At 46.9% G+C, this 144,179-nt stretch overlaps 1 protein-coding gene across 2 annotated transcripts; it reads left to right on the top strand.

The window, feature by feature from the left end:
* Positions 1 to 29,694: 29,694 nt before the first annotated feature.
* LOC137304319 (C-type lectin domain family 10 member A-like) lies at positions 29,695 to 108,074 on the top strand. Of its 2 annotated transcripts, none has more exons than XM_067972868.1 (11): positions 29,695 to 30,076; positions 48,919 to 49,011; positions 51,384 to 51,428; positions 75,845 to 75,961; positions 83,373 to 83,444; positions 89,034 to 89,102; positions 91,443 to 91,517; positions 93,732 to 93,806; positions 100,921 to 101,072; positions 103,994 to 104,106; positions 107,054 to 108,074. In XM_067972868.1, exons 2-11 carry the CDS (start codon positions 48,945 to 48,947, stop codon positions 107,196 to 107,198), a joined length of 930 nt encoding a protein of 309 aa, XP_067828969.1. In that variant the 5' UTR covers positions 29,695 to 30,076; positions 48,919 to 48,944; the 3' UTR covers positions 107,199 to 108,074. The 2 variants fall into 2 exon arrangements, with proteins under 2 accessions (XP_067828969.1, XP_067828970.1); XM_067972869.1 differs by lacking the exon at positions 29,695 to 30,076 and adding an exon at positions 30,364 to 30,652.
* The last annotated feature ends 36,105 nt before the right edge of the window (positions 108,075 to 144,179 follow it).

Here is a 144,179-nt window from a genome sequence, read left to right as displayed (position 1 = left end):
TCCCTCCCTCTCTGTCTCTCTCCCTGTGTGTCTCTCTCACTCTCCCTCTCTGTCTCTCCCTCTGTCTCTCTCCCTCTCTCCTTCTCTGTCTCTCTCTCCCTCTGACTCTCTCCCTGTGTGTCTCTCTCACTCTCCCTCTCTGTCTCTCCCTCTGTCTCTCTCCCTCTCTCCTTCTCTGTCTCTCTCTCCCTCTGACTCTCTCCCTGTGTGTCTCTCTCACTCTCCCTCTCTGTCTCTCTCCTTGCCTCTCTCTCTCTCCCTCCCAGTCTCTCTTTCTCTCTCTCCCTCTTTCTTTCCCTCCTTTGGCAGAGATGGGACCTTTCTGCCTTTGATTGTCTCAGTGCTGAAGTTAGAACTCCACATTTTAACCCTTTCTACGCACATCTCCTATTAACTTGTCTCATTAATCAGGTGGTTACTTCATATTGGCCTGGAATTTGCTGGAGTGGGCCATCTCACAGCGTGCCCGGTTAGTTAGACTTTTTCCTGCACCCTTCAGCTCAGAAATGTTTTGCCGTGTAACCTGCAGGAAGTGCGAGCAGATAACGGTACGGTGAGGGAAATGGGGATCCGGGAACTTGGTGAAAAACAGGACCCACAGTCTAACTCCTTAAACAATGAGATTAAAGGATTGAGAAATAAACAGAGGAAGGACTGAGGAGGGTGAATTAAATCAGGTACAGAGAGAGAAATAGAGAGAGAAGGACTGAGAGAGAGAGAAAAGACACAGAAAGAAAAAGTAAGAAAAAAATGTAAAAAATTAAAATTTGACATTTTTAAAATCTCCACCAACAATTCACTACCTGAAGGAATGAGACTGCACACTTTTAATTGTTCACTTTTTGTGAGCCAAAGTGTTTGATTGGCGTCATTAACAACTCTCACGTCGTTAAAAGGGTACTTATGCTGTTAATTACTAGACTTAACTTTCTGCAACGAGTTTAATGGACAATTAATGTGCGAATCCAGCAACTTCATGAAACTCACGGGGAGGTTGAGGGTGAGATGCTGTTTTCGTGAGGTTAATGGCAGAGTGGTGAAACCCGTCCAGCAACTTGTGGCGATTCGCAACTCACGGTCAGAGTCTTCCTGGCCACACGGCTCTGGCCGATTCCCACGCTGCTACTTTTTCAACAAATTCCAGCCCATTGTCAAAAGTCCACAGGTCACTACCTTAGAATTGCTGTACACATGTAGCTATTTTATGATAGTACAATTTAACAAACAAAGGTTAAAAGCTAACGTTACTACAATATTAAAGGAAAAGCAGTATTGTATTAGCACACCAAGTCAGTCTGATTAACCCTTTCCTTACAAGATGCTAGGACCCTGGTTAGCACATTCAAGGTCCCTGACGGGCATCCTGGACACTTGGAAATCAATGGATTCCAGTCTGGCAGCTGACACACTTTCGGGGAGATCGGGGGCGGGAGATTGTTACCCGAAATTCATTTCCCCTCCAACACTCTTTCTTCACCCAAAGAATGGGCCCGATTCTCTCCCTATGGGTCTCCCTCCACCCTTCCTACTTCATATTGATGACCTTCACTCAGGATCCAGTCCTGTCCAATCCCTCAGTGCTCGCACCCTTCAGTACACTCACACTCTCACCTCTCCGCTAAAATCCCCTCGTCTACCGTCCCCCGAGTTTCTCCCCAGATATCCTCCCTTCTTCTTTCTTTGTTGCCTCAGTCATTGTATTGAGTAACTCCTCATCCTCAGTGATTTCAACCTCTATTTCATCTCCCCTTGCCCTTCTGCCCTCCCGAAACCTCGCCCTGCATTTAAACTCTCCCACCCATATTCAAGGCTTGCCCCTCTACCTTGCCAAGTCCAAGGGGTGCACATTTGTACCTACTTGTGTTGGCGTCACTTTACATCGCCAGATCTGGCCAGACCATGTCCAGTTTTACCAGGCCTCACTCTTCTCTGCTGAAACCGTCCACTGAATAATCCCGGAGAACAATGATAATTCCCTGGCATCTTTACTCCACTACCATCTTAAACCCTTCACCCTTTCTCTTTCCACCCTTACTTCTAAAAACAAGTGCGAGGGGCTGATGGATTTCTTTGCCACCAAGACAGGGAAGGTCTGTTCAGCTACCTCTGCTGCTTCACCCCCTCTCCCATTGAGCCAAACATCCTCCCAGTCCCCCAGCCCTAAACCGCCTTCTTGCATTAGTTTCTCCGATATCTTCCTCATACTGTCTCCAAGCTAATCTCATCCATGACACTTAACTCCTGCTCCATCGATCCTGTTCCCACTAAACTGCTAACAACCCAACTTTTCTTCCTAGCCCCAAGCTAGCTGACATTCTAAGTGGTTCCCTCTCCTCAGATACTGTCCCCCCTCCCTTTCAAAATCACTATTATTTCCCCCTCCTCAAGGAAACCATCCTCGACCCTCCCTTCCTGTTTCATCGCCAATCTCCAATTCCCCTTCAAGGTCATTGACTGTGTTGTTGCCTCTCAGATCAATGCACCCTCAACTCCCTGTTTGAATTCCTCCAATCAGCTACCAGCCTCACCCACAGCAACAACATGGCCCTAACCAAAGTCACGAATAATATTTTTTGTGACTATGACCCTGTAACCTCCTCCAGCCCTACAACTTCCACCCAAGCTCTCCGATCCCTGACTTTGGGCTCATGTGCATCCATCCCCTTTCACCTCACCATTGGCGGACCGTACTTCCAGCTGCATAGGCCCCAAACCCTGTAATTCCCTCCCTATACCTTGCTGGCTTACCATCTCCCTCTCTTCCTTTAAGATCCACCTTAAAACCCATCTCTTTTAGTCACCTCTCCTACTCTTCCCTTCTTTGGCTCCGTTTCCATTTTTCCTTATGCCTCTTTGGTCATTTCTCTACATTAAAGGCACTATATAAAATGCAAGTTGCTGTCATTTGAATGGTTGAATCACTAAATCTGAGCCTCTACTGTGCTCCTCCTTCTTCTAGTCTTGCAAGTCCAACCAACACCTCCCATCTCTTAGGTTTGATAGCTCCACCTTCCGCCAATCTTCAGCCACTGACATTGTTGCCCTCATTGCCTCTTCCGATCTCAGCCAATGCTCTTGAATCTCCCCTATTGCTGCGGAAAAGGCAGCTTCATCTTTCATCACAAAACAATGCTTTTCTGCTCAACTCTCCTACCTCTGCTACTCCTGCCCCACTTCTGGGCAGGATACAAGAATAAACTTGTTGTCTGACTGACGATCCTTCTCTCATGGAGTCGCATCCGTGAATATTAAAATAAGTTAGGGAGGAGATATCAGAGGCACTATTACATATATATAAAAATTCACTAGAAAAGGGAATAGTGCCAGAGGACTGGTGGGCAGCTAATGTGATTACTATATTTAAAAAGGGAAATAGAACAAGTCCAGGGAACCATAGATCAATTAGCTTAACGCCGGTGGTAGGAAAGATAATGGAATCTTTACTCAAAGATGTAATAGAAAAACATCTAGAAACTGAAAATATAATAAAGAACAGTCAGCATGGATTTCAGAAGGGAAAGAAGTTCATGCTTGACCAACCTCACTGAATTCTTTGAAGTAGTAACAGAAAGAGTAGACAAGGGTAATGTAGTAGATGTAATATATTTGGATTTTCAAAAAGCCTTCGGTAAGGCACTGCAGTGTAGACTCATGACTAAAGTCAAAGCATGTGGAGTCAGGAAAGGCTGAACAGGCTGGGGCTCTTTTCTCTGGAAAAGAGAAGGCTGATGGAGATTTATAAGATAATTAAAGGATTTGGGGGTAGCATTATTGGTTAAAGAATCAATTCCAATTGTGAGAAGGGATGAAATGCTAAATGGATCATCAATCGAGGCCATATGGGTTGAGCAAAGAAATAAAAAAAGGGGCAGTCACACTACTAGGAGTGTACTATAGACCCCCGAATAGCGAAAGGGAGATAGAAGAACAAATATGTAGGCAAATTTCTGAGTGCAAAAATAAGAGGCCAATAATAGTAGGGGACTTCAACTACCCTAACATCAACTGGGATTCAAACAATGAGAGGGGCACAGAGGGCGCAAAATTCTTGATTGGTGTCCAGGAGAACTTTTTTAGCCAGTACGTGACAAGCCCAACAAGAGGGGATGCAATTCTAGATTTAGTCCTGGGAAATGAAGATGGGCAAGTGGGTGAAGTGACAGTGGGTGATCGTATTGGGGATAGTGACCACAATTCAGTTAGTTTTAGCATTATTATGGAAAAGGACAGAGTTAAATCAGGAGTAAACGTTTTAAATTGGGGGAAGGCAAATTTTACAGAACTAAGAGGTGACTTGGCAGAAGTGGACTGGTCACAACTACTTGAGGAGAAATCAGTGGCAAGCCAGTGGGAGGCACTAAAAAGTGAAATTCTACGGGTACAATGCAGACACGTCCCCTCAAAGAAAAAGGGTGGCACTGCCAAATTTAGAGCCCCCTGGTTGTCTAGAAGTATACGGGGCAAGATAAAGCAGAAAAAGAAAGCTTATGACTGTCACAGCAAACTAAATACTGCAGAAAGCCAAGAGGAGTATAGAAAGTATAGGGATGACGTAAAAAAGGAAATAAGGAAAGCAAAGAGAGGGCATGAAAAAAATATTAGCTAGTAAGATTAAAGAAAACCCAAAGATGTTTTATCAGTACATTAAGAACAAGAGGATAGCTAAGGAAAAGGTGGGACCTATCAGGGATGATAAGGGTAACTTGTGTGTAGAAGCAGAGGATGTGGGTGGGGTTTTAAATGAATATTTTGTCTCCGTATTCACAAGGGAAAGGGATGATCCGGACATAGTAGTTAAAGAGGAGAGGTGTGAAATATTGGATAAGGTAAACATTACGAGAGAGGAAGTACTAGAGGGACTGGAATCCTTGAAAGTTGATAAGTCACCAGGGCCGGATGGATTGTTTCCTTGGCTATTGAAGGAAGCCAGGGAGGAAATAGTGGATGCTCTGAGGATCATTTTCCAATCCTCACTGGGTACAGGGGAGATACCGGAGGACTGGAAGACTGCAAACGTAGTACCATTGTTTAAAAAGGGTACGAGGGAAAGGCTGAACAATTATAGGCCTGTCAGTCCTACCTCGGTAGTGGGCAAACTATTAGAATCAATACTGAGAGATAGGATAAACTGTCACTTGGAAAGGCCTGGTTTAATCAGGGATAGTCTACATGGATTTGTTCAGGGAAGGTCATGCCTTACAAATCTGATTGAATTCCGTGAGGAAGTGACAAGGAGGATTGATGAGGGTAGTGTAGTGGATGTTGTCTACATGGATTTTAGTAAGGCATTTGACAAGGTCCCACATGGCAGACTGGTCAGAAAGGTAAAAGCCCATGGGATACAGGGAAATGTGGCGAATTGAATCCAAAATTGGCTCAGTAACAGGAAACAAAGGGTAAAAGTTGATGGATGTCTTTGCAAATGGAAATCCATTTCCAGTGGTGTGTCACAGGGCTCAGTGTTGGGTCCCTTGCTGTTTCTGGTATATATTAATGATTTGGCCTTGAATGTCGGGGGCATGATTGGCAAATTTGCAGACGACACAAAAATTGGCCATGTAGTTGATAGTGAAGAGGATAGCTGTAGACTCCAAGAAGATATCAATGGGTTGGTGGAGTGGGCGGAAAAGTGGCAAATGGAGTTCAACCCGGAGAAGTGTGAGGTAATGCACTTAGGGAGGGCAAACAGTAAAAGGGAATACGCAGTAAACGGGAATATATTGAGAGGGGTAGAGGAAGTGAGAGACCTTGGAGTGCATGTGCACAGGTCCCTGAAGGTGGCAGTACAGGTAGATAAAGTTGTGAAGAAGGCATACGGAATGCTCTCCGTTATTAGCCGAGGTATAGAATACAAAAGCAGGGATGTAACGATGGAACTGTATAAAATGCTGGTAAGGCCACAGCTGCAGTTCTGGTCACCACATTACAGGAAGGATGTAATTGCTCTGGAGAGAGTGCGGAGAAGATTTACAAGAATGTTGCCAGGGCTTGAAAATTGCAGCTATGAGGAGAGATTGGATAGGCTGGGGTTGTTTTCCTTGGAGCAGAGGAGGCTGAGGGGTGACTTGATTGAGGTGTACAAAATTATGAGGGGCCCAGATAGAGTAGACAGGAAGTACCGGTTTCCCCTAGCGGAGAGTTCAAGAACTAGAGGACATAGATTTAAGCTGATTGGCGGAAAGATTAGAGGGGACATGAGGAAAAACTTTTTTACCCAGAGGGCGGTGGGTGTATGGAATTCACTGCCCGAATTGGTGGTAGAGGCAGGGACCCTCAACTCTTTTAAAAAGTATCTGGACCTGCACCTAAAGTGCTGTAAGCTGCAGGGCTACGGACCGGGTGCTGGAAGGTGGGATTAGAATGGCTGTTCTGCGAGCCGGTGCAGACATGATGGGCCGAATGGCCCCCTTCTTTGCTGTATCTTTTCTATAGCTCTATGGTTCTATGATAGGGTAGACATAGAGAAAATGTTTCCACTTGTGGGGGAGTCCAAATATAAAATAGTCACTAATAAATCCAATAGAGAATTCAGGAGAAACCTCTTGACCCAGAGAGTGGTGAGAATGTGGAACTCGCTATCACAAGGAGTAGTTGAGGCGAATGGCATAGATGCATTTAAGGGGAAGCTAGATAAACACATGAGGGAGAAAGGAATAGAAGAATATCCTGATAGGATTAGATGAAGTAGGGAGGGAGGAGGCTCGTGTGGAGCATAAACACCAGCATAGACCAATTGGGCCGAATGGCCTGTTTCTGTGCTGTAGTTTCAATGTAACTCGCTTCCAACCATTGTGTTTATCAAATCCTTTTATCTTTCTATTTTCTCAATCTTACTATGAACCTTTGACAATTTCCTCTCTTCCTCCTAAGCTTCAAATATGGCAAATTAGATGCTCTTCTTTGATGCTGGGTCGTCAAATGGAGACAGATCATTTCCTACTCTGTTCCATTCTGTGGGTCTCCTTACCTCCTTCAATGTTGTGTTTTTCCTACAATCGACAAGTTTCTTGTCTTCTAACCACTATTCTTGGATTACCTGGTCTACTATTCTACACTATTGACTTTGGTCATATCCAGTACTCTAGGCCTTAGATCTTCACACAATGGTTCTCAATTTAAAAAAATAAGAGTCAGAAAGATCATCATGTCTCTAACCCAAAGAGCTCCTGTACCTCTAACACAAGGGTCTAGGTGTTCTGAGCTTGGTGTTTGAGTCCAACTTCATAAAGGCGCAATAGCAGGAAATACGTTGGCGGATGTATTTTGCTAACTCGCGTGTGTATATTGTCTGGCACTGAGCCCAGGGAACAGGAAATGGTGGTGTGGAGGGGGAGAGGCAGAGACATGAAAGCACACACCCCCAGCAAGTCAGTGCCCCACCCTGCCCAGATCTGGTGGAGAATCCAGGACAACGTTTACATATCTATAATATATTAAAAAATCTTACACATTTCCTGTCTACAAAATCTTTCTTCCTGTTGTCATATTTTTGTTGGACTTTCGTCTCACATTTTCCATTATAAATATATGTGTCCATTTTTATAATGGAAAATGCCTATGTAAACTTGTCACTCTGTAATTACAGCCTCCTGCCCTTAGTGATGCTGCAATGCCTCAGTTTTGCATCTGCCAGCTCCAAACAAATCCCAAATTATTGTAAAATTTTGCTGCTTGACTATAAATAATAATATCAAATCAAAGTATTGTATAAAAACAAGGACATGAATGTGTTACTTTAAAGTAGAGACTGAATTATATCTACACATCCAGGTCCATTTATCCCCTTCCATACAATCCCATTTCCCCGTGGTTTTGACTCCTAATGTGCAATGTCACGGGAGATTGATTAGTGTAGTAAGTTGAATGGTGCGCTGTTTTATAAGGACAAAGTGTTGTACCATATAATGCTGCATGTATTATTCTGCCAGGATAGAACTCTTTGTGGGAAGCTCAGTTGAGAGTCTGCAGATATTCTGGCCCTGGTATGTTTTGTTCCTACTGTAGATTCCAGGTGATTGGCTTTGTGTCTTTATCGTTTTTGCAAGTATTTTCAGTAAATTTGCATGTGACATCGGAAGCGTGACGGACAGGAAGTGTGACTGACAGGAAATGTGACGGGCCGGAAGTGTATGTCAATATAAAGATCTTATAGTAGCTAGTGATTTAAATCCGTTAAATGTGTATCTCACCTGGAATGAAAACTAAAGTTTTATTTCCATTTCAGTCACGCAGATGTTCACTGAACTGAGGATGTCCCAGGCTGACCTCAAGACTGAACTTTCCCAGATGAGCTATGACAGTAGGTGCTGAATAATTCCCAGACAGTATGAATAATTGAAATGTAACCATCACAGAGTCAATCAATGGACGTGTTTTGATAGCCGTAGGATGGAAAATGTTTGAGGTGCCTCTGTGTTCCGCAAGAATTCATTAAGAACCTTTGTTAGGACAGGGCTTGAAACAAACATTGGCCTACAAATTGTTTTTCAGGCACTACACGGCCTAATAAGGCCCCAAAATGGCGGGCAGGAAGTACAGGCACTTTTCTGCTTGAAGTGCACCACCCGCCATATTGGATAAGGACAGACAAGAGGCGTCCTGTACCCATTTGCAAATAAACAGTCTAACACCAGCTTGAGGTCCCCTCTCCAAGATTGCTTTGACCCTGAGGCAGCTGACGCCATTGCCCAGGCCTAGGACCAGCAAAAAACAGGTAAGTAACTTACCTGAATGTGGAGCAGGGAGGAGCAAGAGTCTCCTCCCGACCCCACATTAAAGGACCCTCCAGATCACTGGCACTCCCGCCCCCCCCCCCCCCTCTCCTCCCCTCCCCTCCCAGACCTCCCCCACTCCCCCACATCCCGACTCTGGGACCACTCCTCTCCTCTCTTCATCGGGGCGCTGTAGCGCCAAATTGGCTCGATGACAATGAGGTCTGAGGCCCAATATTGGAGGCACCTCGGAACTCCCAAATTTCTAGGCCATTGTGTTAAAACAGCGCACGGGAAAATGTCAACCCCGAAGCGTAGATAACAATCGCAAAGCTGTGCCCAAACCCAGAGACAAGCAGGTCGTGTCTCTAGTGCAGTGGGGAGTCCAGGGTTCATTATCCCTTCTAACAAATGGTAGCCCGGATTTCTCGATTGCGGTCTTGAGAGCTCCAATTGACCCCCAGTATCCACAGCCTTTTGGGGGACAGAGTTCCAGATTTCCACTACCCTTTGTGTGAAAAAGTGCTTCCTGATATCATCCCTGCCTCTAATTTTATGCCCCCTTGTTCTGGACGCACCCCCACCAGAGGAAACAATTTCTCTTCATTTATACCCTGTCAAATCATTTTATATCAAACAGCTCAATCAGATCACCCGTCAATTTTCAATACTCGAGGGAATACAAGGCAGCGTCTACACGAATCCAGCTGTGGGCCCGGAATTTCCATCTGGGCCAAGGGGCAATCGTGATGGATCTTTGGTATCAGGGGCTGGAAAACGGGATGAAATCTGATTCTGGTGGGATTACATCCCATTTCTCCTTTCCTGCCATTGTGCAACTGGGGAGGGCCATGGGTGTGTCATGGGGAGTTCCTGGGATACCCCAGAAATTCTGCCCCTTTACGCCCTTGAAAGGCCATCTGAGAGCTGGCATTAGTCCATCTTTGGGATGAGACGTTAAACCGAGGCCCCGTCTGCCCTCTCAGGAGGATGTAAAAAACCCCATGGCACTATTCGAAGAAGAGCAGGGGAGTTCTCCCCGGTGTTCTGGCCAATATTTATCCCTAAGCCAACACCAATGAAACAGATTATCTGGTCATTATCACATTACTGTTTGTGGGATCTTGCTGTGCACAAATTGGCTGCTGCGTTTCCTACATTACAACAGTAGCTACACTTCAAAAGTACCTCATTGGCTGTAAAGCACTTTGGGATGTCCCGAGTTTGTGAAAGGCGCTATATAAATGCAAGTTCTTTCTTTCGTTTAGACCCTTGAAGTCTTTTGAAAGGCCCCAAACCTTACCTAGACAAAGGTATTGGAACCCAGAGTGGCCAAGATCGGGGCCAGCAGAGCTGAAACTTCCCTGCAGGAGCTGACACTCTGCCCCAATCATGCCAATGACCCCATCCCCGCAATATGGGACAGGGTCAGTGGGCAGGAATGTAGGCTGATGGGAGATTCATGTGCTCTCCCACTGGCGGATCTCCCCTCCCTCACCCGGCTAATTTCTGGCCCCGTTTATCCATCACCATTTTAAAAATGCCATTAGATCATGAGCGTGAAGATGATTGGGCATTTGACTAGAGTCTGGTGCCAACCCCCCTCGCTAAGAAACCTTAAGGACATGGTCCAGGGAAAGTCAGATATCTGCTGGGTTCAGAACTAAATCCTTTGCTTCTCTTTCAGTTACGAAGAGGTTCAGCGAATTACGAATCTCACAGAGTGACTGGAAAATGCAGCTCGACCAATTGAAGAATGACTGTGAGTGGCAATGTGTCTCCAACGCAAACTATTCACATGGCTGATATGGTCCTGTATAAAACCCTGAGTCCAACCACCTGCCGAATCCACACTCTGGGGGGGCTGGGGAGGGAATAAAGCCCAACCAGAGCCTGCCCCTGTGCTGGGAGGAGCATGCCCATAATGCTCTCTTCAGTGGAAAATCGTGAGTACTGTGCCCATGATTGATGGGTGATCCTGGGGACCGTGCCCATGATTGATGGGAGATCCTGGGGACTGTGCCCATGATTGATGGGAGATCCTGGGGACTGTGCCCATGATTGATGGGAGATCCTGGGGACTGTGCCCATGATTGATGGGTGATCCTGGGACCGTGCCCATGATTGATGGGTGATCCTGGGGACTGTGCCCATGATTGATGGGTGATCCTGGGGACCGTGCCCATGATTGATGTGTGATCCTGGGGACTGTGCCCATGATTGATGGGAGATCCTGGGGACTGTGCCCATGATTGATGGGAGATCCTGGGGACTGTGCCCATGATTGATGGGTGATCCTGGGACCGTGCCCATGATTGATGGGTGATCCTGGGGACTGTGCCCATGATTGATGGGTGATCCTGGGGACCGTGCCCATGATTGATGGGTGATCCTGGGGACTGTGCCCATGATTAATGGGTGATCCTGGGGACTATGCCCATGATTAATGGGTGATCCCATGGTGGATTAATGATTCTGGGCACCATGGGTGATCCTGGGGACCATGCCCATGATTGATGGGTGATCCAGGGGACCGTGCCCATGATTGATGGGTGACCCTGGGGACTGTGCCCATGATTGATGGGTGATCCTGGGACCGTGCCCATGATTGATGGGTGATCCTGGGGACCGTGCCCATGATTGATGGGTGATCCTGGGGACCGTGCCCATGATTGATGGGTGACCCTGGGGACTGTGCCCATGATTGATGGGTGATCCTGGGGACTGTGCCCATGATTGATGGGTGATCCTGGGACCGTGCCCATGATTGATGTGTGATCCTGGGGACTGTGCCCATGATTAATGGGTGATCCTGGGGACCGTGCCCATGATTGATGTGTGATCCTGGGGACTGTGCCCATGATTGATGGGTGATCCTGGGGACTGTGCCCATGATTGATGGGTGATCCTGGGGACTGTGCCCATGATTGATGTGTGATCCTGGGGACCGTGCCCATGATTGATGGGTGATCCTGGGGACTGTGCCCATGATTGATGGGTGGTCCTGGGACCGTGCCCATGATTGATGTGTGATCCTGGGGACTGTGCCCATGATTGATGGGTGATCCTGGGGACTATGCCCATGATTGATGGGTGATCCTGGGGACTGTGCCCATAATTGATGGGTGATCCTGGGAACTGTGCCCATGATTAATGGGTGATCCTGGGGACTATACCCATGATTAATGGGTGATCCTGGGGACTATGCCCACTCACCCAGCCTGTCTATATCCCCTTGCAGGTTTTTTATGTCCTCCTCACTCTCTACTTTCCCTCCCATCTTTGTATCATCTGCAAATTTTGATATGTTGCACTCGGTCCCCTCCTCCAAATCGTTAATATAGATTGTAAAGAGTTGGGGACCCAGCACCGACCCCTGTGGAACACCACTGGTTACTGGTTGCCAGTCCGAAAATGAACCATTTATCCCAACTCTCTGCTTCCTGTTTGATAACCAATCCTCCACCCATGCCAGAATATTACCCCCAATCCCGTGATTTTTTAGATTATTACTTAAGATAAAAAATCACGGGATTGGGGGTAATATTCTGGCATGGGTGGAGGATTGGTTATCAAACAGGAAGCAGAGAGTTGGGATAAATGGTTCATTTTCGGACTGGCAACCAGTAACCAGTGGTGTTCCACAGGGGTCGGTGCTGGGTCCCCAACTCTTTACAATCTATATTAACGATTTGGAGGAGGGGACCGAGTGCAACATATCAAAATTTGCAGATGATACAAAGATGGGAGGGAAAGTAGAGAGTGAGGAGGACATAAAAAACCTGCAAGGGGATATAGACAGGCTGGGTGAGTGGGCGGAGATTTGGCAGATGCAATATAATATTGGAAAATGTGAGGTTATGCACTTTGGCAGGAAAAATCAGAGAGCAAGTTATTTTCTTAATGGCGAGAGACTGGAAAGTACTGCAGTACAAAGGGATCTGGGGGTCCTAGTGCAAGAAAATCAAAAAGTTGGTATGCAGGTGCAGCAGGTGATCAAGAAAGCCAACGGAATGTTGGCTTTTATTGCTTGGGGGATAGAATATAAAAACAGGGAGGTATTGCTGCAGTTATATAAGGTATTGGTGAGACCGCACCTGGAATACTGCATACAGTTTTGGTCTCCATACTTAAGAAAAGACATACTTGCTCTCGAGGCAGTACAAAGAAGGTTCACTCGGTTAATCCCGGGGATGAGGGGGCGCACATATGAGGAGAGGTTGAGTAGATTGGGACTCTACTCATTGGAGTTCAGAAGAATGAGAGGCGATCTTATTGAAACATATAAGATTGTGAGGGGTCTTGATCGGGTGGATGCAGTAAGGATGTTCCCAAAGATGGGTGAAACTAGAACTAGGGGGCATAATCTTAGAATAAGGGGCTGCTCTTTCAAAACTGAGATGAGGAGAAACTTCTTCACTCAGAGGGTGGTAGGTCTGTGGAATATGCTGCCCCAGGAAGCTGTGGAAGCTACATCATTAGATAAATTTAAAACAGAAATAGACAGTTTCCTCGAAGTAAAGGGAATTAGGGGTTATGGGGAGCGGGCAGGAAATTGGACATGAAGCTGAGTTCGGATCGGTCAATGCCCTGTGGGTGGCGGAGAGGGCCCAGGGGCTATGTGGCCGGGTCCTGCTCCGACTTCTTGTGTTCTTTAGATTTGTGGTTGGGATCAGATCAGCCATGATCTTATTAAATGGCGGAGCAGGCTCGAGGGGCCGATTGGCCTACTCCTGCTCCAATTTCTTATGTTCTTATGTTCTTATCCCATGGTGGATTAATGATTCTGGGCACCGTGCCTGTGATTTCCCAATATGTGTTCCCAATGGGCAAGACTCCTTGTCTGAAAAATTGGCACCACGGGTAAGAACATCAGTGGTTGGTCACAATGTGCTGTACTCTTTGCATGTTAGTACGATGGCAGCCACTGGAGAAGATCGGGCACATGGGTCCAAGGCTTACACTGCGCCCAAGGACCTCACATGGTCCAATTCGGGCGGAGAGAACAGAGGGGCTGGGGACCATCGTCGACTCGTTCCATTCAGCTGTATTTGAATGAGGTGCCCGGATGAGCAGTGCTCCAGACGCACAGTGCCCATTTGGAGTGGGCGCGGAAGGGAAGGGTGGCAGACCAGACCAGGTCAGGTCAAGCAGTCGTAGAGGGACATGGCATTTCTTGCCTGGTGCCCCCCTGACCCCCTCTCCCCCCTGCAGCCCAGTGCCTGGGAAAGTGGCCGGTGCACAGACCATCATTGGCACAAATGTGCCAGGAGCACCAGTAAATTATACAGAAGGTCTCACCTCACATTAGGTGGTGAGATTAGTCCATGTGGGCACAGACACATGCAGTGACCAGTGGCTTGGAGCTCAGGCAAGATTATCAGCCATATGGTTCCATTTGGCTATTTAAGATCTTAAGGAAACATAGAATAGGACAAGGCTTTCTGCCCTCATGGCCGTGAGCAATCCACTGTATCATGGACTCCACCCAACCCATTTAATCTGCTGAGGAAGGTTCTGCAAAGTTCCTCCCTGCCTCCAAATTAATTCCAGAATTGTACTTAAGAACATAAGAAATAGGAGCAGGAGTAGGCCATTAACCCCCTCGAGCCTGCTCCAGCATTCAGTCAGATCATGGCTGATCTTTGACCTCAATTCCACTTTCCCGCCCGATCCCCATATCCCTTGATTCTCTTAGAGTCCAAAAATCGATCGATCTCAGCCTAGCATATATTCAATGAATGAGCATCCACAGCCCTCTGGGGTAGAGAATTCCAAATATTCACGACCCTCTGAGTGAAGAAATTCCTCCTCATCTCAGTCCTAAATGGCCGACCCCTTATCCTGAGAGTATGCCCCCTAGTTCTAGACTCTCCAGCCAGGGGAAACGATCTCTCAGCATCTACCCAGTCAAGCCCTCTCAGAATCTTATGTTTCAATGAGATCACCTCTCATTCTTCTGAACTCCAGAGAGTCTAGGCCCATTCTACTCAATCTCTCCTCAAAGGACAACCCACCCATCCCAGGAATCAATCTAGTGAACTTTCATTGCACCGCCTCTAAGGCAAATATATCCTTCCTTAGATAAGGAGACCAAAACTGCACACAGTACTCCAGGTGTGGTCTCACCAAAGCCCTGTACAATTGCAGCAAGACTTCCTTACTCTTGTACTCCAATCCCATTGCAATAAAGGCCAAAATACAATTTGCCTTCCTAATTGCTTGGTGTACCTGCATGTTAACTTTCTGTGTTTCATGTACTAGGACACCCAAATCCCTCTGAACACCAACATTTAATAGTTTCTCATCATTTAAAAAATATTCCGTTTTTCTATTTTTCCTACCAAAGTGAATAACCTCACATTTCCCCACATTATACTCCATCTGCCATCTTCTGTTTATATCCCTTTGTGTCCCCCTCACAGCTTACTTTCCCACCTAGCTTTGTATCATCAGCAAACTTGGATACATTACACTCGGTCCCTTCATCTAAATCAGTGATGGCCAACCTTTTGCAAAGGAGTGCTACATTGTGAAACCACAATGTGCGGGCGTGCCACTTGCAATATTGTCATGAATAATACTAACTTTTTAAACTTGGCAATCTTAGCTGAATAAACAAATAATAATAATAATTCCAACAATTGTTATAGGGCCAATATAGGCCTAATTATGTAATGGTCACGAGACCTACAAATTAAACTTGGCAATCTGTGGCTTCTGAACCTGATTGCTCCTGACGATATTGTTGATATTTTGAACATGCCAGCTGCAGAAGATTATTGAGGTGGGTTATCTCTCAGTCTGGAGTGGTAGATATTTTTGATGAAACTCACAGTAGAAAAAGTCTGCTCACAAATGTAGGTTGAGGTAAATCTACACGTATAACGCAGAGCAAATTCATGCAAACTAGGAAAGTTATTCTGTGGTACTAACTTCCAAAACAACTTCAAGTCTTGATGTATTGGTGAATCGCACAATTCTTTGAATTTGGCATGCAGCCCGCAATGATTTTTCATTTCTAAAATTTCCATCTGCAGGTCTGGTGGATAACTTTCTATCTCGATATCTGAGAGGGCGAGTGGGTTGGTGAAAAGTATCACAATTTTTTTTTATCATCACTGAAATCTTGAAACCGTAATTCAAATGAATCCACTAGTAAAGAAACAGTGTTCCTGTATCTCTCAAAATTAATGTGGGAATCGCTGTCATTGTTCTCAGAGTTTAACTCCAGCAGACATTTGAAATGATCAAGATTTTTCCGACTGAAAGCACTTACAAACAGTTTGCCTTGAATGTTGACAGAATTAAACAGCGATGGGGAAAGGCAGTCCTTCTCCTGCAAACTTTTGTTGAGATTGTTAAGGCGTTTGGTAATATCAGTGAGAAAGGCAAGGTTGCTGAGCCGGTCTTTATCTTCGTGTAAACTGCTCTCCTCAACAAGTTCGCCATTTTCTGTTAAAAACTTTCTCTTTTAGTTTCCAAAGCCTGTCCCTTTGACAACCAACGTACTTGGAAATATGGAAGTAATTCCTTGGCATCGTGTGAATCATCATCAAATAAGTCGGGGTTTAACGCACGAATTTTGATTACACAGGATCAAGAAGGTGCAAGAAGTTCATGGCTTCGGCCACAGAGGGTCTCTTGGTGAATGATGCAATGATACTTGAATAACTTGCATTGCAAAACCTTTTCAAGCCGAGCAACACAACCATTTCTTTTGCCCCATCAGAGCAAACACTGTCTACTTTTGACCAGTTCAACTCCTTCTCTTCAACACATTTCTTCAGATCTGTAAGTATGTCCTCTCCTGTGGTGGAAATGAGAGGACGCAAAGATAGAAGTTCTTCACATGGAAGTTCTCATTTATACACCTGACAAAAAATACTAAGCTGCACCATATCAGTCGGATCACATCTTACATCCATCACTCGCGAGAAATAATTACAAGCGGAAACATGAGCTTTAATTTGTTCTGTCACGAACATTTCATCAATTCTTCTCATGATGATGTTCTGGGAAAGTACAATTTCATTTACCATTGATTGTATTTTGGGATCACCAGCACATGCAGCAAAAGTTTGCAAACACTCTTTACCGAGCTCTTCTCCTTCAATGTGAGGTCACTTCTTCCTGCAGAGCGGGAGAGAAATCTCATATGATTCTCTCACCATAGACACCGATTCCTCTCTTTTTCTAACAAAGAACCCCTGATGTGCTGCCTTTTTCTTAGAAATAAAATCTGGGCGTACAGTTGAACCACCTGGATATTTTAAGTTGACATGCTGCTCTTCAAAATGCCTTTCCAAATTAAATTTTTTTTTGGGACAGCCACAGTGGCATCACACATCAAACAAATTGGCTTCGACGTTTTTGTTCTTCCCAAGCAGTAATAGTCTCTCTCATAGCCATGTCTTAGAATCATAGAAAGGTTATAGCATGAAAGGAGGCCATTCGGCCCATCGAGTTCATGCCGGCTCTATGCAAGAGCAATCCAGCTAGTCCCACTCCCCCGCCCTATCCCTGTAGCTCTGCAAAATTTTTACTTTCAAGTACTTATCCAGTTCCATTTTGAAGGCCATGATTGAATCTGCCTCCACCACCCCCTCAGGCAGTGAATTCCAGATCCTAACCACTCGCTGTGTAAAAAAGTTTTTCCTCATGTCACCTTTGGTTCTTTTGCCAATCACCTTAAATCTGTGTCCTCTGGTTCTTGACCCTTCCACCAATGGGAACAGTTTCTCTCTATCTACTCTGTGTAGACCCTTCATGATTTTAAACACCTCTATCAAATCTCCTCTCAACCTTCTCTGTTCCAAGAAGAACAACCCCAGCTTCTCCAGTCTACCCACACAACTAAAGTCCCTCATCCCTGGAATCATTCCAGTAAATCTCTTCTGCACCTTCTCTAAGTCTTCTTCATACTTTCATTTGGATGTGCTCGGTTACTCAGAGATATTTTTAGGATGGAAATTAAACAGAAACTATACATACAATGAACTAAGAAAACAGTGCAAAACTGACACCACCACTCCCTCACTCAGAAAAGTCAACTGCTGCGGCCGTGTGGCGAGGGCTTTGTGAGAGAGAGGGTGACGTGAGTCCCGAGCCCACGCTCCTGCTCACCCGCGCAGCGCATTAAATAAAGCCAAGGGGCACTCACCGCACGTGATGGAGCCCGATCCGAGCCCGGGCCTCGGCCTCGGCGCTGGGTAATGCCACCCTGATTCACACACTGCCCGCACTCGACCGACCGACCTGACCCGACCCGACCGACACAGAGAGGCAGAGCGCGCAGCTCGCAACCCTTTCCCCAGGAGCCCGAGTCTCCAGCGGCCACTCCTGTTGGCGAGTCACTCTCCGGAGCGGGGCCTGTCACTCGTGGCACATGTGCCTGGGCTTGGCCACCACTGATCTAAGTCATTAATATAGATTGTAAATAGCTGAGGCCCCAGCACTGATCCTTGCGGCACCCCACTAGTTACAGCCTGCCAACCTGAGAATGACCCGTTTATCCCTACTCTCTGTTTTCTGTCCGTTAACCAATCCTCTATCCATGCTAATATATTAACCCCAACCCCATGAGCCCTGATCTTGTGTGGCACCTTATCGAATGCCTTTTGAAAATCCAAATATACTACATCTAATGGTTCCCCTTTATCTATCCTGCTAGTTACATCCTCAAAATACTCTAATAGATTTGTCAAACATAATTTCCCTTTCATAAAACCATGTTGACTCTGCCTAATCATATTATGATTTGCTAAGTGCCCTGTTACTTAATAATAAGTCCTTAATAATAGATTCTAATATTTTCCCTGCTACTGATGTCAGGCTAACTGGTACCTCCTTGACTAAGTTACCTAATACACATTGCAGCAACTCTTAACTGGCAGGGACGTATGCCGAGCAAGTCACTCAGTTGTACTAGGGGTGGGCAATAAATGCCGGCCTTGCCAGTGACACCCACAACCCGGGAATCAATAATAAAGAAGTAATCATCATTATATATGGACTGCAGCGAACCCAACATTGTGTGGTTAATAGCCTTACATGACGATGATCCCCAAACAGCAAGCTGGGAGTTGAATATTACCTTGAAGTATAGGAGTTTACAGCACAGACGGACAATATTCAGGCATCTATCAACATAGTTCCCGTTTAATTAAGTGCAGATGTGGGGAAGCTGCCGAGATGTGTTTATCAGATAACTGAAGAATCTGGGCATGTTTGCAAAGTTTATCTTGCTAATTAACTATAAATGGGCAGAAGATCTAGCTTTATCTATGATAAGCCACACTGCTTAAATTTCTGTGTTTTGTTTTCAAAGTACATGACGGAGAAAGCGATCAACAGAAAGGAGTAAAAATTGGCAGGAGGGAAATGAACAAAGGTGCAGAGAAAACTAAAGAAGATTACAGATGATTCCCTGAAGACCTTCTCCAAGAGGAGATCAAATTGTTTTAATGCATCCATTACTCTTCCACCTGATCAGAGAGGTTGGATATCTTGATACTAACATCATCCAATCTATAGACTTCATGCAGGATCCTCACTCAAATATATAAACAGCAATGGCTAGCTTCACCAACAGGAACTCTCACCATGGAAACCGAATTTTACTGTGTGCTGTGTTAAATAGAACCCAAAGCTATACGACTATAATTTGAACCTGGAATCATAGAATCATAGAAAATTTACAGTGCAGATGGAGGCCATTCGGCCCATCGTGTCCGCGACGGCTGAGAAACGAGCCACCCGGCCTAATCCCACTTTCCCGCATTTGGTCCATAGCCCTGCAGGTCACGGCTCTTCAGGTGCACATCCAGGTACCTGAGTATCGTACGTAAATTAAACCTACCTAAGGCTCTACTATAATTTGAACCCGAGTTTCGTATGTAAGTTAAACCTACCTAAGGTTTTACGACTGTAATTTGAACCCGAGTATCATATGTAAGTTAAACCTACCTAAGACTTTACGACTGTAAGTTGAGTCCAGCGATGTGACTCTGAATCTAAAGTGATGTTATGTTTCTGATAGCTGACTGCTGTGTGGCCCTTTGTGTGTGCAGAAGTAGTGAATTAAAATGATGCTGCTAGTCCATTGGTCTGTGTCCGTGCAGTCCTTTCTGCGAGACTGGGAGCGTGAAATGGTGTCAACTTTTATAGTGGCAGGTGTGAGAGGCAATCGTGGGACCCACATCCCCATACACTGACTTTCTCAGTGGGAAAGGGTCTCACTATGATGTCCAGCTGGTATGTATTCAGAACCAACTCATAAGACACCTGAAAGCTTACTATCCTGTCCGGGGACTTACTACGATTTACTTACCTTTAACACAGTCCATCAATGGGCTTACAGCTGAAAGACCTGTTTGGAATTAGTTACCTCCTGCAGCAGTGGCTAACCACCCCTGTCAGGATCCTGAGGAGCCTGCTGACCACTGATATAGAATCATACAGCATAGGAGAAGGCCATTCGGCCCATCATACCTGTGCTGGCTCTTCGAAAGAGCTATTCAATTAGTCCCATTCTCCTGCTCTTTCCCCATAGCCCTGTAAATTTCTCCTCTTCAAGTATTTATCCAATTCTCTTTTGAAAGTTATTATTGAATCTGCTTCCACCGCCCTTTCAGGCAGTGAATTCCAGATCATCACAACTCACTGCATAAAACAAAGATCTCCTCATCTCCCCCCCTGAAGCCATCAGGAGTGTAACTGAGCAGATCACTGGTAATGTGAAGTTACTTTTCAGGTGCTGTTAGGAATGGTTTTTTGTTTTATACAGACAAAGGCTTCAGTCCTGAGCCTGTATTAATAATGAGTTCAAACACGGGGTCAAAACCGTTTGAAGGTTTATTAAGGATTAAATGAACAGGAATACGGCCAACACCAAGATCACATCAGATGCGACCACAGAAGAATGCACGTTTACAGTCAGCTGAACTCAACCTTCCAGATCTCCTTCCCTTTCCTCTTCTCGCTTCACGATTAGTGGTTGTGTGGTCAGGTGCTGCATTTAAACTGCAATCTCTGTGGAGGTGTCGGTTCGGTTCGAATCCCACTGCTGCCCGAATTTCTGGCAATGCTTATAGCTGGCACAGACACAATGGGCCGAATGGCCTCCTTCTGTACTGTAAGTTCATAGAGTCATAGAGTTATACAGCACGGATAGAGGCCCTTCGGCCCATCGTGTCCGCGCCGGCCATCAGCCCTGTCTACAGTAATCCCATATTCCAGCATTTGGTCCGTAGCCTTGTATGCTATGGCATTTCAAGTGCTCATCCAAATGTTTCTTGAATGTTGTGAGGGTTCCTGCCTCCACAACCCTTTCAGGCAGTGAGTTCCAGACTCCAACCACCCTCTGGGTGAAAAAGTTCTTTCTCAAATCCCCTCTAAACCTCCCGCCTTTTACCTTGAATCTATGTCCCCTTGTTATAGAACCCTCAATTCCTTTGATTCTATGATCCTCACATTACAATAACATAGGAATTGTTGGACGATAAAAAGACCACAGTCCATCTAGTTCACCTTCTATCATCCTGGTGGTCCCATGATACAACGATAATGGAATTGTTGACTAATCAGAGCAATCAATCTCAATCAATGAGTCTCCAATAGACCCAGACATGAGATGAGGAAACCCCCAGTGATGGAAAGCTTTGGGAAACGTAGGTCCAGAGTCACCTGTTCCTCCCGAGCCTGTGACACTCACCACACGTCATGTCAGTTATCAGAATGGCCTCCCTTTTAAACTCAGCCTAAAGGCCGTTACATCACCGCCTCCATGGCCGTCACTCATGGTTTTACATTAGATATTCGTAGCCCAACATAGCAAAGACTCAAAAAGGCTCCACAGCACGATCTCAGGATATAACATAAACTACCTTATCTATTTACTAGTACAGAAAAGAATAAACATGTAGATGTAATCCATGAGAAATTTAGAACTAACCAAGGCTACTTTATATGGTGACGGTTACAGTCTGACCGATTTGTCGACATTCTACAGATATCGCCAACCAGCTCCATTTGAAGGTTTTTTTTAATTGTAAGATTTTAACTACAGAACTAATAAAATAAAAGCAATATAAGTTATTCTTTCACATAAAATGGATTTCTTAACTATTTCTCAATCTTAATCTCTAACAGTATGCTGATGGGTATGAGGCAGCTTCCCAATATCGCCCCTCGCTCATCGCACCTCTCCTCACTGTGTGTGATAGATCAATACCATCCACAGGATGCACTGCAGCAACTCACCAAGGCTTCTTCGACAGCACCTCCCAAACCCGTGACCTCCACCACCTAGAAGGACAAGGGCAGCAGGTACATGGGAACAACACCACCTGCACGTTCCCCTCCGAGTCGCACACCATCCCGACTTGGAAATATATCGCCGTTCCTTCATCGTCGCTGGGTCAAAATCCTGGAACTCCCTTCCTAACAGCACTGTGGGAGAACCGTCACCACACGGACTGCAGCGGTTCAAGAAGGCGGCTCACCACCACCTTCTCAAGGGCAATTAGGGATGGGCAATAAATGCTAGCCTTGCCAGCGATGCCCACATCCCATGAACGAATAAAAAAAAAGCTCGATTTTAAAATTTTCAGCCTTGTTTTCAAATCCCTCCATGGCCTCGCCCCCTCCCTATCTCTGTAACCTCCTCCAGCCCTACAACCTTTTGAGATCTCTGCACTCTTCCAATTCTTGCCTCTAGCTCATATTTAATCCTATTTTCATCGCTCCACCATTGGCGGCCGTGCCTTCAGATGCCTCGGCCCTAAGCTCTGGAATTCCCTCCTGAAACCTCTCCCCCTCTCTCTCCTCCCTTAAGGTGCTCATTAAAACCTACCTCTTCAACCAAGTTTTTGGTCGCCTGTCCTAACATCTCCTGGTGGCTTGGAGCTAAGTTTTGTTTGATAATGGCTCCTGTGAAGCACCTTGGGACGTTTTACTGCACTAAAGGTGCAAGTTGTTCTTATTGTTGTTGTAGATGCACACTAAATGTGAGATTTTTGATCATGTCAAAGTGTTGCTTGTGGTGAGTGAGAGGATTCATAGTCTGACAGCAATAGTACGACTCCTTACAGCAATAGGACTGTTTCGCCATGTAAAGCACAATGTATTATCAGGGCTACTGATTCACAGACAGGGAATAAGTCACATTCTGTTTGTACTAAATGATACACTGAGATTTTTCAGGATTGAATTTCACAACTTTGTCCATTATTCTGTGAGAATTGTAAGTGAGTGGGCGTGATTAGTAAAATATTCCTGTACTTATATTTTTAATGTCTCTCTCTTCTCCCTTGTGGGTGTGAGATCCACAGTACGGTGTTTGCAGGCTCCATATCCCGTGTGTGTGTATGGAGCTCTCCTCCATAACAACTGGCCTCTCCTGACGGTTGCCTTGCACAGACTCCAAGGAGCAAAGTGACCTTTAGTGCTCAGGTGGGGTCCTCCATTAAACAGCAAGACCCTGAAGTCTGGATCTCTTTCCTCATCAACCAGACTGTTTAAGGGAGCAACAGACACGTGAGTAGATATCGGCAGTAGATCCCAATTCACAGCAAGTTACATTCTGCCATCCACCCTCGGGAAACCCCTGGGAGTACGAGGGAATCACGAGTGAGTGTCCCTGAAAAGCAGACACAACTCAGCCCAAAGATCTTGTCCGTTGCTCTTCAGTTCCTTTTGAGGGAACCACTGTTTTATTTCTGTTTTTCATTTCCTTTTGCCCGAGTTCTGTGATAACATTGAGGATATGGTGGGACACTCATGTGACAAGAGAGGATGCAGAGGCTATTTGTGGACTCTTAGTCTCACATCCGAAGGTTTTAAAAGTGTCATTGTGGGTGTTGATAAGGTTCGGGTTTCTGGGTAGAAAATCATTTTGGGTTGTATTGCAAAAAAGGGTGTTATCATATCGGGGGGGAGTATAACAGAGGGGAGTATAACAGAGGGGGGTATAACAGAGGGGGGTATAAAGGGGGAGTATAACGGGGGGAGTATAAAGGGGGAGTATAACGGGGGAGTATAAAGGGGAAGTATAACGGGGGGAGTATAACGGGGGGGAGTATAAAGGGGGAGTATAACGGGGAGAGTATAACGGGGGGAGTATAACAGAGGGGAGTATAACGGGGGGAGTATAACGGGGGGAGTATAACGGGGGGAGTATAAAGGGGGAGTATAACGGGGGGAGTATAAAGGGGGGAGTATAAAGGGGGAGTATAACGGAGGGGGGAGTATAACGGGGGGAGGATAATGGGGGAATATAACGGGGGAGTATAAAGGGGGGAGATTTAATGGGGACGAAGTGTAACGGGGGGAGTATAACGGGGGGTGTAACAGGGGGAGTATAAAGGGGGAGTAAAGCGGGCGAGGATAATGGGGGAGTAAAACGGGGGAGTATAACGGGGGGGAGTATAACAGGGGGGAGTATATCGGGGGGGAGTATAACAGTGGGAGTATAACGGGGGGGAGCATATCGGGGGGAGTATAACGGGGGGAGTATATCGGGGGGTGTATAACGGGGGGTGTATAACAGACCGGGTGTGTAACGGAGGGGGTGTATAACGGAGGGGGTGTATAACGGAGGGAGTGTATAACGGAGGGGGTGTATAACGGAGGGAGTGTATAACGGAGGGGGTGTATAACGGAGGGGGTGTATAACGGAGGGAGTGTATAACGGACAGGGTGTATAACGGAGGGGGTGTATAACGGAGGGGGTGTATAACGGAGGGAGTGTATAACGGAGGGGGTGTATAACGGAGGGGGTGTATAACGGAGGGGGTGTATAACGGAGGGGGTGTATAACGGAGGGGGTGTATAACGGAGGGGGTGTATAACGGACAGGGTGTATAACGGAGGGGGTGTATAACGGAGGGGGTGTATAACGGAGGGGGTGTGTAATGGAGGGGGTGTATAACGGAGAGGGTGTATAACGGAGGGGGTGTATAACGGAGGGGGGGTGTAATGGAGGGGGTGTATAACGGAGGGGGTGTATAACAGACCGGGTGTGTAACGGAGGGAGTCTGGGGTATTAGTGGGTACAGAGAGTGCACAGTCTGGGGTATTAGTGGGTACAGAGAGTGCACAGTCTGGGATATTAGTGGGGTACAGAGAGTGCACAGTCTGGGTTTTCGCGGGGCTGTTCATTCTGTAATGTGTAATAAGACTGCAGCCTTGCCCTTCATATCAGCTTGTTTGCTGTGACGATGGCTTGTCCTTCCTTCCTTTGGATGCTGGAGCCTGTGGTCTGGGGCCAGCTGGTGTGAATCATTGTACCGATTGCTGCTCTCCTCCTCACTCGTCCCTCGCTCAGCCTTGTTCCACGAAACTCGCTGGGTCATTTTTCTCCGTGTGGTTTCTGTACTTTCCATCTGTGATCAGGGGCCTCTGCTATTGGCCAGCAGCTCGTCTGTGACATTGGTTTCTACAGGCAGCAGGGTCTTAATGTGAAACATCTGGCGATAATGGGATGTGTAACGTCTTTGTGTTCGCAGGAGTTCCCAGAACACGGAGATTAACCCTTTCCCTTTCGCAGGATGCCTGTCCAGAATATCCATGAACTGGGAATTTTCTTGGAATTTTCTCACTCTGCCCACATAACCTCAGCGGAAGTGCAACGGGAACCCTTCAAACTGGAAGCTTCTGCCTTGCATCTGTCCAGATGTGCCAGTAGAAATTGGGAACGTCGGGATCTGGGTGGGACGTCGGTGGGTAATTTTAACTGCTTTACCCACCTGGTTTCCGCCGGGCAGGCGAGGTTAAAATTGACCCCAAAACTTCCCCATTTAGGAACATAGGAACAGGAGTAGGCCATTCAGCCCCTCGTGCCTGCTCCGCCATTTGATAAGGTCATGTGATCCAACTCCATATACCTGCCTTTGGCCCATATTCCTTAATACCTTTGGTTGCCAAAAAGCTATCTATCTCAGATTTAAATTTAGCAATTGAGCTAGTATCAATTGCCGTTTGCCGACGAGAGTTTCAAACTTTTACCACCCTCCATATGCTCCATATGCTTAAGAGGCTGGAAGAGGGACTGAAATAACTGGAGGTCCACAGTTGAAAAGCCGAGCGTGTAATTTCCAGGAGGCTGATGTGGAAGTGCTGCTGGGCCAAATTAGAGAACGGAGGGAATCATTAGGTGTAGGGCCAGGGAACTGGTACATGGAGGAGCACAGGCCATGTGGCAGTGAGTGAAACCCTCCATAGCCACATGGTCGCCCGGCAGTGTTGGAAGACAATTTAATGACCTCACCAGGTCAGCAAATGTAAGAGCATTTAATAATAGGGCAGGTAGCTGAATCATAGAGAAGCACAAAGGTATTCTCGAGAACAATAGTCAAAAGTTGTCCTTTAAGGACATCACATGACCCCATGCCCCTTGTCCCAGAAGAAAACACATGTTAAGTGTCTCACATCCTCGAATGTACGCTAGCACACCAACCATCCATCCCATAAATCCTGATTGAGTGTGACTCCAGGATCTGGGGACTGCAGCAACCAATTAACAACCATGCGTTCCTCCTACAGGAGAAGACAGCACATACACCAGGTGATTGGAGAAGAAGGTGCCCACAACCCACATTTAACGCCACATGAAGAGGCAGCAGTGGCTTCCTCGCTGCATGGTGGTTGGTGATGGAGATATGGGAGTTTCTGTGCCTTCAGTGGGTTTGTGAGAACTTACAACTTTCCCTTTTTGAATCTTTCTATGTATTCGTCAGATCCAACTTTCCTCAGAAAACATCCACAAATAGCCAATTGAGATTGAAGTCTGCTCAAGCAGACCACAGTTGACAGGACTGTTCCTTCCTCCAGAGGCAGATAGCAGAGAACATTGCTGAGGAACAAGAGCTCGCAGTCCCCTCCAGCCCTGGCAGCACTGGCGTCCACTCACTCACCCCGTCACCCACCCTCTCCCCTGCGCTCAGCAGCCCAGAGACACCCACTCGAGGGGGGACTGGGAGTATGGATGGAGAATTGACACATGGTCACATACAGAGCACGAGGAAGCCAGGCGATGCAGATGTGGAGCCTGATGTGGTGGAGGGGAGGAGTAAGGCATGTCAGCTCCAGATGTGGATCAAACAGATGATGATCTCAGGGGCCGTGCCATGAAGAAATGTGTCTCAGCAGAACATCAGACCCATCTGGAGGTTCTGCATGGCTTCTCCCAAGACGTGCGGCCAATGGCTGGGTTAGTGGAGTCTGCTGCCCTGCTGTGCACCAACATCTGAGAGGGGATCAATTCACTGAAGGGCAGCAGACAAATGGCAGCTGCAGGAACATCTGGAAATCTCCTCCCACCCCCTCACTTCACATCAAATCCAGACAAGTCAGTCGACTCAATATGGAAGCACTGAATGAAGGACCGCATGTCTAGAGAGGCCAACTGGATTACAAAATGTACAGAGTAGCATCTTGGGGGATTGATGAACATTGGCTGACTCTCTCCCAGGGATTTAAGGATCTTGCTGATTCCATGAGGTCCATTCTCCCACTGATCGCTGGTAACCAGATGCCGTTCCCAGTACCATTGGAGAATATGGTGTGTGGGCCTCAGAGGGTGCGTCCCCTCATGGCAGCAGTACAGAGGAGCATTCCATCTGCTCCCCGCAGAAGACCCTACCTCTGCAGGATCAGGCGGCCAAGGAGCCCGTGACGAAGAGTCAGCTTATCCCCTGGACTGTTTCGGAGACGGATCAGCACTGAATCATTAACTTCTCTGACCTGCTGTGTGTTTCCAGCATTTTCTGTTTTTTGTTTAAGTCAATCAGCTGTCCATAGATGTATAAAGCAAATGATCGCTGCCGTCCATTGCTCAAACAAGCAATTTCAGCCCCATCCCCATAGGCAGCTGACAGCAGCATGAGAAGCTTGGGCAATTCTACTGAATGGCAGGATTCCCGCAGGTCCGGGGTTATGAATTGAATGTATATGGGCTACATGTGTTTCCTCACACCATCTCACTGCCTACTCTGAATATTCAGCTCGTTTCCAACCCTCAACATTATGCAAATCAGTGCTCGTTTCTCAGGCAGCTGTCGAGACACCTTCACTTCATGGCAATCTATGTCCCACCAATATTTGACCCACAGTGTCAAGTCTCAGGGTGGCTCCTGGGTGACCAAGACTACCCCCTGGAGTCACGGCCTCTGCAGTAATCCCAGCAAAGGAGGAAAGTCTAGGCACAACTATACAGGAAGTTCCCAGTGGCATTTACCCAAGTCCAACTCAATAAAAGCAGGCGGTTGATTGTATCAATGAGGTGCCGGCATTCACCAAAGTAAATATCCAGCGTACCATCGGCACGCTGTAGCAGCATCTCAGGTGCCTCCATTGATCTGGGGTTGTCCTGTAAGACTGCCCAGCCAATCTTTCAAGGAGTGAGGTGGATTACCCCAGGGTAGAAATTCATCTGGGCTTGTTGTTGGGCCCAGACTCGATGCAGAACAAAGAACGCACAGCCCAACCGAGAGGTCCCAACTGAGAGGGGCAACTGAGAGGGCCCACCAAGAGGGCCCAACTGAAGCCCCAACCGAGAGGGCCAACCAAGAGACTCAATGAGGGGGCCAACTGAGAGGCCCATCCAAGAGGCCCAACTGAGAGGGCCAACTGAGAGGGCCTACCGAGAGGGCCCACCGAGAGGGCCCAACTGAGGAGCCAACTGAGAGTCCAACTGATAGGGCCCACCAAGAGGGCCCATCGAGAGGGCCAACCAGGAGACTCAATGAGGGGGCCAACTTAGAGGCCCAACCAAGAGGCCCAACCAAGAAGCCCAACTGAGAGGTCCAACCGAGAGGGCCAACCGAGAGGGCCAACCGAGAGGGCCAAGCGAGAGACCCACTGAGAGGCCCAAGGCCACCCCCACAGGCTACTCACACATTGCAAATGCCGAATGTGGGGCCATTTGCCTTGCTGGCAGGGGCCCGAAGGTAAATCCCGGAGCGGGGGATTGGAGCGAGTAAATTCATCACCTGAACAATAATTACTTGGATATCACGTAGCTGAATGGATAATGTCAATAGAGAAACAATGAAGGAAAGCTCTTCTCATCTGATGCAGTGTTTCAGTGTTTTGGGAAAGACACCTCCCCTTCTACAGGCTCCCAGTGGCAGAGGGAGACTAGATTAACCCTCTGATCCTCACACGTTCCACAGTGCTTTCAGGGGAAAAATGGGTAAAGTGTGAAGAGATAGTGATCGTCAATGGGAAAATGGAATTGGTGGGTCTGAGGAGGGGAGACCTGATGTCTCGATGGGTAAATGTACCACCCATTATACTGAGAGAACGAGAGGTCCCAGGTTCTATATCTGGATCTGTGCAGTTCATCCAGTCCTAACATTATACACGGTTTTAACTGGCATCTGATTACCTTTTATTCATTCTTGGGATGTGGGTGAAGATGGCAAGGCCGGCATTTATTACCCGGTCCTAGTTACCCTGAGAAGATGGCGGTGGGCCATACTCTTGAACTGCTGCAGTCCTTGTGGTGGTGGTTCTCCCACACTGGTGTTAGGGAGGGAGTTCCCAGTGACGATGATGGAAGGGCAGGAGATGTCCGACTCAGGGACGATGTGTGACATGGAGGGCAACTTGGAGGTGATGGTGCTCCAGTGACCATTGCTGCTCTTGTCCTTCTCGCTGGTGGAGGTCGTGGGTCTGGGAAATGCTGTTGAAGTGATCTTCATGAGTTGGTGCAGTTTGCAGATCCTACGTATCATAGAATCATAGAAATTCACAGCACAGAGGGAGGCCATTCGGCCCATCGTGTCTGTGCCAGCTGAAAAAGAGCCATCCAGTCTAATCCCACTTTCCAGCTCTTGGTCTGTAGCCTTGTAGCTGGCACAGTAAGGGAGGGGCTGGGTACAGATATGAGCTGATTATAACTGCGATGTCATGTAATAATATGTTAGAAACTTAAGTTTATCTTAAAAAATATCTCTTGACAACTGGGAAGCAAAGTCAGTAAAAGAGTTTCCAGGAGCAGTTAAAATTCCAAGAGTTTATTAAGTCGGTGGGAGAAAGTGGAGCTACATAACTGGCGGGTGCATCACTGAGGAGGAGTGGCAGGAGAGCACTGGCAAGAGGCAGAATCTGGGAAACAAAGGAGAAAGAGGGTTTGGTGACTCAGTGTGAATCTGCAGATAGATTGGAACAAGCCTGCGTGAAATGCTTTGTTAATGCTCAGACACAGTGTGGTCCTGTCTATAATAGCAGTGATTGCCTGAGGAGAATCCCATCCGAATCTCACCAGCTCCTACCAAGACTCTTGAGAGAGAAGGAATAAAACGGAACTTAACTGGAGAACTCTTCAGTGTGTTAGTGCTCAGATACACCAGCGTTAAGCTGTAAGTACAACATAACTCTAAGCAGAAGTTGTAACAATGCAAAGCTTTTGAAAGCAAAATGCAATAATTCTGTTTGCAACCTTAAATATGTTAAGAAAGTACTTGACTGGGACAGAATTCTGAAAGCATCCTTTCCTGTTACTCTCAGTCTGGAACTTGTGGGGTTCCAAACAGGGAAAACCAGTTACTTTATGGTTTTCTGACTACAATAGTGCTTATATCAGCAGTATGAGGTAATGTTAGAAAGTCTGCTACAACTTACATGTGTTAACATCTCCATAAAATGGTTCTCCTTTTGATACAGAGACTGGGAAAAGCAGACTGTCTCGTACAAATACTTACGGCAGTCGAGGGCTAGTGATAAGATATCATTTTGCAGTTACTGGACTATAGAAGGGAATTAATTTGCTTTATCTGGAGTTGACTTTTTCTGGGTAAATATCCTGAGTCCGACTTGCTGGCGAGGTACCTCACACTTTGCCCACGATAATCCGATTCGCGCAATACTCCGATCTACGCTGGCACGGGGCTGAGATACCAACCAGCACTCAGAAAGTTCGATTTTTATTTTATAAGGTAAGAAGCACTGTAATCCTCAGCACTGGTGATTTACAGCCTGATTAGATTAGATTAGATAGGTGGGGACAGAAAAGGGGAACAGGGTGGGGTAAATGTGATCAGAACTATTTGCTCGCATGGAGGGACAACGCTGACATGCACTGGTAGGGTCGAATGGCCTGTTTCCTTGTACTAATTTCTATGTCAAGAGATAACAGACTCTGAGGAGCAAGTTGCAATACTTCAGATGCAAAATTCACAGAAAACATGCTACAGAAATACATCTTATATAAACTCAGGCATAGGAAAGAATTCTAGCTGCAGAGAACTGTGTGGATCAGGAGGGTATTATGTGATCCTATGTGATCAAAGAGGCCTTTAAAGGGGCAAGTTTTTCTTGCAAAGTGTTTGATGAACTTTTCACTTTCTTTGCCTACATTTCAATGCGATGATGCAAGTAATACAGAAACAATTTGTCACGTTACACATTGTAACAAGAAGGGACACAGCTCCCCACCTCCCTCCCCCCACAAAAAAAATTAGTTTGCCAAACTCTTTTTTGTCAGTGTGAAGACAGTGCCCCTTTAAGTGACTGATCTTCACAGATGTTGGAATGACTGCAGCAGTCTCGGGTGTTAACTCTTTGGGAGCAGGCTGTCGGCTTCTCACCATGATGCAGATATAGGGGCAGCTCCCCATTTAATAACACTTGGGGCAGACAACGTGTAGGAAGACTGGAGGGGAACCATCGCACACCCACAGCGCAGCCCGCCCATTACAGGCGTTCCACCCCACCCCCGCCCATTACAGGCGTTCCACCCCACCCCCGCCCATTACAGGCGTTCCACCCCACCCCCGCCCATTACAGGCGTTCCACCCCACCCCCGCCCATTACAGGCGTTCCACCCCACCCCCGCCCATTACAGGCGTTCCACCCCACCCCCGCCCATTACAGGCGTTCCACCACCCCCCCGCCCATTACAGGCGTTCCACCCCACCCCCGTCCATTTGATTGCCCTGCCTATTGCATGCAATTCCCTCGCCCATTACAGGCGTGCGATCCCCTCACCCTATTAAAGACGTTTGATTTCCCTGCCCATTATAGGCGTCTCATTCCCCGCCCCCCCCCGCCCCTTGCCTATTACAGGCATGCGATTCACTCGGCCATTGCAGATGTGCGATCCCCTCGCCGATTACAGATGTGCGATCCACCCTCACCCATTACAGATGTGTGACACCCTCACCCATTACAGATGTGCGATCCCCTCGCCCATTACAGGCGTGTGATCCCCTCGCCCATTACAGGCATGTGGTCCCCTTGCCCATTACAGATGTGTGACGCCCTCACCCATTACAGATGTGCGATCCCCTCGCCCATTACAGGCATGTGATCCCCTTGCCCATTACAGGCGTGTGATCCCCTCGACCATCACAGGCATGTGAACCCCTCGCCCATTACAGGCGTGTGAACCCCTCGCCCATTACAGGCGTGTGAACCCCTCGCCCATTACAGATGTGCAACCCCCACATCCAACAACGGCGCCAAACTGTTCTCCTACAGCTCTGTTAATGTCCCAAGGTGCTTTACAATTCCCCTATTGGGCACCGTGTAGACCTCGAGGGGAGGTTCGGAGAGATCAATGGCACGGTTGAAGATATGAGTTTTGAGAGGCTTTTCAAAATGGGGTGAGATGGAGCAAAGAGCGGTAGGGAGGGAGTTGGAGTACGGGGACACTGCACCAATGGTGGAATGGGGGGACGGAGGGGCGGGCAGAAGCTAAAGGTGTGGGGAGGAGCGAGCGCATTGGAGGCATTGATAAATCAGGACGAGGTCAAATGAATTAACTGGGCCAGTGGAGGTCAGTGAGGACAGGACTGATGGATGGTCAAAGATGGAGCATAAGACATTGAAAGACAAGTGTAGCAGGAGAGGCATGAGTTGATCATTGACTCCAGTGTTGACCAGGTGTCATCACTGAGCACAGGTAACAAATCCCATTGGTTCACGGAGTCGCAGCGTGGCTCCAATTGACTGCACCTACTGTGGCATCTCATCCAGCTGGTAAATGGTCAACACTTTATCATTGCCATTCACTTAGTGACTAACCTGCTGTGGAAGATGAGACGTCCTGAACCCATTGGATGTCCAGCTCAATATTTGATTGATGAAAGGTGTTTATCAACCTGGTGTAGAGCAGACTGTTAGGCATCTAGGACCTTCAGGAACAGATTGGGTGGGCCTGATAGGAACATAGGAACAGGAGGAGGTCGTTCAGCCCCTTGAACCTGTTCCGCCATTCGATTGGATCATGGCTGATCTGTACCTCGACTCCATTTTCCTGTCTTTGCTCCATATCCCTTGATACCCTTACCCAACAAAAATCTGTTTATCTCAGTGTTGAAAGTTCCATTTGACCCCCAGTATCCACAGACTTTTGGGGGAGAGAGTTCCAGATTTCCAATACCCTTTGTGTGAAAAAATGCTTCCTGATTTCACTCCTAAATGGCCTTGCTCTAATTTTAAGATGATAGCCCCCTTGTTCTGGATTCCCCGACTCGAGGAAACAGTCCCTCTGTATCGACCCTATCGAAGCCCTTTATCATTTTCAAGGCCTCGATTAAATCACACCTCAACCTTCTATACACAAGGGAACACAAGCCTAGTCTGTGCAACCTGTCCTTATAATTTAACTCTTTTAGCCCCGGTATCATTCTGGTGAATCTGTGTTGCACCCCCTCCAAGGCCAATGTATCCTTCCTGAAGTGCGACACCCAGAACTGAATGCAGTCTCCAGATGGGGTCTAACCAGAGTTCTGTACAACTGTAAACATAATTTCCACCCCTTTGTATTCCAGCCCTCTCAAGAGAGAGAGTCTAACCTCCCCTTGACATTCAACGGCATTACCATCGCCGAATCCCCCACCATCAACATCCTGAGGGTCACCATTGACCAGAAACTTAACTGGACCAGCCACATAAATACTGTGGCCACAAGAGCAGGTCAGAGGCTGGGTATTCTGTGGCGAGTGACTCACCTCCTGACTCCCCAAAGCCTTTCCACCATCTACAAGGCACAAGTCAGGAGTGTGATGGAATACTCTCCACTTGCCTGGATGAGTGCAGCTCCAACAACACTCAAGAAGCTCGACACCATCCAGGACAAAGCAGCCCGCTCGATTGGCACCCCATCCACCACCCTAAACATTCACTCCCTTCACCACCGGCGCACAGTGGCTGCAGTGTGTACCATCCACAGGATGCACTGCAGCAACTCGCCAAGGCTTCTTCGACAGCACCTCCCAAACCCACGACCTCCACCACCTAGAAGGACAAGGGCAGCAGGCGCATGGGAACAACACCACCTGCACGTTCCCCTCCAAGTCACACACCATCCCGACTTGGAAATATATCGCCGTTCCTTCATCGTCGCTGGGTCAAAATCCTGGAACTCTCTTCCTATCAGCACTGTGGGAGAACCTTCACCACACGGACTGCAGCGGTTCAAGAAGGCGGCTCACCACCACCTTCTCAAGGGCAATTAGGGATGGGTAATAAATGCCGGCCTCGCCAGCGACACCCACATCCCATGAACGAATAAAAAAAAAGATAAAGGCCAACATTCCATTAGCCTTTTTGATTATTTTTTGTACCTGTCCACGAGCTTTTGGTGATTTCTGTATTTGGACCAAAATCTCTGCTCCCCTACAGTTTCTAGTTTCTCACCATTTAGAAAATACTCCGATTTTTCTTTCTTGGGCCCAAAGTGGATGTCCTCACATTTGCCCACATTGAATTCCATTTGCCACCGTGTTGCCCACTCACTTAATCTGTCCCTTTGAAACTTCCTGCTCCGATCTCCACTACTTTCTGCCCCTCCTAATTTAACCAATCTGGTCTCAATTGGCAAAGTTAGTTTCCTCAACGAATCCCTTCTGTACGGACCCCACTCCAGAGTGAGGCCCTTTCCGGTCTCTTTTAAGCAACATTCCTCCCTGTGGGACATTTACTAAAATAGGGAGAGATCAAAGGTGAATGCGGAAAGCAAAACCAATCAAATCGTTGCAACGCAGACTTGGATCTCCTTGTTGAGATGGTTTTGAAAGCAGCAGAAATGTACTTTAGACAATCGCCTGTCACATCGGAGGGAAACATTTCGAGAAAACGCCCATCTGCACATTTAAGGGGAAAAAGCAGAATGCTCTTATTACAGTAGAGGCCCTAGAAAAAGGCTCGAAGACAAAATCGGGCCAGAAAACATCCAACCCCTGGACCATATGCCAAGAAAGGACTCAGTACAGCTGGGCAGGCAACCATGGCTCCGCCTGGCTCTGGAGAGGCTGAAAGTGGTGGTGCTGATATGGTTGGAGGCCATGATATATTTAAGATGAATAAATGTGGCAGATAGATATCGGAGGATGTATCGGGCACAGGATGAGAGAAGGGTGAGGGACTCTGGGCAATGTGGAGAATATCATCACAGAGCACATGGGCCAACCCCAGGACCTCCATTAATCCATTAACTTCAGTAATTTACTATTGGCTAGTTGTTTAGAAGAGATGGCACATTGATGCAGAATTGTATTCCAGCACAATCTGTAACCTCATGGCCCGGCATATTCCTCACTCTACCATTACCAACAAGCCAGGAGATCAACCCTGGTTCAATGAGGAGTGTAGAAGAGCATGCCAGGAGCAGCACCAGGCTGCTGAGGTGCCAACCTGGTGAAGCTACAACTCAGGACTACATGCATGCTAAACAGCGGAAGCAACATGCTATAGACAGAGCTAAATGATTCCACAACCAACGGATCAGATCAAAGCTCTGCAGTCCTGCCACATCTAGTCGTGAATGGTGGTGGACAATTAAACAACTAACAGGAGGAGGAGGCTCTGTAAACATCCCCATCCTCAATGATGGCAGAGTCCAGCACGTGAGTGCAAAAGACAGGGCTGAAGCGTTTGTAACCATCTTCAGTCAGAAGTGCCGAGTGGATGATCCATCTCGGCCTCCTCCCGATATCCCCACCATCACAGAAGCCAGTCTTCAGCCAATTCAATTCACTCCACATGATATCAAGAAACGGCTGAGTGCACTGGATACAGCAAAGGCGATGGGCCCCGACAACATTCCGGCTCTAGTGCTGAAGACTTGTACTCCAGAACTAGCTGCGCCTCGAGCCAAGCTGTTCCAGTACAGCTACAACACTGGTATCTACCCGACAATGTGGAAATTTGCCCAGGTATGTCCTGTCCACAAAAAGCAGGACAAATCCAATCCGGCCAATTACCGCCCCATCAGTCTACTCTCAATCATCAGCAAAGTGATGGAAGGTGTCGTCGACAATGCTATCAAGCGGCACTTACTCACCAATAACCTGCTCACCGATGCTCAGTTTGGGTTCCGCCAGGACCACTCGGCTCCAGACCTCATTACAGCCTTGGACCAAACATGGACAAAAGAGTTGAATTCCAAAGGTGAGGTGAGAGTGACTGCCCTTGACATCAAGGCAGCATTTGACCAAGTGTGGCACCAAGGAGCCCTAGTAAAATTGAAGTCAATGGGAATCAGGGGGAAAACTCTCCAGTGGCTGGAGTCATACCTAACACAAAGGAAGACGGTAGTGGTTGTTGGAGGCCAATCATCTCAGCCCCAGGACATTGCTGCAGGAGTTTCTTAGGGCAGTGTCCGAGGCCCAACCATCTTCAGCTGCTTCATCAATGACCTTCCCTCCATCATAAGGTCAGAAATGGGGATGTTCGCTGATGACTGCACAGTGTTCAGTTCCATTCACAACCCCTCAGATAATGAAGCAGTCTGAGCCCGCATGCAGCAAGACCTGGATAACATCCAGACTTGGGCTGATAAGTAGCAAGTAACATTTGCGCTAGACAAGTGCCAGGCAATGACCATCTCCAACAAGAGAGAGTCTAACCACCTCCCCTTGACATTCAATGGCATTACAATCACCGAATCCCCCACCATCAACATCCTGGGGGTCACCATTGACCAGAAACTTAACTGGATCAGCCACATAAATACTGTGGCGACAAGAGCAGGTCAGAGGCTGGGTATTCTGCGGCGAGTGACTCACCTCCTGACTCCCCAAAGCCTTCCCACCATCTACAAGGCACAAGTCAGGAGTGTGATGGAATACTCTCCACTTGCCTGGATGAGTGCAGCTCCAACAACACTCAAGAAGCTCGACACCATCCAGGACAAAGCAGCCCGCTCGATTGGCACCCCATCCACCACCCTAAACATTCACTCCCTTCACCACCGGCGCACTGTGGCTGCAGTGTGTACCATCCACAGGATGCACTGCAGCAACTCGCCAAGGCTTCTTCGACAGCACCTCCCAAACCCGCGACCTCTACCACCTAGAAGGATAAGAGCAGCAGGCGCATGGGAACAACACCACCTGCACGTTCCCCTCCAAGTCACACACCATCCCGACTTGGAAATATATCGCCGTTCCTTCATCGTCGCTGGGTCAAAATCCTGGAACTCCCTTCCTAACAGCACTGTGGGAGAACCTTCACCATACGGACTGCAGCGGTTCAAGAAGGCGGCTCACCACCACCTTCTCAAGGGTAATTAGGGATGGGCAATAAATGCTGGCCTTACCAGCGATGCCCACATTCCATGAATAAATAAAAGAAATCATTGTATAAAGACAAAAATCCACAAATTTAAAATTGAGGCATTCTTATGTTCTTATGTGAGGCAGACAAACATTCTTTAACCGCTTTTGTTTTTTTCCTCCTTTCTGTATGTCCCTGTTCAGTTTCTCTGGTCTATCGCGCCCTCCCATCCCTTCCCTCGATCGATAGGGTCAGAGCCTTCAGTCACCACATCTCGGCCCTTTGGAACCCTCTTCCTAAAATCCCTCCCCCCAGCTTCCTTTTTTTTATTCGTTCATGGGATATGGGCTTCACTGGCAAGATTCAACGATGGTAATGCCGTTGAATGTCAAGGGGAGGTGGTTAGACTCTCTCTTGTTGGAGATGGTCATTGCCTGGCACTTGTTTGGAGCGAATATTACTTGCCACTTATCAGCCCAAGCCTGGATGTTGTCCAGGTCTTGCTGAATACAAGAGCAGCAAGACGTGTCTTTGGCCATTTGCGCTGCTCCCCTCCAACACCTCCTCCCTCCCCAGTCCAGTGAAAGAAAGAACTTGCATTTATATAGTGCCTTTCATGACTAAATCGCTTCACAGCCAATGAAGTACTTTTGAAGTGTAGACACGTTGTAATGCAGCAGACAATTTGTGCACAGCAAGATCCCAGCAATGTGGTAATGACTAGATAATCTGTTTTAGTGATGTTGTTTGAGGGATAAACATTGGCCAGGACACCGGGGAGAACTCCCCTGCTCTTCTTCGAAATAGTGCCATGGGATCTTTTACATCCACCTGAGGGGCCAGACAGGGGTTCAGTTTAACATCTCATCCGAAAGAAGGCACCTCCGGCAGTGCAGCACTCCCTCAGTACTGACCTGCCGACAGTGCAGATCTCCCTCAGTACTGACCTGCCGACAGTGCAGATCTCCATTAGTACTAACCTGCCAACAGTGCAGATCTCCCTCAGTACTGACCTGCCGACAGTGCAGATCTCCCTCAGTACTGACCTGCCGACAGTGCAGCACTCCCTCAGTACTGACCCTCCGACAGTGCAGATCTCCCTCAGTACTGACCCGCCAACAGTGCAGCACTCCCTCAGTACTGACCTGCCGACAGTGCAGATCTCCCTCAGTACTGACCCTCCGACAGTGCAGATCTCCCTCAGTACTGACCCGCCAACAGTGCAGCACTCCCTCAGTACTGACCTGCCGACAGTGCAGATCTCCCTCAGTACTGACCCTCCAACAGTGTAGATCTCCCTCAGTACTGACCTGCCGACAGTGCAGATCTCCCTCAGTACTGACCTGCCGACAGTGCAGATCTCCCTCAGGACTGACCTGCCGACAGTGCAGATCTCCCTCAGTACTGCACTGCGAGTAACGGCCTAGATTTTGTGCTTAAGTCTCTGGAGTGGGACCTGAACCGTTGACCTTATGACTTGGAGGGGAGAGTGCTACCACTGAGCCATGGCTGATACACAGGCTCCTCGTTACAGGGAGGACGTCCCTAACAGGATGAATAATCCACAAAGATTCCAAACATAAAACTAGAAGAATCAAAGATCACAAGGTGTTTGTACTTTTCAGTTAAACTGTTCTAGTGATAATGATGGGAAAAAGAACACCGAAAAGCTAGTGCTTTATCTGCCATTTTGCTCTTTCCCTCCCTTTCTCACCTCCTCTGTGCAGTCTCTCTTTATTCAATATCATTCCCCTTTGTCAAAATTTACTTTTCATTTGGCAACAGCTGTAATTTGAAGTTTAAAAGCAAGAAACAAATCCCGAAAAAACAAATAAAGTTCCCCCTTGCCTGGGATTTCCAGGATGAGGAAATCAGTGCGTGGGGGAGCTGTACGTCCAAACTGGGTCGCACTGATCTGTGGCCGGTCACACCTCGCCTGGCCTTACGTTCAGGTCGGACTGATTTATAGGCGTGCTTCGATTGGACAGTTGGACAAAGCTAGCACCATCGCAGGCACGATGGGCCGAATGGCCTCCTTCTGCGCTGCAATTGTGGTGATTCGATGCCGTCCCACTGCGACATAATCACGAGTGTGGGATCAGCTCCCATACATACACTGACCACAACCAACTTCATTGGTTGGGCTGACTGAGTGTTTCCATCAAGTAATTTCTCTATTAAAAGGATTCGAGGGGAGATGAGGAGCAATTTTTTCACCCAGAGTGTGGTGGGGGTCTGGAACTCACTGCCTGAAAGGGTGGTAGAGGCAGAAACCCTCAACTCATTTAAAAACTACCTGGATGTGCACCTGAAGTGCTGTAACCTACAGGGCTATGGACCAAGTGCTGGAAAGTGGGATTAGGCCAAATGGCCTCCATCTGTGCCGTAAATTTTCTATGATTCTAAGATTCTCTGTAATGTCTCGGCCCACGACCCACCAGCCCCCACCCGACCTCACGACCCTCTCATGTTACTGCTGCTTCCCCCGAGCCTTCGTGGGGCAGGTACCGGTAGACCCCAGGTAGTGGTGGCCCTGAGGTGCACCCCAGGAGGGAGAGGGTCTTTTGGTGGCCTCTGCTCCCTCAATCCCACTCCCAACACTTACCTGCTGAAAGCCTTGGTCTCGGCCGAGCCCTTCAGTGGGACACGTGCTGCAATCTGGGTGTTCTGCCCCTTTAATGGTGCTCTTCCTACTCCTCCTCCTTCTCTTTTCCTCCTCCTGTTCTCCTCCTGCTCCTGCTCCTCTTCTCTGTTTCACCTCATCCCATTCCTTCTCCTCCTCCTCATTTCTCCTCTTGCTGTTCTTCCTTTTCCTCCCCTTTTCCTCTTCCTCCTTCTCCTCCTCCTTGTTTCTCCTCCTCCAGCTCTTTCTGCTCCCCCTCCTCCTCCTGTGCTACCCCTTCTCCTTTTCCTCCCCTTCTCCTCTTCTTCCTTCTCCTCCTTCTTGTTTCTCCTCTTCCTACTCCTTCCTCTCCTCTTCCTCCTCCTGCTCCACCTCCTCCATGTTTAGATCTTTCTGAATGGCAAAGTTGTGCAGCAGATGACGATAATCCTGGCCAAACGGTGCAGTAAGATGCCTCCTAATCTGCCCAGGCATCTAAAGTACTGTTTCAAGATACCGACCGTCTGTTCATTGACAGACCCTGCAGACTGTCTACGTCTCTTTGTACCTTCACTCAGCTGATGTTTGTAGTTGTCTCATGAGCGGGGGCTGAAGAGGGCCTATAACTCCTGAAAGTATCCTTCCAGTTTGGCTTCACCTTCAAAGAACCCAGTCACAGAGCATTGGTGTAAAGGAAAGAATTGTGACTGCGTGGGAAACAGGCACTGACCTCACTGATCCCCCGGAGCTGGTCACTGAGCATTTACATTTTGATGGAGTGCAACCCATGAAGGCCATGACAATGTGTGCAGGAGGAGCTGGATAGCCACAGTGGTACCACCACCAACACTTTGGAGGGTGCTGCGATGGAGATAATTTAGAGTGGGCTCTCACTTTGCCGTTCGTATTCTGGGATCGGGGGTGGGCGTGATTTTTTTTTATTTGTTCATGGGATGTGGGCGTCGCTGGCGAGGCCGGCATTTATTGCCCATCCCTAATTGCCCTTGAGAAGGTGGTGGTGAGCCGCCTTCTTGAACCGCTGCAGTCCGTGTGGTGAAGATTCTGCCACAGTGCTGTTAGGAAGGGAGTTCCAGGATTTTGATCCAGCAACGATGAAGGAACGGCCGATATATTTCCAAGTCGGGATGGTGTGTGACTTGGAGGGGAACGTGCAGGTGGTGTTGTTCCCATGTGCCTGCTGCCGTTGTCCTTCTAGGTGGTAGAGGTCGCGGGTTTGGGAGGTGCTGTCGAAGAAGCCTTGGCGAGTTGCTGCAGTGCATCCTGTGGATGGTACACACTGCAGCCACAGTGTGCCGGTGGTGAAGGGAGTGAATGTTTAGGGTGGTTGATGGGGTGCCAATCAAGCGGGCTGCTTTGTCCTGGATGGTGTTGATCTTCTTGAGTGTTGTTGGAGCTGCAATCATCCAGGCAAGTGGAGAGTATTCCATCACACTCCTGATTTGTGCCTTATAAATGGTGGAAAGGCTTTGGGGAGTCAGGAGGTGAGTCACTCGCCGCAGAATACCCAGCCTCTGACTTGCTCTTGTAGCCACAGTATTTATATGGCTGGTCCAGTTAGTTTCTGGTCAATGGTGACCCCCAGGATGTTGATGGTGGGGGATTCAGCGATGGTAATGCCGTTGAATGTCAAAGGGAGGTGGTTAGACTCTCTCTTGTTGGAGATCGTCATTGCCTGGCACTTGTCTGGTGCGAATGTTACTTGCCACTTATGAGCCCAAGCCTGGATGTTGTCCAGGCCTTGCTGCATGTGGGCTCGGACTGCTTCGTTATCTGAGGGGTTGCGAATGGAACTGAACACTGTGCAATCATCAGCGAACATCCCCATTTCTGACCTTATGATGGAGGGAAGGTCATTGATGAAGCAGCTGAAGATGGTTGGGCCTCGGACACTGCCCTGAGGAACTCCTGCAGCAATGCCCTGGGGCTCAGATGATTGGCCTCCAACAACCACTACCATCTTCCTTTGTGCTAGGTATGACTCCAGCCACTGGAGAGTTTTCCCCCTGATTCCCATTGACTTCAATTTTACTAGGGCTCCTTGGTGCCACACTCGGTCAAATGCTGCCTTGATGTCAAGGGCAGTCACTCTCCCCTCACCTCTGGAATTCAGCTCTTTTGTCCATGTTTGGACCAAGGCTGTAATGAGGTCTGGAGCTGAGTGGTCCTGGCGGAACCCAAACTGAGCATCGATGAGCAGGTTATTGGTGAGTAAGTGCCGCTTGATAGCACTGTCGACAACACCTTCCATCACATTGCTGATGATTGAGAGTCGACTGATGGGGCGGTAATTGGTCGGATTGGATCCGTCCTGCTTTTTGTGGACAGGACATACCTGGGCAATTTTCCACATTGTTGGGTAGATGCCAGTGTTGCAGCTGTACTGGAACAGCTTGGCTAGAGGCGCAGCTAGTTCTGGAGCACAATTCTTCAGCACTACAGCCGGGATGTTATCGGGGCCCATCGCCTTTGCTGTATCCAGTGCACTCAGCCGTTTCTTGATATTACTTGGAGTGAATCGAATTGGCTGAAGACTGGCTTCTGTGATGGTGGGCATATCGGGAGGAGGCCAAGATGGATCATCCACTCGACACTTCTGGTGATGAAGGGCTCACACTGGCATTGACTGATGTCCCCTTTGCAACGAGCCTCAGGCAGAAAAGTTCCAGCTGACAAGTTTCAGCAGGAAGCAAGCCTCAATGTCAACTCGTCTGCTTCTGGTATTGCTGTTTCTGGTAGTAAACCAGAGTCCTCAAGGTTCAGAGTGTTACTGGAGAGTCTTTATCATAATTTAATGAACCAGAATTCATACTTAAAGTGAAAGTGAGTATTTCAGCCCATGTGTGTGTCAGATGGTTCGAGTTTCAGAGGAAAGATCAGCTTTTTCACTGGGATTGGAGGCTATCAATATGAACCAATCAGAAAAGACAGAGAAGTCCCAGTTTGAGGAATGTTCCTCCTTCTCCTCCCCCTCCTCCTTCTCCTCCTCCTCCTTCTCCTCCTTCTCTCCTCCTACTCCTTCTCCCCTCCTCCTCCTTCTCCCCTCCTCCTCCTCCCCTCCTCTTCCTCTTCCTCCTCCCCCTCTTCCTCCACCTCCTTGTCCCCTCCTCCTCCTTCTGCCCTCGCCCTCCTCCTTCTTCCCTCCTCCTCCTCCCCTCCTCTTCCTCTTCATCCTCCTCCTTCTCCCCTCCTTCTTCTCCTTCTCCTCCTCCTCCTTCTCCTCCTCCTCCTCCTTCTCCTCCTCCTCCCGTCCTCCTCCTTCTCCCCCTCCTCCATGTTTAGGTCTCTCTGAATGACAACGTTGTTCTGCAGATGATGGTAATCCTGGTAGAACTGTGCTGTAAGATGCCCCCCCTGAGGTTGGTAGAACCAAACAATCAGCAGTTACTTTATTCAATGTTGGTTGCACATGAACTTGAGACAGAAAATTTTTAAGATAAGCTGATGGTTTCTGAGACCGACAGTTACAGGTTATATTTCTTTGTCCCCAAAGAAGTTGTAAATATTCTGCCAAAATGTATCTTTTAATTACCCAAATTCCCCAAAGGAACTTTTCATGTCCAGCCTACAGTTGCTTTATATGAATGTTTATTTTCCTTAAGACTAGTTGCAGTCATTTTTGAGTCATGGACACTCACTCCTCTGTGTGAACACATTACTTGACTTCATTTAAGCATTTCTGTCACTGCACTTATCATAGTATCATAAAGCACAGAAGGAGGCCATTCAGCCCATTGTGCCTGTGTCAGCTCGTTGAAAGAACTATCCAATTCTTCCCATTCCCCTGCTCTTTCCCCAGAGCCCTGCAAAGTTTTCCTTCAAGTATTTATCCAATTCCCTTTTGAAAGTTACTATTGAATCTGCTTCCACCGCCCTTTCAGGCAGTGAATTCCAGATCATCACAACTCACTGCATAAAAACATTTCTCCTCGTTTACCCTCTGGCTTTTTTGCCAATTATCTTAAATCTGTGTCCTCTGGTTACCGACCCTCCTGCCAGTGGAAACAATTTCTCCTTATTTACTCTATCAAAGCACTTCATAATTTAAAACACCTCGATTAAATTTCTATTTAACCTTCTCTGCTCTAAGGAGAACAATCCCAGCAGGGAGCAGGGTGAGAAATTCTCCATGGCCTCCTCCAGCCCTACAACCCGCTGAGGTCTCTGCGCTCCTCCAATTCTGGCCTCTTGCACTTGCCTGATTTTAATCACTCCATCATTGGCGGCCGTGCCTTCAGCTGCCTCGGCCCTAAGCTCTGGAATTCCCTCCCTAAACCTCTCCCCCTCTCTACCTCTCTCTCCTCCTTTAAGACAATCCTTAAAACCTACCTCTTTGACCAAGCTTTTGGTCACCTGTCCTAATATCTCCTTATGTGGCCCAGTGTCAATCGCTCCTGTGAAGCACCTTGGGATGTTTTATTATAGGAACATAGGAACATAGGAACAGGAGTAGGCCATTCAGCCCCTCGTGCCTGCTCCGCCATTTGATAAGATCATGGCTGATCTGTGATCTAACTCCATATACCTGCCTTTCGCCCATATCCCTTAATACCTTTGGTTGCCAAAAAGCTATCTATCTCAGATTTAAATTTAGCAATTGAGCTAGTATCAATTGCCATTTGCGGAAGAGAGTTCCAAACTTCGACCACCCTTTGTGTGTAGAAATGTTTTCTAATCTCGCTCCTGAAAGGTCTGGCTCTAATTTTTAGACTGTGCCCCCTACTCCTAAAATCCCCAACCAGCCGAAATAGTTTCTCTCTATCCACCCTATCCGTTCCCCTTAATATCTTATAAACTTCCATCAGATCACCCCTTAACCTTCTAAACTCTAGAGAATACAACCCCAATTTGTGTAATCTCTCCTCGTAACTTAACCCTTGAAGTCCGGGTATCATTCTAGTAAACCTACGCTGCACTCCCTCCAAGGCCAATATGTCCTTCCGAAGGTGAGGTGCCCAGAACTGCTCACAGTACTCCAGGTGCGGTCTAACCAGGGTTTTGTATAGCTGCAGCATGACTTCTGCCCCCTTGTACTCCAGTCCTCTAGATATAAAGGCCAGCATTCCATTAGCCTTCTTGATTATTTTCTGCACCTGTTCATGACACTTATGTTAAAGGCGCTATATAAATGCAAGTTGTTGTTGTTGAGAATGGTGAAGAACTTACCTTAATTGAAAAAAAAGTGTCAGTGAGGTTTCCACATTGAAGATTTTACTACAGTATCTCAGTGTGATGTCTGATGTGAACCGTTGGCTGTTAATGTGCAGATTGCAGAGTCTGGTTATGTTCTGTAACTTTGAACATAGTTTTCAGCTTGTATCTGCACTTGTAGTGGAGGGCTGACCTTTACCATGCAGCAACCAGGGAGCGAGCTAAGAGAGGTCTTTAAAATTATGACTGGGTAGACATAGAGAAAATGTTTCCACTTGTGGGGAAGTCCAAAACTGGGGGCCATAAATATAAGATAGACACTAATAAATCCAATAGGGAATTCAGGAGAAACTTCTTTACCCAGAGAGTGGTTAGAATGTGGAATGTGCTACCACAAGGAGCGATTGATAGTATAGATGCATTTAAGGGGAAGCTGGATGATGGAGAAAGGAATAGAAGGATATCCTGATAGGGGGAGATGAAGTAGGGAGGGAGGAGGCTCGTGTGGAGCATAAACACCGGCACAGTCGGGCCGAATGGCCTGATTCTGTGCTGTAAATTCTGTGTAATTGTATATAAGAGCTGGCACTCTCCATGTTGGAGCGGGCAGCATCAACAGGGAGGTAAACAGTGATATTAACTAATAACGGTTTTTAATACATTGTAAACCCAGACAGTCAGTCAGGTCCCCTGAGAGCAGTAACTTCACCTCCCCATGCCTGTTCCTGCAAACTAGCATTTTCAGTTTGTTGTAATGACTTCAATGTGTGATAGATTTATTCCCAGGGCAAGAAAATAACCAATTTGACAGGGGTCGAAGGTCAGCAGAGGCTGCAATGGCTGTTGGCAACTGCAGTAGGGGAGATTTTACCGGTTGTGTTCGACACCCCCTGTGTCTGCTATAACAGAGGCTGTTCGTCTCATGTAACTGGATCCTGTAACGTCGGATTGGAGGCCAAAGAGCTACTTTTAAATATCCAGAACTTGTCCCAAGAGGAATGATTTTTGGCTGAAATGGTTGAATTACTCAGTAATGTGTAAATCTACCCCCTGCTGCAAACTGCGAATTTCACTGCCTCACACCTCTTGAAAATAACTTGCATCAAGCATCTTTTCCATCCACAGGATTTCACAGCCGATGAATTGAGTGAAGTCACTGTTGTTTTGTGGGTAACCACAGCAGCAAATTTGCACAGCGAGGTCCCACCAACGGCAATGAGATAAATGATCAGTTAACCTGCCTTTGGTGTTGGTTGATGGAGAATTATTGGTCAGGAGGCCGGGACAACTATTGTCCTTCAAATGGTGCCCTGGGATCTGTTCCATCCACTTCAACATGCCGACAGAGTCTCGTTCTCATCCGGAAGATGGCACCTCTGACAGTGCAGCATTCCCTCAGTACTGCACTGGGAGTGTCAGCCTGGATTTTGTGCTCAGATCTGAAGTGACCCCATGACCTTGTGATTCAAGAAGCAAGAATGCTACTAACTGAGCCAAGCTGACACTACTGACCATAATTGTTCCTGCCACCCTACGCTAAGGGGGACAATTTTAACCCAACCCGTTCATTGGGTCAATGGATAGTAATATTAGGCAGGGTGGAAAACCTTCCACCCCATCCTGTGGGCTTCCTGCCCACTCAGGCCTCTAGCTCAGCAGTTATAGAGTCATAGAATCAAAGAACTTTCAAAAGGCAATTGGATATGTACTTGAAGAGGTTAGAGGGAAAAAGCTGGGGTGTGGGTCTAAATTGGACAGGTCTTTCAGGCACGTTAGGGCAGGACACACTGCATTGGAGGGTGAGCCAGCAAATAGAGAGGGCAGAGCAGCAGCGTCCGATTATCGGGAGTGTAAACTTTTATGTCTCCTGAGCTGGACAGGGTAGGGGTAGGGGTACAGGGTGGGAGCAGTGCAGCGTCCTGTACTGACATCATCGCTTTAGAGGCCTGGTCACTGTTTGCTCACACTGGTCTGACGTTCCCAGAGCTAATGGCCTCGGTTGCTGCCCATGGGTGAGGAATTCTCCTGAGAAGAGGAGTCCCCATGTACATTTTGTACAAGTGCCAACGTGGAAGCAGGCAGGGGGAAATTACATGGGAAAAGAAGTGAAGGGGAGGCGAGGGGAGGGTCAGAATCCATGGCAAGGGAGGAATGGATGGCGGATGGCAGTGAAGGGGAGAGGGAAATTGAAGACAATGAAGATGGAGTTGAATGGATGGTAATAGAGGGAAGGCAGAAATGGATTGTAAAGAAGGGGAGAGGGAAAAGAAAACATTTGGAACCAGTTCCTTAGGGAGGGAAGGAGAGAAACTCTGTGCAGTGTTTTGGGGTGGGGTGGGGGGAGGTGAAGGAGAGAGCCACCTTAAACAGGGGGCGGGTGAAAGAGAGACAACTTGAACAGGGAGTGGGGCAAACTGATCAGCAACAGGAGAGAATGGAAGTATTTGTTAAATGGGACATGAGAGAAGTCAATACTAGTTTCTAGTTTTTAGTTTTTAAATACTAAATATCTGTTCATTGTGAAATATAAAAGTGCTTAAAATCATTTTTAATGTTTTGGAGGAGCCCCGGACCCTAGAAACAGGTCACCTTTAATGTAGGAATGTTGTGACTCTTTGTTCTTGAGCTGTCTCCATTTTTCTGGGAACTGTTGATGAGATTTAGTTGCTTTCCTCGTTGGTCAGTATGGAAATGAGTGGAAGCTCTTTCACTTTTGGCTCCTTCTCAAGTGAACGCTCTGTGCTTCTCGCTGGCTGTGTGGAATCATTGTGCCTCACTCCAGAAAATGAAAGGTTTGCTGTAGTCTCAGCTTATGGTTAACAGATGCAGCCATTTTCAAAAGCTTTGCTGGTCCAGAGAGTTTATTTGGGGTCAGTGAAATCGAGCTCGTCCTCCAGCTCCATAGTGTGATGTATCCGCCTTTTAAATCCATAGGACCATTCAAGGGCTGCAGTTTATCGATTACCAATGGGCATCGCATGAGTATAGTTAAAGGGGGTATTTTAAGTGGGAGCGGGATTCGGACGGGCAGGGGTGGGGGTGTGGGGTGCGGGTGTGGGGTGCGGGTGGGGGCAGGGTGGGGGTATGGTGGGGGGGCGGAGGCAGGGTAGGGGTGGGGGTATGGGTGGGGGGGGCGTGGAGTGGGGGTAGGGCAGGGGTTGGGGCAGGGCGAGTGGAGGTTTTTGGGGAGCTGGGCATGGTGGGGTGGGGGTTTGGGGTGGGGGTTGAGGGCAGGGTCGGGGCAGTGCGAGCGGGGTTTTTAGGGGGCAGGGCAGTGCCCAATCTCGGGTACTTTGTGGGGGGCGGGTAATTTACATTCTGCCAGTCAGCTGCCCGCACGAATCAGGCAGGAAGTAGAATATGGCGGACGGGGACGGACGGGGACGGTCATGGGCAGACGGGGGTGGACGTGGGCAGACGGGGGGCAGACGGGGGCGGTCGAAGGCGGATGGGGGCAGAAGCTCATGAAGGTTAATCGTGGGGAGCGGGATTTCAATGGGATCTTGCAGGCGGGAAAGGGGGAGTAGAGAATCCGGAATACAGGAGGCCTAAACTTTCCTTGTTGTTCCCGGACACACTCCTGCTCCTTCTGGCCCCACAAAGGAAAGTAAAAATTAACCCTTGTCTGATCCCGAATCCTCTTCCCCGTTGTCTTCACCTGATGGGAAACTCGGAATGGCTTCCCTGCTCAGGGCAGAGTTAAAATTGCAGTCGGGGCCCGATCTTCAGGTGGTTAAAATGGAAGACGGTGGGTTTGAGGCGGGTCAGTCACCCGTTGATTTTAACCGTTTTTTACGCCGGGCGAGTTGGGTTAAAACTGCCCGATGTTGTTGTTCCACAGCACAGTGTGAAGGTGAGAGTAGAGGGAGCACACTCGTGGGAGAGTAAAGGCCACACTTCTTGTTTAACTCCTGCTCTCCTTTCATGAAGGACCATCAGTTCCTGCGTAAAACGACATGGTGAAAGACAGCACCGGGGATCAACAGGGAAAGGAGGAAATCACGATGAAAGTCCAGAACTCAGGTACATTTCCACACTTCAACATAACTCCATGTTTCTGCCGGTAAGCATTTTGGGAGGGATTTCAATTGGAGAATGAAGAGAATTCATTTGGAGTTTTAGTTAATATGATCCTGAGATTGTGGGAGTAGGATTGTCGAATGCAGACTCACAGGGCAAACCGCCAACTACAGGCATCTTCACCACCACGTTCACCACCAGTGGGTATCCCAGTGGGCGAGGCTCCATACTGGGAGTCTGCACTCAGTCTGCACTCAGAAAATTGGCTCCCATGTTTCTAAATTTTCACATTCTTCCCTCTTGCACCTCCCTAAATAAGTCCGTTGACTCTGGTCACGCAGAAACATTGGCGAGGTACTTTTTTTAAAAATCCCTATGATTTCAACCTGATTTTCTTTTTATTTCCGCCGGTTGTCAAAACATTTGCCAAACCGTCACTGGCGGGAGGGTCGGTAACCAGAGGACACAGATTTAAAATAATCGGCAAAAAATCCAGGAGGGAGATCAGGAGAATTTTTCTTACGCAGCGAGTTGTGATGATCTGGAATGCGCTGCCTGAAAGGGCGGTGGAAGCAGATTCAATAATAACTTTCAAAAGGGAATTAGATAAACACTTGAAAAGGAGAAATTTGCTATGGGGGAGAGAGCAGGGGAGTGGGACTAATTGGACAGCTCTTTCAAAGGGCCGGCACAGGCACGATGGGTTGAATGGCCTCCTCCTGTGCTGCATGATTCTATAATTCGATGCGACAATTTGCACTGGGGTCACTGGAGGGTGATCGGGAGATCAGGAATTCCCGGCAGAATCTGCTCCTCTGTAGCCCAGTGGTGCTGAGCCCAACTGCAGAACAATGTCCAGTCAGTAATGGTTCAGCATTGCGTACATCAAACTCACTGAATGTATTGTCTTAGTCAAGAGGACGTATCTGAGGGTTATAAATACACTAATCACGAGGGAGTGCGAAAATAAACCGTAACACAGACATATAAATGCCTTGGGGTTTAATGGTGCAGTTATATCTCAAGCGTTTCTGTTTATTTTTAATAGATCCATTTCTGCACTCTCCGGAATCTTTCTTTCCGTGTTATTATTTTAGTCTGTTCTCATCAAGGTGAGGGATGTTAGACCTGGGTAATGGAACCCCTCCCCTTTCAGCAGGAAGTGTACCTCAGTGAGTGAAGCTCCCTCCCAACCTACTACACCAGTGTTACATCTGATTCATTCCCCACACCAGCTCTCCCGTCGCCTCTCCGAGTGAGAGCGCCAATCAGTGGCGAATCAGGCACAGTTTTGTGCTGTGCAGGAATTGGACTGAGACGGCACAAACCCAGAGCCCCGACAGCCAGCAGACACGGGGGGGCTTTCATGCCAACAGTCTGGGCTGGATTTAAGACCAGCGTCTAATCCGGTGCCCCACCCACTAACCCCTCCCTCTCCCCTTCTCCCTCTCCCTTCTCACTTTACAGAAGTACTTTTCGACAGAACAGCAGACGATTCTGTGACTCAGTGAAACCAGTCAGTAGTTACAAATGTTTTACAAATGTTCCTCAGAACCTAACCATCTGGAACTCATTACACACATACCCGAAAATGTAACTCCGCAGTAATGACTGAATCTCGATAAATGTCCATCTACATTGCTGAAAGTCCTTATAACCAACCAGTACTTATTAAACTAGCTTATTCTGATTAGTGGAGGTATGGACATGTTACTTGACAATAATCCAGGGGCCTGCACTAATAATCCAGAAGATTGTGAGTTCAAATCCCACTGTGGCAGTTTGGAAATTTGAATTTAGTTTTAAAAAACCTGGAAATAAAAAGCCGGTGTCTGTAATAGTGACCGAGAAGCTGCTTTCTGTTATAAAAACCCAACTGATTCACTAATGTCCTTTAGGGAAGGAAACCTGCCGTCCTTCCCCGGTCTGGGCCTATGTGACTCCAGTCCCACAGCAACATGGTTGACTCTTAACTGTCCTCTGAAGTGGCCGAGCGAGTTGTATCAAACCCACAATATAGCGGTTCAAGAAGAGGGCCCCCCACCACCTTCTCAGGGCAACTTGGGATGGGCAATAAATGCCGGCCTCGCCAGCAACACCCGCATCCCAAGAATTATTATTTTAAAATCTCCCTTTGCATTTCTCTTGGTGAGTCAGAGGCATCAGTGTTTTGTAACAATTGGGGTGTTTATTCCTTGTCGGGGAACACACCAAGGCCAGTGATGTACAGGACGGTCAAATTCCAATCTTATTGCATGCTATTCAAAGATTTCTCCTGGTGTTTTGGGGATTGGCTTATCTGACCTGAGAACTGAGTGACCTTCATTGTATAGTTAGGTCTATGTTCCTTTACCTGTCCCTTACCATTTTTGCAGCCGAGGATGCACAGCAAGATGGAATGCAAGATGCACCAGTTGGAGGTAAGTCCCCGGGGTATATGGTACTGGGGAGGGGGAGGGGAAGTGGGAGGAGGAGGGGGATGGGGAGGGAGGGAGGGGAAGTAGGAGGGAAAGGGAGGAGGAGGAGGGGAGGGGGAGGGAAGTGGGAGAAGGAGGGGGATGGGGAGGGAGAATGGGATGGGGAAGGGGAGTAGGAGCGAGATGGGGAGGGAGAGAGACGGGGAGGAGGAGTAGGATGGAAAGGGAGGGGGAGAGAGCAGGGGAGGGGAGATGGAAGGGGGACGGGGTTGGGAGGAGGAAGGGGAGTGGGAGGGTGTGGGAGGGGGATTGGGATGGAGAGAGGAGGGGAGGGGGAGGGGAGAAGGAGGGGACAGGGAGGGGGTGGGGAGGAGGAGGGGACAGGGAGGGGAGGAGGAGAGGAAGGGAGGGGGAGGAAGAGGGGGAGGAGGAGGAGAAGCGGAGGAGGAGGGGACAGGGAGGGGGAGGAGGAGGAGAAGCGGAGGAGGAGGGGACAGGGAGGGGGAGGAGGAGGGGGAAGGGGTTTAACTGCACTGTGGATGGTTTGACTTTGATATTACTGATGGTCCTGGAGTTTGGCAGAGCTGGGAATGGGGTGCGACGTTAGCCCGGCTGCATTACGGGAAATGCCGACCACATCAGGCCTAACCAGTAAGGGGCCACTGGAGGCAGCAGTCTAAAAAAGTTTGTTGAAAAGTAATTTCCTGAATGTGGAGCCGGGTGGTGCAGCAGTGCCACGGGCCATTGCCGTCCCCTCACCATCAACACCCCCCTCCCCCCGCCTCGATTGGTCCCTCCTCTCTACTGGTTCCCCTGCCACTTCCTTCTCAATCACTTCCCCTGCCCAGGTCCACCTGAGGGTTTCTGCTATGGCCAGGGGCAGCCCAAAAATTGAAATCCTGTTTGCCGGCAAGTTGTCTGGAGGCCTAATCACTCGGTACAAGTGATAATTCTCTGCACCCAGTTCATGCTGGTCTCTAGGCCTCTGTCCCTGTCTCTCTGTCTATTCCCCTATCTCTGTCTCTCTCCCTGTCCCTTTTCCTTTCTCTGCACCTCTCTCTCTCTCTCTGTACCACTGCTGTCATCAATTAGAATATTTCTATTTTCTAGCAACAAAATACGGGTGAAGGTAATCAGAGCCTTTCTCTTTTCCTGAGAAGCTTTCAAATTTCAATTCATTTTTTTAAATTCCAAGTAAAAGGAGAAGTCAATTTAGGATGAGGACAGGTGCTCTGTTGGTCCCTCTTTCTTCCTCTGAATTTGATGCACATTCTGAAGTAAAAAATGCATAACTTTTATTTAAAAGTTTTGTTGCAAATCCACCCAAATTCATCATGCAATTTGTATTTAAATCATCTTTTAAAATACACAAACTGAGTTATTGTTATACACAGTGATAAAAATAAATAATAGAATGTTTATCATTCAAATATAAACAAAAACTACAACAGCTGTGCAATCTATACAGTCTTTCAGATTTGAAATGGATTTTACATAGAATTACATACAATCTGCAGCACGGAAACAGGCCATTCGGCCCAACTGGTCTATTCCGGTGTTTATTCTCCACACGAGCCTCCTCCCACCCCTTTTCATCTCACCCTATCAGCATATCCTTCTATTCCTTTCTCCCTCATGTGTTTATCCAGCTTCCCCTTAAATACATCTATACTATTCACCTCAACCACTCCTTGTGGGAGAGAGTTCCACATTCTCACCACTCTCTGGGTAAAGAAGTTTCTCCTGAATTCCCTATTGGATTTATTAGTGACCATCTTATATTTATGGCCCCTAGTTCTGGTCTCCCCCACAAGTGGAAACATTTTCTCTACGTCTACCCTATCAAACCCTTTCGTAATCTTAAAAACATCGAACAGTTCACCCCTCATTTTGTCTCTCACACACACACACCAGCCTCTCTGTTCAACAAATATTTAATATAAACTTTAATTGAGTAAAGCTTTTGAAATTTGTCTTTTCTTCAAATGACTTTGATAAAACAACCAAACCATTTTTGTTAGAGATTGAAGGGCAGTGTTGTTTGAGCTGGGATGTTTAAATGTGGCTGGAACATTGCGCAGACTACAGGACCTGCCTCCATCTCAGAGTCATCACTCTGGGCTGGCACATCAAATCCAAGCTCAGGCTTTTGAGAGAATCTGGGGCCTTCAAGTAAAAACTTTATTGAAGGTATTAGAAGACACAAAAGATAATTCAATTGGTAATTTTAATTGTGAACTTCTTTCTTTATTCTGAAATGTATAATTTCTAATGTCATATTTTGTTTAAAACCTTATTTTGGACGTTAGAAAGTTTACCGAGAAAAAATGGCGAATGGAAAATTTCTCAAAGAGCTTTTATGGTGATTTGATTAGCTCATTTCTTTCTCCTTTTACTATTTTCGATGCTATAACTGATAGAATCTCCGGATTGGTAATTCAGCACTTGTTATCTCGGTAAGTTATTAGTAGGTCCTCAGTGACAGATTGCGAGTCACTTTCCTCAATTCTGATTGGCACATTTCCCACCTCTTCAGTTTCGATATGTTGCTGTTTTACTTTAGATCACTTAGCAACACATTACGGCAAAAGTGTGACAGTGAAAGTGTGACAGCAAAAGTGTGACAACAGGAAGTGAGTGTGACAAACAGGAAGTGTGCAGTAGGCGTAAGTCTTTTAATATATCGTAGTTCGATAGATGCCAGACACAAAGCTAATTTGCACATGTTTTACCATAGCACAAATAATAAGGATTTCCTTTTGAACGTTTTCCATAGGCTATTCAACTGTGAAAGTACCTCCCAGCGGAGACAGAAGCTATCATATGAACATAAGAAAGGCACAAAAACGCCATTTGGCCCATCAAGCATGTCCCATTCTATCGACAGTGTGACCTTGCACACAACCCCCATCCCTCAGAAAGGTTTCCTTGTTTGGAAAGGCAAAAAAGCCAATTCAGGAAAAAAATTGGGAAATTCCTCTCTGACTTCCCAAGGCAATCAAGCAAAGTTCCAGCAGTGCACAGAAGCCTGAGAGTCATCACAATCTGGCCTCCTAGCTAGTGACTTACCCCATCACAATCTAGCCCCCTAGCTAGTGACTTACCCCATCACAATCTAAACAATTTTACAACACCAAGTTATAGTCCAGCAATTTTATTTTAAATTCACAAGCTTTCGGAGATTTTCTCCTTCCTCAGGTAAATGTTTCAAGATCTCCTTGAAGCCTACGCATTTATACATATTGAATAATACATGGTGTTTACAGACTGCCCCTGCAACTGCCCGTTGCCAAGGCAATCACCGTGTTCAGACAGAGAGGTGTCATCTGCAGAACCCCCGAATACACATTCAACAAAAAAACAAACAGGGAAAAAAACAGAGAAAAAAAAAACACAGAGAGAGGCAGAAACATCCGGAAGGCAGAGAGAGCCAGCAAATGACCCATTATATTAAAAACAGATAACATTTGTTCGCTGGTGGGGTAACGTGTAGCGTGACATGAACCCAAGATCCCGGTTGAGGCCGTCCTCATGGGTGCGGAACTTGGCTATCAATTTCTGCTCGACGATTTTGCGTTGTCGTGTGTCTCGAAGGCCGCCTTGGAGTACGCTTACCCGAAGGTCGGTGGATGAATGTCCATGACTGCTGAAGTGTTCCCCGACTGGGAGGGAACCCTCCTGTTTGGCGATTGTTGCGCGGTGTCATATCGTGTCATTTCTCACCATGGACTACTCCTCAGAATCAGTTTCTTTCTTGGACACACGAATCTCCATCAAAGACGGGCACCTCAGCACCTCACTCTACCGCAAGCCCACGGACAACCTCACGATGCTCCACTTTTCCAGCTTCCACCCTAACCACGTCAAAGAGGCCATCCCCTATGGACAGGCCCTGCGAATACACAGGGTCTGCTCAGACGAGGAGGAACGCGATGGACACCTACAGACGCTGAAAGACGCCCTAGTAAGAACGGGATATGACGCTCGACTCATCGATCGACAGTTCCGACGGGCCACAGCAAAAAATCGCATAGACCTCCTCAGGAGACTAACACGGGACGCAACCAACAGAGTACCCTTTGTCGTCCAGTACTTCCCCGGAGCGGAGAAACTACGCCATGTTCTCCGCAGCCTTCAACATGTCATCAATGAGGACAAACACCTCGCTATGGCCATCCCCACACCTCCACTACTCGCCTTTAAACAGCCACCCAACCTCAAACAGACCATCGTTCGCAGCAAACTACCCAGCTTTCAAGAGAACAGCGTCCACGACGCCACACAACCCTGCCACGGTAACCTCTGCAAGACATGCCAGATCATCGACACAGATACCACCATCACACGAGATGACACCACCCACCAGGTGCATGGTTCATACTCCTGTGACTCGGCCAACGTTGTCTACCTCATACGTTGCAGGAAAGGATGCCCCAGAGCATGGTACATTGGCGAGACCATGCAGACGCTGCGACAACGGATGAACGGACACCGCGCAACAATCGCCAGACAGGAGGGTTCCCTCCCAGTCGGGGAACACTTCAGCAGTCATGGACATTCATCCACCGACCTTCGGGTAAGCGTACTCCAAGGCGGCCTTCGAGACACACGACAACGCAAAATCGTCGAGCAGAAATTGATAGCCAAGTTCCGCACCCATGAGGACGGCCTCAACCGGGATCTTGGGTTCATGTCACGCTACACGTTACCCCACCAGCGAACAAATGTTATCTGTTTTTAATATAATGGGTCATTTGCTGGCTCTCTCTGCCTTCCGGATGTTTCTGCCTCTCTCTGTGTTTTTTTTTTCTCTGTTTTTTTTCCCTGTTTGTTTTTTTGTTGAATGTGTATTCGGGGGTTCTGCAGATGACACCTCTCTGTCTGAACACGGTGATTGCCTTGGCAACGGGCAGTTGCAGGGGCAGTCTGTAAACACCATGTATTATTCAATATGTATAAATGCGTAGGCTTCAAGGAGATCTTGAAACATTTACCTGAGGAAGGAGAAAATCTCCGAAAGCTTGTGAATTTAAAATAAAATTGCTGGACTATAACTTGGTGTTGTAAAATTGTTTACAATTGTCAACCCCAGTCCATCACCGGCATCTCCACACCATCACAATCTAGCCCCCTAGCTAGTGACTTACCCCATCACAATCTAGCCTCCTAGCTAGTGACTTACCCCATCACAATCTAGCCTCCTAGCTAGTGACTTACCCCATCACAATCTAGCCTCCTAGCTAGTGACTTACCCCATCACAATCTAGCCCCCTAGCTAGTGACTTACCCCATCACAATCTAGCCCCCATGCTAGTGACTTACCCCATCACAATCTAGCCTCCTAGCTAGTGACTTACCCCATCACAATCTAGCCTCCTAGCTAGTGACTTACCCCATCACAATCTAGCCCCCTAGCTAGTGACTTACCCCATCACAATCTAGCCTCCTAGCTAGTGACTTACCCCATCACAATCTAGCCCCCATGCTAGTGACTTACCCCATCACAATCTAGCCTCCTAGCTAGTGACTTACCCCATCACAATCTAGCCTCCTAGCTAGTGACTTACCCCATCACAATCTAGCCCCCATGCTAGTGACTTACCCCATCACAATCTAGCCTCCTAGCTAGTGACTTACCCCATCACAATCTAGCCCCCTAGCTAGTGACTTACCCCATCACAATCTAGCCTCCTAGCTAGTGACTTACCCCATCACAATCTAGCCCCCATGCTAGTGACTTACCCCATCACAATCTAGCCCCCTAGCTAGTGACTTACCCCATCACAATCTAGCCTCCTAGCTAGTGACTTACCCCATCACAATCTAGCCCCCTAGCTAGTGACTTACCCCATCACAATCTGGCCCCCTCGCTAGTGACTTACCCCCTAAAACAGGACCTGCCCTCTTTTCCCAACAACTTGCCACGTTCCCTTTTAAAGGACTGTAACGACTCCAGTTTGTTCCTGAGTGTGACAACTCTCTGCATCTAATCCAGCTCTTGGCCTAGGCATTTTATTGTCGTGGCCTTTAGATCTTTAGTCCATCTCAAACAATCTGTGTGACCAGAATCCCTTCATTGTTTGAAAAACCTCAGTCATATCCCTTCTAAGCCCGTGTTTCTACAAAGTAAATAATCCCATCTCTCCGAGCCTGTCCTTATAACTGAGAGCCCTGAGAGTTGGTTACACCCTGATTGCTGCTCTCTGCACCATCTCCAGAGCTTCATACAACTTTACCATGAAACTAGAAAGAATATTCCAGGGCTTAACACAGCTAGAGATCCTTAAAATCTCCACCAATCAGTTCCCAGATTGTCCAGGTTGGTGGATCATTAAAAACCAATTTCCTCCCAATTTCTGAGTTGCAATAAGATGAATTATCCCCGTTCTTCATAGGTCCTGGGATACGTGTGCATCGTGTTAGTGACACCTTCAGTCACGATGCATGATGACGTGCTTTTAATATGCACGTTAACGACAATAACCCAATACACATGCATCCTGGGACCCGATCTTCAGACCAGATGTCCATCCCCCACATCCTTTGCCCACCATTGGCGGGCCAGGCCTTCATCTGTCTAGGCCCTAAGCTCTGAAATTCCCTCCCTAAACTTCTCTATCTCTCTCTCTCCTCCTTTAAGACGCTCCTTAAAACCGCCCAAGCTTTTGGTCACCTGTCCTAATGTTTCCTTATGTGGCTCATTTCAAATTAAACCTGATCACGCTCCTGTGAAGCGCCTTGGGACGTGTTACTGCGTTAAATGCAACGTAGAAATGCAAGTTGATGTCGGTTCTTGCAAGTAAATAATTTGAAGTAGGAAGTTCTTTAATCACTTAGAAGAAATACTTTGAAATGTGTGAAAATACATTTTTTTTACAACAAAAGGCAATGAATTACTTACAAGGGTTAATAACTAGTTTAAAATAAATGTTAAAGCAGAATTCAGCACACTGTACATGTTCAGCTGTATAAAATTTACTGACCGCAAGAGTTTAATCCCGGTGAAAGTAGGGTTGCCAACTCTAGTTGGACATATTCCTGGAAGGTTCATCATCATCTCCCGTCTCCAGTCAAACAACCCCTTTCCCCATCTCCAATCACTCAGAATTAATAAACAGTTTCTTTTAGTAGACACATATCTATGGGTGGTGGTGCGATCGCGATAAGGAATGGCATCGAAAGCTAGAGCTCCCGGGATGACTAAAGATATAGAGATTAAAATGAAACAGAAACAGGAGGCTTATAGCAAATGTAAGGTTCATAATACAGTAAAGAACCAGGCTAAATACAGAAAGTACAGAGGAGATCTAAAAAAGGGAATAAGAGGGGCAAAGGGAGAGTATGAGAATAGATTAGTGGCTAACATAAAAGGAAACCCAAAAGTCTTTTATAAACATATAAATAGTAAAAGGGAGTCAAAGGAAGGGTGGGGCCGATTAGGGACAAAAAAGATCTTCTTGTGGAGGCAGAGGGCGTGGCCGAGGCACTAAATGAATACTTCACTCTGTCTTCACTAGAGAAGAGAATGCTGCCATTGTAGCAGTAAAGGAGGAGGTAGTAGTGTTTTGGATAGGATAAAAATAGATAAAGAGGAGGGACTTAAAAGATTGGCAGTACTGAAAATAAAGAAGTCACCCGGTCCAGATGGGATGCATTCCAAGTTACTGAGGGAAGTAAGGGTGGAAATTGCAGAGACTCTGGCCACAATCTTTCAATCCCCCTTAGATATGGGAATGGTACCAGAGGACTAGAGGATTGCAAATGTTACACCCCTGTTCAAAAAAGGGGAGAGGGATAAACCCGACAATTACAGGTGAGTCCAGGGTACGGTAGCATTGTGGTTATGTTACTGGACTAGTAATCCAGAGGCCTGGACTAATAATCAGGAGACAAAAATTCAAATCCCGCCACGGCAGCTGGGGAATTTAAATTCAGTTAATTGAATAAAATCTGGAATTAAAAGCTAGTATCAGTAATGGTGGTCATGAAACTACCGGATTGTCGTAAAAACCCATCTGGTTCACTAATGCCCTTTAGGGAAGGAAACCTGCCGTCCTTGCCCAGTCTGGCCTATATGTGACTCCAGACACACAGCAGTGTGGTTGATTCTTAATTGCCCTCTGAAATGGCCTAGCAAGCCACTCAGTTGTACAATCTCGCTGCGAAAAGTCATAATAAGAATAAAACCGGACGGACCACCCGGCATCGGACCACTAGGCACCGGACACGACAAAAGTAAACCAAGCCCAGTCGACCCTGCAAAGTCCTCCTCACTAACATCTGGGGACTTGTGCCAAAATTGGGAGAGCTGTCCCACAGACGAGTCAAGCAACAGCCTGACATAGCCATACTCACAGAATCATATCTTTCAGCCAACATCCCAGGCTCCTCTATCACCATCCATGGGTATGTCCTGTCCCACCGGCAGGACAGACCCACCAGAGGTGGCGGTACAGTGATATACAGTCAGGAGGGAGTGGCCCTGGGAGTCCTCAACATTGACTCCGGACCCCATGAAATCTCATGGAATCAGGTCAAACATGGGCAAGGAAACCTCCTGCTGATTACCACCTACCGTCCTCCCTCAGCTGATGAATCAGTCCTCCTCCATGTTGAGCATCACTTGGAGGAAGCACTGAGGGTAGCAAGGGCACAGAATGTACTCTGGGTGGGGGACTCAATAAGAGTGGCTCGGTAGCACCACTATTGACCGAGCTGGCCGAGTCCTGAAGGACATAGCTGCTAGACTGGGCCTGCGGCAGGTGGTGAGCAAACGAACACGAGGGACAAACCTACTTGACCTCGTCCTCACCAATCTACCTGTTGCAGATGCATCTGTCCATGACAGCATTGGTAGGAGTGACCACCGCACGGTCCTCATGGAGATGAAGTCCCGTCTTCACACTGAGGACACCATCCAACGTGTTGTGTGGCACTACCACCGTGCTAAATGGGATAGATCTAGAAGCTCGAAACTGGGCATCCATGAGACGCTGTGGGCCATCAGCAGCAGCAGAATTGTATTCCAGCACAATCTGTAACCTCATGGCCCGGCATATTCCTCACTCTACCATTACCAACAAGCCAGGGGATCAACCCTGGTTCAATGAGGAGTGTAGAAGAGCATGCCAGGAGCAACACCAGGCGTACCTAAAAGTGAGGTGCCAACCTGGTGAACCTGCAACTCAGGATTTAACAGCAGAAGCAACATGCTATAGACAGAACTAAACGATTCCACAACCAATGGATAAAATCAAAGCTCTGCAGTCCTGCCGCATCCAGTCTTGAATGGTGGTGGACAATTAAACAACTAACGAGAGGAGGAGGCTCTGCAAACATCCCCATTCTCAATGATGGCAGAGTCCAGCACGTGAGTGCAAAAGACAAGGCTGAAGCGTTTGCAACTATCTTCAGCCAGAAGTGCAGAGTGGATGATCCATTTTGGCCTCCTCCCGATATCCCCACCATCACAGAAGCCAATCTTCAGCCAATTCGATTCACTCCACATGATATCAAGAAATGGCTGAGTGCACTGGATACAGCAAAGGCTATGGGCCCCGACAACATCCCGGCTGTAGTGCTGAAGACTTGTGCTCCAGAACGAGCTGCGTCTCTAGCCAAGCTGTTCCAGTACATCTACAACACTGGCATTTACCCGACAATGTGGAAAATTGCCCAGGTATGTCCTGTCCACAAAAAGCAGGACAAATCCAATCCAGCCAATTACCGCCCCATCAGTCTACTCTCAATCATCAGCAAAGTGATGGAAGGTGTCGTCGACAGTGCTATCAAGCGGCACTTACTCACCAATAACCTGCTCACCGATGCTCAGTTTGGGTTCTGCCAGGACCACTCGGCGCCAGACCTCATTACAGCCTTGGTCCAAACATGGACAAAAGAGCTGAATTCCAGAGGTGAGAGTGACTGCCCTTGACATCAAGGCAGCATTTGACCAAGTGTGGAATCAAGGAGCCCGAGTAAAATTGAAGTCATAGGGAAAACTCTCCAGTAGCTGGAGTCATATCTAGCACAAAGGAAGATGGTAGTGGTTGTTGGAGGCCAATCATCTCAGCCCCAAGACATCGCGAAGGCAGTTCCTCAGGGCAGTGTCCTAGGCCCAACCATCTTCAGCTGCTTCATCAATGACCTTCCCTCCACCATAAGGTCAGAAATGGGGATGTTTGCTGATGATTGCACAGTGTTCAATTCCATTCATAACCCCTCAAATAATGAAGCAATCCGAGCCCGCATGCAGCAAGACCTGGACAACATCCAGGCTTGGGCTGATAAGTGGCAAGGAAGATTCGCACCAGACAAGTGCCAGGCAGTGACCAACAAGAGAGAGTCTACCCATCTCCCCTTGACATTCAACAGCATTACCATCGCCGAATCCCCCACCATCAACATCCTGGGGGTCACCATTGACCAGAAACTTAACTGGACCAGCCATATAAATACTGTGGCGACAAGAGCAGGTCAGAGGCTGGGTATTCTGCGGCGAGTGACTCACCTCCTGACTCCCCAAAGCCTTTCCACCATCTACAAGGCATAAGTCAGGAGTGTGATGGAATACTCTCCACTTGCCTGGATGAGTGCAGCTCCAACGACACTCAAGAAGCTCGACACCATCCAGGACAAAGCAGCCCGCTTGATTGGCACCCCATCTACCACCCTAAACATTCACTCCCTTCACCACCGGTGCACCGTGACTGCAGTGTGTACCATCCACAGGATGCCCTGCAGCAACTCAACAAGGCTTCTTCGACAGCACCTCCCAAACCCATGACCTCTACCACCTGGAAGGACAAGAGCAGCAGGCACATGGGAACAACACCACCTGCACGTTCCCCTCCAAGTCACACACCATCCCGACTTGGAAATATATCGCCGTTCCTTCATCGTCGCTGGGTCAAAATCCTGGAACTCCCTTCCTAACAGCACTGTGGGAGAACCGTCACCACACGGACTGCAGCGGTTCAAGAAGGCGGCTCACCACCACCTTCTCAAGGGCAATTAGGGATGGGCAATAAATGCTGGCCTCGCCAGTGACGCCCACATCCCATGAATGAATAAAAAAATGTCAGCCTAACGGCGGTGATGAAGGAATTTTTGGAGACAATAATCTGGGACAAAATTAATTGGTACTTGGAAAAGTCTGGGCTAATAAATGAAAGTCAGCACGGGTTTGTTGAAGGAAAATTGTGTTTGACTAAGTTGATTAAATTCTTTGATGAAGTAATGGAGAGGGTTGATGAGGGTAGTGCGGTTGATGTTGTGTATATGGACTTTCAAAAGGCATTTGATAAAGTATCACATAATAGACTTGTTAGCAAAATTTTAAAGCCCATGGGATTAAAGGGACAGTGGCAGTGTGGATACAAAATTGACTAAGGGACAGAAAGCAGAGAGTAGTGGTGAACGGTTGATTTTCAGACTGGAGGGAAGTATACAGTGGTGTTCCCCAGGGGTCAGTATTAGGACCACTGCTCTTTTTGATATATATTAATGACTTACACTTGAGTGTAGAGGGTATAATTTCAAAGTTTGCAGATGATACGAAACTCAGAAATGTGGTAAACAATGTGGAGGATAGTAACAGACTTCAGGTGGACACGTGGCAGATGAAATTTAATGCAGAGAAGTGTGAAGTGATACATTTTCATAGGAAGAATGAGGAGAGGCAAAATAAACTAAACGGTACAATTTTAAATGGGGTGCAGGAACAGAGAGACCTGGGGGTGTATGTACGCAAAGCTTTGAAGATGGAGGACAAGTTGAGAAGGCTGTTAAAAAAGGCTGTTAAAAAAGCATAGGGGATAGAGATAATCTCCGAAAGCTTGTGATTTTAAAATAAATTTGTTGGACTATAACCTGGTGTTGTAAGATTCCTTACATTTATAAATAGAGGCATAGAGTACAAAATTAAGGAAGTTATGCTAAACCTTTATAAACACTGGTTAGGCCCCAGTTGGAGTATTGTGTTCAATTCTGGGCACTGCACTTTAGGAAGGATGTCAAGGCCTTAGAGAGGGTGCAGAGGAGATTTACTAGAATGGTGCCAGGGATGAGGGACTTCAGTTATGTGGAGAGACTGGAGAAGCTGGGGTTGTTCTCCTTAGAACAGAGAAGGTTAAGGGGAGATTTGATCGAGGTGTTCAAAATCATGAGGGGTTTTAATAGAATAAATAAATGGAGACACTGTTTCCAGTTTCCAGAGGTGACATGAGGGAGCATTTTATTTTACACAACGAGTTGTGATGATCTGGAATTCACGGCCTGAAAGGGCGGTGGAAGCAGATTCAATAGTAACTTTCAAAAGGGAATTGGATAAATACTTGAAGGGGAAAAATTTGCAGGTCTACGGGGAAAGAGCAGGGGAATGGGACTAATTGGATAGTTCTACCAAACAGCCAGCACAGACACGATGGGCCGAATGGCCTCCTCCTGTGGCCCAATGATTTTTCCCCCAGGATTGGCCGGAGCAGTGTCCTGTACATTAATCTTTAATTAATGGAGATTCCAGGACAATCCTGGAGAGTTGGTACCTCCCTTGGTAAAAACCACATGTGAACTATTTCGCTTGACATCTTGTTGATGTAAATGAGTCCAGACTGAACAAGCACCATGCATTAAATGGAATGTAAGCTCATTCAAGCTGCTATCCTCTCGAAGGAGAAAACAAGCCCCAAATAGGGATGGAGTGCAGCAATGGAATCCGAGTGGTGCCTGGCTGAAAGCCAAAATATTTTCCTCTATGCTTCTGTTCTGGAAAGACAAGAAGTTTTTTTAGCTAACACGAAGTCAGTGGTGAAAAATGAAACCAGAAATCTCTGGTGTCTGCTGCTCCCTTCTCCGACTCTGAAGGCATGTCAGGGTCTTGTAAGGGTCACGTTCCACATCAGGCAGGTGGCCCGATCTAGAGATCATTACAACTGGTTTTTAAAGAGAGAAAGACTTGCATTTATATAGCGCCTTTCACAACCTCAGGACGTCCCAAAGTATTTTACAGCCAATGAAGTACTTTTGAAGTGTATTCACTGTTGTAATGTAGGAAATGCGGCAGCTAATTTGCGCACAGCAAGATCCCACAAACAATAATGGGACACATGATCAGATAATCTGTTTTAGTGATGTTGGTTGAGGGATAAATATTGGCCAGGGAACAACTTCCCTGCTCTTCTTCGAAATAGTGTCATGGGATCTTTTATATCCACCTGAGAGGGCGGACGGGGCCTTGGTTTAACGTCTCGTCTGAAAGTCGGCACCTCCGACAGCGCAGCACTCCCTCAATACTGACCCTCTGACAGTGCGGCACTCCCTCAGTACTGACCCTCCGACAGCGCAGCACTCCCTCAATACTGACCCTCTGACAGTGCGGCACTCCCTCAGTACTGACCCTCCGACAGCGCAGCACTCCCTCAGTACTGACCCTCTGACAGTGCGGCACTCCCTCAGTACTGACCCTCTGACAGTGCGACACTCCCTCAGTACTGACCCTCTGACAGTGCGGCACTCCCTCAGTACTGACCCTCTGACAGTGCGGCACTCCCTCAGTACTGACCCTCTGACAGTGCGGCACTCCCTCAGTACTGACCCTCTGACAGTGCAGCACTCCCTCAGTACTGACCCTCCGACAGTGCAGCACTCCTTCAGTACTGACCCTCCGATAGTGCAGCACTCCCTCAGTACTGACCCTCCGACAGTGCAGCACTCCCTCAGTACTGACCCTCCGTCCGTGCGGCACTCCCTCAGTACTGCCCCTCCGACAGTGAGGCTCTCCCTCAGTACTGACCCTCCGACAGTGCAGCACTCCCTCAGTACTGACCCTCCGTCCATGCAGCACTCCCTCAGTACTTCCCCTCCAACAGTGAGGCTCTCCCTCAGTACTGACCCTCCGACAGTGCAGCACTCCCTCAGTACTGACCCTCTGACCATGTGGCACTCCCTCAGTACTGACCCTCTGACAGTGCGACACTCCCTCAGTACTGACCCTCTGACAGTGCGGCACTCCCTCAGTACTGACCCTCTGACAGTGCGGCACTCCCTCAGTACTGACCCTCTGACAGTGCGGCACTCCCTCAGTACTGACCCTCTGACAGTGCGGCACTCCCTCAGTACTGACCCTCCGACAGTGCAGCACTCCTTCAGTACTGACCCTCCGACAGTGCAGCACTCCCTCAGTACTGACCCTCCGACAGTGCAGCACTCCCTCAGTTCTGACCCTCCGTCCGTGCGGCACTCCCTCAGTACTGCCCCTCCGACAGTGAGGCTCTCCCTCAGTACTGACCCTCCGTCCATGCAGCACTCCCTCAGTACTTCCCCTCCAACAGTGAGGCTCTCCCTCAGTACTGACCCTCCGACAGTGCAGCACTCCCTCAGTACTGACCCTCTGACCATGTGGCACTCCCTCAGTACTGACCCTCTGACCGTGCGGCATTCCCTCAGTACTGACCCTCCGACAGTGCAGTGCTCCCTCAGTGCTGCACCTCTGACAGTGAGGCTCTCCCTCATTATTGACCCTCTGACAGTGCAGCACTCCCTCAGTACTGCACTGACATGTCAGCCTGGGTTATGGGGCTCAAGTCTTTGGAGTGGGACTTGAACCCATGACCTTGTGACTCAGAGGTGTGCGTTCTACCATTGATTTAAGGTTGACGTCTCGGATTGAAGGATTGAAGATCTGTTGCCTTTTCCGCCCTGGATCGGTTGCTTCTATTTCTTGGAGCTCGATGTCCCGCCCGGCTGGGCTGACACTGAGGTAAAGTGCTCCAGCCTTGGCCATATCCAAGATTCCAGGTGAACAAACCTTGGCAAATGTGGGTAACAGGATGGCTGTGAGCCCGAGGGTTTGGAGCTGCTGTCGAGCCCAATGGGGGGACTGTGTAGCGGGTATTATAACTCTCTCCGCCCAGCGCAAACCGGGAGGAACGGGCGTTAATGGTCAAGCAGTCCACTTACCACTCTTTTTACGCTCCGCAACTACCTTAAAGCCCTGCAGCTGAGGCACCCGACTGACTCCACTGGGAGCCTCATGAATTTATGCTAATCAGTGTCCTATTACATAGCTAGCACCCCATGGGTATTTTTACAGCATATTGGAAAGAGCATCCGACTCGATCACCTCTTGACCCCAGGTCTCCTCCCCAATCACTTCCTGACCCCAGGTCTCCTCCCCGATCACCTCTTGACCCCAGGTCTCCTCCCCGATCACTTCCTGACCCCAGGTCTCCTCCCCGATCACCTCCTGACCCCAGGTCTCCGCCCCGATCACCTCCTGACCCCAGGTCTCCGCCCCGATCACCTCCTGACCCCAGGTCTCCGCTCCAATCACCTCCTCACTCCAGGTCTCTGCCCCGATCACCTCCTCACTCCAGGTCTCTGCCCCGATCACCTCCTCACTCCAGGTCTCCTCCCCGATCACCTCCTGACCCCAGGTCTCCGCCCCGATCACCTCCTCACTCCAAGTCTCCGCCCTAATCACCTCCTCACTGTAGGTCTCCTCCCCGATCACCTCCTGACCCCAGGTCTCCGCCCCGATCACCTCCTCACTCCAGGTCTCCTCCCCAATCACCTCCTCACTCCAAGTCTCCTCCCCGATCACCTCCTCACTCCAAGTCTCCTCCCCGATCACCTCCTCACTCCAGGTCTCCTCCCCGATCACCTCCTCACTCCAAGTCTCCTCCCCGATCACCTCCTGACCCCAGGTCTCCGCCCCGATCACCTCCTCACTCCAAGTCTCCGCCCTAATCACCTCCTGACCCCAGGTCTCCTCCCCGATCACCTCCTCACTCAAGGTCTCCTCCCCAATCACCTCCTCACTCCAAGTCTCCTCCCCGATCACCTCCTGACCCCAGGTCTCCGCCCCGATCACCTCCTCACTCCAAGTCTCCGCCCTAATCACCTCCTGACCCCAGGTCTCCGCCCCGATCACCTCCTCACTCCAGGTCTCCTCCCCAATCACCTCCTCACTCCAAGTCTCCTCCCCGATCACCTCCTCACTCCAAGTCTCCTCCCCGATCACCTCCTCACTCCAGGTCTCCTCCCCGATCACCTCCTCACTCCAAGTCTCCTCCCCGATCACCTCCTGACCCCAGGTCTCCGCCCCGATCACCTCCTCACTCCAAGTCTCCGCCCTAATCACCTCCTGACCCCAGGTCTCCTCCCCGATCACCTCCTCACTCAAGGTCTCCTCCCCAATCACCTCCTCACTCCAAGTCTCCTCCCCGATCACCTCCTGACCCCAGGTCTCCGCCCCGATCACCTCCTCACTCCAAGTCTCCGCCCTAATCACCTCCTGACCCCAGGTCTCCTCCCCGATCACCTCCTCACTCAAGGTCTCCTCCCCAATCACCTCCTCACTCCAAGTCTCCTCCCCGATCACCTCCTCACTCCAGGTCTCCGCCCCGATCACCTCCTCACTCCAGGTCTCCGCCCCGATCACCTCCTCACTCCAGGTCTCTGCCTCGATCACCTCCTCACTCCAGGTCTCTGCCTCGATCACCTCCTCACTCCAGGTCTCCATCCTCTTCATTACCTTTAGCAGTTTTACAGATATGCCCCGAGTTTCCTAGCCCATGTACTGCACCTGTGCACAGTAAGTGGCACCTGCCAAACACGGCCCATTCACCCAATTTATCTCAATCAGGCTGCAACCTATCAATTTGTTTTCTATTACAGACCCCCATGCACAGCTTTCTCAAGCCCTTCTCAAGATATAGAATACAAAAGCAAGGAAGTTATGTTGAACCTTTACCAATCACTGGTTCGGCCAGAGCTGGAGTATTGTGTCCAATTCTGGGCACCGCACTTTAGGAAGGATGTGAAGGCCTTGGAGAGGGTGCAGAAAAGATTTACTAGAATGGTTCCAGGGATGAGGGACCTCAGTTATGTGGATAGACTGGAGAATCTGGGGTTGTTCTCCTTACAATAGAGAAGGTTAAGGGGAGATTTGATAGAAGTTCAAAATCATGAAGGGTCTAGATAAAGTAAATAAAGAGAAATTGTTCCCATTGGCGGAAGGAACGAGAACAAGAGGACACAGATTTAAGGTGATTGGCAAAAGAACTAAAAGCAATATGAGGAAAAACTTTCTAACGCAGCGAGTGGTTATAATCTGGAATGCGCTGCCTGATAGGGCGGTGGAATCAGATTCAATCGTGGCTTTCAAAAAGGAATTGGATAAATACTTGAAGGTAAAAAATTTGCAGGGCTACAGGGAAAGAGCGGGGGAATGGGACTAACTGGATAGCTCTCACAGAGAGCCTGTAAGGGCTTGATAGGCCGAATGGCCTCCTCCTGCGATGTAACCGTTCAAGATTCTAAGATCATTAATGAAAGTGATGAACAATCCAGGACCAATTCCACCCAATCAGACCCACCCAATCATACCCAGCCAATCAGACCCACCCAATCAGAGCCACCCAATCAGAGCCACCCAATCAGAGCCACCCAATCAGACCCACCCAATCAGACCCACCCAATCAGACCCACCCAATCAGAGCCACCCAATCAGACCCACCCAATCAGACCCACCCAATCAGAGCCACCCAATCAGACCCACCCAATCAGAGCCACCTAATCAGACCCACCCAATCATACCCAGCCAATCAGACCCACCCAATCAGACCCACCCAATCAGACCCACCCAATCAGAGCCACCCAATCAGACCCACCCAATCAGACCCACCCAATCATACCCACCCAATCAGAGCCACCTAATCAGACCCACCCAATCATACCCACCCAATCAGAGCCACCTAATCAGACCCACCCAATCAGACCCACCCAATCAGACCCACCCAATCAGACCCACCCAATCAGAGCCACCCAATCAGACCCACCCAATCAGAGCCACCCAATCAGACCCACCCAATCAGACCCACCCAATCATACCCACCCAATCAGAGCCACCTAATCAGACCCACCCAATCATACCCACCCAATCAGAGCCACCTAATCAGACCCACCCAATCAGACCCACCCAATCAGACCCACCCAATCAGACCCACCCAATCAGAGCCACCCAATCAGACCCACCCAATCAGACCCACCCAATCAGACCCACCCAATCAGACCCACCCAATCAGAGCCACCCAATCAGACCCACCCAATCAGACCCACCCAATCAGACCCACCCAATCAGACCCACCCAATCAGAGCCACCCAATCAGGCCCATTACCACCAATAATAACCGTTGCTCATGTGATTTCAGTCAGCTGGTCCACCCTTCACATGAAATGTCCACACCCTACATTTCACACACTTTCCAGCAGAGGTCACTAGATCACAAACAAGATCAAGAGCGGACTGATCTTCCCCTCCTGAGGCCTCTGAACCATCGTGTCCCGTCCTTACTTCTAACCCAGCCAAGATCAGCACTGTGATTGATCCACATGTTTAATCACTAGGCCATTGGGGGAAATAATCTTCTTATCTGTAAGAGGAACAGACTGGTTTTTGCCATGCTATGTTTCCTAAACTACCTCTGCGTCCATTCACGAGAGCATTTTGGCTGCCACTCCGGACCTGACCCCATTACGTCTATCTCCCTTTTTACCTGTTTTACCTCTTTTGGGCCCATCTTTCCTGTCTCCTCCCCTTCCTGTTACCCAGTCATGCCTCCTTTCATTTCCCCACTCTCGGGTACCCTGCCCCCCCCAATTCCCTACCCCAACCCTTCAGCGCTCCTCGACCTTCCTACTCTCCTTCCGCCATCCCTGGCTTGACCCCCTCTTAGATAAGCCTACAGCTTCCCTCTGTGCCTCTCTTGGTATCCTCTGAAGGGCCCATCACTCATCGCTGCCTCTGTATGAGCAGCAAACCCAACTGCCCCATCCCACTCTCTCACTGACTTTCCCACCCTTTACGCGCACTGGGGGCTAATCTCGCCAATCTCCTCGTTCCACTCACCCCTCCCAACACTGACCCTGGGCTGTGTCAGCGGATCAGCTATCACACCCCCCTCCGCATCTCCCTCCAGAACGTCCATTCACCTGTGAACAAGGCCCTTGCCGTCCATGAGCTTATTGTGGATGCTTGCATTGACATCATGGCCTTGACGGAGACCTGGCTGACGGGTGATGACATCTTCCCCCTTAATGAAGTCTCCCCGCCCCGGCTATATCTTCCACCACTTGCCCTGCCCAGACTGCCGGGGTGGTGGTCTGGCCCTTATCACCAAATCACTCCGTGGTCTGTCCCCCCACTCCTCTGGCTCCTTCTCTCCCTCTGAGCATCTCACCTTGTTCCACCACTCTCACCTCTCCTTTAAAATCCTTGTTCCCCACCGCCCACCCATGTACCACGCCAAGTTCCTCACCGAGATATCTTCACTGCTTTCCTCCTTCAGCCTCTGCACCGAGCGATTCCTCATCCTTGATGATTTTAACCTCCATCTCAGCTCACCTTGCTCTCTCTCCTCTGAGTTCACTGCCCTCCTATCCTCCCTAAACCTCTCCCTCCATATAAACTCCCAAACCCACATCCATTTCCATCCCCTCTACTTTGCCAGCTCAACATACAAACATACGAACATATGAATTAAGAGCAGGAGTTGGCCATTCAGCCCCTCGAGCCTGCTCTGCCATTTGATAAGATCATTGCTGATCTGATTGTGACCTCAACCCTACTTTCTCATCTACCTTTGACTCCCTTGTTAATCAGGAATCTATCTAACTCAGCCTTAAAAATATTCAATGACCCTGCCTCATGCGGCCTCTCTACTCCCACTGTTTCAATCACAGATAAGGCTATCTCTGATCACTTCCTTGTATCCCTCTCCTCCCACATCCCTCTTCCCCCTCTCAACCCCACTTCCATCTGCGTCCCCTCCGGAAAAAACTTTTCCCAAGTCACTTACAACTGCACTTTTGGCCCTCCATTCACCATGACATTTCTGCAGCTACCAATCTGCTCAATCACACCCTCACCTCCAATGAATAGTGCGAGGAGCTCATGGACTTCTTTGTCACTAAGATTGAGACCATCCATTCAGCTGCCTCTGCTGCTTCCCTCCTTTCCCCCAGCCCACCGAGCCAGACTTCCCCTGCCCTAGCCCAGAACTCATATCTTCCTCTAGTTTCTCTCCTATCTCCCCTCATGCCCTCATGAGACCCACCTCCTGCTCCCTCGACCCTATTCCCACTAAACTGCTGACCACCCAACTTCCCTTCCTGGCCCCCATGTTAGCTGATATTGTTAACGGTTCCCTCTCCTCAGGTATTGCCCCCTCCCCTTCAAATCTGCCGTCATCACCAACCTCTCTTTCCTCTCCAAAGTCTTTGAACGTGTTGTCGCCTCCCAAATCTGTGCCCATCTTTCCCACAGTTCCATGTTTGGACCCTCCAATCAGGTTTCCGCCCCGTCACAGTACTGAAGCGGCCCTTATCATAATCACAAATGACATCCTACGTGTAACGATGGTAAACCATCTCTCCTCATCCTTCTCGACCTGTCTGCAGCCTTTGACACTGTTGACCACACCATCCTCCTCCAACGCCTCTTCTCCGTTGTCCAACTGGGTGGGACTGCCCTCGCCTGGTTCCATTCTTATCTATCCAGTCAAGGCAAGATCTTCTCTTCCCACTCCTGCGCCGTTACCTCTGGAGTCCCCCAGGGATCTATCCTTGGCCCCCTCCTAGTTCTCATCTACAGGCTGCCCCTCACCCAAAGACACAACGTCAGGTTCCACATATATGCTGACAGCACCCAGCTCGACCTCACCACCATCTCTCTCGACCCCTCCACTGTCTCTGTCCAGGAGAGGCTATCAGTTGAAGTCAAAGCTGCGAGGATTTATGGTAAACTCTGGGAACTGGTTGAGGGAGTGAAAGCAATGAATACTCATTGGAGGTTGTCCTGAGTGAGATATTCACAGCTCCGAGCTGGGACCGCTGCTGTTTCCAACCTACGGAAATGACCTGAGCTCAGAAACTCGGAAAATGCAATGTGGTCACATTTGCCGAAGATACTGAACTGGGAGGGGCAGTGGAATCAGAAGAAATAGCTCAGAAATTACAGTGAGAGGGTAAAATAAGTATGTGAGCAGATAGATTACAGATGGGATTTAATGCAAAGTACTATACATGGGACGGAAACATTGGTAACACATGAATTCCAGGAATAATGCTGAAATAACCAAGGATAAAGCAGTAAGAGACCTTTGAATTTTAATAGATTTGGTGCTAAATATGTCCATCCAATGCAGAGCAGGAATCAAAGCCAATAGCATGTTGGACTCCACAGCCAAATGAGTTGAAAATGTGGAAGAAGAAGTTATGATCAAACTGTACACTGCCCTGGACAGACCGCACGGTGAGCACTGTGTCCAGAGCCCTGGACAGACCGCACGGTGAGCACTGTGTCCAGGGCCCTGGTCAGACCGCACGGTGAGCACTGTGTCCAGGGCCCTGGTCAGACCGCACGGTGAGCACTGTGTCCAGGGCCCTGGTCAGACCGCACGGTGAGCACCGTGTCCAGAGCCCTGGTCAGACCGCACGGTGAGCACCGTGTCCAGGGTCCTGGTCAGACCACACAGTGAGCACCGTGTCCAGGGCCCTGGACAGACCGCACGGTGAGCACCGTGTCCAGAGCCCTGGTCAGACCGCACGGTGAGCACTGTGTCCAGAGCCCTGGACAGACCGCACGGTGAGCACTGTGTCCAGGGCCCTGGTCAGACCGCACGGTGAGCACTGTGTCCAGGGCCCTGGTCAGACCGCACGGTGAGCACTGTGTCCAGGGCCCTGGTCAGACCGCACGGTGAGCACCGTGTCCAGAGCCCTGGTCAGACCGCACGGTGAGCACCGTGTCCAGGGTCCTGGTCAGACCACACAGTGAGCACCGTGTCCAGGGCCCTGGACAGACCGCACGGTGAGCACCGTGTCCAGAGCCCTGGTCAGACCGTACGGTGAGCACTGTGTCCAGGGCCCTGGTCAGACCGCACGGTGAGCACCGTGTCCAGGGCCCTGGTCAGACCGTACGGTGAGCACCGTGTCCAGGGCCCTGGTCAGACCGCACGGTGAGCACCGTGTCCAGAGCCCTGGTCAGACCGCACGGTGAGCACCGTGTCCAGAGCCCTGGTCAGACCGCACGGTGAGCACCGTGTCCAGAGCCCTGGTCAGACCGCACGGTGAGCACCGGGTCCAGGGCCCTGGTCAGACCGCACGGTGAGCACCGTGTCCAGAGCCCTGGTCAGACCGCACGGTGAGCACCGGGTCCAGGGCCCTGGTCAGACCACATGGTGAGCACCGGGTCCAGGGCCCTGGTCAGACCACACGGTGAGCACCGTGTCCAGGGCCCTGGTCAGACCACACGGTAAGCACCGGGTCCAGTTCTGCTCTGACCCACCGTGAGCACTGTGTCCAATTCTGATCTGACTCACCATGAGCACTGTGTTCAGTTCTGATCTAACCCACCATGAGCACTGAGTCCAGTTCTGGTCACTGAGACACCAGGGAGACATTCACGCACTGGAGGCAGAGCAGAGAGGAGCCACGAGACTGATCCCTAAGGTTAGGGGTCAGAGTTATGAGGAAAGGATTGAGAGACTTGGGCTATTCAGCCTGGAAAAGAGGCACCTGAGAGGTAACCTGATTGAGGAATAGAAGATTGTTGAGGGTATGGAAAAGGTTAATCCGGAATACTAGTTTAAATTAAACAGTGGGAGTAGGACAAGAGGTCACAAGATCAAAGCAGTGAAAGGTAAACGTAGGACTGATATCAGGAGGTTCTTGTCCAAGCACAGAGTGATCAACACTTGGAATTGGTTCCAGGCGGGCTGGTGGAGGTGAGAACACGGGAATCATTAGGGAAACAATTAGTTACGGCACTAGAGGACTGTAGGCTGCTACTGGATGAATTAACCTATAGTGACCAAATGGTCTTCCTCATTTGTAATTATCCTGTAATCTTGAGAAGAGTTTTGAACAGTTGGGGTCCAGTAAAGTTGAGACTGAATAAAACGGAACAAACAAACATCCAATGAAGCAAGAATTGAGGTAATGCCATGAAGCCAAAAATGGGAACTAGTCCCTTCTAATTGGACAGTTTCAAAACTACTTCAGGACATTGTCCCTGCAGCAATTCGGTTTTCTCTGAAGTTCACAGGTTCTCAGTGTTGGGCAGGTGGATTGGAATTCAAGGGCCAATGTCAATGACTGTGATTTACGCCGCAGAGTTTTTTTTTAGTCATTCATGGGATGTGGGCGTCGCTGGCGAGGCCGGCATTTATTGCCCATCCCTAATTGCCCTTGAGAAGGTGGTGGTGAGCCACCGCCTTGAACCGCTGCAGTCCGTGTGGTGACGGTTCTCCCACAGTGCTGTTAGGAAGGGAGTTCCAGGATTTTGACCCAGCGACGATGAAGGAACGGCGATATATTTCCAAGTCGGGATGGTGTGTGACTTGGAGGGGAACGTGCAGGTGGTGTTGTTCCCATGTGCCTGCTGCCCTTGTCCTTCTAGATGGTAGAGGTCGCGGGTTTGGGAGGTGCTGTCGAAGAAGCCTTGCCGAGTTGCTGCGGAGCATCCTGTGGATGGTACACACTGCAGCCACAGTGCGCCAGTGGTGAAGGGAGTGAATGTTTAGGGTGGTGGATGGGGAGCCAATTAAGCGGGCTGCCTTTGGGGAGTCAGGAGGTGAGTCACTCGCCGCAGAATACCCAGCCTCTGACCTGCTCTTGTCGCCACAGTATTTATATGGCTGGTCCAGTTAAGTTTCTGGTCAATGGTGACCCCCAGGATGTTGATGGTGGGGGATTCGGCGATGGTAATGCCGTTGAATGTCATGGGGAGGTGGTTAGACTCTCTCTTGTTGGAGATGGTCATTGCCTGTCACTTGTCTGGCACGAATGTTACTTGCCACTTATGAGCCCAAGCTTGGATGTTGTCCAGGTCTTGCTGCATGCGGGCTCGGACTGCTTCATTATTTGAAGGGTTGCAAGTGGAAATGAACACTGTGCAATCAGCGAACATCCCCATTTCTGATCTTATGATGGAGGGAAGGTCATTGATGAAGCAGCTGAAGATGGTTGGGCCAAGGACACTGCCCTGAGGAACTCCTGCAGCAATGTCCTGGGTGATTGGCCTCCAACAACCACTACCATCTTGTGCCTTGTAGATGGTGGAAAGGCTTTGGGGAGTCAGGAGGTGAGTCACTCACTGCAGAATACCCAGCCTCTGACCTGCTCTTGTAGCCGCGGTATTTATATGGCTGGTCCAGTTAAGTTTCTGGTCAGAGTAGCCTAAACCTCCTGCTGGCGTCAGGATATCCAGGAAGTACAGAACTGATGTCTGATGTCAATTTTCCACTCCCTCTGTGCCCAACCATGTCACGATCACCAGCCAGTGGGAGCAGAATTTCCACCCCTTGGACATCTACAAACAAGGTCATGATGTATTTTTTCATTTACATTTTTCTTTTCAGGACATGCAAAAGGAACAAAGGCAGCATCACAAGGGAAACCCTCCAATCTCATGGCTTACATTCTCCTGGGACTCTTCATTCTGCTGATTGTAATATTCGTTGTTGGGATGCTGAAATGTAAGTTCTTGATAATCGTAGTATCATAGTATCTTAGTAGGTTCAGCACAGGAAGAGGCCATTCAGCCCATTGTGCCTGTGCCGGCTCTTTGAAGGATTAGTCCCATGCCCCCACTCTTTCCCCATAGCCCTGTAATTTTTCTGCTTCAAGTATTTATCCAATTCCCTTTTGAAAGTTATTATTGAATCTGCTTCCACCGCCCTTTCAGGCAGTGAATTCCAGATCATCTCAACTCGCTGCGTAAAAAAAACGTTTCCTTGTGTCGCCTCTGGCTCTCTTACCGATCACCTTAAATCTGTGTCCTCTGGTTACCGACCCTTCTGCCACTGGAAGATATTTACTCTATCAAAACCGTTCATGATTTTCAAATCTCCCCTTAACCTTCTCTGTTCTAAGGAGAACAATCCCAGCTTCTCCAGTCTCTCCACATAACTGAAGTCCCTCATCCCTGGTACCATTCTAGTAAATCTCCTCTGCACCCTCTCCAAGGCCTTGACATCCTTCCTAAAGTGTGGTGCCCAGAATTGAACACAATACTCTAGCTGAGGCCTAGTGTTTTATAAAGGTTTAGCATAACTTCCTTGCTTTTGTACTCTATGCCTCTATTAACAAAGCCCAGGATCCCATATGATTTTTTAACAGCCTTCTCAACTTGTCCTGCCACCTTCAAAGATTTGTGTACATTCACCCCCAGGTCTCTCTGTTCCGGCACCCCCTTTAAAATTGTACCCTTTAGTTTATTTTGCCTCTCCTCATTCTTCCTACCAAAATGCATCACTTCACACTTTATAAACTGAATTAAATTTCATCTGCCATGTGTCTGCCCATTTCACCAGTTTATGTCCTCCTGAAGTCTGTTACTATCCTCCACATTGTTTGCTACATTTCCGAGTTTCGTATCATCTGCAAACTTCGAAATTATACCCTCTATACCCAAGTCCAGGTCATTAATATATATCAAAAAGAGCAGTGGTGCTAATACTGACCCCTTGGGGAACACCACTGTATACTTCAAAAGCAAAATACTGCGGATTCTGGAAATCTGAAATAAAAACAGAAAATGCTGGAGAAGCTCAGCAAGTTAGGCAGCATCTGTGGGGAAAGAAACAGAATTAATGTTTCAGGTCGAGGACCTTTTGTCAGAACTGGAAGATGTTAAGAGTTAATGTTTTTGAGCAAGTACAGAGTCAGGGAAAGGGGGGGGAGGTAGAGGTGGGGAGGGAAAAAAGGGAATGTCTGTGATAGGGTGGAGGGCACGAGTGATTAAATGACAAAAGGGATGATGGTGCAAGGCAAGGAAGGTGGTAATGGGACAGATTAAGAAAGAAAAGATTGATCAGGAGTAACTATAAATGGCAGCAGCAGAAACGTTACCAGCACTAGTTGACCAAAAAAATAGGAGCAGTGGTTATGATCTGAAGTTATTGAAATCAATGTTGAGTCCGGAAAGTTGTAAAGTGCCTCAATGAAAGATGAGCTGCTGTTCCTCGAGCTTACATTGAGCTTCATTGGAACAGTGTAAGAGGCCGAGGACAGAAAAGTCAGAGTCGGAGTGGGAAGGGGAATTAAAATGGCAAGCGACCGGCAGGTCAGGGTCATGCTTGTGGACAGAGCGGAAGTGTTCAGCAAAGCGATCACCCAGTCTGCATTTGGTCTTCCCAATATAGAGGAGACCGCATTTTGTGCAGCGGATACAGTACACTAAATTGAAAGAAGTACAAGTAAACTGCTGTTTCACCTGGAAGGAATGTTTGGGGTCCTGGGTGGTGGGAAGGGAGGAGGTGAAGAGGCAGGTGTTGCATCTCCTGTGCTCGCACGGGAAGGTGAAATGAGGAGGAGAGCGGGTGTTGGGGTGATGGAAGAGTAGACTAGGATGTTACGGAGGGAGCTGTCCCTTTGGAATGCTGAAAGGGGAGGGGAAGATGTGTTTGGTGGTGGGATACTGCTGGAGGTGGTGGAAATGGCGGAGGATGATATGTTGAATGTGGAGACTGGTGGGATGGAAGGTGAGGACAAGGGGGACCCTATCATGGTTCTAGGAGGGAAGGGAAGGGGTGAAGGCAGAAGTGCGGGAAATAGGACGGACACGGTCAAGGGCCCGGTCAACTACAGTGGAGGGGAATCCTCGGTTGAGGAAAAAGGAAGACATATCGGAAGCACTGGTGCGGAAGGTGGTATTGTCAGAACAGTTGCGATGGAGATGGAGAAACTGAGAGGAGGGAATAGAGTCCTTACAGGAAGCGGGGTGGGATGAAGTGTAATCAAGGTAGCTGTGGGAGTCAGAGGGCTTATAATAGATATTGTTTGACATCCTATCCCCAGAAATAGAGAGGGAGAAGTCGAGGAAAGGAAGAGTCGGAAATGGACCATGTGAAGGCGAGGGAAGGGTGGAAATTGGAAGCAAAGTTGATTACGTTTTCCAGTTCGGGGCGAGAGCAGGAAACAGCACCGATACAGTCACCAATGTACTGGAAAAAGAGGTGAGGGAGGGGACCTGAGTAGGACTGGAACAAGGAATGTTCCACATATCCCACAAAAAGGCAGGCATAGCTGGGACCCATATGGGTTCCCATAGCGACACCTTTTATTTGGAGGAAGTGAGTGGAGTCAAAGGAGAAGTTGTTCAACGTAAGAACAAGTTCAGCCAGGCAGAGGAGGCTGGTAGTGGATGGGAACTGGTTGGGCCTCTGTTCAAGGAAGAAGTAGAGGGCTCGCAGGCCATCTTGCTGGGGGAAGGAGGTGTAGAGGGACTGGATGTCCGTGGTGAAAAGGAGACGGTTAGGGCCAGGGAACTGGAAACTGTTAAAGTGGTGAAGGGCATCAGAAGAATCGCAGATGTAGGTTGGAAGAGACTGGACAAGGGGAGAAAAAATAGAGTCAAGATAGGAGGAAATATGTTCCGTGGGACAAGGACAGGCTGAAACGATGGGTCTCCCAGGGTAGTCCCGTGGATCTTGAGAAGGAGGTAGAAGCGGGCTGTGCGGGGTTGGGGGTCTGAGGTTGGAGGCCGTGGAGGGAAGATCTCCAGAGGAGATGAGGTCAGTGACAGTCCGGGAGACTATGGCTTGATGCTCGGCGGTGGGGTCATGGTCCAGGGGGAGGTAGGAGGAGGTGTCGGAGAGTTGGCGTTCAGCCTCCGCAAGGTAGAGGTCTGTTCAACACACAATAACAGCGCTGCCCTTGTCAGCAGGTTTAATGACAATGTCAGGGTTGGACCTGAGAGAACAGAGTGCTGCGAGTTCAGAAGGAGGTGGTTAGAGTTTAGAGTGAGTGAGGGGAGTAGAGAAATTGAGACGGCCGATGTCACCCCGGCAGTTCGCAGTGAAAAGATGAAGAGAGGGTAAGAGACCAGAGGGAGGGGTCCAGGTGGAATGAGAATTCTGAAGACAGGAGAAAGGGTCCGCTGTGCAGGGGGAAGACTCCTGGCCAAAGAAGTGGGCACGGAGGCGAAGGCGACATCTTGTCGAGCTCGAAATTCATTTGAGGTGGGGGCGTAAGGGGATGAAGCTAAGGCCTTTGCTGAGGACTGATCGTTCAGGGTCAGAGAGGGGAAGGTCAGAGGGGATAGTGAAAACGTGACAAAGGGTGAGATTGGAGGGAGGGATAGGGTCAGAGAAAAGTGAAGGGGAAGAAGGATCAAGAGGGGTGTTGGTATCTAAGAGTTGTTGAAGCTTGTGGTCCTTGACACCTGAAAGGAAGAAAAAAGTTTTTTGGTAAAGTGCCAGATGAGACGAAGAATGAAATGGAACTGCGGACTAGGACAGCTCTGAGAAAGAGTGAGTACCGGTGCTGCTGAAGAGAGAGGTTGAAAGCGTCCATGCGGTGACGCATGGCATTGAGCATGGATCTCGGGAAGCAACGAGAGCAGTGGTTCGAGGAACGCTGAATATCGTGGAGATATCTAATCACGGGTGGGTCCGAAACATGAAGGGTGGAATTTAAGTTTGAATCCACGTGGAATAAGTCGGAGCTGGAGACAGTTGCTGAGGAAAGAGATGTGGCTGTGAAATCGAGTTTTAGAAGAAACCTGATCAAACAGGAGGAGGGAAACAGAAAGCAAAGAGGGTGAACAATGTAAAAGAGACAAACGGAAATCCCGTCAGAGAGAAGAGCAGAACTTCTTCAGGTGGGGCATTCCTGGGAGAGAAGCGGCCGGGAATTAAACACTGAATCAAAAGCAACAAACTGCGGACGCTGGAAATCTGAAATAAGAACAGAAAATGCTGGAGAAGCTCAGCAAGTCAGGCAGCATCTGTGGAGAAAGAAACAGAGTTAAATGTATACTTCCCTCCAGTCTGAAAAACAACTGTTCACCACTGCTCACTGCTTTCTGTTCCTGAGACAATTTATTATCCACTCTGTCACTGTCCTTTTAATCCCATGGGCTTTAATTTTGCTAACAAGTCTATTATGTTGTATTTTATCAAATGCCTTTTGAAAGTCCATATACACATCAACCGTACTACCCTCATCAACCCTCTCCGCTACTTCATCAAACAACTCAATCAATTTAGCCAAACACGATTTTCCTTTCATAAATCTGTGCAAAACTTTTCATTACTCTGTAAAACTTTCATTTATTAGCCTATACTTTTCCAAGTGCCAATTAATTTCATCCCAGATTATTGTCCCCACCATCGACATTAGGCTGACTGGCCTGTAATTGTCGGGTTTATCCCTCTCCCCTTTTTTGAACAGGGGTGTAACATTTGCAATCCTCCAGTCCTCTGGCACCGTCCCCATATCTAAGGAGGATTGGAAGATTGGGCCAGAGTCTCTGCAATTTCCACCCTTACTTCCCTCAGTAACCCAGGATACATCCCATCTGGACCAGGTGACTTTTCTACTTTGAGAACTGCCAATCCTTTAAGTCCCTCCTCTTTATCTATTTTTATCCTATCCAATATCACTACTACCTCCTCCTTTACTGCTACAATGGCAGCATCATCTTCTCTAGTGAAGATGCAAAATATTCATTTAGTACCTCAGCCGTGCCCTCTGCCTCCACAAGAAGATCTCCTTTTTTTGTCCCTTCCTTTGACTATCCTTTTACTACTTAAATGTTTATAAAAGACTTTTGTTTCCCTTTTATGTTCGCCACTAATCTATTCTCCCTTTGCCCCTCTTATTCCCTTTTTTAGATCTCCTCTGTACTTTCTATATTCTGCCTGGTTCTCTATTGTATTATGAACCTTACATTCATCGTAAGCCTCCTTTTTCTGTTTCATTTAATCTCTATATCTTTAATCATCCAGGGAGCTCTAGCTTTGGATGCCCTTCCTTTCCCCCTCATTGTGATGTGTGTCTCTGTACACAAACCATCTCCTTCTTGAAGGCCTCCCATTGTTCAATTACTGTCTTGCCTTCCAATTTTTGATTCTATTCCACCTGGGCAAGATCCCTTTTTAACTCACTGAAATTTGCCCTCCTCTAGTTAAGCTTTTTCACAATTGATTGTTCCTTGTCCATTTCCATAACTATTCTAAACCTAATGATATTATGATCACTGTTCCCCAAATGCTCCCCCACTGAAACGTACTCCACATCATTCCTCAAAACTAGATCCAGCACTGTTTCCTTCCTGGTTGGGCTGGAAACACACTGTTCCAGAAAGTTTTCTTGCACGCATTTCAGGAATTCCTCCCCCCCTTCCCCCTCTGTACCTAATTCCCACACTCATGAAATCCTCACTCTGTTAGCACTTCACTCTGTTAGAGGTTCGCCCTCTCTCTTTCCCAACCTCTGTGCTCAAGCGCATGGGAATCCCAGGGAAGGCAGACATGTCTGGAGCATCAGAAAATTGGTTCAGAAAAGAATAGCAGAACTCAAGTTGGATGAGTCACTGGGCCCGATGATATTAGGGCTGTTGAAGGAAGTGAACGAGGAGATAGCTGAGGCTCTGACCACAATTTTTCAATCTTCCTTAAATATGAAAATTGTGCCGTGAGACCACAGATTAGCAGATGTAACACTCTGTTCGAGCAGGGTAAACGGGTAACTATAGACCAGTTAGTGTAACCTCAGTTTTGGCACTTTATAGCTCCCCTTCATAATTCTGAAAACTTCTAATGCATCACTTCGAAATCTCCGCCTTTCCTTCACTTCAGGCAGAAAAGGGCAACCAAACCAATAAGGAATTTGAGCTCTGGGGAGAGGGTGGTATTGTTTAAGTTGAAATAAAGAAGACTCTGGGGAGACACTATTTAACGATTAAACACCCTTCAGGGAATCGATAAGTAATGGATTGGAAATTGGCACAAACTCTAGAACAAGGGACACGGGCTCAAACCAATAAGAGAGAGGGGCCACAGAGTTTAGATTGAACTATTTCTCACAGAGGGAGGTGATTGGATTGAATTGTCTGTCCAGGGAAGGGGTGGAGGCAGATAGTTTGGGAAAATTTAACAAACAATTGGAGAGCTATGTGATGGAGTGGACGATTGAGGGGTGTTTGTTTTTGAGACTGGCCAGGTTGACAACACGGTCTTTTCCAGTCCTGCCAGTTCCTGTGTTACTACAAGGACCCACCAAACGTCCTCAATCTTTCCTCCTAACTCAGGTTCTACCAACTGCTGCAGGAAGCAGGCTCAGGGTGGCAGGCCCAGTGACTGGTTCTCCCAACATCCTTAATCTTCCTTTTACATCAACATCCCTGATGAATCCTCGTCCCTCACGCATGTATTCATGTGGCCAACTAAAGTCACTGTGGAGATTTTACAGGAGCCTCCTTAAGATTTCACCAGAATGATACCGGGGCTAAAAAGATTAAGTTATGAGGACAGGTTGCACAGACTAGGATTGTATTCTCTAGAATATAGTAGATTAAGGGCTGATCTAATTGAGGTGTTTAAGATGATTTAAGGAGTTGATAGGGTAGATAGAGAGAAACTATTTCCTCTGATGGGGGAGTCCAGAACAAGGAGGGCAGAACCTTAAAATTAGAGCTAGGCCGTTCAGGGGTGATGTCAGGAAGCACTTCTACACACAAAGGGGAGTGGAAATCTGGAACTCTCTCCCCCAGAAAGCTATTGAGGCTGGGGGTCAATTGAAAATTTCAAAACTGAGATTGATAGATTTTTGTTAGGCAAGGGTATTAAGGGTTACGGAACCAAGGTGGGTAAATTAAGTTAAGATACAGATCGGCCATGATCTAATTGTATGGCAGAACAGGCTCGAGGGGCTGAATGGACGTCTCCTGTTCCTACGTTCCTGAAATAGTCAGCCTGAAAGCTACCTTTAAGAGCTTTGTGTTCACTGCTTGTCCAGTTCAATCTTGATCCATCAACACCAATGACCTACATTTGGTGAAAATTATGTTGCTTTAATTAATAATGGAATAGGAAGAAAGTTTGAGAAAGTTGGAACTGGGAATCCATTGATGTTGATAATAATTAATTGTTTCATTTTCAGTTAAACAGACATCCAGTGAAATTAAAGATTTGAAGGATGATGTCACAAAGCAACTTGCAAAGATGAAACACGGTAAGTAATTGTTAACACGTCCAAACGACCAATATGGGGCGATCAGCTCCATCTCTGTGGACCCACCAGCATTGCACAGCATTAGAGATATTCACAATGCCTCTGTAGGGCCCCCGATGGCCCAGTGGGTAATACAATGTGTGGTACGAGCATTGGGTTCTGCAGACCTGGAATGTCCCAGGCTCAGTCCCTGGTTTGTGCTCAGGTGGCTGATCTCAGTCGGGGCTGCTGTAGAGGCTCTGCCTGTGACCTCAAAGTCTCCATGCTGGTGAAGGAATAATCCTAACCTGAGACCACCTCCTGGAAAAAAGGTGTGTGCGTATCTCTGTGTACTGTGCACGTATCTGTGTGTATCTCTGTGTACTGTGCACGTATCTGTGTATCTCTGTGTACTGTGCATGTATCTGTGTATCTCTGTGTACTGTGCATGTATCTGTGTATCTCTGTGTACTGTGCATGTATCTGTGTATCTCTGTGTACTGTGCACGTATCTGTGTATCTCTGTGTACTGTGCATGTATCTGTGTATCTCTGTGTACTGTGCATGTATCTGTGTGTATCTGTGTACTGTGCACGTATCTGTGTGTATCTCTGTGTACTGTGCACTTACCTGTGTATATCTCTGTGTACTGTGCACGTATCTGTGTATATCTCTGTGTACTGTGCATGTATCTGTGCATATCTCTGTGTACTGTGCACATATCTGTGTATCTCTGTGTACTGTGCATGTATCTGTGTGTATCTGTGTACTGTGCACATATCTGTGTGTATCTCTGTGTACTGTGCACTTACCTGTGTATATCTCTGTGTACTGTGCATGTATCTGTGTGTATCTGTGTACCGTGCATGTATCTGTGTGTATCTCTGTGTACTGTTATTTTTTATTCGTTCATGGGATGTGGGCGTCGCTGACGAGGCCAGCATTTATTGCCCATCCCTAATTGCCCTTGAGAAGGTGGTGGTGAGCCGCCTTCTTGAACCGCTGCAGTCCGTGTGGTGAAGGTTCTCCCACAGTGCTGTTAGGAAGGGAGTTCCAGGATTTTGACCCAGCGATGATGAAGGAATGGCAATATATTTCCAAGTCTGGATGGTGTGTGACTTGGAGGGGAACGTGCAGGTGGTGTTGTTCCCATGTGCCTGCTGCCCTTGTCCTTCTAGGTGGTAGAGGTCGCAGGTTTGGGAGGTGCTGTCGAAGAAGCCTTGGCGAGTTGCTGCAGTGCATCCTGTGGATGGTACACACTGCAGCCACAGTGCGCCGGTGGTGAAGGGAGTGAATGTTTAGGGTGGTGGATGGGGTGCCAATCAAGCGGGCTGCTTTGTCCTGGATGGTGTCGAGCTTCTTGAGTGTTGATGGAGCTGCACTCATCCAGGCAAGTGGAGAGTATTCCATCACACTCCTGACTTGTGCCTTGTAGATGGTGGAAAAGCTTTGAGGAGTCAGGAGGTGAGTCACTCGCCGCAGAATACCCAGCCTCTGACCTGCTCTTATAGCCACAGTATTTATATGGCTGGTCTCCCAGGGATTGGTGCTGGGGAGATGTACTGAGTGGAGTGTCCCAGGGATCGGATCTGGGGAGAAGGAATACTGAAAAAATTGGTGGTACTCAAAGTGGAAAAGGCATCAGGCGCTGATGGTTTGCATCTTACCATACTGAGGGAAGTCAGAGAGGAAATAGCAGAGGCTCAGACCACAATGTTTTAAACATCCTTAGATATGGAAAATGTGCCAGAGGACTGGAGGATTGTCAGTGTGACACCTCTGCTCAAAGAGGGAGAAAGGGATAAACTAGATAACTAAAGAGCAGACAGCCTAACACGATGTACAAAATTATGAGGGGCACAGATAGGATGGATACTAAGGAGCTTTTTCCCTTCGTTGAGGGTTCTATAACAAGGGGACATAGATTCAAGGTAAAAGGCGGGAGGTTTAGAGGGGATTTGAGAAAGAACTTTTTCACCCAGAGGGTGGTTGGAGTCTGGAACTCACTGCCTGAAAGGGTTGTGGAGGCAGGAACCCTCACAACATTCAAGAAGCATTTGGATGAGCACTTGAAATGCCATAGCATACAAGGCTACGGACCAAATGCTGGAATATGGGATTAGAGTAGACAGGGCTTGATGGCCGGCGCGGACACGATGGGCCGAAGGGCCTCTATCCGTGCTGTATAACTCTATGACTCTATGATAGTGGGTAAGATTGCAGAAAGAAAGATTTCTATCGCACCTTTCAGGGCCTCAGGACATCCCAAAGCGTTTTACAGCCAATGAAGTACTTATGAAGTGTAGCCACTGTTGTAATGTGGGAAACGCGGCAGCTAATTTGCGCACAGCAAGATCCCACAAACAGCAATGTGATAATGATCAGGTAATCTGTGTTTTTTGTGACATTGATTGAGGGATAAAATATTGGCCAGGACACTGGGGAGAACTCCCATGCTCATCTTCGAATAGTGCCATGGGATCTTTTACGTCCATTGAGAGGACAGACAGGGCCTTAGTTTAACATTGCATCCAAAAGATGGCACCTCCGACAGTGCAGCACTCCCTCAGTGCGGCACTGGGAGTGTCAGCCTTTTTCAGAGGCAATGTTAAGGGATAAAATTGACATCCACTTCCAAGGACGTGGGTTAATTAAGTTTTGCCAGCCTGGATTTATAATTGGCAAGTCGTGTCTGACAAATTTAATAGAGTCTTTTAAGGAAATAATGGAGAGTGCTGATAACGGTGATTGAGACTCAGGCCCATGAGCATAACATCAAAATTTGCAGATGGCACAAAATAGGGAGTGTGGTTAACTGTGAGTGACTTCAGGAGAAAACAAGTTGATAAATTGGGCAGAGATTTAATGTGGAGGAATGCCTGGATGATCATCTGAAAGACAGTGCAGCGCTCCCTTAGTACTGCACTGGGAGTGTCAGCCTGGATTGTGTGCTCAAGTCTCTGAAGTGGGACTTGAACCTGTGACCTGCTGACTCAGAAGCAAGAGTGCTACCCACTGAGCCACAGCTGACCCTTTAGTGACAAGGCGAGACAAGTGAAATTCCAGCTCTTTTCATTAGGACAATGACGGTTAACAGGAGATCTGATAGACATAGACCAGATGGGTCGAATGGCCTGTTTGTGTGCTGTGGATTGCGTAAATAGCCAGCCAGCAACTAACTACTCCATGGTGTTGACAGCAGTTCTTAGAAATAATAAACATTAATTATTAACTGGAGTTAAAACCACTAACAGCAGAGTGCAGACAAAAGGGACAGTCACAGATTTCTGACAAACTGCTGGGCTTTTGCCAAGTCTGCTATGAATCTCTAAAATGCAGCTTCCCGATACTCCCATCAGTTAGCAATGATTTGCAATGACAGAGGTTTAAATCCCCAACACACGATGCTTTTTCCCTCTCACCAGATTTCTCATCGCTTCCTCTCCAGAAGTACTGACCCTCCTCTCTGGTGCATATTCCCAGAGGTGCAGTCACCCCAGTGTTCTACACTGGCTAGCCCGGTGGTGAAGGATGGAACACTGGAGCCTGGTCTTCAGTTGCTTCCAAGCCTTTATTCACAGAGCTCCACATTACACCCATCACATCACACCCCAGATAAAAACAAAAGCAAAATACTGCAGATGGTGGAAATCTGAAATAAACACAGAAAATGCTGGAAATACTCAGCAAGTGAGGCAGCATCTGTGGAGAAAGAAACAGAGTTAACGTTTCAGGTCGAGGACCTCTCGTCAGAACTGGAAGATGTTAAAATTAACGAGTTAAAGTTTTTGAGCAAGTACAGAGCCAGGGACGGGGGGAGGGAGGGGAGGAAAGAACAAAAGGGAAGGTCTGTGATAGGGTGGAGGGCACGAGTGATTAAATGACAAAAGGGATGATGGTGCAAGGCGAGGAGGGTGGGAATGGGACCCTCGATAAGCTCTCTTATATATGGATACAAGAGAGCCCCAACCACCTGAATACAACTAACACTAATTGATATAAATCTCATGCATACAATTAACACCCAGGGCCCCTTCCAAGTGGCCATTGACACTCGCAAGCTATCCAACTGTGGTGGGCATCGAGGTTGAGCCTTACCCTGACCACACTCAGTGTGCACACACCTACACTTCCCGCAGCGGGTCAGTGTTTGGTGATCGGGGCCTGTATCCTTGGCTGATGTTTCTCAGCTTCTACTCAATTATTTCTCACGCACTGCGCCACTTCCTTAAATAAGCCCTGTCTTGCCATAAACTGGACTGTGCCTTTATACGCCCAATATCTGGGGTCAGCCAGAGACTCTTGCATTCAATTTACTGAATAAATGCTGAACCTTCTCACAATCGCCTTCAGAGAGCAGTAAACACTCCATCAGACCGTGGATTAGGTCCAGACTATAGGACAGGGTGATTAACAGACAAGCAGTAGCAAAGATGAGACAGCAGATTACATTAGTTTACACAAGACATCTGTTCCTCCTTGAACACAGAAAATAACAATCAGATGCAACCCTTTGCTAATACCCAAATCACTACTGTATTTGAGATAGTGTCCCTTAACGTTATGTGGGGCTTGTGATATCAGGCAACGAGCAGACTGATTTCAGAATAATATCACTAATAGTAATGCCTAGTCTCCAAACAGTATTGTGGGTTCGGAGTACAGGAAGGTGGACCTCAGAGTGAGTCACTGAGATACTGGGGCTATAGGGGTACTGGGGCTATAGGGGTACTGGGGCTATAGGGGTACTGGGGACCAGCATTGAGATACTGGGGCTATAGGGGTACTGGGGAGCAGGCACTGAGATACTGGGGCTATAGGGGTACTGGGGAGCAGGCACTGAGATACTGGGGCTATAGGGGTACTGGGGAGCAGGCACTGAGATACTGGGGCTATAGGGGTACTGGGGACTAGCACTGAGATACTGGGGCTATAGGGGTACTGGGGAGAAGGCACTGAGATACTGGGGCTATAGGGGTACTGGGGAGCAGGCACTGAGATACTGGGGCTATAGGGGTACAGGGGAGCAGGCACTGAGATACTGGGGCTATAGGGGTACTGGGGACCAGCACTGAGATACTGGGGCTATAGGGGTACTGGGGACCAGCACTGAGATACTGGGGCTATAGGGGTACTGGGGACCAGCACTGAGATACTGGGGCTATAGGGGTACTGGGGACCAGCACTGAGATACTGGGGCTATAGGGGTACTGGGGCTATAGGGGTACTGGGGACCAGGCCTCAAAGTGAGTCACTGCTTTCAAGTTAAGAGCAGAAAGAAGTGAAGAAATGTGACCCTGGACTTGACTTTCAACCTCCGCACAATCTGTGAGTTTAAGGATAAAAGGATGAATCGCATCAGTGGTGAATTAAAATATTTTAATGTGACCCCCATTGAGTATCCAGTGAGCACCCAGTGAGAAGTTTCCCTCTGCAGGTTCTCCGAGCGAATTAACAATTGGTAATCATGTTGTTCTAGTTTAATGGTTAGCTGATGTGACCCATGGTGAAGTCGCACTCACTGCTGGTGTGTGGAGAGTGTTTGGATCGCACTGTGCCGAGATTGCTGTTGTCAGAAGTTCTGAACCGAGGTTTGATTTTCATTTACAGAGCTGAGCGCTGAAATGAGGAACGGACACGCCCAGTTACTGAGGGGACAGACACAGATAGACAACAAAAGTAAGCACTTAATAATCATCTCCTTTTCACAGAGCTCAGACTGCCCTCTGTATTGCTGAAGTGACTTAGCATTCAATCCCAGTTCTGAGCAAATCTCCCAACAAGCAACTCATCAGAAAACTGCAGTGGATGAAACCAGCCGGGGACATCCCACCAGGGGGCGCTGCTGCTTCACCTGGTGCGTCCTGGGTAATGGTCCCACAACTGGGCCAGATGTGGAGGTACAAGGACTTCATGTCCAATATTGTACATGGGGCGTAAAAGGAGAGAGACCTTGGCTCAGTGGCAGCATCTTAATGGCTGGCAGCATATCTGTATCTGACCAACTTTAACCATCCCGATGCTTGTGCTGCAAAATATCCTGGTCCGGCAGGTGATAGGAACACGGGAACAGGAGGAGGCCATTCAGCCCCTCAAGCCTGTTCCGCCATTCAATTAGATCATGGCTGATCTGTATCTTAACTCCATCTACCTGCCTTGGTTCCCTAACCCTTAATATCCTTGCCTAACAAAAATCGATCAATCAGTTTTGAAATTTTCCATTGACCCCCGGCCTCAACAGCTTTCTGGGAGAGAGTTCCAGATTCCCACTCCCCTTTGTGTGAAGAAGTGCTTCCTGACATCACCCCTGAACAGCCTGGCTCTAATTTTAAGGTTCTGGCCCCTTGTTCTGGACTCCCCCCACCAGAGGAAATAGTTTCTCTCTATCGACCCTATCAAATCCTTTAATCATCTCAAACACCTCAATTAGATCATCCCTTAATCTTCGATACTCGAGGGAATACAAGCCCAGTCTGTGCAATCTGGCCTCATAATTTAACCCTTTTATCCCCGGTATTATTCTGGTGAACCTGCGCTGCACCCCCTCCAAGGCCAATACATCCTCCATGAGTTGCGGGGCCCAGAACTGAACGCAGTCTCCAGATGGGGGTCTGACCAGAGCTCTGTACAACTGTAAGGTAACTGATGGGATTGTATTGAACCCGATGGGGACGCACTGGGCACAGGTCAGGCACGTCCCCATGAGGGTCGTTACCAGGACCAATCAGCTGCTATGAACACTCCAGGTCACCTGCCATTTGCTTTATTCTGGAGCCTGACCCGGTTTCGAACGATCTGTAACTGACAGGATTGGGAATGGTGTCTTTGAACTGACTGCAGTATTCTGGGACTCCATTCCCTGGGCACTGCACTTACAATGTTTTGGAGACCAAGAGGCTGATTTTCCTCCCCCTCTCCCCCCACTCTGGTCCAGTGTTAGTTGCCTAGTGCTCTGCCGGATTTTGCCCAACTCAAGTGAGGGTGGGCCTGGACAAAATTCTGGGTTTAGCTCATTAAGGTGCACTGGCCTTCCCCAGGACACAGGACAGACCCAGGACACAGGACAGACCCAGGACACAGGACAGACCCAGGACACAGGACAGACCCAGGACTGCACCAGGATACGGGAGTGACCTAGGACTGCTCCAGGACATGAGACTGACCCAGGACACGGGACCGACCCAGGACATGGGAATGACCCAGGACACAAGACTGAACCAGGTCACGGGACTGAGCCAAGACATGGGACTGACCCAGAGCACGGGACTGACCCAAGGACACAGGACAGACCCAGGACTGCACCAGGATACGGGAGTGAACCAGGACTGCTCCAGGACACGGGACTGACCCAGGACACAGGACCGCCCCGGGACTGCCCCAAGACACAGGACAGACCCAGGACTGCATCAGGACACGGGACTGACCCAGGACACGGGACTGACCCAGGACACAAGACCAACCCGGGAATGACCCAGCCAATGGATGTGTATCCAGATTGGGGGAGGAATCCTAAGCCTAGCTCGGACCAGCAGCGGCCAGGTGGGCTCCAGACCTTCTGATCCTGAAACAAAACCCTCCGAGTTTGGAGGTGGGAGGAAATTTAATGGAACTCTCGCATCCTCCAATCAGAGGGCCTGGGTGCCGTTCATTAAGCTCACTTTCAGTGAGCGCTCCAGCCTCCAAAAAGGCCCAGGAAATTACACGGGAGGCCTTCTGACATCACTTCCGGGTCACTTACTATTGCTTCAGGCACGAGGTTTCGGACTGGGTTTTTCTTTCTTATTCTCAGGACGTGGGCGTCGCTGGCGAGGCCGGCATTTATTGCCCATCCCTAATTGCCCTTGAGAAGGTGGTGGTGAGCCGCCTTCTTGAACCGCTGCAGTCCGTGTGGTGAAGGTTCTCCCACAGTGCTGTTAGGAAGGGAGTTCCAGGATTTTGACCCAGCGACGATGAAGGAACGGCCGATATAGTCACCCTACATACAGCAGACCCTGGATTAAGATTTGGTTTTATTTGCAGTTGTAACGTTGTCTGGAGATGTGGGAACCATACACACTGAGCTGAACAGGGGTCAGGTACAGGTGAAGAATGACAGTAAGTTATAAATAACAGACAAACATTTCTCTCCATTTCTTTCACAAGCACTTCTCTCTGTCTTATTCAGTCTCTGAATAGTGAAGTTAAGATAAAACATTGTTAAATCTTATATCTGTGTGCACTTCCCATCAACGTTTTCTGTTCTATACCTATGTCCCCATTTATAATGGGAATTGCCTGTGTTACAATGTAATCACATCCTTCTCCCTGTAGAGTGCCACCACTGGCAGAAGGGTGTAATTACAGCGTGACAAGTTTACATAGCCAGTTTCCATTATATGTGTAGACCTAGGAATTTATGTTGGAAATATAAAAATAAGAACTGAATGTGTGACTTTAAAATGAGCACTGAATTATGTTTGTGCACCCTCCAACTCCCTTTGTTCTTGTCTCCCTGTGTGTGATGCCAGGGGAGATTGACCAGTACAATGAAAATGAGTAAACAGAGAGGTTTTCATTTCAGCATTAGACTTTTCTCAGTTTGTATTGTAATTCAGGGATGTCCAGCGAGCAGCCCCTCCCCCCAAGCTCTGGCAATCCATCCCTCGAACCTGTCGAACTCACTCCTCTTACTCGGGACTCGCTGGTGTGTCCTGTTTGAATTGTGTGGGTGTGGGGTTTGGGAACGGGCTGTGCTTGGCCCCGTTACCCCACTGGTGGATAAATCCTAAATCAGAACGCCGAGATCCAATAGTATCGGCAGCTTGAGATGAATTCAGACCGATGGGGACTTGGGTTTAAACTCGGTAACACTCACCCTGGGGCTAATTGTACACACCCATACGGCCCACACAACAAAAAGCATTGTACGAGTATATATACCATGGTCAGTATACCCGTTCATATGGAGAATCATTAATACACAGCAAAGTAGCGTAAGTAAAACCAATGGCCAGTACATTGATATGTACCCATTCACATGTACAATAATATATACCCACTGACAAGCACAATAATATTTACTCATTACCCAGTACAGTAGCATATACCATGGGCAAGTACAGCGATGTATACCCAATAACAATTAGGATAAAAAAGAAAGATCTTGCATTTATATAGCGCCTTTCATGACCTCAGGACGTCCCAAAGCGCTTTACAACCATTGAAGTATTTTTGAAGCGTAGTCACTGTTGTAATTTATGAAACGCAGCAGCAAATTTACACACAGCAAGATCCCACAAACAGCAATGTAATAATGACCAGATAATCTGTTTTAGTGATGTTGGTTGAGGGTTAAATATTGGCCAGGACATCGGGAGAACTCTCCTGCTCTTCTTCAAATAGTGCCATGGGATCTTTTACATCCACCTGAGAAAGCAAATGGGGCCTGAGTTTAATGTCTCATCCGAAAGACAGCACCTCTGACAGTGCAGCACTCCCTCAGTACTGACCCTCCGACAGTGCAGCGCTCCCTCAGTACTGCACTGGAGAGTCAGCCTGAATTATGGGCTCAAGTCTCTGGAGTGGGACTTGAACATCTGACACGGAGGAGAGAGTGCTACCACTGAACCTCAGCTGACTCCTGATCATATACACTGCTGGTCAGTTCAATAATATACCCATTTGCCTGTACACTAATGCTATACCCATGGCCCTTTCCTTGCTCCCTTTTATCCCCCTCCAGGTCTGAACAAGCAAAGTCATACTGGGGCACGGTTTCATGGGCTGCCACCAGCCCTGAGGCATCTCAACCAAGAGGCCATTCTTTGCATTTGATCCTAAACACTTGCTGCCAGCCACCTGTTCAGCAATGGGAGGCATCACAAGCTGATCCTTTCTTCACTTGATGTCCACACAAGGGCACTTTCTGACAGGAGTCACTGACCACTGTGAGAGCCCTGGCTGATTTTAACCTCCTCTTGCCCTTGGATATCACGGCCAGTTGTTAAACCTCTGCTGACACCCAACTGATGACGGACCCTGGCCTCTCCCTGGGAGACTCCGCTGTACATGGGAAAGTCAGATTCCTTACAGCCGTTGTTGCTTTGCTCCATTTTCAATCGATGCCTCTCCCATATATTCCGAATACTAACCGGGGTCGTGGGGGATACCTGCTGTTAGCAGGGGGTTCACTACTCACCTCATTCTCTCTGGTGCTGTGTCTCAGTGTTGTGCTGCCTCAGAATATTGTAATGTGGAGTTTTGCAAAGTTAAATCTGAAAGTGCGATTAAATTGCTACAATCAGCATTAAAGCTGAGTTTCATTTTCAGTTGCAAGGCTGGCCGATCAAACACGTAAATCACACGCAGACTTCTGGACTAAACTCTCGGAGATGAAGGAGAATTGTAAGTGTTAATAACAACAGAGGCTTTTGTTGCACCTCCTGAAGTATTTTCATGCACTTTGTGAGATAGTAAGTGAAGTACATTACACAACATCTGGCCGTGTGTGGCAGACAACGTCCATCAGCTCTCGCTGGTGCCAGAGACGGTCTGTCTGGGAAGGACAGGAGACTGTGGCTTCACATGGACACGGCTCTCCCATCTCCTCACCTCCAGGCTTGATCGACCACCCATACAGCAGTAAGGTGCCCCGCCAGTCACCCCCACCCTCACTCTTTATGCATCACCTTCTTTCTAGTCTGGCGCTGGGGACCTCTGCAGCACCTGCTGGTTTGTGAGGAGATCACAGATCAAGCTCGACCATTTCATCACCTTAACCACTAACCAGGAGCAGGATAAGCCAGCATGATTCCACAGGCCTGCCAGCTGGCTTCCCCAGAGCCCAGGGTCATTGATGCGACTCGCGATGGCAGCTGGGCATCGTCCACAATGCCGTGCCCTATGTACGGGTTACCAACTCTGATTGGATGTATTCCTGGAGGTTTCATCACATGGTCTCCCGCCTCCAATTGCACGCCCAGTCCTGGAGGGTTAGCAACTCGAGCCCTACATGAACTGTAAGGGATTTTTGTCAGTCGGTGATCAGCTGTTGCGCGACCCACCGGGACAGAACGAGAGAGAGGCGCCTGCTTCCCCCAAAAACTCTCATTTTAAGCCAATTGTCTGTGCCTCCCTTAACGGGGGGGAAGGAGGAGTGAATGGAGAGAGACCGAGACTACTCTCTGCAGCCCTGGCTCAGGACATCCTGGGGCAGGATCAGAGTGCAGGTACAACAGAGCTCAGTGAACATGGCATTGGGCTGTTCAACCTTACAGGAATATAGAAACAATAGGAATAAGCGTAGGCCATTCAGCCCCTCGAGCCTGTTCTGCCATTCAATTAGATCATGGCTGATCTCCGCCATGCCTTCGTTCCGTAACCCTTAATACTCTTGCCTGACAAAAATCAATCAATCTCAGTTTTGAAATTTTCAATTGACCTCAACAGCTTTTTGGGGGAAGAGAGTTCCAGATTTCCACTGCCCTTTGTGTGAAGAAGTGCTTCCTGATAACACCCCTGAACGGCCTAGTTCTAATTTTAAGGTTATGCTCCTGTGTTCTGGACTCTCCCACCAGAGGAAATAGTTTCTCTCTATCTACAGCATAGAGATACACTGATAAGTGCCACCTCCCTCGTGCTCCATAACCTTCCACTTGTGGCGTTAGTTGTCGCCCTGTGATACATATTAAGCATTTGAGTTATTGCTTCCTTCAGACTCTAGAGGGTAGATTTTCCTGGATGCCAATGGTCCAGGCCCTGTCCCGGGCCATTACCATGATGGGGTGTGCACACCCATTGCAGGCTTTCCCCTCTCAGGCCTAACGCCACCAGAAGAGGCAGGAAGCATGTGGACTTTGCTAAATAATGGACCTGTGATCTCCTTCTATGTCAGTAGGCAGCAGAACAGGTCGAGAGTGCAGGCGTCTTCTGGTGCTAGCCTAGAAAGGGTCAGATGGCTGATGAAGAAAGCCCTGGCTGCCTAAATACTTCCCGGGGTGGGGGGAGAGGAATGTAAAATTTAGCACCTGTTGGTGGGGGTCCAGGAGCAGGCCATAGAATGCCATGTTTCACTGGGTGTTGCTGCACAGGGCCAATGGTGCCCCAGGAAAATGAAGGAGGATATCACCATAGCAACGGGCCTGCAGCTAGGTAGGCCCAGCTCCACCTCCTCAGAGAAAGCCCCAGAAATGCTGGGGTAAGGTAAAAGGGGCACTGACCCAGTGAAAGAGATCTCTTCCCCTTTTTCCTGAACTTTTTACCCAGGGAAAGTGGGTGTTCCCCAGGGGTAAGGGCCTGAAAAACCTATCTATGTCTGTTAGTAATCTGTTAGTAGTCTGATGTGTTTAAGGCAGGGCTGGAGAAACACCATCCTTCGTCGCCCATTGAAATTCGTGGCCTCACTCTCCGCTCTGCTGTCAACTGAAATTCCCACCTCTCTTCTGTTGCCACAGCTTCCTCCCAGAAACCCATTCCTCTGCCAATGCCAGACACATCATTTCCCCTCAACGGCTTTGCGTTAAACCCAAGTTTGTTCAAGACTTGACTAGGATCTCGATATCTGAGGAGGCTGATCGAGCAGCTCGCTCACAATCCCTGGCAGGGTGCAAGAAACTTTGGGGGAGAAATTCAACTGGCAGCCTCCCGTAATAGGCCTCAAAAACGGGGAGTCTGGAGTTGAAAACCGAGGGGAAGGGGGCTCCTTGACCCTCCCTCCACCCCCCCCCCACCGATTGAGACTCAAGGGCTGCCTGATGCGATATTCAAGCGGGCTTGTAAATCATAGAATTATACAGCATAGAAGGTGGTAATTCGGCCCATCGTGCCTGTGTTGGCTCTTTGTAAGTGCTATTCAATTAGTCCCACTCCCCTGCTCTTAGAATCATAGAATTATAGAATCATACAGCACAGGAGGAGGCCATTCAGCCCATCGAGCCTGTGCCAGCTCTTTGTAAGAGCAATTCAGTTAATCCCATCACCCCGCTCTTTCCCCGTGGCCCTGCAAATTTTCCCTTCAAGTATTTATCCAATTCCTTTTTGAAAGCCACGATTGAGTCTGCTTCCACCATCCCCTCGGGCAGCACATTCCAGATCATAACCACTTGTTGCGTAAAAAAGTTTTTCCTCATGTCGCCTTTGGTTCTTTTGCCAATTACCTTAAATCTGTGTCCTCTGGTTCTCGACCCTACCGCCAATGGGAACAGTTTCTCTTTATTTACTTTATCTAAACCCTTCATGATTTTGAACACTTCTATCAAATCTCCTCTCAACCTTCTCTGCTCTTTCCCTGTAGCCCTGCAAATTTTTCCCCTTCAAGTATTTATCCAATTCCCTTTTGAAACTTACTATTAAATCTGCTTCCACCGCCCTTTCACGCAGTGAATTTCAGATCATCACAACTCGCTGTGTAAAAAAAATTCTTGTCATGTCACCTCTGGTTCTTTTGCCGATCACCTTAAATCCGTGTCCTCTGGTTACCGACCCTTCTGCCACTGGAATCAGTTTCTCCTTATTTACTCTATCAAAACCGTTCATGATTTTGAACGTCTCTATCAAATCTCCCCTTAACCTTCTCTGTTCTAAGGAGAACAACCCCAGATTCTCCAGTCTCTCCACATAACTGAAGTCCCTCATCTCTGGTACCATTCTAGTAAATCTCTTCTGCACCCTCTCCAAGGCCTTGACATCCTTCCTAAAGTGCAGTGACCAGAATTGAACACAATACTCCAGCTGAGGCCTAACCAGTGATTTGTAAAGGTTTAGCATAAATGGGCGAGCTGTTTTACTGTGCAAATCGGGGTCCTACGCTGATTCTCAGTCCCCACGGCAAAATTCAATTACAAATGGGCGGAGTTGTACCAGGTCTTGAGCAGCTGAATCAATGGTCCTTAAAGAGAGGCTGCTCATAAAACAAAAAAATCTTTCTCAAAATTATATTTTTGTGGAGCCAAAAGGAGCAGGAGTTTGCCTCCTGTCTCCACACAAATACTGGGGGCCATTGTCGGCCTGGGCTCACCCTGCTTGGCTACACGCCCGTCCTCCCCCAAGGATCTACCTGCGGGTGGAAGTCGTCAGGCCCTGACTAGCGACCATTGACCAGCAGTTCCATTCCAATGAGGCCCGGTGCCCAGTTTGCCTCAGGGCCTCAGCCTGGCATTGGCCGGGACACAAAGCAATCGCTCCCCCCCAGGCTTACCGCCAGAATTTGGAGCAAGTCGAATTTCTCCGCCATCTTGTCACCTGCAGCCTCTCTCCTGTCACGGCCATTGTTGACTCGATATTCGTGGCACAATGGTCAGTACTTCTCGGAATGTTCCTCTCTCCTCGCCTTCTAATCTCCTTACAGCTTCTCCTACTCCATCCCCACAGGGGTGCGATTTCCATCCTGGTTTCACCGGGTTAGGTGTGGCTTTAAAACCCACCTGAATCCCAAATGCTAACGGCATTCAATTTTCCAGTCTGACTTGATTTGCATAATTATTCACAGATCCAGGTATAATCTCAGGTGGGTCTTGAGGTGACACCACCCTAGGAGGAAAATTGCATGTAGGGTGATTTTAAAGGGATAGGAACCATTAAAGGGGAGTGTCACAAGGAGAGGGGCAAAAATTTAGAACGTTTCTGGAGAGCGCCAAAAGGCATCTTAACCCATTAGCGGCCTTTGCCAAGGTTGAAATGGCAGGGCACTAAGAAGTGGTAGGTCAGCATGAAGAGACGGGAACCCAGTACAGGCATGAGTGTCTGGACAAGTGAGAGACCAGCCCAGCACTGGGCCTCCTCTTCCATGGTTGTCGAAGTGGAGGTGAAATTACGAGAGACATTACCTCTGTGTCGGTCCCTTCATCATCCCAGAGGCCAGCCCTGCACCAGGCCTGCGAGAAGGTTGGAGGCCACAGCTGACCGTTGCTGTCCCTGCACATGTGCAAGGTCCGTGCTGCATGGTGTCCTGGCAGCAGGTGGCAGAGCTTGGTGTTGGAGCCTGAGTAGCCAGGTTACCACAGTCATTCCCAGGTGGGTTTACCAGGGTCCGTAGAAATAGTTGGTGGCATCTCGACAGGTGCAGTCAAACAGAGGCTCCTGGTCACCCTGCCATGTTATAAATTGGATAGCCAGATGGTGAAGGATAGAACTCTAGAGCCTAGTCTTCAGTTGCTTCCAAGCCTTTATTCTCAGAGTTTCCATTACACCCACACCACACCCTAGATCAGCTCTCTTATAAATGAATGACAAGAGAGTTCCCAATTGATATGTACCACCTGAATACAATTAACACTAATTGATATAAATCACATGGATGCAATTAACCTGCCATGTCTTCTCACGTAAAGCCTGATTGGGAGGACCTTCCCAAGGACCTTCCAACATAATGGTTAGTCAGGCATTCACGTCTCACGCCAATCGGAGACTTGCTGGTGTGAGCGTCACTGGGGAGAGGAGCCTCCACCAACACTGACGGTCAGAGTGAGGTCTGCTACCTCCCCCTGCAGACGGGAGGGTGTCGACACACAGCACCACTCGAGGAGACCCACCGAACCAGTATCCTCCAAACACGCCAGCTCGCAGGAGCACCAGTAACAAACCCTCTGCTGCCAAAGAAGGGAGCTCGGGACAAAAGATAAAATGTAACAGGCACAACGGGCTGCTGAAAGCCTAAGGGCCAGGTGAAAAAATATAGATTCAAAAATTACATAAAATTACACGGAAACAGGCCACTCGGCCCAACTGGTCTATGCCGGCGTTTATGCTCCACACGAGTCTCCTCCCTCCCCTCTTCATCTCCCCCTATCAGCATATCCTTCTATTCCTTTCTCCCTCATGTATTTATCTAGCTTCCCCTTAAATGCATCTATGCTATTCACCTCAACTACTCCTTGTTGTACTGAGTTCCACATTCTAACCACTCTCTGGTTAAAGAAGTTTCTCCTGAATTCCCTCTTGGATTTATTAGTGACTATCTTATATTTATGGCCCCGAATTTTGGTCACCCCCGCAAGTGGAAACATTTTTTCTACGTCTACCCTATCGAACCCCTCTAAAGTCCTCTATCATGTCACCCCCTCCAGCTTCTCTTTCCTAGAGAAAAGAGCCCCAGCCTGTTCAATCTTTCCTGATAGGTATAACCTCTCAGTTCTGGTGCATCCTAGTAAATCTTGTTTGCACCTTCTCCAGTGCCCCTATATCCTTTTTATAATATGGAGACCAAAACTGTTCACAATACTCCCGAGTGTGGTCTAACCGAGGTTCGATACTAGTTTAACATAACTTCTCTGCTTTTCAATTCTAATCCTCTAGAAATGAACCCCAGTGTTTTGTTTGCATTTTTTATGGCTTTATTAACCTGCGTTGCTACTTATAATGATTTGAGAATCTGTATCCCCAGACTCCTCTGCTCCTTTACCCCATTTAGACTCTTATTATCCAAGCAGTATGTGGTCTCCTTATTCTTCCTACCAAAATGCACCACCTCACACTTATCTATTTGAAACTCATTTGCCAATTACACGCCCATTCTGCAAGTTTATTAATGTCTTCCTGTATTTTACCGCAGTCCTCCTCGGTATTAACTACACCCCCAATTTGGTGTCCTCCGCAAATTTTGAAATTGTACTTCTGAATTGCGAACGCTTTTAAAATTTGAGGGCCTTATAGATCTCCCGCCTGCAGGTCTTTCTGGCCGGGTTCAGAGTCAGGAAACTCAGCCCGAAAGGCGCCCGTATTTGTCCTGTTCGAATTTGGAGGTTTGACAAAGGTTGTTTTTTGGCCCGTTACCTCATTGATGGATGAACCCGAAATCGGAACACTGCGATCAGTCAGTAGCAGCAACTCGAGATAGAAATAAATTAGTGGGAGTTTTATGTGGGCGGGGGGATTCTCCTCTTCGGGGTGGGCGTGACTTCTGCCTGTCCCTTTGTATACGGCCCAGCCCTGATCCATTTCCCCGGGGGAATTCCTGCCCACAAGAGCGGGGAATCAGCACTGCAAAGGCAGAGAGTCTCCCTGCTGCAGCACTCGAACATCCCGCGTAGAACTCAACACCCCGAAGACAAGAAGAGATATCCCACTGAGGTAAGTTGTTGGGGGGAGAGGGCGGGACGGAGGGACAGGAGGCCGTTTCCTGGGACCCACCCCGGGCTGGTGGTGGTAACTGGGGCGGAAAGAAGGAAAATCTATTGGGACCTGGGCCCTGCCTCGCCAGCCACCATTTGCATGTGGCAGATGGAGATTGTAGAGGCAGCGGTGGTCTGGGCGGAGGGGAGGGCAGTGATGTGGTGGGAGGCTTCAATGCTCCATTTCCACAGCGATCCCCCCCCTGATTTCGGGCAGGGTCACGGAGTAAAATCCCTCCCCTCCCCGCCCCCCCCTCCAAGGTTTCACTAAAACGAGTCGGTATTCTAGGCTGCGGGCAAGGAACTCATCTGGGACGTGGTGTCGAACTTGTTGAGTTGTTTGTAGAACCTGGGTTCCAGTGCACATTGTTACTGTTCCATGGGGGAGATTGGTGACTGATTGTCCTCCACAGGTCATCCGCGCTTCGAATGCCCCGAACAATGGAAATTATTCAGTCAGAAATGTTACTACTTTTCACCAAACTCAGAAGATTGGTCAGCGTCCCAGAAGTTTTGCTCATCAAAGATGTCCAACCTTGTTGTGATTGACGCTATTGAGGAACAGGTAGGAGTTCTCCTGGGGTGAGGACCTTTCGATAAAACGTCAATGGCCTGGGAATCCCTCGGAGCCGCTCCCGCTTTATGCGGCAGAATCCCTGCCTCCCCGTGTAATTGGTGTTACCGCTGCACTCCCGCCAAAGTAACGTGAGCAGAGAGGGAGTTGCTCAGAGCGATTTCCCGACCAATGCTTCAGTTCATTGTTATTTGATTCGCTGAGACTACAGAGTCATCCGAACAATGACAGACAGGAAATGACCCACTGGTCCATCCAGCCCCGTCCCACACACCTGCGGTGCATCGCAATATATACACCCCCCCATCCCACCCAAAACCATGGGATCTCCCGGGAGAGGCAAAAAGGCAGATCAAAACCCAGACCAATTGGGGGAAAAAAATCTGGAAAATTCCTCACCGACCCCCCCCTTTAGGTGATTGAAAGGAGTACTCCATTAGTTTCAAATTTTAATTACTGAAGTCATTAAAGTTTGCATGCTTGCTTGGGTCTAATTTCAGGTATTCCTTATTCTGTGCATTTCCATGGGATTATCTGGGGCTGTTAGTGCCAGATTCATTCATTGGCTGGAGAGGTACTTGGACTGAGTAGGAGGGATGGGATTACTGGGAGAGGCTGAGGATTGGGCAGTCCGTAAACTCTGGGCAGTAGGAAGCTGGAGCTCCCTGGGCAATGATTGTTCTCCAGCTCCCTGCTATTGTGGAGCAATGGGGGATTTGAGGGCGCCACTGAAGTGGGGCTGTAGGAAGGGGCACATCTCACTTAGATTGACAAGTGTCCCACACATTTGTCTTTGTGGGGGGAGGTGAAATTTTGGGCTGTTCCATACCTTGGGAAAGTACTTCCTTTGTTATTCTGATCAGTGAATGTAGGTGAAGGGTCAAGGCCCATGAGGCAGGACAGGACATCATCAAAAAGTACATCAGGAGGTGAGGTAAATCAAAACGTATCATTGGCAGAAGCCAAGCTTAGGTCTTAATGCTTGTAGATTGTAGGAGGAAGAAAAATCTGAGCAAAGTAACCAACACCACGGGTTTATGGGGCTGATGTGAGAAATCTTGACCTCAACAGTATGGTTGCAGCACAGAGGATGACAATGTAGAATGTTGTATTTAGAGGAACAGGTAGAGAATAATGATGACCAATTGTAGCTTCAATAAAATAAAGACAGACAAGAAAGATTGAAGGCCAAAAGTGAGAGAAGGATAGCCGATTAGATGCCGGGGTTTACCTCGTGTCCTGGCCTAGAGGGTCAGAGTGGTCCTATACAGGCAATAGTCCAGTCTTGGATGGACCTCAACGTTACAGGGGTTAGGATTTGTTGAGCGGAAAAGAGGTTTTTGACACAAAAGGGGAATCTGAGTTTCTTTGAGGCACCTTCAGTGATTGAGGAGATGTGGGAGTTCCTGTTGAGATGGTGAGACTACGGGGGAGATTTTAACCCGACAGGCCCGGTGGAAACTGAACAGGTGGGCAGTTAAAATCGCTCGGGTTTCTTTCCCACCAGAAAGCTGCCCAGATTCCGCTGTTTCAGATTTTAACGGATGTTTCTGGACAGGCGGCTAGGCCTCGCACCCAAAGCGGGCAGGGTCCTAATTCAAACATGCCAATCGGGGTCTGGTGACCGGATTTTAATTGAAATATACAGGGAGTAATTCTGTGACGCTCTGTTTACGACTCAATGCCTCATTAGTGAGGAGTGTAGGTTGGGAACTCGGGGCTACAATCTCCAGGGCTCTACTCACTACAAACGAGGCTTCACATCAGGAGTGTGGTCTCACTGGCCTAGAATCACTGGCCTAGAATCACTGGCCTAGAATTGCAGATCTAGAAGTCGGGCTGCATAATGACCATTTTTCAGGTGCCACAAGGCCTACTAAGTCCCCAAAATGGCGGGCAGGAAGTGCTTGTGTGCATGCTTCCACCCGGAAGTACATCGCCTGCCATATTGGGTAAGGACAAAACAAGAGGCGAACTTTACCCACACCTGTAGCAGGCGTTAAGTCCTTTGCGAATGTAAATAATGAGCCCAACGCCTGCTTAATGTTCCTGCTCCAATATTGGTTTGCCCTGAGGCAGCCAACGCCATCGCGGGAAACCAGGCCTAGGGATCACCTGCAACAAAGGAGGGACATAATGGACCTGAACCCGATCCCAAATTAAAGGACCCTCCTGATCACCTCCACTCCCAGTCCTGATATCCCCGATCTCTCTTCCTCCGACCCTAACGCCTGATCTCCCAGTCCCGAGATCACCGACCGACCTCCCTCTGACCCCTGAACCCCCCTCCTTACCTCCGGCCGACCCCTGACCCCTGATCTCCTGGCTCTGAGATCCCCGACCTCCCTCCCTCTGACCCCTGACCCCCGATCTCCTGGCCCCAAGATCCCTGACCTCCCTCCCTCCAACCCCCGATCCCTGATCTCCTGGCCCTGAGATCCCCGACTTCCCTCCCTCCGACCCCCGATCCCTGATCTCCTGGCTCTGAGATCCTCAACCTCCCTCCCTCCCACCCCTGACCCCTGATCTCCCAGCCCCAAACTCCCTCCCTCCCTCCCAACCACACCAGCCACCAAGGCCCGCAATCCCCTCACCCCCCTGCAAGTCCAGCGAAACCCCCCCCCAAACCAACACTTGTGGGCTGATAGCAGCGGTCCAATCTTCACCCACTCCTCGTCCTTGGGCTCCTCCCCCAGCGCCACCTTCAGCCTAATGAGGTCCGAGGTCCAATATCCGGGGCTCCTCGGACCTTATCACTCGTGGGCAGGAGGCACAAAAATGGGCACTCCCGAATTTCTAGGACGCAACGTTACACCTGCATAAAGTGCTGAAGCATTTTCAAAGGGTTTTAGGGACCTACTTTGTCACAGCATTGGATGCCTCACACAGTTATACTTGTGTTTATACCACAGGGATATCTAAAACAAGAGATTAAAGCCACACAACACTGGATCGGACTTAATGAGTCGTACATTGATGGCGATTGGATCTGGGTGGATGGTACAGATTATGCTTCCTCCCTCCAGTAAGTTGTCTTTCCAATTGTACAATCTCTACGGTAACCGTGCACTGTAAGTTAAACAGAAACAAGGATCTGGCTTTACTTTGGACGGTCAGTTCCGAACATTATCGGCCTTGAACTGAAGTGAAAGCTTTTTAAAAGCAGGACCACGTCGGGTTTTACTAAAATACTCAAGCAAGCTGTGGAGCCATGTCCTGCTCAATTTGTAAATCCACGTAACAAATCTAAAATCAGGAGAAACAGATTGACAGGGAGGGGGGGGGAGATCCCGGTGAGGCCGAATTGAGGCAGGACCTCATAATTTTTTATTCCGTTTCCCGCCCGCCAGCTGGCCAGATTGGCAGTCTGGGAAAACCAGCGGCAGGAAGCCGCAGCCGGGGACACTTGGGAACAGTCCCCGGCAATCGGGAGGGAGGCAGGGAGCAGATCGGGGCTGAGGGGTGCTGGGAGGGGAGGTCGGCCATGATCGGCAGAGGAGAGAGACAGGCCGCGATCGGCAGAGGGGTGGCCGAAGACTGCCAGGGGCACTGCTGCTCCTCCTGGCCCGCAAGGAGTGCTATAAAAGGCACTCACCCTCTTGTGCCAGTCGCTCCCTTTTACTGCCAGGTTTCCCCACCCTGGAAAACCCACGCAGCAACTGTTAAATTTAAATCAGGCTCCCAATTGCACTGTGGGAGCCTGATTTAAATATGTTAATGTTAAGTATGTTGAGGACGGGACCCTCGCCACCAACATGAAACCTGCCTTTGTAAAAATGGCAATGGGTGCATATACACCAGGTTGGGGACGCGTTCCCCGTTTTTAAACTTTTAACACCCGCCCAACCCTCTCCCGCCCGTTGTACGAGGGTTAATATCGGGGACAGAGTTTGTAAATTTCATGTCCACGTTCTGTGGTTTTTTTTGGAACAGTGCTGCCTGCAGCAATCTCACTCACTCTTTCAGAATGTTCTCCCGGCGTTACTATCTGCCATTTCTCTTGTGCTGATTTTGAATTGTGCTGCATGTGTTATTGTACTTAAGAGAGCTCCAGCAACATTTGGATGCGGAGAGGGAAATTGTTTTTTGATGTGAATGCAGGGTATTGAGATGGATTAGTGTCAGAAGAATGTAAAGTGCCACCTGAGATTGTCGAGTGTGGATCTTAGAGAAAGGCTTCTTACTTCTGGCACTTTTTGGCATCCTTAGAAAAGTCCGTAATGTAAGAGTCTTGTACTATGTCAAGGGGAAACCCATGGCCCAGACTCTCAAGCATTCAGCCTTGCTGCACCTTCTCTGCCACACACTGCTCTTTGGTATCTATGACCCTTGGCTCAGTTGGTAGCACTCTCGCTAACACATAATCCAGGCTGACACTGACAGTGCAGTACTGAGGGAGTGCTGCACTGTCGGAGGTGCCGGCTTTCAGGTAAGATCACGACCCCGTCTGCCCTCTCAGGTGGATGGAAAAGTTCCCATGGCACTATTCGAAGAAGAGCAGGGGAGTTCTCCCCGGTGTCCTGGCCAATATTTATCACTAAAACAGATTATCTGGTCATTTATCTCATTGTTGTTTGTGGGACCTTGCTGTGCGCAAATTGGCCACTGTGTTTCCTACAGCATCTTACAGCACAAAAGGAAGACACTCAGTCCTTTGTGCCTGTGCGGGCTGTTTGAAAGCTATCCAGTTAATCCCACTGCTCTCTCCCCATAGCCCCACAAACTTTTCCTTTTGAAGTATTTATCCAATTATCATTTGAAAGTTACTATTGAATCTGCTTCCACCACCCTTTCAGGCAGTGAATTCCAGATCATCACAACTCGCTGCGTAAAAAATTCTCCTCATTACTCCCATGGTTCTTTTGCCAATTACCTTAAATCTGTGTCCTCTGGTTACCGACCCTTCTGCCAGTGGAAACAGTTTCTCCTTATTTACTCTATCAAAACCCTTCATAATTTTGAGCACCTCTATTAAATCTCCCCTTCTCTAAGGAAAACAATCCCAGTTCCACGTAACTGAAGTCCCTCATCCCTGGTACCATTCTAGTAAATCTCTTCTGCACCCTCTCTAAGGCCTTCACATCCTTCCTAAAGTGTGATGCCCAGAATTGAACACAATACTCCAGCTGAGGCCAAACCAGTGTTTTATAAAGGTTTAGAATAACTTCCTTGCTTTTGTACTCAATGCCTCCATTTATAAAGCCAAGGATCCAGTTTGTTTATCTCATATTGGAGGATTACAACTGGCAGAGGAGATATAGGGGTAATTTTGACCTAATTAGCTGTGCCAGAAATCCACAGAATTGGGTGTTTCACCCCCTGCCCATTACCAGGCTTCACTGACTTCAGTGCAGAGTAAAATCGGGCAGGGTGTGAAACCAGTGTTGCCCCAAACCCCATCAGTTTCTCGAAGGGTGACTTGAGTTAAAATTGCCCATTCCATCAGTTTAGGCTGGATTTGAACCAAAGTGCCAAAGGTTTGAGAGGGAGAGGAGGGGCGGTCGTCTGTGCTTCCTGAACCCCATGGGAATTCCAGGCACAGGTCTGCCACAAGTCTAACGCCAACTGTTCCCATGGATCAAGTTTTGTGCCAAGGCTGACTGAGGTGGCAATAAAGCTTCACTGTATATAAGATAAAAGCAAAATACTGGCAATCTGCAAACAACAACAGAAAATGCTGGAAACACTCAGCAGGTCAAGTGGTTGGGGTGAAGAGAGAAACGCAGGGCAAATGTTTCAGGTCAATGGGAACTGATGATATGAGGAGGATTGTGTATCCAGTAAGTGTTCTGTAACAGTCAATGAACCCACAGTGCTGGGATTTCATTATACGGATTTCCTACATTACAACAGTGACTGCACTTCAAAGGTACTTCATTGGCTGTAAACGCTTTGGGATGTCCTGAGGTCGTGAAAAGTGTCGTAGAAAAGCAAGTTCTTTTTTCTTTCTTACTCCTGTTTTTATTATGTAGGTTTTGGTCTGCTGGTGAGCCCAGAGACATTGGAAGCTATGAAACATGTGCAGGTATGAAGAGCGATGGGAAATGGAGCGTTTATTCATGTAGTCAAAAATTTAACTTCATCTGTGAACGACCGGTGTCGTGTTATTTTAAATAACTCTTCGCTCAGTCAAAGGCGAAGAATTTGTTTCGAAATATATTTTCTGATCCCTGATTCAAGCTACAATACAAAAAAACACTCAGCCTCAATCACTATAACTGCTCTGTTGAAATTATTTCCCTCAAATGTACCAAAAACCCAACGATTCTAACCCGTTTAAGGCACATAGCAAAAATATTCGAGGGAATTTAATTCTGCACATTTCGTAGCTAGAAAGCTTAATTAAACCAGAGGAAATTTAACGTTTCTGTTTTATTTTGCTTAATATATAGCTGCAATAATGGCTCTGATGATTTAAACCAGGATTTAGGCAGTTGTTTTCTGTGTCTGATTCTCTTCAGTGAGAACTTAGTATTTTCTGATGTGTCCATTTTGCCAATGGGCAGCGGATCTGCCTGTCCTGGGTTAGTGCTACAAATGCTTCCCTCTTAGTGGCACATTCCACTGTAACCGTGGCACTCACCTTCCCCATGTTATATTTTCCATGTTGCTGAAAAGTTCTGCTGTGGAATAAAGATAATGGCGGGGCCCGCAACAAACAAACAACACAGGCTCGTACAGGTTCACTGCCGACACCTGTCACTCTGAATGTTCTAAAGGTTTCCTTTTAATGGATCAATTGTTTTGTATTCCCCGCGCATTCTGGGGATCAGATGTGCAGAGGCTGTGAACGCAGGGCACACTGAAATGAAACTTCAGCAGACGGCAAAGCAAATTCTCTCCAACATCTACACTTATTTGCCTTTTGTTTTGAATGCGGCTTAATCTCTTTGCGATTAATGGGCGTTGATGTACGAAGGAATTTAACTATTGCCTTTTTTGAATGTTTACACTGTGGGTCAGACCACTTCAATAAAATAAAATACAATACAATTGTTTCATGTTAGTTGTTGTGTACCTTGTTTCCTCAAGGATTTGGCTACAATTAATAATTAAAGACTGAGTGCGAGTAAAAGGGAATGAATAAAAAATGCTACAGATAGCAAATCTATCCCACGTATGACTAGAGAATTTGGGATAATTTTGACTTTGTGCGATAGTCTAAAATGCTGATAGTGAATCAGCAGCCCCTTTTACATCTCTCCTGATCTTTATTTCCATTGACTTCAATCGGGAACATAGGAAGAGGAGTAGGCCATTCAGCCCCTCGAACCTGTTCCGCCATTTAATTAGATCATGGCTGATCTGTATCTTAACTCCATTTATCCGTCTTGGTTCCGTATCCATGAGATATGGAGAGATGTAACACTGATTTGCTATTACACGTTTTACCCAATTGCACAAAGTCAAAATTACTCCCACAAAGTGTTAATGTCTTGAGGCATCTTTTACCCTTTTTGCTTTAGATATTTTTGACTTTAATGTTTGAGAATCTACCGCCTACCTGATACCCAGATACAGTTTGCAGCATGCCTGGGTAAAGAACGGGAGAAATTTTCCTCTCCCATTCCTTCACAAAACCCTCGCCACCTTTAGAGGGTGGCAAAATAACACTACAGTAAACCATGCTATAGGCAAACAAATGTATTAATTGGTGAAAGAGCAAGTGAACAGTAGCAGTAACACAACATGTATTTTTCAACCCAACTAGTCTAAGCCTCTTCATCTCACCCCATCAACATAACCTTCTACTCCTTTCTCCCTCACGTATTTATCTAGCTTTCCCTTAAATGCATCTATGTTATTTACATAAGTAGTTACCCACAGCTAGTTCCTCATCATTAGCAGAAAATAATAAATAGTTCACAATTTCTAAACTATGATATGAATAATTTTCTTTTGCAGCAAATCTTTTTATTCTTTTCACACCAACTACAAAAGCTATCTGGCCTGACTAACCGTCCCAAGGTTCCGAAAAAGACAGGCTGATAAATGCCTTCCGAACAGTGAGTGGGTCCCAGTGAATTTAAATAATGGTTAAACTCAGAAGGAGCTGCCAATCAAAGATATGTTTCTACAAGTCATGCAAGTTATTTCTACTTGAATTGTTTGGCTTGACTCCTCTCTCAGGCAAATGCTCGACAACCTAATTGCTGCAACTTAAGTATCGAGTGAAACCGTCCCATGTTTTCTGTGAGCGAAACTGCTCTTTAACCTCTTTGTACCATGACAGAATTGAAGAAGCCAAAACCACACTAAATGCTCTTCAACGTTGTCAAATCAAGCTCGATGTCACATTGATCATTCTTTTTACCAGTGACCATGAAATCATCTTTAAAACATCCAACTCTCTCTCACTCCATTAATATCCTGTCCAGGGTTTGGCTGAACTGGGATGGAATTCTGGCACAATCACAAACAGCCATGTACACCCGCACTGCTATAGGTCGGTGCTTATCATGTACACCAGCACTGCTATAGGTCGGTGCTTATCATGTACACCAGCACTGCTATAGGTCGGTACTTATCATGTACACCAGCACTGCTATAGGTCGGTGCTTATCATGTACACCAGCACTGCTATAGGTCGGTACTTATCATGTACACCAGCACTGCTATAGGTCGGTACTTATCATGTACACCAGCACTGCTATAGGTCAGTGCTTATATCTGTACTTGGCTTAAATTATTCTTCGCAGCCAGGAGACGTATGAAAGTCTTTGTTTGGCCTGGGTCTGTAATTCTCACATACCCAGGGATGGACTATTTGGCCTGGGTCTGTAATTCTCTCACATCCAGGGATGGACTATTTGGCCTGGCTCTGTAATTCTCACATACCCAGGGATGGACTATTTGGCCTGGCTCTGTAATTCTCACATACCCAGGGATGGACTATTTGGCCTGGCTCTGTAATTCTCACACACCCAGGGATGGACTATTTGGCCTGGGTCTGTAATTCTCTCACATCCAGGGATGGACTATTTGGCCTGGGTCTGTAATTCTCACACACTCAGGGATGGACTATTTGGCCTGGGTCTGTAATTCTCACACATCCAGGGATGGACTATTTTGAACAATCCATTTTTGCCCAATCCATGACATGAGAATTCATCAACTCATAACGTGCCAATTCCCCACGGTAATGGCACTGAGTTGATTGTGAAGCAGTAAACAATTCACAGTGAAAGAAAACCCTTCCAGGTTCTGAATCCAGCGATCGAGCGCTGCTGTTCTGCCTGTTAATGGAGCAGAGGATGAAGCTCAGGAAATCCCACCCCACCAATGCCCAGAGACAGCAGACATGATAGAAATCACAGAGGTGCTCAACGCAATGTCACTCACAGGCTAGACGGAGCTGAGGCTTAACAAATGAAGCTGTCTAAGCTTCAGAAAATCACAAAGATCTGTAACCGACATCAATGGGAACTGTCAGAAAGGGCGATGTATGGGCACGGCACAATGAAGGTTAAAGCAAATTACCTGACCATGGGAGATGACAAATATACACGGCTAAATAGATTTACAAACATTAGGCATCGTGGTACAACTAAAACAGGTTATATGTTAAGATTGACGTCAGAAGAGGCCAAGTGTGCAGACGATAGGAGGGAGCTGGTAACAACTCCTAAATATTAGTGTGCACATGAACTGACATTAACAAATAACAACAGACAATGTTGGATAATGCAGAACATGAGGAACACACAACTATCACACAAAATGAGGAACACACAATGAGGACAGAATATGAGGAAAACACAACTAACACAGAACATGAGGAACACACAACTAGCACAGAACATGAGGAACATACAATTAGCACAGAACATGAGGAACATACAATTAGCACAGAACATGAACATACAATTAGCACAGAACATGAGGAACATACAATTAGCACAGAACATGAACATACAATTAGCACAGAACATGAGGAACACACAACTAGAACACATCAGGAACATGCAACTATCACATAACATGAGGAACAAACAAGCAGCAGAGAACATGTGGAACATACAACTGACAAAATACAAGAGCAAACCACAACTGGCACGAAACATGAGGAACACATATTTTGCACAGAACATTTGGAACACATAATTACCACAAAATATGGCTAAAATACAACCATCACAGGCAATGAGAAAGACACAATTAGTTCAGAACATGAGAAACACACAACGAGCACAGAACACGAGGAACACACAACTAGCACAGTACATGAGGAACACACGACCAGCACAGAATATGAGGAACACACGACTAGCACAGAACATGAGGAAAACACGACTAGCATAGAACACGAGGAACACACAACTAGCATAGAACATGAGAGAACACACAACTAGCATAGAACACGAGGAAAACACAACTAGCACAGTACATGAGGAACACACGACTAGCATAGAACACGAGGAACACACAACTAGCATAGAACATAACGAACACACAACTAGCACAGAACATGAGGAACACACAACTAGCACAGAACATGAGGAACACACAACTAGCACAGAACATGAGGAACACACAACTAGCACAGAACATGAGGAACACACAACTAGCACAGAACATGAGGAACACACAACTAGCACAGAACATGAGGAACACACAACTAGCACAGAACATGAGGAACACACAACTAGCACAGAACATGAGGAACACACAACTAGCACAGAACATGAGGAAAACACAACTAGCACAGAACATGAGGAACACACAACTAGCACAGAACATGAGGAAAACACAACTAGCACAGAACATGAGGAAAACACAACTAGCACAGAACATGAGGAAAACACAACGAGCACAGAACACGAGGAAAACACAACTAGCATAGAACATGAGGAAAACACAACTAGCACAGAACATGAGGAAAACACAACTAGCACAGAACATGAGGAAAACACAACTAGCACAGAACATGAGAGAACACACAACTAGCACAGAACACGAGGAAAACACAACTAGCATAGAACATGAGGAAAACACAACTAGCACAGAACATGAGGAAAACACAACTAGCACAGAACATGAGGAAAACACAACTAGCATAGAACATGAGAGAACACACAACTAGCACAGAACACGAGGAAAACACAACTAGCACAGAACATGAGGAAAACACAACTAGCACAGAACATGAGAGAACACACAACTAGCACAGAACATGAGGAAAACACAACCAGCATAGAACATGAGGAAAACACAACTAGCACAGAACATGAGAGAACACACAACTAGCACAGAACACGAGGAAAACACAACTAGCACAGAACATGAGAGAACACACAACCAGCATAGAACATGAGAGAACACACAACTAGCACAGAACACGAGGAAAACACAACGAGCATAGAACATGAGGAAAACACAACTAGCACAGAACATGAGAGAACACACAACTAGCACAGAACATGAGAGAACACACAACTAGCACAGAACACGAGGAAAACACAACTAGCACAGAACATGAGGAAAACACAACTAGCATAGAACACGAGGAAAACACAACTAGCACAGAATATGAGGAACACAAAACTAGCACAGAACATGAGGAAAACACAATGAGTATAGAACATGAGGAAAACACAACTAGCACAGAACATGAGGAAAACACAACTAGCACAGAACATGAGGAAAACACAACTAGCACAGAAAATGACGAACACAAAACTAGCACAGAACATGAGGAAAACACAACTGGCACAGAACATGAGGAAAACACAACTAGCACAGAACATGAGGAACACAAAACTAGCACAGAACATGAGGAAAACACAACTAGCACAGAACATGAGGAACACAAAACTAGCACAGAACATGAGGAACACAAAACTAGGACAGAACATGAGGAAAACACAATTAGTATAGAACATGAGGAACACACAACTAGCACAGAACATGAGGAACATTCAACTAGCACAGAACATGAGAGAACACACAACTAGCAAAGAACATGAGGAAAACACAACTAGCACAGAACATGAGGAAAACACAACTAGCACAGAACATGAGGAAAACACAACTAGCACAGAACACGAGGAAAACACAACTAGCACAGAACATGAGGAAAACACAACTAGCACAGAACATGAGAGAACACAACTAGCACAGAACATGAGGAAAACACAACTAGCACAGAACATGAGGAAAACACAACTAGCACAGAACATGAGGAAAACACAACTAGCACAGAACATGAGGAAAACACAACTAGCACAGAACATGAGGAAAACACAACTAGCACAGAACACGAGGAAAACACAACTAGCACAGAACATTAGAGAACACACAACTAGCACAGAACATGAGAGAACACACAACTAGCACAGAACATGAGGAAAACACAACTAGCACAGAACATGAGGAAAACACAACTAGCACAGAACATGAGGAAAACACAACTAGCACAGAACAGGAGGAAAACACAACTAGCACAGAACATGAGGAAAACACAACTAGCACAGAACATGAGAGAACACAACTAGCACAGAACATGAGGAAAACACAACGAGCACAGAACATGAGGAAAACACAACTAGCACAGAACATGAGGAAAACACAACGAGCACAGAACACGAGGAAAACACAACTAGCACAGAACATGAGAGAACACACAACTAGCACAGAACATGAGGAAAACACAACTAGCACAGAACAGGAGGAAAACACAACGAGCACAGAACACGAGGAAAACACAACTAGCACAGAACATGAGAGAACACAACTAGCACAGAACATGAGGAAAACACAACCAGCACAGAACATGAGGAAAACACAACTAGCACAGAACATGAGGAAAACACAACTAGCACAGAACACGAGGAAAACACAACTAGCACAGAACATGAGAGAACACAACTAGCACAGAACATGAGAGAACACGCAACTAGCACAGAACACGAGGAAAACACAACTGGCACAGAACATGAGGAAAACACAACTGGCACAGAACATGAGGAAAACACAACTAGCACAGAACATGAGGAACACAAAACTAGCACAGAACATGAGGAACACACAACTAGCACAGAACATGAGGAAAACACAACGAACACAGAACATGAGGAAAACACAACTAGCACAGAACATGAGGAACAGACAACTAGCACAGAACAGGAGGAACACACAACTAGCACAGAACAGGAGGGAAACACAACTAGCACAGAACATGAGGAAAACACAACTAGCACAGAACATGAGGAAAACACAATTAGTATAGAACATGAGGAACACAAAACTATCACAGAACATGAGGAAAACACAATTTGTATAGAACATGAGGAACACAAAACTATCACAGAACATGAGGAAAACACAATTAGAATAGAACATGAGGAACACAAAACTATCACAGAACATGAGGAAAACACAATTTGTATAGAACATGAGGAACACAAAACTATCACAGAACATGAGGAAAACACAATTAGTATAGAACATGAGGAACACAAAACTATCACAGAACATGAGGAAAACACAATTAGTATAGAACATGAGGAACACAAAACTATCACAGAACATGAGGAAAACACAATTAGAATAGAACATGAGGAACACAAAACTAGCACAGAACATGAGGAAAACACAACTAGCACAGAACAGGAGGAACACACAACTAGCACAGAACATGAGGAAAACACAACTAGCACAGAACATGAGGAACACAAAACTATCACAGAACATGAGGAAAACACAACTAGCACAGAACATGAGAGAACACACAACTATCACAGAACATGAGGAAAACACAATTCGTATAGAACATGAGGAACACACAACTAGCACAGAACATGAGGAACATTCAACTAGCACAGAACATGAGAGAACACACAACTAGCACAGAACAGGAGGAAAACACAACTAGCACAGAACATGAGGAACATTCAACTAGCACAGAACATGAGAGAACACACAATGAGGACAGAATATGAGGAAAACACAACTAACACAGAACATGAGGAACACACAACTAGCACAGAACATGAGGAACATACAATTAGCACAGAACATGAGGAACATACAATTAGCACAGAACATGAACATACAATTAGCACAGAACATGAGGAACATACAATTAGCACAGAACATGAACATACAATTAGCACAGAACATGAGGAACACACAACTAGAACACATCAGGAACATGCAACTATCACATAACATGAGGAACAAACAAGCAGCAGAGAACATGTGGAACATACAACTGACAAAATACAAGAGCAAACCACAACTGGCACGAAACATGAGGAACACATATTTTGCACAGAACATTTGGAACACATAATTACCACAAAATATGGCTAAAATACAACCATCACAGGCAATGAGAAAGACACAATTAGTTCAGAACATGAGAAACACACAACGAGCACAGAACACGAGGAACACACAACTAGCACAGTACATGAGGAACACACGACCAGCACAGAATATGAGGAACACACGACTAGCACAGAACATGAGGAAAACACGACTAGCATAGAACACGAGGAACACACAACTAGCATAGAACATGAGAGAACACACAACTAGCATAGAACACGAGGAAAACACAACTAGCACAGTACATGAGGAACACACGACTAGCATAGAACACGAGGAACACACAACTAGCATAGAACATAACGAACACACAACTAGCACAGAACATGAGGAACACACAACTAGCACAGAACATGAGGAACACACAACTAGCACAGAACATGAGGAACACACAACTAGCACAGAACATGAGGAACACACAACTAGCACAGAACATGAGGAACACACAACTAGCACAGAACATGAGGAACACACAACTAGCACAGAACATGAGGAACACACAACTAGCACAGAACATGAGGAACACACAACTAGCACAGAACATGAGGAAAACACAACTAGCACAGAACATGAGGAACACACAACTAGCACAGAACATGAGGAAAACACAACTAGCACAGAACATGAGGAAAACACAACTAGCACAGAACATGAGGAAAACACAACGAGCACAGAACACGAGGAAAACACAACTAGCATAGAACATGAGGAAAACACAACTAGCACAGAACATGAGGAAAACACAACTAGCACAGAACATGAGGAAAACACAACTAGCACAGAACATGAGAGAACACACAACTAGCACAGAACACGAGGAAAACACAACTAGCATAGAACATGAGGAAAACACAACTAGCACAGAACATGAGGAAAACACAACTAGCACAGAACATGAGGAAAACACAACTAGCATAGAACATGAGAGAACACACAACTAGCACAGAACACGAGGAAAACACAACTAGCACAGAACATGAGGAAAACACAACTAGCACAGAACATGAGAGAACACACAACTAGCACAGAACATGAGGAAAACACAACCAGCATAGAACATGAGGAAAACACAACTAGCACAGAACATGAGAGAACACACAACTAGCACAGAACACGAGGAAAACACAACTAGCACAGAACATGAGAGAACACACAACCAGCATAGAACATGAGAGAACACACAACTAGCACAGAACACGAGGAAAACACAACGAGCATAGAACATGAGGAAAACACAACTAGCACAGAACATGAGAGAACACACAACTAGCACAGAACATGAGAGAACACACAACTAGCACAGAACACGAGGAAAACACAACTAGCACAGAACATGAGGAAAACACAACTAGCATAGAACACGAGGAAAACACAACTAGCACAGAATATGAGGAACACAAAACTAGCACAGAACATGAGGAAAACACAATGAGTATAGAACATGAGGAAAACACAACTAGCACAGAACATGAGGAAAACACAACTAGCACAGAACATGAGGAAAACACAACTAGCACAGAAAATGACGAACACAAAACTAGCACAGAACATGAGGAAAACACAACTGGCACAGAACATGAGGAAAACACAACTAGCACAGAACATGAGGAACACAAAACTAGCACAGAACATGAGGAAAACACAACTAGCACAGAACATGAGGAACACAAAACTAGCACAGAACATGAGGAACACAAAACTAGCACAGAACATGAGGAAAACACAATTAGTATAGAACATGAGGAACACACAACTAGCACAGAACATGAGGAACATTCAACTAGCACAGAACATGAGAGAACACACAACTAGCAAAGAACATGAGGAAAACACAACTAGCACAGAACATGAGGAAAACACAACTAGCACAGAACATGAGGAAAACACAACTAGCACAGAACACGAGGAAAACACAACTAGCACAGAACATGAGGAAAACACAACTAGCACAGAACATGAGAGAACACAACTAGCACAGAACATGAGGAAAACACAACTAGCACAGAACATGAGGAAAACACAACTAGCACAGAACATGAGGAAAACACAACTAGCACAGAACATGAGGAAAACACAACTAGCACAGAACATGAGGAAAACACAACTAGCACAGAACACGAGGAAAACACAACTAGCACAGAACATTAGAGAACACACAACTAGCACAGAACATGAGAGAACACACAACTAGCACAGAACATGAGGAAAACACAACTAGCACAGAACATGAGGAAAACACAACTAGCACAGAACATGAGGAAAACACAACTAGCACAGAACAGGAGGAAAACACAACTAGCACAGAACATGAGGAAAACACAACTAGCACAGAACATGAGAGAACACAACTAGCACAGAACATGAGGAAAACACAACGAGCACAGAACATGAGGAAAACACAACTAGCACAGAACATGAGGAAAACACAACGAGCACAGAACACGAGGAAAACACAACTAGCACAGAACATGAGAGAACACACAACTAGCACAGAACATGAGGAAAACACAACTAGCACAGAACAGGAGGAAAACACAACGAGCACAGAACACGAGGAAAACACAACTAGCACAGAACATGAGAGAACACAACTAGCACAGAACATGAGGAAAACACAACCAGCACAGAACATGAGGAAAACACAACTAGCACAGAACATGAGGAAAACACAACTAGCACAGAACACGAGGAAAACACAACTAGCACAGAACATGAGAGAACACAACTAGCACAGAACATGAGAGAACACGCAACTAGCACAGAACACGAGGAAAACACAACTGGCACAGAACATGAGGAAAACACAACTGGCACAGAACATGAGGAAAACACAACTAGCACAGAACATGAGGAACACAAAACTAGCACAGAACATGAGGAACACACAACTAGCACAGAACATGAGGAAAACACAACGAACACAGAACATGAGGAAAACACAACTAGCACAGAACATGAGGAACAGACAACTAGCACAGAACAGGAGGAACACACAACTAGCACAGAACAGGAGGGAAACACAACTAGCACAGAACATGAGGAAAACACAACTAGCACAGAACATGAGGAAAACACAATTAGTATAGAACATGAGGAACACAAAACTATCACAGAACATGAGGAAAACACAATTTGTATAGAACATGAGGAACACACAACTATCACAGAACATGAGGAAAACACAATTAGAATAGAACATGAGGAACACAAAACTAGCACAGAACATGAGGAAAACACAACTAGCACAGAACAGGAGGAACACACAACTAGCACAGAACATGAGGAAAACACAACTAGCACAGAACATGAGGAACACAAAACTATCACAGAACATGAGGAAAACACAACTAGCACAGAACATGAGAGAACACACAACTATCACAGAACATGAGGAAAACACAATTCGTATAGAACATGAGGAACACACAACTAGCACAGAACATGAGGAACATTCAACTAGCACAGAACATGAGAGAACACACAACTAGCACAGAACAGGAGGAAAACACAACTAGCACAGAACATGAGGAACATTCAACTAGCACAGAACATGAGAGAACACACAACCAGCACAGAACAGGAGGAAAACACAACTAGCACAGAACATGAGAGAACACAACTAGCACAGAACATGAGAGAACACACAACTAGCACAGAACATGAGGAAAACACAACCAGCACAGAACAGGAGGAAAACACAACTAGCACAGAACATGAGAGAACACAACTAGCACAGAAGATGAGGAAAACACAACTAGCACAGAACATGAGGAAAACACAACTAGCACAGAACATGAGGAAAACACAACTAGCACAGAACATGAGGAACACAAAACTATCACAGAACATGAGGAAAACACAATTAGTATAGAACATGAGGAACACACAACGAGCACAGAACATGAGGAACATTCAACTAGCACAGAACATGAGAGAACACACAACTAGCACAGAACAGGAGGAAAACACAACTAGCACAGAACATGAGGAACATTCAACTAGCACAGAACATGAGAGAACACACAACCAGCACAGAACAGGAGGAAAACACAACTAGCACAGAACATGAGAGAACACAACTAGCACAGAACATGAGAGAACACACAACTAGCACAGAACATGAGGAAAACACAACCAGCACAGAACAGGAGGAAAACACAGCTAGCACAGAACATGAGAGAACACAACCAGCACAGAACAGGAGGAAAACACAACTAGCACAGAATAGGAGGAAAACACAACTAGCACATAACATGAGGAAAACACAACCAGCACAGAACAGGAGGAAAACACAACTAGCACAGAACATGAGAGAACACAACTAGCACAGAACATGAGGAAAACACAACTAGCACAGAACAGGAGGAAAACACAACTAGCACAGAACATGAGGAAAACACAACTAGCACAGAACATGAGAGAACACAACGAGCACAGAACATGAGGAAAACACAACGAGCACAGAACATGAGGAAAACACAACTAGCACAGAACATGAGGAAAACACAACTAGCACAGAACACGAGGAAAAGACAACGAGCACAGAACATGAGAGAACACACAACTAGCACAGAACATGAGGAAAACACAACTAGCACAGAACACGAGGAAAACACAACCAGCACAGAACATGAGGAACACAAAACTAGCACAGAACATGAGGAAAACATAACTGGCACAGAACATGAGGAAAACACAACTAGCACAGAACATGAGGAACACAAAACTAGCACAGAACATGAGGAAAACACAACAAGCACAGAATATGAGGAACACAAAACGAGCACAGAACATGAGGAACACACAACTAGCACAGAACATGAGGAACATTCAACTAGCACAGAACATGAGAGAACACACAACTAGCACAGAACATGAGGAAAACACAACTAGCACAGAACAGGAGGAAAACACAACTAGCACAGAACATGAGAGAACACAACTAGCACAGAACATGAGGAAAACACAACTAGCACAGAACAGGAGGAAAACACAACTAGCACAGAACAGGAGGAAAACACAACTCGCACAGAACATGAGGAAAACACAACTAGCACAGAACATGAGAGAACACAACTAGCACAGAACATGAGGAAGACACAACTAGTACAGAACATGAGGAAAACACAACTAGCACAGAACATGAGAGAACACAACTAGCACAGAACATGAGGGAACACACAACTAGCACAGAACATGAGGAAAACACAACTAGCACAGAACATGAGGAAAACACAACTAGCACAGAACATGAGGAAAACACAACTAGCACAGAACACGAGGAAAACACAACTAGCACAGAACATGAGGGAACACACAACTAGCACAGAACATGAGGAAAACACAACTAGAACAGACCATGACGAAAACACAACTAGCACAGAACATGAGGAAAACACAACTAGCACAGAACAGGAGGAAAACTCAACTAGCACAGAACATGAGGAAAACACAACTAGCACAGAACATGAGAGAACACAACTAGCACAGAACATGAGGAATACATAACTAGCACAGAACATGAGGAAAACACAACTAGCACAGAACGCGAGGAAAACACAACTAGCACAGAACATGAGGAAAACACAACTAGCACAGAACACGAGGAAAACACAACTAGCACAGAACATGAGAGAACACACAACTAGCACAGAACATGAGGAAAACACAACTAGCACAGAACATGAGAGAACACACAACTAGCACAGAACATGAGGAAAACACAACGAGCACAGAACATGAGGAAAACACAACTAGCACAGAACATGAGGAACACAAAACTAGCACAGAACATGAGGAAAACACAACTGGCACAGAACATGAGGAAAACACAACTAGCACAGAACATGAGGAACACAAAACTAGCACAGAACATGAGGAAAACACAATTAGTTTAGAACATGAGGAAAACACAATTAGAATAGAACATGAGGAAAACACAACTAGCACAGAACATGAGGAAAACACAACTAGCACAGAACAGGAGGAAAACACAACTAGCACAGAACATGAGGAAAACACAACTAGCACAGAACAGGAGGAAAACACAACTAGCACAGAACATGAGGAAAACACAACTAGCACAGAACATGAGGAACACAAAACTAGCACAGAACATGAGGAACACAAAACTAGCACAGAACATGAGGAAAACACAATTAGTATAGAACATGAGGAACACACAACTAGCACAGAACATGAGGAACATTCAACTAGCACAGAACATGAGAGAACACACAACTAGCACAGAACATGAGGAAAACACAACTAGCACAGAACAGGAGGAAAACACAACTAGCACAGAACATGAGAGAACACAACTAGCACAGAACATGAGGAATACACAACTAGCACAGAACATGAGGAAAACACAACTAGCACAGAACATGAGGAAAACGCAACTAGCACAGAACATGAGGAAAACACAACTAGCACAGAACATGAGAGAACACAACTAGCACAGAACAGGAGGAAAACACAACTAGCACAGAACATGAGGAAAACACAACTAGCACAGAACATGAGGAAAACACAACTAGCACAGAACACGAGGAAAACACAACTAGCACAGAACACGAGGAAAACACAACTAGCACAGAACATGAGAGAACACACAACTAGCACAGAACATGAGGAAAACACAACTAGCACAGAACATGAGAGAACACACAACTAGCACAGAACATGAGGAAAACACAACTAATGAGAATCCCTACGTGGTCAGTTTTTAGTAAAATATTAAAATGCCTATGTGGCAAAGAAGCGGAATGCAAAATGGTTAGAAAGGGTTAATTAGTTAGTAACTGAGATTGATACAAGTGGCCTGGCCCTCCTGCTGGGCCATATGGTTGCTTAGTCAGCAGGCCTGCATTGTCTTATCAATGATAGGTCTTTGATGTGAGTCAAGGACTGGTCTGAATGTCTCCATGTTTATGGCAGATCAATATAGGGAACGAGCTTAGCCAAAGTTGAAAGACATTCCAGGTTGGGAGATAAGGAATAGAAGGAACAGGGAAGAACCTTCCAAGTTGGAAAGTGAGGAAGTAACCCCTTTGATGTCTAATAGCAACATGGTCAGCACATGGATTGTCTATGATTGGCCGGAAATAATGTAACCCCGCATGGCAGCCTGTGCCCGGCTTATGATTGGTGTTGGCTTTTGTGTTAATGATGTTCCAACCTCTATGGATTTGTATAAAGGTATGAGTTTTTGTCTTTGTCTTTGTCTCTCCTTATTCTGTTAGAATCGTTCGGATCCTCTCAGGAATCTGAATTGAAGCTACAGACTAAGATCTGCTATTAAAGTTGTTTGAACTTTACGGTGTACTCGAATCAGTTCTTGCTGAACCAGACTGAGGGGAAAGAATCCGGTTCGTCATTTGGTGGCCCGTACGGGGATTTCAACGGTCGTTCACCGAGAGTTCGCGGAGTAAGAGGCGGTTTGTCTTGGACACAGAGGACGGGAAGGGCGCGCCCGGTGTGAGTAAACTTTTCTTTACTATATCGGCTTTCCTAAATCTGTTAAGTCTGACGACGAATCGTCCAATCGCTAACACTCGAGTGGCGTCTTTACGAGATTCAGGTCAGTCTGGCGAATACACAGAAATAGCAGAAAGAGGTCAATGGTTGAATATCACTGAGGGTCAGTACAGGGACTGAGGGAATAACTTGTAAGCGGTAGGTCAGTGATCGAACTAGAACTTCGGGTCAGTGATCGAACTAGAATCTTGAGTCAGTGATTAAAATTATCACTGAGAGTTAGAGTTCGAGTTTTTGGTGATTGGTTATAAACCAGAATCTTGAGTCAGTGATTAAAATTATCACTGAGAGTTAGAGTTCGAGTTTTTGGTGATTGGTTATAAACCAGAATCTTGAGTCAGTGATTAAAATTATCACTGAGAGTTAGAGTTCGAGTTTTTGGTGATTGGTTATAAACCAGAATCTTGAGTCAGTGATTAAAATTATCACTGAGAGTTAGAGTTCGAGTTTTTGGTGATTGGTTATAAACCAGAATCTTGAGTCAGTGATTAAAATTATCACTGAGAGTTAGAGTTCGAGTTCCTGGTGAGTGGGTATAAACAGGAACTGATTGCTTGTGCTGATCGACTAAGGGAGGAAGTGCCTGTCTCAACGCGCAGCCTTCGACCGGTTGTTAAGAGGGGAGATCCCCCACGCGAAGGTCAGGACCCTGAAGTGGGCGTAGAGACCAAAGGCACTTGGGATTGTGAGGCACAAGGAGTCAGGTCCATCTTTGAATTCTGTTCAAATACGGTTGTATTAATTAGTTGACTAAGAGTAAAGGAAAACGGGACATAGAATGGGTAGTTGTCTGGATACCTCTGCAGAACCAGGGAGTGCCTTACAGACTTTGTGTGAAAAATATCCGGACAAGGCAAAACAATTTAGACAATTGTCAGGAGGGTTGAATAAAAAACTGGGGAATGGTCAATGGCCATTGGGAGGAGTTAAAGACCTCGATACTGCCATAAAAGCACAGGAATTAATTTGGAAAAATAACGGAAATAAAGTAGCCAAAGATTTAATTGCTTTATGGAGACAGTACTGTCAAGAACTGAAAGAAGCTTCGTTATTAGCAAGTTGGCAGGATAATGCGTTGAAGTTAGGGATAGGACTCACTGAAGGAGGGGTGGTCAAGTCCGTAGAGGTCCTAAAAGGAGAATGTGCTCATGAAAAGTGCTCTAAAAAGAGGTCTGAAAAGTCTTCGGGCGAGCCCAAAACGGTTGAGAAAAGTGGATTATGTAATCCAATGATTGGCCTTGCCTTGGCTGGGGGAGACGATGATGATTTGGATGAGTGGAATTGTAGGTCCCGTGTAGCTCCCCAGGGTCCTAGTGCCCCTCCTGAGTACAGTAATATCTATTCTTCAGGGCCTACGGTACAGACTGTTCAGACCCCTGTGATAATGCCTCAAACTGTCTCCCCGGTTGCTTCCCGTACTAGAAGTAAAACTAGGGAATTATTGGCTCCAACATTTAAATTCTCAGTCAGCCCACTTAGTTTAAGTCAGCAGAGAGATCAGAGATTGGACAGTCAGGGACTTAGAGACGCAGAAACTGAAGAGTCAGGAGACGACTTGCCATCACTAAACTTAGAACGTACTACTGAGACACTAGCTAGGGATGAGCCGACCCCTCGTCAGTTACCAATGAGGCCGATGCCTAATCCTACTTTTGACCCAAACCCAGACAATGTTGGAGTAGCCGGCAACTCGCGAACGATAGATGTGTACTGTCCATGGAAACCTAACGAGATAATGGCCATTCTATCTGGGGTGCCGGATAGGAGAAAGTCACCTACTGCATTTATAGAATTCCTTAAGACTACCGTTTCTGTCTATAATGCAGAATCAAGGGACTTATGGTCGCTAATACAGCAAGTTTTAACCCATGCTGAACATACCAAATTCCTGGACCAATTGAATGTCCGGACTCATGTTGCATTGGTAGCACAGATACCAAACAATGATGTTGAGCGCCAGGAGCGTCTTTTGGGTGCCCTTAGTGCTACTCTACAAAAACCAATTGACATAACTAAGATCTTAGACACCAGGCCTAAAAAGGGAGAAGGAGCAGATGAATATTTGGAAAGATTCTCGGAAGTATACCGGAATCAATCAGGAGACACAGCGTACCGTGAGGGAAGAGACTCACCACAGTACTGCGCCATGCTACTGAACTGCCTACCGATTCCGGTTTCTCAAGCAATTAGGACTAATAATATGGACTGGTCAGAGAATACTTCCAGCCAGATGAATAGGGCAGTAAAATACTACTGGATGGATAATAAGCACCAGGAAGGTCAGGCCCAAGTTAGAGTTAAAACTGAGTATGTGGTGAAAAAGGAAGGGCCGAAACGCACCTCAGACAGAACAGGATATCAGATGGAGCCTCAGTATTGTGTTCCAGGATGGGTTAATAGAGAAGGGTATGGGTACGATACACACCCTAACGGACCAACCGCCCCTAACTATGGCCCACCCTACGTTCCTCCGAGACGTAATTTTGAAGGGAAAAGAGGAGGGAGACAAACAGGGTCAGATGCCTGTTTCAATTGTGGTCAGCTAGGCCACTGGAGCAAGGAATGTCCCTCCCGTAGACAGGGAAGAGGGGGCCATATGCAAGGGCAGCGAAGAGGAGGTTGGCAAGGGAATCGAGGACGAGGAAGATATACGGACTTTTCCCAAAACAATCCGTTCCCCCAGTATTGACTAGCTAACCTTGTGGTAAACGGGATCCAGTCAGAGCAGGAGCCCGTTTTGTCACTGATGATTAAAGGAAACCCACATACATTCTTGGTAGACACCGGAGCAACCATGTCATCTGTCCGATCGGAGCTCAATCTCCCTGAGTCCGGGGAAAAACAGAGTCTGTCTGGTTTTCAGGGACAAGTGAGCCAATACCCGATATCTGAACCAGTGGAAGTACAATTTGGAAATGAGTCAGTGAAACACCAATTTGTAATTACAAGTGGACTAGACTGTAACCTCATGGCTAGAGACTTGCTATGTGCATTCCGCCTGAGCATTGAATGCGGGGACGAAGGACTGATTGTGAAACCATGGGCTCCCAAAATGCAGTGTTATGTTTCCATCACCCCACAATGGTGGTCTCTAGACTTCGAAGATGAGGGTTCCCTTCATGTAACCTTGGCCTACGATATGAGTGGGAGAAATAAGGAATTGGAGGACTTTTACCGAAGCTATATAGGAACGGAATGGGAGGTTATTCGCCGGGCTATGGTTACAGGACCAGAAGGGAGAGCAGAGTATGTTGAGATCCCCTCAGAGTTGTGGAAGGAAGCACCTGTTACAGGTTACATCCCTCGGGGTGCTGCAAAAACAATAGGATGGGACCCAGGACCATTTGAAATAAAGGGAGCCCCACATATCACCTGGGAGGTGAATTACCCGTACCATGCGAAAGATTTAGGACCCATGATAAAACAGACAGTCGAACAAGCTGATTCAAATAATCGACAGAAACAGACCCTGTCATGCGGCCGGACTATTCTGTTTTACCAGACACCAAGGGTTAACAGGGCACAATTGCGCCACCATGTGGGCAATGAAAAACCAGAATATGTTAATCCGCAAGTGTGGGCGGAGGATCCCACACAGGTGGGATGCGTTAAAATGATTCCTATTCATATTGCCCTGCAGGAAAATGTTGTATTACCCTCTATTCGACAATATCCACTAAAGCAACAGGCGATACCAAGCATTGACAAATTGATCGCTGGGTTGTTAAAACAAGGGATTTTGATTAAATGTCAGTCCCCGTGTAACACGCCGATACTGGCAGTTCCAAAGCCAGGCAAGCCAGACCAGTACAGATTAGTACAGGATTTGCGATCAATCAATGCCATTGTACAGCCACTGCACGCTCTAGTGCCCAATCCAGCCCACATTCTGGCTCAAGTTCCTGCAACAGCCAAAGTCTTTGCAGTAGTCGATCTCCAACACGCCTTTTTCGCCTTACCGCTAGACCCATCAAGCCAGTACCTTTTTGCCTTCACTTACAAAGGACAGCAATATACTTGGACCCGACTGCCACAAGGCTTCGTTAACTCCCCAACATTATTTTCGAGATGCTTACAGGAACAATTACAGACCTTGACTTTGAAACAAGGGTCTGCGCTAGTCCAGTATGTGGATGATCTGTTGATAGCCAGCCCTGATGAGCAGAGTAACCGAAAAGACACTGCCCAATTGCTAAATCACTTATCCTCGCTAGGGTACATAGTATCCCAGTCGAAAGTACTGGTGGGCCAACAGAGGGTTAAGTTTCTTGGAGTTATGCTCTCAGCAACTGAGCGGAGCCTAGAAAGAAGCAGGATTGAACCAATCTGTCAATTCCCTGTGCCTCGAACTGCAAAGGAGGTCCGGCAGTGGATGGGAATGGTAAACTATTGCAGACAGTGGATCCCTAACATTGCTTTGGACACTAAATTATTAACACCATACACCAGCATAGAGGGTGAATTTCAACTAGATTCTGATGCCTTGGGAGCATTTGAGAGATTAAAGGAAGCTTTGTCACAAGCACCCGCATTGGGGAGACCCTTGTATGACAGACCATTTCAGTTGTACTGTACTATCCTCGCTGATTGCTCGACTGCTGTTTTGACTCAAAAACATGGCGACAAGCATAGACCGGTGGCGTACTACTCTTCGAAGTTAGATCCAGTAGCACTAGGACATCCAGTTTGTACTCAGATTTTAACGGCCATTTACAATAGCCTACAGTCGGCGGCTAATCTGACTTTACAACAGGACATCACTGTATACAGTTCACACTCGGTAACTGCATTATTAGGACAGCTGCAGACTCAACATCTTACCATGGCTCGACAGAATAAGTATGAGATATATCTGCTTAATAATCCTAGACTGCGATTTAAACATTGTACTACTATCAACCCAGCATGTTTTCTCACAGAACCACCCATGGAACAGACTGATCCAGGACATGATTGTTTATCTTTAATTAAGGAAGACACTTCTGTCAGAGATGATCTATCTGATGTCCCAATAAAAGATCCGGACATAACTATGTACGTGGATGGGAGTGCCTCTATTGGTTCCTTTGGAGAGAAACTTTCTGGATATGCAATAGTGGACCAGGACGGTAAAACTGTCGAATCTGCTGCTTTTGAGTTTCCATATTCTGCCCAGCAAGCGGAGCTGTTTGCATTGATAAGAGCTTGTGTCCTCGGGAAAGACCAAAGGGTTAATGTCTATACAGATTCGAGATATGCTTTCGGGGTAGTTCACGACTTTGGACAGTTATGGAAAAACAGAGGGTTTCTGACTTCTGTAGGTACGCAGATTTCCCATCAGAAGTTAGTTTCAGATTTGTTACAAGCCCTTATGCTACCAAGACAGATCTCGGTTATAAAATGCCCCGCCCACACGACAGGACAGACCCCAGTAGATATAGGGAATAGATATGCTGATCAGGAAGCTAAGGAAGTGTCCCAGACACAGAGGGTGGTTGTCCCTAGAATGATGAGTCAGACTAAAAGCTCAAAACAGAGCAAGTCTCCCTCTGAAAAGCCAATGCCAACCATCCAAGACGTCATTAAATTACAGGAGGACGCTCCTGACTGTGATAAACAATTGTGGAAACAACTTGGTTGTACTTATGACTGTGTATCTAAATTATGGGTTACCCCTGTGGGGCAGACCTGTATGTCAGATAAATTAGCAGTATGGGTTATTGAATGTGTACACTTTGCAACTCATTGTGGTGCCAAAGCTGTTAGTGGTACGCTGCTGGCCACTTGGTGGCATCCTAGGTTGCAAGCCCTAGCTCAGAGCATCAGCAGTCGCTGTCTCATTTGTCAACAATACAACCCTGGGAAGGGAGTGCCTTGCGAATGGGGAAAGACCCCTTTGCCGGAAGGTCCCTTTGAGACCCTCCAGATGGACTACATTGAGTTGGAAAGATGTCAGGGTTATAAATATGTCCTAGTTATTGTTGATGTATTTAGTAAATGGATAGAGGCCTATCCGACAACAGATAACAAAGCCTCCACTGTTGTAAAAGTTCTGATGAAAGAGATCATCCCGAGATACGGAATCCCAAATCAATTGAGTTCAGATAACGGCCCTCATTTTGTGGGTCAGGTGAACAAGGAATTCTGCACCCAAATGGGCATTAAACAACAGTTACACTGTGCCTACAGGCCACAGGCCGCTGGGTTGGTCGAACGAGCTAATCAGACTTTGAAAAATAAACTGGCTAAACTGCAGGCAGAGACTGGTACTACTTGGCTTAAACTTCTTCCTATAGCCTTATTTCAGATACGTACTACTCCGGCTGGGGTAGCACGGTTAAGTCCTGCTGAAATTATATACGGGAGACCCCTCAAGACCCCGTGGAATCAAAACGTTCCGAAAACTGTCCACTTTCACCACATGACGACAGAAATGACTAACTATATTTTGTCATTAACTAAGGCATTGAGAAGCCTCCACTCTCGGGTACGAGCTGCCTACGTCGAACTTCCTCCTATCGCCAGTCCATCTAAAATTGAACCGGGAACGTACGTGTTAATCAGGAATTGGACAAGGAAAGGACTGGAACCTCGTTGGGAGGGACCCTATCAGGTTCTACTCACCACCCCTACCGCTGTGAAGGTAGAGGGGAAGAGTGCTTGGGTTCACCTCCACCACTGTAAAACTATCAGTCCCACGTCTCAAACTTAAAATGCTAACTTTTCTTTTCTTCTAAGAAATCTTCCCTATATAGGTATCGTGACCAGTTATGAAAGTCTTCCCTTGGATCTTCTGCCTTGAACTCTTGCTGACCCTGGGAGTAACCAAAGAGAGAACATGTCGACGGGACCAGCCTAAGTGCATACACCACTTATGCCCAGGAGACGTACTTCGATGCAACGATAACGACCCAGACGGATTCGGAAGGTGGAACATCACCCGGATAGATGGATGTGCCGGGCTCCTGAGGCAGCCCCACCGCTCGATAGAGTTTGGAATATCGCATGGAGGAATACCTTGTTATTGGACTGAGTGCAAATATGATTATGTTTGTAAACGTGAAGGGGAAAAGACCTCTGAGTTGTGTGAACAAGAGAGAGATACACAGAGGTACGATCGGTACCTGGGATTTAACCAAGGGAGAAAGCGTAATGGGTTAGCCCCCATAGAGATTTTTAACTATCCAAGATTAGGGGGTTCTCTGCTACAGAGACGAAAGAGAGATCTCCAACTCCAAAAGCGCGAACTGCACGTTAACACCTTCCTGTACATGAGTTATGTGTATGCCAAACGGCAGGGTATCTCTAGCTGTTGGGTGTGTTCTCACATTCCTATCCATTCCAAGGGAGGTATCCCTTTAAAGCCGATTCCCTTTATGTCCCATGAATCTGCGGAATGGGTCATTAGACGAAACAATTCGGGAAATGCGATAGGAACCCCGGAAACAATAGAATGGGCATCAGCGGGGTATAGTCTTAATGAGTTTAGAGGATGGTACCAGCCTAATTACAATCAAGCCCATAAGCCCCCGTTCTTGCTCTTGACCAATACGTCTAGACCAAACGGGACGGTATGTTGGAATAAGAATGCCCCAAATAATGGCCCTTTTATGGGACATAGTGATTGCAGCACCACCCACTATTGGCTACCGCCCATAGTCAACCTGACTACCCAGGGCATGTTCCAGGGCCAATGGGCCCCAACGCTTAATAAAACCAGTGGGTTGCTGTGGAATCACCTTGACTCTCAGCCTCTTATATATATGGCTAAAAAGGGAAATTTAACTGCATATAATGGTACGTATTTCATATGCGGCCATAAGGCATACCCATGGTTGCCTCAGAACTGGATCGGGTCCTGTTATCTAGGATATGTAGTACCCCATGTTCATCACTTGCCTTCCCTAGCGGATCATTACCAATATAGGTCTAAAAGGGAAATTACAGAAACGGAGCGATATTTCGCTATTTTGTTCCCTGGGTATGGGGTAGCCAGGACAATTAAGGAAATTCGGCAGATGGCTTCGGTATTAGAAGAAGTAGCTAATGACACCGCAGTGGCACTGAAGGATACAAATGCAGAAATGATAGCCATTCGGACAATGGCCTTGCAGAATCGCATGGTTTTAGACTACCTGTTAGCCGCAAAAGGGGGAACCTGTGCACTGATTGGATCAGAATGCTGCACCTACATACCAGATAACTCAGAAAATATAACTAATCTGGTTGAGCATATACAGAAAGCCGTAACAAAATTACACCAGACCCTGGGAGAAGGTTGGTTAGAATGGCTCCTCAGTGGCTCATGGGGATCGTACTTGATGCATGGATTAGTTATTCTAATTGTAGCAATACTTACTTTTGGCCTGATCGTTGCTTGCGTTAAAATCTGCTGTAAGGCGGCAATGGAACAGATTCGTGTATGAGACTCTGCTTAGGCAGAACTGATGAGTGAACAAGGGTTGGTTATCATTAAATGATAAAAGGGGGGAATGAGAATCCCTACGTGGTCAGTTTTTAGTAAAATATTAAAATGCCTATGTGGCAAAGAAGCAGAATGCAAAATGGTTAGAAAGGGTTAATTAGTTAGTAACTGAGATTGATACAAGTGGCCTGGCCCTCCTGCTGGGCCATATGGTTGCTTAGTCAGCAGGCCTGCATTGTCTTATCAATGATAGGTCTTTGATGTGAGTCAAGGACTGGTCTGAATGTCTCCATGTTTATGGCAGATCAATACAGGGAACGAGCTTAGCCAAAGTTGAAAGACATTCCAGGTTGGGAGATAAGGAATAGAAGGAACAGGGAAGAACCTTCCAAGTTGGAAAGTGAGGAAGTATCCCCTTTGATGTCTAATAGCAACATGGTCAGCACATGGATTGTCTATGATTGGCCGGAAATAATGTAACCCCGCATGGCAGCCTGTGCCCGGCTTATGATTGGTGTTGGCTTTTGTGTTAATGATGTTCCAACCTCTATGGATTTGTATAAAGGTATGAGTTTTTGTCTTTGTCTTTGTCTCTCCTTATTCTGTTAGAATCGTTCGGATCCTCTCAGGAATCTGAATTGAAGCTACAGACTAAGATCTGCTATTAAAGTTGTTTGAACTTTACGGTGTACTCGAATCAGTTCTTGCTGAACCAGACTGAGGGGAAAGAATCCGGTTCGTCACTAGCACAGAACATGAGAGAACACACAACTAGCACAGAACATGAGGAAAACACAACCAGCACAGAACAGGAGGAAAACACAACTAGCACAGAACATGAGAGAACACAACCAGCACAGAACAGGAGGAAAACACAACTAGCACAGAATAGGAGGAAAACACAACTAGCACAGAACATGAGGAAAACACAACCAGCACAGAACAGGAGGAAAACACAACTAGCACAGAACATGAGAGAACACACAACTAGCACAGAACATGAGGAAAACACAACTAGCACAGAACACGAGGAAAACACAACCAGCACAGAACATGAGGAACACAAAACTAGCACAGAACATGAGGAAAACACAACTGGCACAGAACATGAGGAAAACACAACTAGCACAGAACATGAGGAACACAAAACTAGCACAGAACATGAGGAAAACACAACAAGCACAGAATATGAGGAACACAAAACGAGCACAGAACATGAGGAACACACAACTAGCACAGAACATGAGGAACATTCAACTAGCAAAGAACATGAGAGAACACACAACTAGCACAGAACATGAGGAAAACACAACTAGCACAGAACAGGAGGAAAACACAACTAGCACAGAACATGAGAGAACACAACTAGCACAGAACATGAGGAATACACAACTAGCACAGAACATGAGGAAAGCACAACTAGCACAGAACAGGAGGAAAACACAACTAGCACAGAACATGAGGAAAACACAACTAGCACAGAACATGAGAGAACACAACTAGCACAGAACATGAGGAAAACACAACTAGTACAGAACATGAGGAAAACACAACTAGCACAGAACATGAGAGAACACAACTAGCACAGAACATGAGAAAAACACAACTAGCACAGAACATGAGGAAAACACAACCAGCACAGAACATGAGGAAAACACAACTAGCACAGAACATGAGGAAAACACAACTAGCACAGAACACGAGGAAAACACAACTAGCACAGAACATGAGGGAACACACAACTAGCACAGAACATGAGGAAAACACAACTAGAACAGACCATGACGAAAACACAACCAGCACAGAACACGAGGAAAACACAACTAGCACAGAACAGGAGGAAAACACAACTAGCACAGAACATGAGGAAAACACAACTAGCACAGAACATGAGAGAACACAACTAGCACAGAACATGAGGAAAACACAACTAGCACAGAACATGAGGAAAACACAACTAGCACAGAACGCGAGGAAAACACAACTAGCACAGAACATGAGGAAAACACAACTAGCACAGAACACGAGGAAAACACAACTAGCACAGAACATGAGAGAACACACAACTAGCACAGAACATGAGGAAAACACAACTAGCACAGAACATGAGAGAACACACAACTAGCACAGAACATGAGGAAAACACAACTAGCACAGAACATGAGGAAAACACAACTAGCACAGAACATGAGGAACACAAAACTAGCACAGAACATGAGGAAAACACAACTGGCACAGAACATGGGGAAAACACAACTAGCACAGAACATGAGGAACACAAAACTAGCACAGAACATGAGGAAAACACAATTAGTATAGAACATGAGGAAAACACAATTAGAATAGAACATGAGGAAAACACAACTAGCACAGAACATGAGGAAAACACAACTAGCACAGAACAGGAGGAAAACACAACTAGCACAGAACATGAGGAAAACACAACTAGCACAGAACAGGAGGAAAACACAACTAGCACAGAACATGAGGAAAACACAACTAGCACAGAACATGAGGAACACAAAACTAGCACAGAACATGAGGAACACAAAACTAGCACAGAACATGAGGAAAACACAATTAGTATAGAACATGAGGAACACACAACTAGCACAGAACATGAGGAACATTCAACTAGCACAGAACATGAGAGAACACACAACTAGCACAGAACATGAGGAAAACACAACTAGCACAGAACAGGAGGAAAACACAACTAGCACAGAACATGAGAGAACACAACTAGCACAGAACATGAGGAATACACAACTAGCACAGAACATGAGGAAAACACAACTAGCACAGAACATGAGGAAAACGCAACTAGCACAGAACATGAGGAAAACACAACCAGCACAGAACATGAGAGAACACAACTAGCACAGAACAGGAGGAAAACACAACTAGCACAGAACATGAGGAAAACACAACTAGCACAGAACATGAGGAAAACACAACTAGCACAGAACACGAGGAAAACACAACTAGCACAGAACACGAGGAAAACACAACGAGCACAGAACATGAGAGAACACACAACTAGCACAGAACATGAGGAAAACACAACCAGCACAGAACATGAGAGAACACACAACTAGCACAGAACATGAGGAAAACACAACTAGCACAGAACATGAGAGAACACACAACTAGCACAGAACATGAGGAAAACACAACGAGCACAGAACAGGAGGAAAACACAACTAGCACAGAACATGAGAGAACACACAACTAGCACAGAACATGAGGAAAACACAACTAGCACAGAACAGGAGGAAAACACAACTAGCACAGAACATGAGCGAACACAACTAGCACAGAACATGAGGAAAACATAACTAGCACAGAACATGAGGAAAACACAACTAGCAAAGAACATGAGAGAACACACAACTAGCACAGAACATGAGGAAAACACAACTAGCACAGAACATGAGGAAAACACAACGAGCACAGAACACGAGGAAAACACAACTAGCACAGAACATGAGGAAAACACAACTAGCACAGAACACGAGGAAAACACAACTCGCACAGAACATGAGAGAACACACAACTAGCACAGAACATGAGGAAAACACAACTAGAACAGAACATGACGAAAACACAACTAGCACAGAACATGAGGAAAACACAACAAGCACAGAACATGAGGAAAACACAACTAGCACAGAACATGAGGAAAACACAACTAGCACAGAACATGAGAGAACACAACTAGCACAGAACAGGAGGAAAACACAACTAGCACAGAACATGAGGAAAACACAACTAGCACAGAACAGGAGGAAAACACAACTAGCACAGAACATGAGAGAACACAACTAGCACAGAACATGCGGAAAACACAACTAGCACAGAACATGAGGAAAACACAACTAGCACAGAACATGAGGAACATTCAACTAGCACAGAACATGAGAGAACACACAACTAGCACAGAACAGGAGGAAAACACAACTAGCACAGAACAGGAGGAAAACACAACTAGCACAGAACATGAGGAAAACACAACCAGCACAGAACATGAGAGAACACACAACTAGCACAGAACAGGAGGAAAACACAACTAGCACAGAACATGAGGAAAACACAACTAGCACAGAACATGTGAGAACACACAACTCGCACAGAACATGAGGAAAACACAACTAGCATAGAACATGAGGAAAACACAACTAGCACAGAACATGAGGAAAACACAACTAGCACAGAACATGAGAGAACACACTACTAGCACAGAACATGAGGAACACACAACTAGCACAGAACATGAGGAAAACACAACTAGCACAGAACAGGAGGAAAACACAACTAGCACAGAACATGAGAGAACACACAACTAGCACAGAACATGAGGAAAACAAAACTAGCACAGAACAGGAGGAAAACACAACTAGCACAGAACTTGAGAGAACACAACTAGCACAGAACATGAGGAAAACACAACTAGCACAGAACATGAGGAACACACAACTAGCACAGAACATGAGGAAAACACAACTAGCACAGAACATGAGGAAAACACAACTAGCACAGAACATGAGGAAAACACAACTAGCACAGAACAGGAGGAACACAAAACTAGCACAGAACATGAGGAAAACACAACTAGCACAGAACATGAGGAACACAAAACTAGCACAGAACATGAGGAACACAAAACTAGCACAGAACATGAGGAAAACACAACTAGCACAGAACATGAGGAAAACACAACTCGCTTGGATCATGAGGAACACACAACTTGCACAGAACAGGAGGAAAACACAACTAGCACAGAACAGGAGGAAAACACAACTAGCACAGAACATGAGGAAAACACAACTAGCACAGAACATGAGGAAAACACAACTAGCTTGGATCATGAGGAACACACAACTTGCACAGAACAGGAGGAAAACACAACTAGCACAGAACAGGAGGAAAACACAACTAGCACAGAACATGAGGAAAACACAACTAGCACAGAACATGAGGAAAACACAACTAGCTTGGATCATGAGGAACACACAACTAGCACAGAACATGAGGAACATTCAACGAGCACAGAACATGAGGAAAACACAACTAGCACAGAACATGAGGAAAACACAACTAGCACAGAACATGAGAGAACACACAACTAGCACAGAACATGAGGAAAACACAACTAGCACAGAACATGAGGAAAACACAACTAGCACAGAACGTGAGGAAAACACAACTAGCACAGAACATGAGGAACACAAAACTAGCACAGAACATGAGGAAAACACAACTAGCACAGAACATGAGGAACACAAAACTAGCACAGAACATGAGGAAAACACAACTAGCACAGAACATGAGGAAAACACAACTAGCACAGAACATGAGGAAAACACAACTAGCACAGAACATGAGGAAAACACAACTAGCACAGAACATGAGGAAAACACAACTAGCTTGGATCATGAGGAACACACAACTAGCACAGAACATGAGGAACATTCAACTAGCACAGAACATGAGGAAAACACAACTAGCACAGAACATGAGGAAAACACAACTAGCACAGAACATGAGAGAACACACAACTGGCACAGAACATGAGGAAAACACAACTAGCACAGAACATGAGGAAAACACAACTAGCACAGAACATGAGGAACATTCAACTAGCACAGAACATGAGAGAACACACAACTAGCACAGAACAGGAGGAAAACACAACTAGCACAGAACAGGAGGAAAACACAACTAGCACAGAACATGAGGAAAACACAACCAGCACAGAACATGAGAGAACACACAACTAGCACAGAACAGGAGGAAAACACAACTAGCACAGAACATGAGGAAAACACAACTAGCACAGAACATGTGAGAACACACAACTCGCACAGAACATGAGGAAAACACAACTAGCATAGAACATGAGGAAAACACAACTAGCACAGAACATGAGGAAAACACAACTAGCACAGAACATGAGAGAACACACTACTAGCACAGAACATGAGGAACACACAACTAGCACAGAACATGAGGAAAACACAACTAGCACAGAACAGGAGGAAAACACAACTAGCACAGAACATGAGGAACACAAAACTGGCACAGAACATGAGGAACACAAAACTGGCACAGAACATGAGGAAAACACAACTAGCACAGAACATGAGGAAAACACAACTAGCACAGATCATGAGGAACACAAAACTAGCACAGAACATGAGGAAAACACAACTAGCACAGAACATGAGGAACACAAAACTGGCACAGAACATGAGGAACACAGAACTAGCACAGAACATGAGGAAAACACAACTAGCTTGGATCATGAGGAACACACAACTTGCACAGAACAGGAGGAAAACACAACTAGCACAGAACAGGAGGAAAACACAACTCGCACAGAACATGAGGAAAACACAACTAGCACAGAACAGGAGGAAAACACAACTAGCTTGGATCATGAGGAACACACAACTAGCAGAGAACATGAGGAACATTCAACTAGCACAGAACATGAGGAAAACACAACTAGCACAGAACATGACGAAAACACAACGAGCACAGAACATGAGAGAACACACAACTAGCACAGAACATGAGGAAAACACAACTAGCACAGAACATGAGAGAACACACAACTAGCACAGAACATGAGGAAAACACAACTAGCACAGAACAGGAGGAAAACACAACTAGCACAGAACATGAGAGAACACACAACTAGCACAGAACATGAGGAAAACACAACTAGCACAGAACATGAGAGAACACACAACTAGCACAGAACATGAGGAAAACACAACTAGCACAGAACACGAGGAAAACACAACTAGCACAGAACAGGAGGAAAACACAACTAGCACAGAACATGAGAGAACACAACTAGCACAGAACATGCGGAAAACACAACTAGCACAGAACATGAGGAAAACGCAACTAGCACAGAACATGAGGAACACACAACTAGCACAGAACATGAGGAAAACACAACTAGCACAGAACATGAGGAAAACACAACTAGCACAGAACATGAGGAAAACACAACTAGCACAGAACAGGAGGAACACAAAACTAGCACAGAACATGAGGAAAACACAACTAGCACAGAACATGAGGAACACAAAACTAGCACAGAACATGAGGAACACAAAACTAGCACAGAACATGAGGAAAACACAACTAGCACAGAACATGAGGAAAACACAACTAGCTTGGATCATGAGGAACACACAACTTGCACAGAACAGGAGGAAAACACAACTAGCACAGAACAGGAGGAAAACACAACTAGCACAGAACATGAGGAAAACACAACTAGCACAGAACATGAGGAAAACACAACTAGCTTGGATCATGAGGAACACACAACTAGCACAGAACATGAGGAAAACACAACTAGCTTGGATCATGAGGAACACACAACTTGCACAGAACAGGAGGAAAACACAACTAGCACAGAACAGGAGGAAAACACAACTAGCACAGAACATGAGGAAAACACAACTAGCACAGAACATGAGGAAAACACAACTAGCTTGGATCATGAGGAACACACAACTAGCACAGAACATGAGGAACATTCAACTAGCACAGAACATGAGGAAAACACAACTAGCACAGAACATGAGGAAAACACAACTAGCACAGAACATGAGAGAACACACAACTAGCACAGAACATGATGAAAACACAACTAGCACAGAACATGAGGAAAACACATCTAGCACAGAACATGAGGAACATTCAACTAGCACAGAACATGAGAGAACACACAACTAGCACAGAACAGGAGGAAAACACAACTAGCACAGAACAGGAGGAAAACACAACTAGCACAGAACATGAGGAAAACACAACCAGCACAGAACATGAGAGAACACACAACTAGCACAGAACAGGAGGAAAACACAACTAGCACAGAACATGAGGAAAACACAACTAGCACAGAACATGTGAGAACACACAACTAGCACAGAACATGAGGAAAACACAACTAGGATAGAACATGAGGAAAACACAACTAGCACAGAACATGAGGTAAACACAACTAGCACAGAACATGAGAGAACACACAACTAGCACAGAACATGAGGAACACACAACTAGCACAGAACATGAGGAACACAAAACTAGCACAGAATATGACGAACACACAACTAGCACAGAACATGAGGAAAACACAACTAGCACAGAACATGAGAGAACACACAACTAGCACAGAACATGAGGAACACACAACTAGCACAGAACATGAGGAACACAAAACTGGCACAGAACATGAGGAACACAAAACTGGCACAGAACATGAGGAACACACAACTAGCACAGAACATGAGGAAAACACAACTAGCACAGAACGTGAGGAAAACACAACTAGCACAGAACATGAGGAACACAAAACTAGCACAGAACATGAGGAAAACACAACTAGCACAGAACATGAGGAACACAAAACTAGCACAGAACATGAGGAAAACACAACTAGCACAGAACATGAGGAAAACACAACTAGCACAGAACATGAGGAAAACACAACTAGCACAGAACATGAGGAACACACAACTAGCACAGAACATGAGGAAAACACAACTAGCTTGGATCATGAGGAACACACAACTAGCACAGAACATGAGGAACATTCAACTAGCACAGAACATGAGGAAAACACAACTAGCACAGAACATGAGGAAAACACAACTAGCACAGAACATGAGAGAACACACAACTGGCACAGAACATGAGGAAAACACAACTAGCACAGAACATGAGGAAAACACAACTAGCACAGAACATGAGGAACATTCAACTAGCACAGAACATGAGAGAACACACAACTAGCACAGAACAGGAGGAAAACACAACTAGCACAGAACAGGAGGAAAACACAACTAGCACAGAACATGAGGAAAACACAACCAGCACAGAACATGAGAGAACACACAACTAGCACAGAACAGGAGGAAAACACAACTAGCACAGAACATGAGGAAAACACAACTAGCACAGAACATGTGAGAACACACAACTCGCACAGAACATGAGGAAAACACAACTAGCATAGAACATGAGGAAAACACAACTAGCACAGAACATGAGGAAAACACAACTAGCACAGAACATGAGAGAACACACTACTAGCACAGAACATGAGGAACACACAACTAGCACAGAACATGAGGAAAACACAACTAGCACAGAACAGGAGGAAAACACAACTAGCACAGAACATGAGGAACACAAAACTGGCACAGAACATGAGGAACACAAAACTGGCACAGAACATGAGGAAAACACAACTAGCACAGAACATGAGGAAAACACAACTAGCACAGATCATGAGGAACACAAAACTAGCACAGAACATGAGGAAAACACAACTAGCACAGAACATGAGGAACACAAAACTGGCACAGAACATGAGGAACACAGAACTAGCACAGAACATGAGGAAAACACAACTAGCTTGGATCATGAGGAACACACAACTTGCACAGAACAGGAGGAAAACACAACTAGCACAGAACAGGAGGAAAACACAACTCGCACAGAACATGAGGAAAACACAACTAGCACAGAACAGGAGGAAAACACAACTAGCTTGGATCATGAGGAACACACAACTAGCAGAGAACATGAGGAACATTCAACTAGCACAGAACATGAGGAAAACACAACTAGCACAGAACATGACGAAAACACAACGAGCACAGAACATGAGAGAACACACAACTAGCACAGAACATGAGGAAAACACAACTAGCACAGAACATGAGAGAACACACAACTAGCACAGAACATGAGGAAAACACAACTAGCACAGAACAGGAGGAAAACACAACTAGCACAGAACATGAGAGAACACACAACTCGCACAGAACATGAGGAAAACACAACTAGCACAGAACATGAGAGAACACACAACTAGCACAGAACATGAGGAAAACACAACTAGCACAGAACACGAGGAAAACACAACTAGCACAGAACAGGAGGAAAACACAACTAGCACAGAACATGAGAGAACACAACTAGCACAGAACATGCGGAAAACACAACTAGCACAGAACATGAGGAAAACGCAACTAGCACAGAACATGAGGAACACACAACTAGCACAGAACATGTGGAAAACACAACTAGCACAGAACATGAGGAAAACACAACTAGCACAGAACATGAGGAAAACACAACTAGCACAGAACAGGAGGAACACAAAACTAGCACAGAACATGAGGAAAACACAACTAGCACAGAACATGAGGAACACAAAACTAGCACAGAACATGAGGAACACAAAACTAGCACAGAACATGAGGAAAACACAACTAGCACAGAACATGAGGAAAACACAACTAGCTTGGATCATGAGGAACACACAACTTGCACAGAACAGGAGGAAAACACAACTAGCACAGAACAGGAGGAAAACACAACTAGCACAGAACATGAGGAAAACACAACTAGCACAGAACATGAGGAAAACACAACTAGCTTGGATCATGAGGAACACACAACTAGCACAGAACATGAGGAAAACACAACTAGCTTGGATCATGAGGAACACACAACTTGCACAGAACAGGAGGAAAACACAACTAGCACAGAACAGGAGGAAAACACAACTAGCACAGAACATGAGGAAAACACAACTAGCACAGAACATGAGGAAAACACAACTAGCTTGGATCATGAGGAACACACAACTAGCACAGAACATGAGGAACATTCAACTAGCACAGAACATGAGGAAAACACAACTAGCACAGAACATGAGGAAAACACAACTAGCACAGAACATGAGAGAACACACAACTAGCACAGAACATGAGGAAAACACAACTAGCACAGAACATGAGGAAAACACATCTAGCACAGAACATGAGGAACATTCAACTAGCACAGAACATGAGAGAACACACAACTAGCACAGAACAGGAGGAAAACACAACTAGCACAGAACAGGAGGAAAACACAACTAGCACAGAACATGAGGAAAACACAACCAGCACAGAACATGAGAGAACACACAACTAGCACAGAACAGGAGGAAAACACAACTAGGATAGAACATGAGGAAAACACAACTAGCACAGAACATGAGGTAAACACAACTAGCACAGAACATGAGAGAACACACAACTAGCACAGAACATGAGGAACACACAACTAGCACAGAACATGAGGAACACAAAACTAGCACAGAATATGACGAACACACAACTAGCACAGAACATGAGGAAAACACAACTAGCACAGAACATGAGAGAACACACAACTAGCACAGAACATGAGGAACACACAACTAGCACAGAACATGAGGAACACAAAACTGGCACAGAACATGAGGAACACAAAACTAGCACAGAACATGAGGAACACAAAACTAGCACAGAATATGACGAACACACAACTAGCACAGAACATGAGGAAAACACAACTAGCACAGAACATGAGAGAACACACAACTAGCACAGAACATGAGGAACACACAACTAGCACAGAACATGAGGAACACAAAACTGGCACAGAACATGAGGAACACAAAACTGGCACAGAACATGAGGAACACACAACTAGCACAGAATATGACGAACACACAACTAGCACAGAATATGAAGAACACATGTTGGGTTTGGTAGCATAGTGGTCATGTTACTGGACTAGTAATCCTGAGACCGGGATTAATAATCCAGAAAAAGAGTTCTAATCCTGCCATGGCAGCTGGAGAATTTAACTTCAGTTAATTAAAAAATCTGGAATGAAAAGCTAGTATCAGTAATGGTGACTATGAAACTACTGGAAAATGGGGAACGTACAATCTCAACAGAACATGAGGAGCAAACAGCTAACACAGAATGTGAGTGTCACACAAGTCACACATGAGAAATATACAACTAGCACTAAACTTGAGGAACGCACAACTGGCACAGTAACAGAGAGGATTGATGAGGGCACTGTGGTGTATATGGACTTCCAAAAGATGTTTGATAAATTGCCACATAATACGCTTGTCAGCAAAGTTGAAGCCTGTGGAATAAAAGAGGCAAAATTATCGAAGAGACAGGAAACAGAGAGTAGATGTTTTTCGTACCGGAGGGAGGTGTACAGTGGTGTTCCCCAGAGGTCGGTACTAGGACCACTGCTTTTCCTGATATATATTAAAGACTTGGACTTGAGTGCACAGGGAAACAATCTCAAAATTTGCAGATGACACAAATAAGGAATTTCCGTTAGAGTCGGATAAGGAATATCCGTTAGAGTCGGATAAGGAATATCGGTTCGAGTCGGATAAGGAATATCCATTAGAGTCGGATAAGGAATATCCGTTAGAGTCGGATAAGGAGTATCGGTTCGAGTCGGATAAGGAATATCCATTAGAGTCGGATAAGGTTTTAAAGCAGGAACTATGGTGGAACATGACGCGTCTAAAGGGGAGACCTCCCAGGATTGGGAAGAACAGTTTAACCAGTTAATGGTAGGAAAATATAAGGACTGGGCGGTGACGATCGCCGGTCCAAGTTTCAAAGGAGGTCAGACCTTCTTTGAGCACAATAATAAAAAGGGAAAAACAAAATGAAAAAAATTTAAATATTTTCTGACAGCAGTCTGTTACTCCGAATTAATGAGCGAGCGAGCATTAACACAGAGTCAGGGTCAGACCCAAAACCAATTGCAGTCTGATTCAGACCAGCTCCGGAATCAGGTTAAAAATTTGCAAAAGGAAAATGAGGAATTACGCAGTGATAAAAGATTGCACACTCTCCACATGGCCTCTAGTACGACTGCAGTCGAAGCAAGTAATCAAAAATTACACCGAATGCAGGAGCAACTAGACGAGTCCACAG

This window comes from Heptranchias perlo, chromosome 37, assembly GCF_035084215.1.
Source record: "Heptranchias perlo isolate sHepPer1 chromosome 37, sHepPer1.hap1, whole genome shotgun sequence".
In the NCBI taxonomy this organism is placed as follows: Eukaryota; Metazoa; Chordata; class Chondrichthyes; order Hexanchiformes; family Hexanchidae; genus Heptranchias; species Heptranchias perlo.
The sequence above is the reverse complement of the archived record's forward strand: the minus strand, read 5'-3'. Positions and strand labels throughout refer to the sequence as shown.

What these genes read in the sequence shown, in the direction of transcription:
- LOC137304319 (XM_067972868.1), top strand. Translation starts at nt 48,945, where the DNA reads ATGGTGAAAGACAGCACCGGGGATCAACAGGGAAAGGAGGAAATCACG. An exon ending in GGTACAGGTGAAGAATGACA is followed by an intron (nt 91,518 to 93,731) that starts GTAAGTTATAAA and finishes TTTCATTTTCAG; the next exon opens with TTGCAAGGCTGGCCGATCAA. An exon ending in GATTATGCTTCCTCCCTCCA is followed by an intron (nt 104,107 to 107,053) that starts GTAAGTTGTCTT and finishes TTTATTATGTAG; the next exon opens with GTTTTGGTCTGCTGGTGAGC.